The sequence below is a fragment of the Musca domestica genome, unplaced genomic scaffold, assembly GCF_030504385.1.
Source record: "Musca domestica strain aabys unplaced genomic scaffold, Musca_domestica.polishedcontigs.V.1.1 63, whole genome shotgun sequence".
Lineage (NCBI taxonomy): Eukaryota > Metazoa > Arthropoda > Insecta > Diptera > Muscidae > Musca > Musca domestica.
The window spans coordinates 1,486-145,664 of record NW_026712370.1 but is presented as its reverse complement, the minus strand read 5'-3'; the positions used below and the strand labels follow the sequence as shown (position 1 = coordinate 145,664).

Genomic DNA, 144,179 nt, shown 5'->3' with positions numbered 1-144,179 from the left:
CCCGTTTCAGGCAACAAATGGTGCCATATTATTTCTATTATTTTTGAAAAATATCTTCACCATTGTTCACATCAAAACTATACAGAGTGTCTTGGATGGTTATTCATTCATGCCAGTGTTTGGAACTGGATGTTGAAATACTCATGTACTTCCTGGTACTCTTAACCAGAGCTTGTTAAATTTTAAGTTTTTGTTAGTAATGTTGCCACAAAGTACTCTTGTGGCTTTAATTGGCCATAATTGCAAAATGCTTTTAACTTTTATGAATCCATATGAAACTCTACAAAATGTAAGGGGTGTGCATGTGTGTGTGTCTACCTAATACACATACAGATGTTTTTCCAACAACTACATCAGTGTGTTGTTCTACAAGTTTTACTACAAATATGTGAGTTGGTGTGCATGTGTTGTTTCTTGATAAAGGTGTCATTTGATGAACATGTTAATATTCTTTACGACAAAGTAGTGAACACCTCAGGCTCATTGGTTGGCTTTTATGGTATCTTCTACAAACGCACACCCACATACGTACACATGTAACCTGTAAATGGTTGGATAATTTTGATTTTATAATTGAATGGGTTAGATGGTCAGAGGGATACAAAACTGATGTTGCCTGTGAGTTTTGGGTTATCTGGAAAAGCTTGTAAATGAGAAATCTAGAGCAACAAAGTTGAAGTTTGATAAAGTCGACGTAACTCCAACAGCTGCTTATTTCAATTATTATACCCTCCACTTTAGAATTTAGTTAATATATATTTATTTTTTCTAACATGATTATTTTGACGAGTTACAAATTGAATGACAAATTCAATATACTTCCATATGCCAAGTACCTCTGTAACCCCCTGAAAAAAAAAAAAACAATTTCAGACCACTTTGTATATTCTGAACCACACAAGATATATTCTACGTCGATTTAGCCATGATCGTTCATCTAAACGATGTGAAACATGTTAATACAATATTTCCCAAGTCCATCTAAAATTTTTGTGGATTTTTTGAATATAATCTTCAAGGACTGTCGGAGTCATAAATATTTTTCAAGAAATATCAGAGCTATAATCGTCGATTTTTTCAAAATATTTTTCAAGGGCTGTCAGATTTTTAAAAAAATATTTTTTCAAGTACTACCATAGCAAGAAGCGTGGGTTTAAAAAAACAAGGACAGTCAGAGCCATAATCGTGGATATTTTTTCAAGTACTACCAGAGCCAGAAGCGTGGGTTTAAAAAAAACAAGGACAGTCAGAGCCATAATCGTGGATTTTTTAAAAATATTTTTTCAAGTACTACCAGAGCCAGAAGCGTAGGTTTAAAAAAAACAAGGACTGTCATAAGCTCGGATCATAAGCTTGAATTTTTTAAAAATATGTTTTCAAGGACTATCGGAACCATAAGCGTGGATTTAAAAAAAAAATAAAGGACTGCCAGAGTCATAAGCGTGGATTAAAAAAAATCCAGGACTGTCAGAGTCATAAGCTTGGATTTTTAAAAATATTTTTTTCAAGTACTATCAGAGCCATAAGCGTGGATTTAATAAAATCAAGAACTGTCAGAGTCATAAGCGTGGATTTAAAAATAATTTTTCTAGGACTATCAGATTAAAAATAATTTTTCTAGGACTATCAGAGCCATAAGCGTGGATTTAAAAAAATCAAGGACTGTCAGAGTCATAAGCGTGGATTTAAAAAAATCAAGGACTGTCAGAGTCATTAGCGTGGATTTAAAAATAATTTTTCAAGGATTATCAGAGCCATAAGCGTGGATTAAAAAAATCCTGGACTGTCAGAGTCATAAGCGTGGATTTAAAAATAATTTTTCAAGGATTATCAGAGCCATAAGCGTGGATTAAAAAAATCCAGGACTGTCAGAGTCATAAGCGTGGATTTAAAAATAATTTTTCAAGGATTATCAGAGCCATAAGCGTGTATTTAAAAAAATCAAGGACTGTAAAAATCAAGGTCATACTCGTTGAATTTTTAAAAATCAGGGCCATAGTCGTTGATTTTTAAAAAAATAAATTTTCAAGGACTCTCAGGGCCATAGTCGTGGAAAAAAATCAAGGACTGTCAGAGTCATAAAAAAAATCAAGGACTGTAAAAATCAGGGCCATAGAGTCGTTGAATTTTTAAAAATCAGGGCCATAGTCGTTGATTTTTTAAAAATAAATTTTCAAGGACTATCAGGGCCATAGTCGTGGATTTTTTAAAAATATTTTTTCAAAGACTATCAGAGTCATAAACGTGGATTTAAAAAGTCATAAGTGTGGATTAAAAAATCAAAGACTATCAGAGTCATAAGCGTGGATTTTGTAAAAATATTTTCAAGGACTATCAGAGTCATAAGCGTGGATTTTTTAAAAATATTTTCAAGGACTATCAGAGCCATAAGCGTGAATTTTGTTTTAAATATTTTTTCAAGGACAATCAGAGTCATGAACTTGGATTTTTTTTAAATGGTTTATAAAGAACTATCAGGGCCATATTTGTGGATTTTAAATAAAAATATACTTTCAAGGACTATCACCATAAGCTGGCAATTTTAAAAATATTTTGTCAAGGGCTATCAGAGCCATTAATATTCACATATTCAATTTTAGTGGAAATCGATTTAAATTATGATACTGATTCCATATACAGTTCATTCCTTTAGCTTTCCATGCTCGACCGCTCTAAAGTCGTAATACGCATACAATAACATCGTATTGGGTATGATTTACTTCAAATTGTGTCGATTCGGTCGATTTTTTATTTTTTTTACTGGTTTTTCTTAATTTATTGTTTTTGTTACGTTGTAAGAACCCTACGTTTTGAAGTCGGGCGTAATCACTCTGTGCCACTTTTATCCATTACTTGGTAATGCGTAAAATGATTCATTTTTACCTGAAAATGTTTTTCAAGGTACATGTCATATATTTTTTACCTTATATTTAGTTATTATGCTCATATGCCTTCCAAAAACGTTTGCTGGGATAACACGTAGAACAAGAGACTCATAAACAATGATTTTACTGTCACTGACTCAAATCTAGTTGTTGACGTTTCATTGTTTATGCTGTTGTCACTGACTGTGTGCGTCTATGTTTGTTTGTCAAGTACATAAATGTCCCCCTGCGGAAACACACACTACCACATATCCTGAAGTAGTGTTAAAGTATACATTTTCACTGATGGTGGCATTCTTTACATTACAAAGCACGCACAACAACAACGACATTCCGTCATGAATAGCCGGCAAGAGGGTCACTTTATTGTAGAACACATAAACATAGCAGACAATTCATTTTGTTTAAATCCAAAGAAAAAGTCTCCACGGACATGGAGACAAACATTTCAAAAACACTTTGCAATTTATCAAATGTTTAGTTTAAAACTTTAATTTTACCAACCAGACCCAAAGAAGAAGACACAGCCAATAGAATGCTTTAGGCCATGGCGCAAACTCTTTTTGCCAACATTTTGCTCTTTGAATAGCTTCCCTTCAGCTGAGACAAAGACAAGATTTTCAATTATTCATAAGACGTTTTCGATAATTAATATCAAGGCGTTGCATGAATTTTAATTACCTACAGTCATCATAGAATTATTCTACAGCATAAGATATGGCAGATTGCCTTCGGGCGGAGGTCTGCAGCAGAACAGCAACAACAACAAAGAATGGCAACAACAAAGTTTGCCAAATTCAACTAAAACCAGGGCAAACCACAATGAAATGTTAAACCTTGTCGAAACTTAAGTAAGTTTTGTGTAATTAAATGTGAAAAGATGATAAATCGTTTTATAAGACTTTCATGTTGATAAATTCTCGTTTTTGGCTAAATCCAATTCTTGGTAATGTTTCAAGTTAAAACCATTTTTATTAGAATCACAGAGATAGTTAATTAAGACATTTGATGTTAGTCCAACGGAGAAGGGGGAGTAGGACTTATTGTGTAAGAGAGGAAATAAGTGGAGAAAATAAGGGGAAACAGACGGAGAAAGGGCAATACGACTGGAGAGTAAAAACATAATTGAATGTAGGGGAGAATTAAGAGTTCACCAGTTAAGAACAAAGTTATGTAGGCGGGTTTAGCGCTAGTATAAATGCTACTTTGCATATATATATGAAATCGAACAATCCACCCAGGATTCACATTTTTTGGAATCTTAGTATTATCGATAAACTAGGCGTAAGATCACAGAATGCTTACATTGTGTTTTATGTAAATAATCCAAATAAAATGGGATAAATATATTTAAACAAGTAAAAACTACGTTGATTTTGCCAGGGCCAATATGTTAGAACCTTCATAAGGTGAAAACTTGACTTTTTGTCAAATAAAAATATTAACAAGTAAATAAGCAGCTTTTAATGCACTACACCATTTGGATAAAACGTCGAAATTTAAAAAAAAAAAACAGTAAAGACAGTTTTAAAGTCGGGCGGGCCGTCTTTATGATACCCTATACCACTTTGCTAATTTAGTAGAGTAGTAGTATTATGCCGAAGCATTTGTATCTTTTAAATTCGGACTTGTATTGCCCATTTGGTGCAGAATTAATTTGAAATCGGATAAAAATATATATGGGAGCTATATCCAAATCGGAACCGATCTCGATAAAATTTGGCAAAAATATTTCTGAGCTGTATTTGATATATTTCCCTGAATATCGTTGTTACGGAGTGCATTTTACGGCTGTGGGTAACAAATATGACGAATCGGATGAACAGTATATATGGGAGCTATAGCTATATCTGAACCAATCTTCACCAAATTTGACATACTAGCTTCTAGACTCAATTCAGTCGTAAGTGCCAAATTTCATCCCATTTGGACAAATATTAGACGTTTGGTGCGCAATCAAAGGTATTTACCTTCCGGACGAAGTTACGTATGGGAGCTATATCCAAATCTGAACCGATCTCGATAAAATTTAGCAAATGTATTTCTGAGCTGTATTTGATATATTTCCCCAAATATTGTTGTTACAGAGTGCATATTACGGCTGCGGAGGACAAAAATGACAAATCGGATGAACAATATATATGGGAGCTATATCTATATCTGAACCGATTTCGATCAAATTTGGCAAACTTATTTTCAGGTCCAATCTGATCGTACTTGCAAAATTCCATACTATTCGGACTGATATTTGGTGCACAATAAAAGGCAAATCGGACGAAGATATATATGGGAGCTATATCTAAATTTGGACCAATTATCTCCAATTTCAATAGGGTTCGTCCTTGGGTCAAACAAATGACTTGCGCAAAATTTCATCTGGATAGGGCAGTAAATGCGAACTGTACTTTGTTTACAAAAATACATGGACAGACGGACAGACGGACGGACGGACATGCAGAAATCGACTCAGAATGTGATTCTATGCAGATCGTCAAAAGGAACTATGGGTCTATCTCGTTTCCTTTTGCCTGTTACAAACAAATTCACAAAGACATAATACCCTGACCACCTTGTGGTGTAGGGTATAAAAACATCATACCTTTACTCAGAATGAGCTGCAACGAAACGTTCTTTTCGGATTTAAAAAATTCTGATATTAAATGTGATTTTTGTACTCTATTGCTTTGTCTGAAGTATTCGCTCATCTTCGTACTATTCTCCATAAGAGAGAATAATGTTATTCGAAACGAAACTGACAGCTTTGCATTGTTTGATGATAACTACTACTGCGAAAGCAATGGTCACTTGGTTTTTTCAGCTTTTTGCACTCCTCAAAATTTTGCAGTAGAGTGTTATCTTTTCGATTTCATGTTTATGCTAAAGCAATCGCATTGTTCTTCTTTCCAGTTTTAAGGTCTTTAATCAATGCTGGACTCTTGAGGTAGACCTTACCTTACACATGACCTTAAAAGAAGAAGTTGCCAGATGTTTCCTGCTAAAAGAGCTACAGTTTAATTGCTTGTGTGACATGTAGCTCTCAATCCTTTCTCTCAACTTTGCCAATAAAAATTATAATCTATCTCTTCATTAACCATTCACAATTTTCATTTACACCATTTCTTGCAAAACTCCAATATGTCACAATCAATATTGTTAGAACGATTAATTTCTATTAGCCTTGCTAAAGTACATTAATTTTAGAAATTCTTCAAATTTTTAAATATTCAGTATTTTTTAATAAATATCCTAAAATCCTACCTAGCGGGAAATGAAAACAATTTGCGTGACTACGTAGCCTAATGTCAATTTTTACCGACATCCCACTTCCTAGAAAACATTTTCTTTTCCGCCGGCCAATTAATATTCTATTCACAGATTTCAATCTTAGTTATTACACAAACAAAATAAATCTTAAATCTCTTAAAGATTTTACGTTAATTATATTTTAATAACTTTTGTAAGTTTATATCATTAAATCATAATCGTCATCTTCATCATAGCAATCACATAGCACAAGGCGGAGTAGAAACCGAAGAGAGAGAAAATGAGAAGCAGCACAACAAAATTAATTTGCAGGAATATTATTTTTCATTTGAAGTTTGATATGGTTCATTCATTTGATACGGATCTTGTATGTGTGTGTGTGTTTGTTTGAGTGTGCCTTTGCTTGTGTATGTATTTGTGCTTTTTATTTGTTTAAGTGGATTTTATTTGTGTTTGTGTGTGTCTATGTCTATACATAGGATGTTTGCGTATGTGTGTGTGTTTGTATTTTCTATTTGCTGCTACTGCTTTAATTTATGTTTATACTTTTAATGAAGCCAAAGCTCAATGCTTGTATCCAAGTAATTCTACTAATTATAAAAAACTTTTTCTAAAATATGGGTTTCACATCTCTATGTCTCTGTCTTTCTCTCCTCTCTCTTTTTTCATATATAATTTTTTCCAACATGTTTGCCTATTTTCATTTCTATGACTCTATATGTTTAACCATAATTTTTCAAACTTTTAAACGTAAAATCATAATGGCGCAAACACAAATCCAAAAATTTTGAACCAAATAAAAACCAACTGCACTTTGCTTATTTTTTTCACCAAAAAAAAAATGCACATGCACACACACACTCGCTCACTCACTCTGTCTCTCTTTCTTTCTCTGCACTTGTATACAAAACTAATTAAACTTGCCTATGCTTAAAATAAAAAAAAAACACTAACTATACCAAATCTAACACTTCAATTAACTTTTATTTTTCGTATACAAACTAACCGTTAAAATCCAACAACAAACAACATGTATGCATATTACAACAACAAAAGTATATATTACAGACCCTGATCTGATATTGCCCCGAGGTGAATTGGAATTTACAACATTGGATCCAACGCTGAAATAATACGAACACCAACACCATCTACACAGTCACCACCACCATCACCAACAACAACTACAACAACAAACTGAGCTGAATAAACCCTTGACTGTAATAGCACCAACAACTGCAACTGCTACAACAACAACAATTAACATAAGCCAAATATAACATAAACATTGATGAGAATTGAAATCACTGCATAAAATCGCTATCTCTACATCTGTATGTATGTCTATCAATCACTCAAACGTCACTAGACAGTGTGTCTGTCAGTCATGGCGTATCATTATTCCCTGTTATCTTTTATTCTGCTCCATACCCCCCAACAATGGCAAGAATCTATGCAACCAAACAGACAACCTACCAATTTTTTCCCTGAAAAAAAAAAAAACATCCCACACACATGCATACGTTCGTACATACGTTCATTTCCCTAGTCTAGGAATGGAAACCTTCTAGAATAACAACAAATAATTAAAATGAATATTATGTCTAAGACTTCAACGTACATTTCTATGTATATGTGAGTTCATCGTTCAAGGATCAAGAAAGAAAAAAAGGATATTTCATTCGTTTTTATTTTCTCTCTAAAAATGGGTATGTATGTATATATGGGAAACATTTGAGTCGGTTAAAAAGATAAAAAATTAAAAAATACTAGAAAAACCATTTTAACTGAACTCCAGACGGCAAGTGACCTTTGGAAAGTAGTGTTTCCCATATTGAGGGCATAATTAATACATCCAGGTCAAAAAAAGAAAAACTTTGAGCACAACCAAACTCAACTTAATGTCCATTGTGTCTCAAGTACGACACTGCACTGCCTGCAAGTGAAAGTTGAGTATTTGCCAATTATTATAGAATATTAATTAATTAAATAAATTTTTAGAAAGTTTCTACAAAGCCTATTTTTCCCAAGTTAATTTGATATGACAATTAATCAATTATGCAGTTAAATAATTTAAGGGAATAGTATGAAAATAATTTAAGTTTTCATTCCTTCTAATTATTTCTCTTTGAATTAAATAATACGAAAAGGTTTTAAAGGTTTTGTTGAAACAAATCCATTTCATTAAAGCATACTTTTAGGAGCAGTCGATATTATAAAGAATTATAGACTTTAGCCGTATTTACACGATTACCTTTGGGGGAATGAGATGAAGAGAACAGTGCTGTCAACTTTAAAATAAATTTTATGTTCTTCGTTAGAGTTGACAACTAAACTAAAGGGAAATGTGTTAAGAGCTTTAGGAAAATTGTTAAAAAAAAAACACACACACACACATAAAGCCCAAAACTACTTAAGGTCTATATTGGAATTGATACATATATACATATAATATAGTTTTTGAATATTATTTCGTGGAAATTTTGAACGCAACCGCACCGTATATGGTCCATTCGAATTTGTCCATTTTTGGCCTACTCTTTCCAAAAATGTTTCGCAGTGCTTCAATTAAAGAGAACTCGACTATTTAGACATGAGCTTTAATATAGCCTCAAACAAAATTGTCTAAAGGCATTGAGTCCCACGATATAGGCTGCCAATTCACCGGTCCCAAAGAAGCCTAAATAGAAGAGGAAAGCTCCCCCCTCTTCACAATTTTTTTAAACTATCAGGTTAAGATTCCTTGGAATCTGTGCGGTTTAAGCTTATAATGTATTTGGAAATATTAGTGATAATAATGCGAGGATCATGTTGGTCGGCAATTTTAATACTCGAGCGAGTCTGCCATCTGTCTGTCTGTTGAAATCACAATACAGCTCACATTATTGACGTAGAGCTTCAAAATTTGGCACAGTAGTTTACATTGTGTCTAGGATGGTTGGTATTGAAAAGAAGATATTTCAATCCACGTTTGGAATAGCCCCTACATAACAGTACCTCCCAATATTCAATATTTTGATGATTTTCGCAACATTTTTTCACGGGTTTGTCTAAAAAATTAATTAAAAATTAAAAATTAAAATATACTAATAAAATACCTATTTAATTAATTTTGAAATAGTTAAACTCAGAAGTTTCCCCTTAACATACATACCTCCAAACAATATACCCTTTTCAATCTCCATTGTACTTAGATTGTTAATTCATATTCATGCCTTCATATACTTCCGATATTTCATTGAACTGTTTATTTTTTGAATGGAAGTAAAAAACTAAATCCTACTACAAAGTTAAGTTTTACAAGAGAAACAACAACTACCAAAAATACCATCAAAATTTGGCCACTTAAAAAGTGTATCTATATATATTTAGTGATGTAATACTGTAATGTTCTTGGTATTGTCTTTATTTATTTTTTTTTAAACCATACTTCAAATACTTACCAAAGAATAATAATTAAAAAACGGCTCCATTCTTGGATTTTTGGAGTAAAATTAGAGAATAAATTAATGTAAATAATGTTAAATATAATTAATAATTAACGAAAAAACAGTAAATAAAACAAAAATCCAATTGTTCTTAGCCCCAAGTTTATAAATGTTTGAAGGTAAAGGAAAATAAACGAAAATATAATAAAACACAAAAAAAATCTGTACAAACTTATATATTGTGTAAATAACGAATTTAGAATGACGACGATTAAACTAACTAACAAATCTAGTACTGAAATGACGTCTATAAAAAATTAGTTTAATATGAAAAGAAACAAAAACATAGAAATTTAGAAGGCCATAAATACATAAACGAGAATTTAGAATAATATGCAAAGAGAAGAATGACAAAATGTTGGTATTTCGAAAAAAAATCGAGGAAACTCAAATCTAAAATACTAAGTCCTAAGTATTTCATACAAAAATTCATAAATATACAGGGTGGGTAAAAAACAAAAAAACTTGGAAATTGAAGGTGTCATAATTTTTGGAGAGTCCTCTCACAGGCGAGATATAAAATTATTTATAATTTTCCTGTAAGATGTTATTGCCAAAATAATTATCAGTTTTATTCCATTTTTTTGAACCACCTTGTACAAAGGAATAAATACAAATTTATAGACTAAATAATTAAATTAATAAAATTCATAATTAAACGACATATTTGTCACTGCAAACTATTGACAAAAGAAAATAATTATTACAGAATATTATTTAGATCTTAATAGATTAGTAAAACAAAAGTTGAAAATAAACAAAACTAAATTTTAAGTGTTTCTTGTTAACTTACAAATTTAAACAATAAAAATAAATAAATAAAACACAGTCACACACACACATACCAACACACATAGACATAACTCAAACAAAACTGAAAAAAATAAATATTTAAGTAAATAAACCAAAAATCTTTAAATAAATCAAAAGCAAACAAACAAACCAAACGACATGAAAATTAAACTTAACAAATGGAAAATAAAAATAAATTAAATTTAAGTTAAATAAGGAATAAAATAAAAGAAAACAAAGCATATTCGTATGTATGTTGTATATATAAAATAATAACAAAAAAAAATAAATAAAAATTGTAATATTTAGTAAATAATTTAAATACATAACTGTGCAAGGATTACCAAGAAAACTTAAAACAGAATTTTCTTTTTATTAATTAATGTTTAGTAACAAATTTAGTTTTTTAAGATAAAAACCAACAAACAAAAAAGTCGAATTCTTTAAGAACTAACTGAAAAAAATATATCTCTTAAGTATAGACATAATTTTGTTTACGTAATCAAATATAATCAAAAAGAAAACAACAAACATACAACAGAACTATAAAACAAAACGTATGACAAAAAAATAAATAATAATAATTGAAAATAAAGCCCATACCAAAAACAGAAAGAACAAAAAAAAATAAAATAAATAAAGTGAAATATTCAATAAGAATTACAATTGACAATTGTATTTTTGGAAAATGTCTGAAAATAACAATTATATGGTAAGTTTGTAGTGTGTTTACAAATATGTGAAAACACCAATTATTCGGTTGTGTGTGAGCGCCAAGTTTCTTAATACGAAATAAACCAAAAATCAAAACAATTTGCCAATTTTTAAGTTTTATAAAAACCTTTATTTTAACATAAACAATTAAATTTGCCAAACTTGTTTTTTTGCCAAAAAGATAACAGTTTTATAATTTAGTTTTATAATTAATTTAAGTTTTTTACAACTCTACATACGTACATATTATTATTTTGTATATTATAAGTTTTTTGTATCAAGTTTCAGCAATAAATGTAATTAAGAATTCGAGACCAATTCCGTTGTTTTATTTTTTATTAATATTATTTCTTTTTTTATGGCCTTTGGGGGAATCTGGATTCTTGGTTGGAATGGTTATTTAGTGAAATGTTTTAAAGTCGTTTTCTCGTGTGTAACACTGATAAGTTGTAAATTACTGATATATCATCGTCCCGACCAATCTGCTGAGATGAGGTTGGCTCTTTATATATTCCAATTTATGGCATATTAACCAGTAAAGAAAGTCTTAAAGTCGGGCGGGGCCAACTTTATGATACCCTACACCACTTTGCATATTTAGTAGAGCTTCACATCTATATATATAAAAGAAAGTTGTGTTAGTTACTACGCTTATAACTTAAGAACCGCTGGACTGATTTTAACGATTCATACAAATTCGGAATTGTCTCCTCTCCGAAAAGGATAATATCCAAAAAAATCACGTAAAAATGTGATATATTAACATTTTCATTTTGGCTTTTGAAATGTACAATAGTAATGTTTTATTTTGCATGATTTTTTTCCATTTTGACTTACTTTTTTCTAATGTACATTTGTAGTGTTTTTTATATTTTATTTTTGAATTCAAATATTAGTACCAATTTATTTAATTGACTTGATTTCTTGAGAAATGAAATTGATGGCGAGTTACATGGAAGTGTAGTACCGAATTATGTGGTGGCGAAACGGAATAGATGATGTCGAAATAATTAAACGCGGTCACAACAAAGTTAAAAGATAATTACTTTTTAAAAATCGCTAAAAAATCACGAAAAAAGATCTCATTGTAAAATCTCTCAAATCGGGAAAAAATCGAAAAAATTTTCAATGGAATCTTATTTTAAAATAATGACTGTAAAAAATCATTGAACAAGGTAAAGATTTTTTCAATTTGTTATTCTTTTTTTTATCAATTTTTTTTTCAATTTGTATAATCATATTGAATTCAGTGGATTTTTTTGTGAACAAAATCTATATATATAAATGTAAGTTGTGTTAGTTACTACGCTTATAACTTAAGAACCGCTGGATTAATTTTAACGATTCACACAAATTCGGAGTTGTCTACTCTCCGAAAAGGATAATATCCAAAAAAAATCGCGTAAAAATGTGATATATTAACATTTTCATTTTGACTTTTCAAATGTACAATAGTAATGTTTTATTTTGCATGATTTTTTTTCCATTTTGACTTACTTTTTTCTAATGTACATTTGTAGTGTTTTTTTATATTTTATTTTTGAATTCGAATATTTATACCAATTTATTTAATTGACTTGATTTCTTGAGAACTGAAATTGATGGCGGGTTACATGGAAGTGTAGTAGCGAATTATGTGGTGGCGAAACGGAATAGATGATATCGAAATAATTTAACGCGGTCACACCAAAGTTAAAAGATAATTACTTTTTCTAAATCGCTGCAAAATCATGAAAAAGAGATCTCATTGCAAAAATCAAAAAAAAACATTTTCAATGGAATCGAATTTTAAAGTAATAGTACATTCTATTGACAAACTTTGTAAGGAAGGATCTTAAAACATTTGCTGTAAAAAATCAGCGAAAAAGTTGAAGACTTTTTCAATTTGTTATTCTTTTTTTTTGTCAATTTTTTTTTGTGAACAAAATAAAGAATAATTTTTCACTAAAAAAATTGAATAAGTGCGAAATAGGATGTTAACTGACATCTACCTTTCAACTCCAGGGTCTACATCGTGGGTTAGCTGGAAGATGCGAACACGTTTAAACAAACAAAAATGACCGAAAAAGCTTAATGGGGCTCATTTCAAAGCGTGACAATGATCCGTCCAATGAGAGCTCAAAATGCAAAATTCTTTGGGAGAATAATAAGTAATATACCAATATTGAAATAAAAGGTGCAAAATAGTAGAGCGAATGGGACTTTTAGTAAGAAAAGGTTTTATATCCTTCCAGAAATTCTTCCCAAACATTCAAAATACCTAAAATCACTTTTGCAGGTCTTTATATTGATCATAACTCATGGATAAGGGAACAACCCGATTTCATATTTATATAACCATCTATGATTTAAGTTATTTTTGGGGTCTTGGCCGGTCACTTTTTTCATTTTTTGGCCCTTATTTGACATTTTATTTGTTATTTGTTTAATCATCATTGAATTATCCTATGATGAAAATATGGACTTTAAGGGGTCTCCAACTTACAATTTAAATGGCAAATAAAATTAATTCCCATCTTATCATTCTGCCCTCAATTATGAGGTGGATAAAACTATTTTTACTTATTTAAATCACGCGAAATGCTATGACATGCTATATTGTTCTGCTATATTTTTGATTTGGCCTCTATTTGTCATCTTGGATTATAAGGGGTAGAAGAAAGATTTCAATGTAGGTCGATGTTTCGGAGTAGTGCCCATATAAAGAAGGTACCTCCTAATTTAACCACATTTCAAAGAATTTGGCTAATAATGCGTATTAGGGGGGTGAAAATCTTACACTAAAATTTCAACATATCTACAAATTTTAGAATTTTTATCCATGTTATAATACCCTCTCAAGTCCACCTTTTGGCGGACAAACAGACTGACATGGTTAGGGGGACTTATGAGGACTCTAATGCACAATCTAAGTTGCTAATGGGTTTAAAAAAGTAATTAACTTTGGCTATTCTTAAATCATTCAGCCCTCAATTATGTAGTATACAAAATACAGCAAATTCCAAATTACTGCTCATTTGACTGGAAGATTTTGCTACGATTTTTACCATATTAAAAATTAATTTGATCCCTTATATGGCGATAAGATTGATATATACTTTTTAATAGATTTGTATAGCACATCCACACAGTTGAAGCCCACGGTTTAAATATTAAATGGGTACAGGTATTTTAAAACACTTTAAATCGACCTGTACGTGAACACTTATATCATAATTATGCTTGGGAATATATGCATAATAGACAAAAACTACTGGCCGGCAACGCGGACCGGGCCAGCTAGTAACAAATAAAAGTTTTAATGGGGAATTTGTGAGAATTAATTCATACCAACTATGATTATAGTAATAATTAAAAATCCAAAGGAACTAATATATGGGAGGAATATCCTCCGCTGAATCGATTTCTACTAAATTTGTCGAGGCATTTGCGCCTTTTCAATTCGGACTTGTATTATCCATTTGGTGCAAAATTAACTTGAAATCGGGTAGATATATATGGGAGCTATATCTAAATCTGAACTAATCTCGATAAAATTTAGCAAGGGTATTTCTGAGCTGTATTTGATATATTTCCCCGAATATCGTTACTACGGAGTCCATATTACGGCTATGCAGGACAAATTCAACAAATCGGATGAACAATATGTATGAGAGCTATAGCTATATCTGAACCGATTTCAACTAAATTTGACATACTGATTTCTAGACTCAATTCGGTGGTAAGTACCAAATTCAATTCCATTTGGGCTAATATTAAACGTTTGTTGAACAATAAAAGAAAAATCGGACGAAGATATATATTGGAGCTATATCCAAATATTTACCGATCTCCATAAAATTTAGCAAGGGTATTTCTGAGTTATATTTGATATATTTCCCCAAATATCGTTGTTACAGATTGCATATTACGGCTGCGGAGGACAAAAATAACAAATCGGATGAACAATATATATGGGAGCTATATCTATATGTGAACCGATTTCGATCAATTTTGGAATACTTATTTTCCGGTCTAATCTGGTCGTACGTGCTGATATTAAAAGTTTGGTGCACAATATAAGGAAAATTGAACGTAAACATATATGGGAGCTATACCTAAATTTTGACCGATTATCTCCAATTTCAATAGGGTTCGTCCTTGGGTCAAACAAATTATTTGTGCGAAATTTCATTTGAATCGGGCAATAAATGCGACCTGTACTTTGTTTACAAAAATACATGGACAGACGGAGGTACATGCAAAAATCGACTCAGAATGTGATTCTATGCAGATCATCAAAAGGAACTATGGGTGTATCTCATTTCCTTTTGCCCTATTAAAGGGTAAGCTATAATGGTATGCGGTTCACTAAGTAATTTGAAAGTAATCTATAATTTGGAAATACGAATTAAAGTGTGCTCTTAACGCTGTGTGAGAGATCGAAAGTTCAGAAATTTTGATTTATGGTAATTATTGAGGTGCATGTTTTTTATCCAATCGTATTTAAACTTAGTATTGAGATGTTTTTTGTCGTTCAAACATAAGAGATCATATTAAAAATATGCAAAAACTATAGGAAATATGCTAAACATATGGAAAGAGCGCAAGATTACACAAATAAATACTGCCGAAAACACTGTAAAAAACAGGATACCCACATCCTTGTACACATCAGGGGTGTTTCCATGCATGTGTGAAAAGAGAACAATTTTCATCAAAAATCGAAACAAATTATTGCCAACCAAGATTAAAAAAAGGTAAAAAATGTCAGCCGGTTTTGCCGACAGATGTATACCCTCAGAAAATGTTCGATTATTTAAATACATTTTGACTTCTATTATGTTTATATTCAAATTATATGGGATAGGTTCCGAAAGAATGGGCGAATATTGTCCATTTCGTAACGGGCTTAATAAATATGATATAAATATTCCGACGTGCCAGGTTTGGACTATATTGGTTATTTCCTTCACTTTATTGATATATGTCTTAAATTTTGGAAAATGTTAAAATGTGCATGAGATACGAAATATAGTCGATCGAAGAATGTCATTTCCATACTTCATCTAGTACAGATACAAACATTGGTATGGGCAAAATTACAAGTAAATCAAACATTTTTATCCAATTTTATGCGAAATTATAAATTTCATATGTAAAAATTGTGACCATTTCCAAATGTCCTGAACGGATTTGGTCCAAAGATACCTAGGATCTAAAACCATTATTTTGATGAGGCACGTGTTGGCCGTATCAAATACTATATATACCCTCTTGCCATATGGCTGAGGGTATAAAAATTGTGAAGTATTTTAATGTTCTCCACAAATATTTAAGCTGACATTTTCACAAAGTTTTTATAAAATTTCAGGGAGATCTGAAAACATGGAAATGGCACAATGATTTGGAAGTGCAATCAATTTATTGAAACTGTGCACTAAATTATTATTTTTGATAATGATATGAACAATCCAGCAGATTATAAAGTAGAGCTTAAGTAGAAGTGTTTACATTGCAAATTTTATAATCTACCTCAAAAAATACAAAAGTGTCGATCAGCGGTGTCAAGCGGTTCGCAGGGAATGGGCCAAAATACCGCAGAGCAACATTCGGGCAGCGTTTGACCGTTTGAGGACATAACTCGTGCCAAAAGTGACCAATTCGAACAAAGCTAAATTTATTTCAAAATTTGATGCTATTTCCGAAATTTGTTGCCCTCATTCAATAAAATTAAAAAAAAATATTTAATTTGAATTTGTTGCAGTTTTTTCATCGCTTTGCCAATTTACATCTACTCAGTTTAATAAATCCGGTAATCTGTAAACGAAACATAATTGAGTAGAAAACTAAACAACGAACGACTTTGCGATTTTCGGTAGTGAAATAGAATTTCTTGTTCTATAAACGTGTGGAAATAGTTATTCCAAAAAATAACTTTTATTTTTATTTAATCTCCGTTTTTTATGATTTCTTCCCTCTATGCGTCGGCTGAAAAAGAGTAAAACTTTAAACAATAGATTTATAAATGTTCTCCCCACAAAAAGTTGCGTGTGGGTGTGCAAAAAAACAAACAAAAACAATTGAACACAATTTTCATTTATTTCAATATTAATATTGATTAAGACAACCTATACACATATGAACACAATCTAAAGAGAAAAACAAATAGAAAAATCTATTGCAAAGAAATTTTCATTTAAACTATTCGTATTCATTTTCATTCATTCATGTTGATTGGTTTTGTTTTTGTCCTTTGACATTGCTCTTGGCATTTGATAAGTTTTCAATTCAAATAATACGTACAGATGTCCAAATAAAATCTACAGGGAATTTTGTATTCGATAAAAGGAGGGATAAAAACAATTCCGATGAGTATTTACATAAACACACACACACATTCACATGTATATTATTTATGCAAGGGTTGTAGTGCCAAAAATCAATAACAAGAAGATTACTAAAATTAATAAAAATAATTCCATCATAAAAATTAAACGAAAATTGCAATAACAATGTTCAATATAAATATATTAAAAACATTTATTATTGTAATTTAATTCATTTCCACACAAACACAGGGGAGTACAAAAAAAAAAAAAAAAAAAAAAAAAAACAATATTGCTTAGTATTCAATGAGGATAGCATTCAATACATTTTGTGCGACATACCTCAGCATATGTATATGCATATTGTCATTTTCCACAATAGCTCTTTTATTGGAAATATTTCATTTCTATACATCTTTTATTCAGGCATCTTGAAATTGAATAGTCCTTTTATTGAGGAGGAATTTCCACATGAACATTTTCAATGCCGATGTGAAAATACTTTGAAGCCAATTAAATACTTAATTGTTACGTTCTGTATGGTAATGTCATTTTCTTTTTATTAGCATTTTCTGTGATGATGGACATCCCTGGAATTTCATTTGGGAGCATTGTAGTTTCATATTTGTTCTGTCTCTATTATGAACCATGAAATTGAAGTCTTAGGGAAAAGGATGCAAATGTCAGAAAATTAAGATTCTTTTGGTTTATGATTAATAGTTCCGAGTGGCCATTTTAATATAGTATTAATATTATTATTATTAACATTAGTATTACTATTATTATTAGCATTAGTAGCAGTAAATGTTTTAGTACTAAGTTTAGGAAGCCACTAGAAAATGTGCTCTAAGAATAAGAGGTGTACTAAATTTGGTACAATTTGGCATTTTGGTGAATGAATGCAGCTGGAGTTTTGAAATGTTGGCATTGGTACCTTGAATATAAATATTATTATATATTATAACATCCCTAAATATTCGTCGTAGACCACATAAGTATATACATACAGGGTTGCCCATATTCGACGGACCCGATGACTCTTTGGCCCATTCCAATCGACGAGGCTTGTTCGCAGGCAACATTCTTTGCGTCAATTGAATTTTGTACGGGAACAAATGCAAATCAATGTGAATAATCCGTTGTAAATTGGACCGAGCCATGCCCAACTGCTGAGAACGGCTTTTTTGGGATGTTCTTGGGGACCTCTCAACACTGGCTCGTACGGCAGCGATATTCTCGGCCGATCGCCTTGGTCGACTTCTATATGGCCTCTTCGGATTAGAAAGAGCCTTACCAGACGAAAATTTTTCGTCTAAACGCTTAATGGTGTTCTTAGAAGGCGCACTTCTCACATTTTTTAATGTTTTAAAAGCACGTTGAGTTTTCACAATTGACTTCTTCTGTTGAATGTAAATTTCAACTATTTCAGAGCGCTTGCGTGGCGTGTATTGGTTCATGGTAAAAATCTTCTTGGACTGACGCTTCAAACGCGGTATGTCATTAAGCGATGTGACATCTCTGTCAAAAGTTATGGCGTTGCCAGATGGGTCCGTCGAATAGGGACAACCCTGTATTCATCATCGGCATAAAATACTAAGTCGATTTAACGATGACCGTCTGTCTGTCTGTCTGTTGAAATCACGATACAACCAAAATTTGGCAGAACAAATTGTATTGTGTATAGGATGATTGGTATTGAAAATGAGATATATCGGTCCTTCTTTTGGTATAGCTGCCACATATTGGTACCTCCAGATATTTGGTATTTTGATGATTTTCGTCACAATTACGGTACCTCCGTATATTCGGATTTTTGATAATTTTCTCCACATTTCTCCACGTATCTGTCCAAAAATTGGTATTTATAGTCTGTAATAGGCTCTAGCTGCTGTGGCGGAACATACGTTTTCCTGTAGCCGCATTATCAAAACGGTCTTACGTACAGGGTGAGATGAAAAAACTGAAATCAACTTCAGACTGCTGTTATTTCTAAGCAACTCGTCCGACAACTGCTAAAATTATTCCACTTGCAGCTCATTATATTGTTTACAAGCGTACGAAAGCATTTTGGTGAGAATTTTCCAGAAAAAAGTTATTCGTGATGGAATTCAAGCGTGATAGTACGATTTCTCTATATTTGGCTGTAAAACCACAAGTGGCTATCGTTAGAGCTCAGCATTCAAATGTGAATAAATATTTTATGTCTCGTACCATCGCTCGTTACCGTGATAATAGCGTAGTAGCGTAGTCCGACGTCAAGGAAGTGGACGGGAGCAAACATCAACAGAAATGGTTCGAAAAGTAAAGAAGCGACTTCATCGAAACCCGCGTCGCAGTGGCCCAAAAATGGTTAGTGATCTGAACATATTGCAATATTCTATTCGGCAAATATTGAAAAAATGAGCTTCTTGAAATTCCAAAAAGTGCAAAAACCTACACCGCTACAGAAAAAAAATAGACTGAAAAGAGCTAAAGAGTGGCTTCGCTTGGCCAAAAATTGGTAAACTGCCGAATTTGGTTTTCTCTGTTGAGAAATTCGTTGTCCAGCAGTTTGTAGACAAAGAAAATGATCGTGCTTACTTGCCAAAGCGGACAGCTGGCCACCAGAACTCAAGCGCCGGCCATGGTGATGGTGTGGGCCGCCATAACAGCCGATGGTCGCTCTTCGCTCATACGAGCGAGACGGTGGCATCAGAATAAATGCCGAATACTATCGCGAAAATATTCTGGAGGGTGTATTAAAGCCTTGGCCATGCAAACATTTGACAGCAAACCTTGGACATTCCAACAGGACTCAGAACGCGGCACCCAAGAATGGATATAAAATGAGGTTCCTCGCTTAATTTTCAGAGCACATGACCAAAATCTCCGGATACCAATCCGTTGGACTATTGTTTCTGGAGTATTTTGGAAAGCAAGGTTGGCACTAAAAATGCCAAAGTGTCGATCACTCAAGCAAGCGCTTCACCTGGAATGGGCCAAAATAACGAAGAGCAACATTCGGGCAGCGTGTGACGGTTTCATTGACCGTTTGAAGGACATAATTCGTGCAAACGGTGACCAATTCGAACAAATCTAAACTTATTCTATGGTGTAACTGAGGCCAAATTACAGTGTGTAGTACAAAGAACTATTACTGAAAAGTCCAGCAGATTATGATAGTGGGGCTAAAAATCGGAGACATGTGTATCGGAGTTTTGAAGGTTTCCACTGCACCCAACGCCACTTGTGGTTTTCCAACCAAATATAAAAAAATCACACTATCACGCTCGAATTACATCACAAATAACTTTTTTTTGGAAAATGCTCACCAAAATGCTTTTGTAACCATGTAAACAATGTAATGAGCTGTCACTGGAATAATTTTAACGGCTGTTGGACGAGTAGCTTAGAAATGATAGCAATCTGAACTTTGTTGCAGTTTTTTCATCTCACCCTGTAGTTCCCGAATTGTGACTACTCTAAAGCTATGATACGCATTCAAATAAGTTTCATAGTTGGTATGAATTTTCTTATCAAAAATCATCTACCCGACAAATTCATGGGCCATGAAATCTATTGTGTTTGAGTTGGCAGCAAAAATTATTGTTGCATTTTTTTTGGCGACTAATTCATTAAATAAATAGCACACAATGTGGCTTGTAAAAACATTATTTATTTATATTTTTAATGTTTACATAGATTTATTTATGTAACAACTTGAATAATTAACTGACATATTTAGAGTTAATGCTTTGTTATTGTGGATTGCCCTTTTTCGGAAAGCCAACTTTATTTGTATAAATGAACATAACAAAAAGTTTTTATTTAAATTAAAGGTCGTCATTGCGACAAAAAAAAAATGAATAAAAGTCATTTATCCATAAAACCATTTTAGGGTTTGGATGTGTGTGTATTTATTTTCATAATAATTAAATTAAAAGGTTCACAAAATTTAAAAGAGCATATTTTGCAATAATTATTTAAAGCATTTTTTGAAATAGACATTTTTAGAGGGGAATTTAAATTGAAAGAACAGGTAAATATTTAATCCATAATTGAAATTACTTTAACTCTAATCATAGAAAATAACATGTAAAAAAGCTGTAAGTTCGGCCGAGTCGAACTTTGAATACCCTCCACCATTTGGAACGAATTTGGCTATTCTCGAAAAAAATAAAATCCGTTAAAAAAAATCTTAAAAATAACGAATGTAGCTGTTATGTTAGGGTCTATACGACGACATGGACATGTATAGGTAACTTTTGTCATAAGCCATTACAATATTCAAACGAAACTTAAAATAATCTGTGAATATCGAATATCGGGAGGCGTAAGATTTTCTATCTTAGGCTGTAGTATCCATTACGAACTTCAAATACCGAATTTGAAACAATTCCGGTAAATAATGTCGCTAAAATCATCAAAATACCGAATACCGTTATATGGGGGCTATACGAAAACGTGGACCTGCACAGACAATCTCCTGTCATAGGCTGCAGCATCCATTACGAATCTCAAATACCAAATTTGAAACCATTCCTGTGAATAATGTCGCTAAAATCATCAAAATACCGAATATTGGGAGGTACCGTTATATGGGGACTATACCAAAACGTGGACCTACTTCAAAACCAAAAGTCCTGCAGATATAATATAAATTAAAAAAAAAAAAATATTTGGATAAAAATTTATCAATCTACTTCAATTCGTTCGGAAGCTAGGGTGATTTCCCCAGACGGACGGACATCGCTAAATCGATATAGAATTTTATGCTGATCAAGAGTATATATACTTTGTGGGGTCTAAAATGTATATTTCGAGGTGTTACAAACGGAATGACAAACTTGTTATATATATGTTGAAGGGCATGAAAAGGTTTTGTCAAAAAAATAAAAACATTTTGAAAAAAAAATTATCGAAGAAAATATTTAATATAACATCCTATTAAACTTTCACAATATATTCATCATCAGGTAGAACCTTTCAAGTTATTTTGAACTTCCTAAAAGACATGATAACCCAGCGAGTGGTATAATTAAATAAGATTCCGTTCTCCAGGAATGTTCATTTCATCACTCATTTATCTCGACTCCGGCGTCTTCTTCGATTATTCATTCGCCATTCCGAAGCGCATGGTATTTGCTCATTTAGCCGTGTATGCACAAACCGATTATTCTAATTAATAACATTAGCATTACCCGTACACATTTGCATTCAATTGCCCCCTACTACACAATGTGTGCAACCATACGAATACATCCATCGATGCTGCTGTTTATCTATGGCTGCAGCATCGTCTTCATTATTCGCATAGAATAGAATTGATATGTAAATATGGAATAGGAAGGTTCAATATCTCTATCTCGCTTAGGAATGGCCAAGCTCAGGCCATGTTCGGTATCTGTTCTAATGATAATGTGAATGGTAATGTGTAATGGTATACCACACTTGTATGGCTGCAAATTCGTTTGTGCGTGTGTGTGTGTGTGTGCGTATGGAATCGGTAATTAATACAAATAATAAATTTATCAATTCTATGCATTTTTGTTGAATTTGCCATTGAGAAAATTAATAAATTTATTCATCAATTGAATGAATGAATCAAATATATATGTATGTGTTGATATGTCTGTGTACGTGTGGAAATACTTAGACTAATGCAATTAGAGTTAAATAATCAATAATTAAATTTAGAATTGAATGGCCTAATTTTCATGATAATGACCCAATGGAAATTTATTGAATGTAAAGGTTTGAAATTTATTTGAAGTCTAGTGTTATCATTGAGAGAGAGTAAGAATTTTAAGCTCTACATAATAAAAAAAGACAATATTTTTATACCCTCCACCGTACATAATATGGAGGGTATATAAAGTTCGTCATTCCGTTTGTAACTCATCGAAATAACTATTTTAGACCCAACAAAGTATGTTTATTCTGGTCTGGCTGGTCAAGTTAGAAGATAGGCTATATCGGACAACGATATTGTATAGCCCCAAATAACAGTACCCCCCTCCCCATTATTTTGTATTTCGATGATTTTAGCCACATTTTCAATGGAATTGACTGAAAATTCACACAAAGAGTTGCTTGTGGGTACTTTACTCCATGGAAGAGAATTGTCTATATATATCCACGATATCGTATAGCTCCCAAATATCTGTACCCCCCCGATATTCAGTATTTTGTTGATTTTAGCCACATTTTCAATGGAATTGTCTGAAAATTCACAAAAGGAGTTCCTTGTGAGTAAATTATATCTTGGAAGAGAATTGTTTTTCTAGGTCCACGATATCATATATCCCCTATATTACGGTTGCTCCCGATATTCAGTATTTTGATGATGAAAATCCTACTACTTTGTTTTAATAGGTCCACGATATCGCATACCCCCAATAACGATACCCCCGATATTCGGTATTTTGATGATTTTAGCCAAATTTGTTAATGAAATTATCTTAAAATCCACACAAAGGGTTCCTTCTGAGTATTTTACCCCCTAGAAGAGAATTATCTAAGTATTTCCATGTTTTTAAATAGCGCCCATATAAAGGTACCCCCAGATATTCGGTATTTTCATGATTATAAACCGGAATTGTTTCAAATGTCGGAAGAGTTACCACAGCCTACACATAAATTATTTATGCGATAACGTTTTCATTTGAGCAGTATTTTCCAACCGACTTTTTTTTGAACATTTTTTTCAAGTTTCTTCAAAAGTTTTAGAAAGTATAAAAAATCGTCTCGGCGGAACTTAGCTGCCTTTTTAGTATGGCGGGTATATTAAATTCGTCATCACGTTTTTTGGACCCAACAAATATATATATTATATATATTCTTGATCAGCGTAACATTCTAAGACGATTTAGCGCTGTCCTTCCGTCCGTCCGTCTGCTGTAATTACACTAGAGTCAAAGCGAATTAAGACAGGAATCTAAAATTTTGCACAGATCAGTCTTTTGTGTGCAGGCAGGTCAAGTTCGGTCCACGATATTTTGTATAACGGTACCCCCGAAATACGGTATGTTGATGATTTTAGGCACATTTTTAATGGAATTGTCTGAAATTTTACACAAGGAGTTCTTTGTGGGTATTTTACTCACAGGAAGAGAATTGTCTATATAGGTCCACGAAATCACACAAAGGTATTTTGATAATTTTGGCCTCATTTTTAAATGGAATTGGCTTAAAATCCATATTTCCTTCTGAGAACTTTAGCCCCTGAAAGAGAATTGTATACATAGGTCCATGATATCGTGTATCCCCCGTATAACCCCCCGATATTTGGTATTTTGATGATTTTAGTTGTATTTATACCCTACACCACAAGGTGGTCAGGGTATTATGTCTTTGTGCATTTGTTTGTAACAGGCAAAAGGAAACGAGATAGACCCATAGTTCCTTTTGATGATCTGCATAGAATCACATTCTGATTCGATTTATGCATGTCCGTCCGTCCATCTGTCCATGTATTTTTGTAAACAAAGTACAGTTCGCATTTATTGCCCTATCCAGATGAAATTTTACACAAATCATTTGTTTGGCCCAAGGACGAACCCTATTGAAATTGGAGATAATCGGTCAAAATTTAGATATAGCTCCCATATATCTTTATCCGATTTGTCTTTTATTGTGCACCAAACGTGTAATATCACTCCGAATAGTATGGAATTTTGCACGTACGATCAGATTAGACCTGAAAATAAGTGTGCCAAATTTGATCGAAATCGGTTCAGATATAGATATAGCTCCCATATATATTGTTCATCCGATTTGTTATTTTTGCCCTCCGCAGCCGTAATATGCACCCTGTCACCACAATATTTGGGGGAATATATCAAATACACCTCAGAAATACATTTGCTAAATTTTATCGAGATCGGTTCAGATTTGGATATAGCTCCCATATATAACTTCGTCCGATTTACCTTTGATTGTGCACCAAACGTCTAATATTTGCAAAATTGGATGAAATTTGGCACTCTGACATCGGTTCAGATATAGCTATAGCTCCCATATATACTGTTCATCCAAGCCAAAGCCAAAAGAATGTTGTTGCGGCCCTTATGGCCTTAAACAATGAATGAAACCCCTTGGTGCTACTGTTATAAACGAATTTGTTGGATTTCATTTTTCCTTCTTCGCATTTTGTTTTTTTTCCTCTTTTCTTTTTTTTTGTGGTGGCATTCTCTGACACTGGCAACCATATGAAATGCATCTAAAACGCAATGCCATCAACGTCATTATGGAAAAAAAAGCTTCTTTGCTATAAGATGCATGAGTGGATGATTGTTCTCAAGATGAATGGAGCAAACGCACACACCCATTCTCACGCATATGAATATTTTATAGAATGAAAGATAAGATGTAATGTTTATTTTATTCAATTTTTTTTATTTTATTTAATTTTATGTTTTATTACATTTTTCTGCATTTGCCTTAATTTGTACACATTAAAATGTCGTTACATTTTGGAATGACATACATAAAACTTACAACTATGGAGCGGTTGGTTGGATGGATTGCTGTCTCCGTGGATTTGTGTGTCTGAGTGTGTTTTCTTCGGGTAAATATGTAACGGAATTATGGATGTTTTTTCTTCTTCTGCTGCCTTCTTTTTCAAACACCAAAACAACAAACGGATGTGCGAATGCGTGTGTCTCGTCTGGCAATAAGGACTAACAAACAAAACTCTCCCAAACAACATCTCATCTCAGTGTACTTATCATTATGTAAATTGTATTACAGAGAGAACTTCTCAACATTGCTTTGATGTTGAATCATCAACGGCTTCGGCGGCCCTAGCAAATGAAGATACAGATGTAAATAACTAAGGAGAGGACAAAAGTCGAACAGGCAGAATATTTGATACTCTATACCATTCTATATATTTGAAACGTTGGTTTTGAGGTTTGTGTTAAATAAATCATAATGATTATAATCGATTTTAAATCTGTATTACGACTTTAGTTGGGCTAACATTTGAAATCGGATGGTAGATATATTTTAATTTGAACCAATTTCCAAAAAAAAAATTGGAATGTTTTTTTCTTCTCTGGGATATATGTGATTGTTTATATATAATAACACTGCCATTGAGTGCATTAACAACTTTCTAAAAATTGGAATATGGATAAAAAATATATCTGAGAACTATAGCTATATCTAATGAGAAATTGGTTCTGAAACAGAACGGATTTATGCCAAATTTAGAGGAAGTGTTTATACCATGTTGGGGGTAATAAAAATTTCGCAATACCTCGAAATATTGGTACTTCATACATCGATTTCCTATTTCACCATTTATTAATTTATTTAGAGATTGAAATGGACCAACAACTGAAAATGTTTCTGATTTTGCAGCCGTTATAAAGTTTACAAAAAGGACAAAAAATCTAACATGAAGTTAGAGTTTCGGACAGCGGATAGAATGGACCTCTACTTTGATGTGAAAAAAATACCAACATTTGCATTCTACCGAAATGCTGAAAATAACTTACAGGTCAAATAATATGTTTGATTGGACAAAAAATATGTAACACCTCGAAATATTGGTTTCCCACATAGGAAACTATATATGGATCTTCCTATCTCGCCGAGCTGAGTCGATCTAGCTATGTATGTCCGTCCGTCCGTCTGTCCGTCTGTCCATGTTAATTTGTAATCACTCTACAGGTAGCAATTATGGCCTGATCTTCACGAAATTTAGAATTGAGGTGGGGTTAAGGTCAGAATAGAACCCTATTTCTTTTGGAGATGATCGCATAATATTTAGGGGTCGAAATGGACCAAAAACTGAAAAAAACCTGATTTTGTAGTTGCTCTACAGGTCGCAATTATAGACCAATCGACGCGGAAATTAGCATGGGGCTAAGGCTAGGGCTGGGCAGAAGCCTTCCAATTTTGATGGTCATCGGGTAATATTTAGTGGGTGAAAAATACTATAACATTTGTGTTAAATAAAAGTCAAATTTCCATTAAACCGCGAATATTTTTAGTTTAGTTCAATTCCGACAGTTACGTAGATACCGATAGTAAATATATCGGTTGTATATAGCGAAATATATGCAATGTTTATATACAAAGGAAAGGAATGTTAGATGGAATACTTATATCTCAAGAATGGCTGGACCGATTTTGACAAATTTTGTCAATTCAGAACGCCCTCTTGATATAAAAGTATAAAATCTAAATCGCATAAAAATAAGTTAAAAATGATGTTCATATAGATTTTGTAGTATTTTGTGACATTTTTTATTATTTTCATATTTTTTATCGCATGCGATTTTTTCAATTTGACTTATAATATTAAGGTATACATTTTGTAAAATTTTTCCACCTTACAACACAGGTTTGGGATATTATATAGAGATTGCAATTATCGTCCGATCCTCACGAAAAGGGTAGGGTTAGGCTCAGAAGGGCTAGGTCTATTGTTTTCAAAGATGTCCGCAATATATATTAGGGGTTAAAATGGACCAACAACTAAAATGTTCCTGATTTTGCAGTCATTTTGCTAATGGACATGAAATCTCGCATGAAGTTAGAGTTTAGGACAGCGGGTAGAATGAACCACTACAACATTACTTACAGGCGATAGCCAAAATACACAAATTGCGAACTTCTGCCTCTTTTTGCTGATTTCGTTGACGAATATAGCCAAATGTCGTAGTCAAGAGAGTCTAAATTTGGAGATACAAAGGGGCCTCTTGCTTTTGGAGATGATCGCAAAATACGACGGAGTGCGTAAATATAGGGCAAATGTCCCTTGTTAAAATGCTAAGGGTAATATCTGGGCAGTGCTTCGTGTCTTAATTTCAAAAGCAAAATCTTCCAAAATGGATTTGGATATAAGGGGGTTCCAACACATTGTAGTGTTTGCTTTGCTTACTTGTTTTTATTGTACATATGAAGTATACAAATTTCTTTTGTTCGGAGACCCATAATGAAATTTGATCTGAAATCATTCTTACTTTGACACTTTTCCTAAAAATTGAAGGATAAATGTAGATTTTGACTCGGATTGGATACGTGTTAAATTAACAGTAAAATAAGTTGAAACGTCAGATGTATACATTCAGCCAGTGTCCGATTACTTAAATATATTTTGACTTCTGTTTTGATTATTCAAATTATTAATCCTCTATGGAAAGGTTCAAAAGGAATGGGTCAATATTGTCTATGTCGTATCAGACCTAAATAAATATGATATAAATATTGGGACGTGCCAGGTATGGACTATATTGTGGATGAGGTACCAGAAGGGATTTACAGATATATATCATCTCCAGATCTTGTGTAAGATGACGCAAGTCTAAATGCAATTGCATGGTAATTTCGCATAAGCTTCATGGATATTCAAAATGTTGACCCTTTGTGAGGGAGGTACCAGAAGGAGTGGACCGATATATCCCATCTTCACAGCAGATCTTGTGTTAGTAGCAATAATGGAATGTGTGAAATATGAGGAGAACCGGATGCTTATTTCCGATTTTATGATCGTTTCGGTTATTCAAAACTTTGACCTTTTGTGGGGGAGGTACCAAAAGATATTTATAATAGATCTTGTGTTGATGGAAATAATAAAATTTGGAGTTTTATGAGCTTCATGAGGAAGGTAATACAAGTAATGGATCGGTATATTCCATCTTCACACGAGGTCTTGGGTTCATAAAAACATTTTGATGTGTCTAATTAGACGATCGGACTCTTATATTTTATAAGAGTTATTATTAATATTACATACATCTTATGAGAGTTATAATTATTTAAAATGTTTACCCTGTGGAGGAGATACTGATGGATTGGAGCGATATTGTCCAAATCGGATTATCCTCACTCTTTCTCTTCTCTTTCCTTACTCTTTTTTTATACCAGAAGAAGTGGACCTATATTGCCGATGCCTGTACTCATTCTAACTGTGATAATAATATTACGATATACCATGTGTGCACAAAATCGTATACTGTCTTCGAGAGTTATCGTGCGCACCAGCCAGACAGACAGACATCGCTAGATTTCTTTTCTTTGATGGCTTATAGTAAAATTTTATGATGTATTTGACACCATTCTTCTAAATGTATGCTTTTTTGGAGAGCTTACAAAGTACGGCTTTAACCCTAAAATGTGTCTTACATGTATATGTATTTCTGGTTTTTAGTTTCTAGTTTTGATTTAGACTATTGTTGGCTTCTGGGACATATTTTTAGAATTCAATGACAAATACTTTTAAATAAAGTGTTTTTGACTCGCTCTTGATTTTAATTTTCGACCACTTTATACCCAAAATTCACGAATTTCGAGGAATTGTACCAGAAGAATTGATCCGATCTCTACCATCTTTATAACAGATATTGTGTTGATGGAAATATTGAGATGTACCAAGTCCGAATGGAATAGGATGTTAATTTCGCGTATTATGAGCTTCATGGATATTCAAAATTTTGACTCTTTATGGTGGAGGTACCAGAAGGAGTGGACTGATATATTCCATCTTCATTGAATGTTATGGTCAGAATGCGTGATTTTTAACAAATTTAAAAATATGGTCAGTTTAAATGACCCACTGATGTGGCTATTTTGACTAAATTACGCACCAAATTTACATTGTGGAATATTAAGACACTGACAGGCTTAAGTTAATTGTGAACTGAAGGAAATATCGCTAGTCTATCATTGGTGTTCGTAGCAATCGAGCCTCAATTACTCAGCTACGTGGGATAGTCAAGGTATGAAGTCTTTCAATACATAGCTGGAGCAGGATTTGAAGCCAAACCACCTACCGTATCGCAGATTTTTTTTGTTAATGGGCCCTTGGAAAGTTAGTAATTTTTTCCAATAAAAAATTGTGTTCGGGGACGAAGCTCAATTTTAGCTCAATGTGTACGTCAATAAGTTGAACAAGTAAAAAAGATGTAAGTTCTTTAACTTTTAATACCCTCCACCATTTGGTACAAATTTGGCAATTTCCAAAAAATAAAACCCGTTAAAAATTCTGTTAAAATCTTAAAAATACCGAATGTTTATACGACAACGTGGGCCTGCATAGGCAACTTTTGTCATAAATTATTACAATATTTAAATGCGAAACTTGAAGTAAAATCTGTTTAAAATCATCAAAATGCCGAATATGGGGGGTACCGTTATATGGGGGCTATACGAAGACGTGGACCTGCACAGACAATTTTCTGGCATGGGCTGAAGTATCCATTACGAACTTCAAATGCCAAATTTGAAATAATTCCGGTGAATAATGTCGCTAAAATCATCAAAATACCGAATATCGGGAGGTACCGTTATATGGGGGCTATATGATAACTTGGACCATTTACGAACTTAACCTGCCTACTGGGAAAATATACATGTGTGCAAAATTTTAGCCTTCTATCTCAATTTGTTCGAAAGATAGCGTGATTACAACAGACAGACAGACGGACAGACAGACAGACAGACGGACATGGCTAAATCGTCTTAGAATTTTACGCTGATCAAGAATATATATACTTTTTTGGGTCTGACATGAGTATTTCGAGGAGTTACAAACGGAATGACAAAATTAATAATAACTATGGAGGGTATAAAAACTACCAATTCATACAGAAAAAGTAGTAGTTTGTTGCGGTTTATAGGCTTGGCATCATTAGATCGTTCTTCTTTAAACAATTTATGAATCGTATGGTAATTGGCGAGAAGTTACCATAAGATGATATCGATTTTTATTTTTTCCCCAAAAATCTAATTTGTGGGATCAACAAGATAGTGCCACATGCCACACAGCTCGCGTAGCAATTCGCTTATGGAAAGGTGAATTCGTTCAACATTTTATGTCACGTTCGGTACCGGTCAGTTGACCGCCTAGATCCATCGATTTAAAGCCTTTAGACTTTTTGGGGGCTGTATTGATGCCCATTTCGATTGTGGAGAGCTAAGTTGACGCATTGCAAGAAAGCATTTCTTTGTGATATACCGGCCGAAATTTGGGAAGGAGTATGTCAAAAGAAGATTAAGCGATGTACCGTTTGCATGAAATAATCTTCATACATTAACTTATATGGATTTAATTTCATTTTAAATAAAGATTTTATACATTTTATTTTATTTATTTATTTTTATTTATTTTTTTTCTTATTCTGAAAATCAACTATTATGAGGGCTGTATTATAACGTGGACCTATATGGATTACTGTTTGCCAATTGCGATTTGTGCTCCCATATATTTCCCATTTTCTCACAAATCCTACTGACCTAAAATTGTTTTATTTATACAGATGGACATATTCTACGGATATACGAATATACAAAGACATATATATTTTGGTTCTTAAGTAAATTTTTCAAGAAGTTACAAATGGAATGGCAAACTTAATATAACCTCCATACTATGGTAGAGAGTATAAAAAGTGAGTAAGTGATGAGAACAAATAGAAGTGTGTACTTTCTTGTGCGTTCGTTTGTATTTGGTGTCTGCTTTTGCTTTGGCTCTATAACTCCCATTCAACATCCTTTAGCTTGTAATTCTTTTTGGAGTCGGTATTATTTGTTGTTGTTGATTTTCTTTTTTGCCTTCATCTCTTCTTTAGTACATACTTCAAATATGCAGTTATTAATCACAAAGGAACCACGCGTACAGAAAAAGAAAATGTATAAAAAGAACACAAAAATAACAGCAGCAACAACAACAGCATAATGTGGTACTACACATAGCAATGTATTATTGCTGCTCTCCTTACTCCCCTCGAAGGGGTTCGTTCTTTTCGAACAGGAAATACTTGAATGGCAAATAATAAAACGACAGCCAACCATGTACAGAGGATATTAACGAAAACACACGCACGCTCTCTCACACGCACATACAGATAGCTAGATATTCATCAAGGAATGTGTCCGCCAGTACATGCATACATACACGATGATTATTATTGTATTTTGTTTCCTCTCATCCCATGGCAATTACGATGCAATGCTAGAGGAACAGTGGTATTTAAAGGCATTTGGGCTTGACTTTGGCCTTCAACAAGGAGGAATAGAAGAATCCTTATTTTCCATAGAAAGGAAACCGAAGAAAATCCTTATTCAAGCAAGCTGAATAGAAGTTTTCCGAAGGAAAACCTCATTCGAGCAGGCTGAATAGAAGTTTTTAGACTGAAAACCTTATTCAGCCAAGCTGAATAAAATTTTTCCTGTGGAAAACCTTATTCATCCAAACTGAATAGAAATTTTCCTATGGAAAACCGTATTCAGCCAGGATGAATAAAAGTTTTCCTATGGAAAACCTTATTCAGCCAGGATGAATAAAAGTTTTCCTATGGAAAACCTTATTCAGCCTTGATAAATAAAAGTTTTCCTATGGAAAACCTTTTTTCAGCCAGGATGAATAGAAGTTTTCCTATGGAAAACTTTATTCAGCCGGGATGAATAGATGTTTTCCTATGGAAAACCTTATTCAGCCAGGGTGAATAAAAGTTTTCCTATGGAAAACCTTATTCAGCCAGGATGAATAAAAGTTTTCCTATGGAAAACCTTATTCAGCCAGGATAAATAAAAGTTTTCCTATGGAAAACCTTTTCTCAGCCAGGATGAATAGAAGTTTTCCTATGGAAAACTTTATTCAGCCGGGATGAATAGATGTTTTCCTATGGAAAACCTTATTCAGCCAGGATGAATAGAAGTTTTCCTATAGAAAACCTTATTCAGCCAAGCTGTATAGAAATTTTCCTATGAAAAACCTTATTCAGCCGAGGTGTGCAGAAATTTTCCTATTGAAAACCTTATTCAGCTAGGCTGACATTTTCCTATGGAAAGCTTATACAGATAGGCTGAATAGAGGTTATGTATTATATTGCCAGGATGAATCAATGCCATTTTGGTTAATTTTTCTACTGAAAACCTTATTCATCCAGGCTTAATAGAAACTTTCCTATATATTTTCCTTATTCAGCCAAGCTGTATAGAGATTTTCCTATTGAAAACATTGTTTAGCCAGACTGAATAAAAGTTTTCCGATTGAAAACCTTATTCAGCCAGGCTGAATAGAAGTTTTTCGATGGAAACCTTTATTCACCTAAGCTGAATATACATTTTTCCTATGAAAAACCTTTTTCAGCCAGGATGAATAGAAGATTTTCTATGGAAAAGCTTTTACAGATATGCTGAATAGAGATTATATATTCTATTGCCTCGATGAATCGATGCCACTTCAATCACTGTGCCATCTTATTTCACCCATGGCGTTTCGGTTTATTTGCCGCTCTGTTGTTCTTTGAATAATGCTAAAGAATTTAAGTATTTTCATTTCCTTCTTTTTGTCAGTGTCTACCCTCACCCCAGCGTCTCTTCCTTCGTTGTGCTCAACCGAAAGCATGCAAGAGTGCCTGACATGAATACGTCTCGCTGTTGTACAAGAAGCGTTAATAACACAGCGCTTATCTGTTGCCAAAGAATTTACAAGCAATAACAATGACATCTTTGCCAGAAACATGGATTACTGGCAAAAGGGAGCTACTGCTGCTACTACTGGCTAAAGACGAAGCAGGAGAAGCAACTTCAGCTTCAACTCCCGAGAAGAGAAAACCACAGCAGCTGCCTGGAATCCTAAAGCCAAATGGAACAACAAGCAAGCAAACAAACAAAAGTGGTAATGAATGGGCTGCACCATCAGTAGTCGGTCGTTGTCGACCAACAAACATGTTCTCTATCTCTCCCATCGGCTTTTGTTCGTCATGCAGCCATGCACAACGTTGCATGTACGACAACGACTCCTTGCAACTTAATTTAACGAAAAACTGAGCTTTATCATCCGGATGCATTAGGAACGCATCAAATGAAAGATAATGCCATTGTTGTCATTCAAGCTGATGTTGGTGGTGGTGGATGGTGGCAGTGCCAGCACTGGCAGCGAGAAGGAACAGAAAGAAATGTCGATGCCGGAAAGCTTATCTTAATACGACGAATATTCTTGTTTGCAGTTATATAAATCCTTATTGCTGGAACAAAGACTACGACAGCAACGACGACGAAGATGCAGAAGAACAAGTCAAAATAACAGGAAGAGTATTTCACAAAGGAAGTCAGGCGATTACAATTAACACAATTTGTCTTCAATTAGGCATTTACAAGCAACAACACACCACAATCCGCATGACACCATTAAGGGGCCAACCCAAAGCCGCTCTTCTTCTTCTTCTTTTCTTAGTCGGAGTGTAGGTGTAAGTAAGTGCGCTTTAATCAAGAAACTATCTACATTATTTTCCAGCAACATCTCCGCTACAGCCATCAGCAGTATTTTTGCCTTCACAATTTCCGGCCCCAACACCCGCTGCCGCCGACGCGGCTGCCTTCTCCGTTTCCTTTACCGTAAATGTTACAAAATATCGTTTATTTGAATCCAATTTATCGGATGGCAGTGATATTAGCTGTTTACTCTTTCCATGTGACAATTCTAATGACACTTTACCGCCACACCCGGTGCCGGTAGTGAGAATTTTCGGCAAATAAAAACTTCCCACGCCAGTCTTTTTATATGGGCCAAATCCAAATTTCGGCATGGTGTGATGATTCATCATGGGAACTGTAATGAGAAAAAAGAAATAGAAAGAAGAAGAAAAAGAAGACGAAAATTAATACATTTATTTCAAAACGAAGACATTGCCATTCAGCAAAATTGAATATCAATGATTATTGTTAAAAACCAATCTAATTTGATTATTTCTCTGTGGGCAATAATTAATTGGCGGTAATGGAGTGGAAGTGGGTGTCAGTGACAGAAATGGAAAATATTACATTAACTTAAAATAGAAAATTTTCATTTATCAAAAAATAGTATAATTTTCCTAATCACAAATTTATTAGATTTCAAAGACCTGAGACATGATTTATGAGTAAAGAGATATATCAGAGATTCCTTACAGACGAGCTGAAGGAGCTTTCATAAAGGATGTGGGGTCCAAAGTGTCTTCAAAGATAAGCCGGTGGCAAGGGAGTCTTCAAAGACGAGCAAGAGGCTTTAAAGACTACCATGGAACTGGAGGCCTTCGAGACTTTATTACTAATCTGATGGTGAGGTAGTCTTCAAGGACGAACTGGAATTCAGTCAGTCTGTAAAGACGAGCTGATGGTCAGGGAGTCCGTATAGACGAGCTGATGGTCAGGGATTCTGTATAGACGAGCTGATGGTCAGGGAGTCTGTATAGACGAGCTGATGGTCAGGGAGTCTGTATAGACGAGCTGATGGTCAGGGAGTCTGTATAGACAAGCTCTTGGTCAGGGAGTCTATATAGACAAGCTGTTGGTCAGGGAGTCTATATAGACGAGCTGATGGTCAGGGTCTGTATAGACGAGCTGATGGTCAGAGTCTGTGTAGACGAGCTGATTGTCAGGGAGTCTGTGTAGACGAGCTGATGGTCAGGGAGTCTGTGTAGACGAGGTGATGGTCAGGGAGTCTGTGTAGACGAGCTGATGGTCGGGAGTCTGTGTAGACGAGCTGATGGTCAGGGAGTCTGTGTAGATGAGCTGAAGGTCGGGGAGTCTGTATAGACGAGCTGATGTTCAGGGAGTATGTATAGACGAGCTGATGGTCAGGGAGTCTATGTAGACGAGCTGATGGTCAGGGAGTCTGTGTAGACGAACTGAAGGTCAGGGATTCTGTGTAGACGAGCTGATTGTCAGGGAGTCTGTGTAAATGAGCTGAAGGTCGGGGAGTCTGTATAGACGAGCTGATGGGCAGAGAGTCAATATAGACGAGCTGATGGTCAGAGAGTCAATATAGACGAGCTGATGGCCAGGGAGTCTGTATTGGTGAGCTGATGATAAGGGAGTCTGTATTGGTGAGCTGATGATAAGGTAGTCTGTATAGGCGAGCTGATGAACAGGGCAAGTCAGTATGGACGAGCTGATGATCAGGGCTAGTCAGTATGGATGAGCTGATGATCAGGGCGAGTCAGTACAGACGAGCTGATAATCAGGCCGAGTCAGTATGAACGAGCTGATGAACAGGGCGAGTCAGTACAGACGAGCTGATGATCAGGGAGACAGTATAGGCAACCTGATGTCAGTGAGGCTGCTGGTGTAGGAATCTGTGTATGTGAGCCGTGTATAGGCGAGCTGAGCTAATAGTCGGGCATTCTGTTGTCTTGGGTTCCAGAGATTCGCTACAGATTAGCTGTACCACAGAGATTCGATACAGACGACTTAGGTCCCCATGGATTATTTATAGACGAACTGGGAGTCAAATAGCCTACAGATACGAGTTGTGTCCAGAGAGCATCTACAGACGAGAAATCGATTCAGGTCATTTGAGAAATCGATGCAAATTATTTGGGACACAGACGTTCGCATCAAGAAGTTTGTGAAACAAAACCTAAATGCAATGAAGTTTTTAATCAGGAGGTCTTATGACTTGTACACTAGGAAGTCTGTATATGAAGCCAAGTATTTTTAGATTGGTCTCTAAGGCTTATTTAAATGAGAGTCGTTAAGGGATTTTATAAAGCCTTAAATCGTCCTTTGAGTCTTAAATTATTGTTAAATGCAGTTTATATGATCTGGAGTTGAGGGGAGTTTAATGGAAAATTGGCAACGGAAGTCATAAATTGGCCGGGGAGTCAAAAAATATACTTTCACGTTATATATGAACGCTGAAGAGGAGGATGTGAAGTTGGATTTTCATATTCGTTGTGGATATAAGGCAAATCCTTATCTGGACTTTCCAATTTACCACTTTTTCAGGCATATTAGGGAATAGTTTCTACAATCTATTTTTAAGTTCCTATCTTCCCCAAATTTAGAACAGAACTTCATATGGGGTAATCCCTTTATTAATCATATATTTTATGCCACACCGATATCAATATAATTTACAAACTATATACAAAACCATAAAAAGGCAAATTAAATACATATCCTTTTTTAATTAGAATATTTTATGCAATGGAATAACTAGTTTCATATTTTTAATTTAAAATTTGTTTACATTTCACTTGGAATATTAAAAACCGCCGCACATAGCTGCAGGCTATGTATGCATTACAGTTAATTAGCAACAATATTGGCCTGTCATTATTCCACAGCCCATCAGTGTGGTGAGATGAGAAAGAGTTTGCGTGTGAGTGTTGTTTGGAGAGAAAGAGCGCACGTGGTTGCCTATGTGTATTTGCGTAGTTGTGTCGGTGTGTTTGTGTGTGGTAGCATATGTGGCATGGTATATTTATAAGATATGTTAAATTAATTAATTTCAATTGGTTTAATATGAAATTCAGTTGTAGAACCAGACAAATAAATAAATCATGTCATTAACAAAGTTCTTCGATGCGTATCAGTTATAATTTGCTATTCATACCACTCATACGCCACATGGGCACCTAGAAATGCGTTATAAACTAATGATATTGATTTGTTGGCAATAAGATAAAGAATAATTAAATGATAAAAGAAGAATTAACACATATGAGGGCATTTCAGATCTGAGCATGTTAGCTGCGATACCTACGCCCCTAGGACTGTAGATTCATTTATTGGTAATAGCTCGGCACGAAATTGGCCTTGGGGGCGAATAATTTGGTTTAAGAAAATTTTTTTTTTTGTTGCCAGGTCTTTTTGTAAATTGAGTCTGTCTGAGTACCATAGCTCTCCGCAAAAAAAAAAAAACACAACATCGAAATAAAACGGTTTCACGGTAGAACCACACTTCTGGCTATTGCTGTGCTTATGAATATTTCGAGCAGATGAAGTGACCATACATTTTTTTAATTCACCTGGAACACATATGTTGATCTTGTATACATTTGGGCTATTTATTCTTTGAAGAGGTTTACAGTGGATCATTTATAGATTAAAAGGGATAACGAACTGGATCTTTGAATGTGTATCAGGGTTTTATACTTGGATCATTTTAGCTGTATCATACGCAGATGTTTAGGGACTATCAGAGCTTTTTAATTCGATATTTGAAGGACTATCAGCGATACATACGAGAATCTTTAAGGAACTAGTAGGGATGTATACGTGGATGTTTGAAAGACTCTCAAGGCTTTTTATTGTATTTAATTGGATGTATCGTAGTTGGATATTTTAAGATTGCAATGGCTCTTAAAACGACTATTAGGGCTTTACTCGTAGATCATAAAGAGCTAATAGCATTATGAGTGGATCTTTTTTGAACTACCAGGGATAGATTGGTGAATCTTTTAAGTGATATCAGGCCATCCTTCAAGAATGTTTTTCTAAAGTCAAAAATCTTTATTGGAATTAAATTGTATTCCTTTAAAGGAAGATTATAAAAAACATATAGTCTTTTAGATCTGAAAGACTTTATTCATATCTTCTGCCCCTTAGACTACCTTCTCGGAGTGCTTGAAGGGAGCAGTTTTTTTTAGATTCGTGTTTATTCGTGTTGTTTTGATGATTCTTTTAAAATTATTCCATTCAGTAATTCGCGGTGAAGGATTTATGCCCGTTAATACGTCCATATTGACTCCTTCTATAGCTAATATTGAATAGTTCTCGTTCATTTCGGTCATAAGAACGCACTTGCCTTCAAGTCATCAACAAAGACTGCCTGGTTTTAGAACCAGGGGAGAAATATACGATTCGACTCCAAAGACTCCCAAGTCTGCAGCTTGTAAAAATAGACTCTGCATAAAAATAACAGTGGAGTTCAGAGATCGTTTTTAGAAACTTTAATATAAATAGCTGACGACCTGTTCTTCTAATCGGTCCTGGTTTCCATTCGGTTATCTCTCGTCTTAAGCAACTCTCTGGCTTGCTGCTCGTCTATAGCGATCCGGTGGCCTTTAGCACGTCTATGTAACTCCCACGTCTCTAACTCGTCTTTAGCGACTAACTGGCCCTTAGCTCGTCTGTACAGATTTACTGGCCTCCAACTTGTCTGTTGAGACTCATTGGGCGCCATCTTGTCTGTTGCGACTTTCTAACCTCCATCTCATCTGAGCGACACTCTGGCCTTCGCCTCGTCTGTGGTGATTCCCTGGGATCCAACACGTAAATAACAATTCCCTGGCCTCTAGCGGCTCTCTGACCTCCGGCTCGTATATGGAGGAGTCTCCATCTAGTTTTTGTAGAACCCCTGACCTTCAGCTAATCTATAAAGATTTCCTCGCCCCAGTTCGTCTCTAACTCATCTTTAGCTACTACTTCGCCTCCAGCTCGTTTGTTGAAACTCAACTGTCTCGATCTCGACTGCAGAGGTTACTGGCCTCCAACTTATCTGTTGAGACCCGTTGGGCGCCATCTTGTGACTTTCTAACCTCTTTGGCCTCCGGTCATCTGTAGCCTCCTCTATCTGTAGCGACTCTCATGGCTTCAGCTCATCTGTATCGACACTCTGGCTCCCAGGTGTCTAGTTCGTTTGTTAAATATCGGGGGCCTTGAGCTCTGTAGGATTTTACTGGCCTCCAACTTGTCTGTTGCAACTTTCTGGCCTCGAGTTAGTCTTAAGCGACTCTCCCACATATCACTCTTCTATGGAGAATCGATGGCCTCCAGAGTCTCCATAAACTAGAGACTCTCTGACATCCATCAAGTCTATAAAACCTATAGCGATTCCATGGTCTGCAGCTTGTCTGTAGCAACTTCCTAGCATTCAGCTCGTTTATAGTAAAACCCTGGCCTTAAGCTCGTCTTTAACCTCCCGCTCGTCTCTAGCGACTCTCTGGGCTCTTGCTCATCCATAACGACTCCTTGGCCTCTAGCGACTCTCTTATCGGAAAAAATTTAACTTCAGAAAGATGGTCAGTCCGGCTGCTAGATTTTAGAAAATTCTTACAGGGTTGCCTATATTCGACGGACCCATCTGGCAACGCCATAACTTTTGACAGAGAAGTCACATCGCTTAATGACATACCGCGTGTGAAGCGTCAGTCCAAGCAGATTTTTACCATGAACCAATACACGCCACGCGAGCGCTCTGAAATAGTAGAAATTTACATTCAACAGAAGAAGTCAATTGTGAAAACTCAACGTGCTTTTAAAACATTAAAAAATGTGAGAAGTACGCCTTCTAAGAACACCATTAAGCGTTTATACGAAAAATTTTCGACTGGTAAGGCTCTTTCTAATCCGAAGAGGCCATATAAAAGTCGACCAAGGCGATCGGCCGAGAATATCGCTGCCGTACGAGCCAGATGTTCCTAAGAACATCCCAAAAATGCCGTTCTCAGCAGTTGGACATGGCTCGGTCCACTTTACAACGGATTATTCGCATTGATTTGCATTTGTTCCCGTATAAAATTCAATTGACGCAAAGAATGTTACCTGCGGACAAGCCTCGTCGATTGGAATGTGCCCAAAAGGCCCAAAGGTCCGTCGAATATGGGCAACCCTGTACCCTTCTGCATCAACGATTTGAAATATATTTTGATATTGAAAGTGGGTCACATCAACTGAAAAATTTTTCCAGTCTCGTAAGAGATTTAGATTCTAAAATAAAGTCTAAAAAGGAGAGAAAACTTGGATTAAGATCATACCAACTCGGAATTTAAGTCAACTCTTAGTGTAGGGTATTTATTAAAATAGTTTATGTCAAATTTGTCGAAATCATTATTGCCGTTAAAAGTGTAGATGTCTATTATACTTTTAATGTTTATCTTTCATTTCAAGGATTTGCGATTCCGCAAAAATTGTCCCCGTTGAAATAAAAAAATTTAAAAATGACAACAATGAGTACAATAACTAAATTTAATCGCAAGATTTTTTCGTTCCCTTTTTATTACCATTTTCATTTTTTTTTCTTTCTAATTTTTTGTTTCGCATTTTTTTATTTCACATTTAAAATTTCATTCACCTATTGCTAATTTTTCAGTGCCACTATCCACAAGAATTTCTTCGCATCAAAGTGACTGAAACTAAGAAATAAATTACGTTCAGTGTCATGACGGCTGTATGTGGTTTTGTTTTATGGTTAAAAGTAAAGCAGGCCATGATGGGTGGCAGCAATCAGCCGGCTTGGGGGTGGTTGCCTTGGCCTGGCTGCCGGGCATTGGAATAATGCAAGTATTTTTTAATTCCGCCGGGTTTATTTTTACTACCGAACATTTGAATGCACAACACTATGCCGAATTGGGAGCATGGCTGACTGACTGACGATTATCAATGCAGAGGTTTGGGGTACAAACAACAGTAAATACAGCAACTGGGGAAAACCCAAGGAAGGAATGATGAGGACAACTGCAGCATTGTTGTTTGTGACGCGTTTAAGTATTTTCCGCTTTCAAATATCGCCACATGAGATGAAATAAAATGAAAACAATAAAAACAAAATAGGGTAGAAAAACAGCCACATGCACACACTCGCTCCCAACCAGACACAAATTCATTCATCCCACAGAGAAGGAGGAAACATAAAACTCTGTGTTCGCGTCATGCTTTAGACGTTTTGTGAATTGTTCTCCAGTGTTCTTTTGCTACCCAAAAAACGCAAACACAAAACACACACACACTGGCACTCACACTCCCATAGATGGTTTTATAGTTATTTTTTGATGTCCCCTTAAGCGACGCATCAGAGAATTGCATCATTCCGTCGAACAAAAAAAGGACACCAGACAAAAACACACACAGAACGCAGAGAACCCAGCATGTATCACCAGAATGAATTGTGCTTCTGCTCTTGTTGTTGTATTTTTGTTAATATTTCTACCACTTCAAGTGGAGGAGCATAGAGGATAAGACAAACGCGCTCTCACACACAACAGTGCCAACAAAACAACAACAGATGGTGCTGGCATCAAGGGATCATTTGCATCAACGTCAACATTTGTCTGTCCAATTGTCCATGACGCCAAATAAAGGACAGTGGTTTGCTTTTTTTAAATTTAAACGGAATATTTTGGAAGGTTTTCGTTGAAGAGGTGCGGCGTGTGAAGGAAACTCGTGGAAATAAATATTTAGAAAATTTGTTAAATTATTTTTCCTACATTTATCGACAGCACATCAAAAAGCGAATATTTAGGGGAAATATAGGGCATGATATAAAGATAGGAAGATCTCATCCAAGCTTTGCATCTTGGTTATATTCATAGACCCGACCGATATAACTAGTTTGCACGAAATGTGATTTAATATTTGTGTAACCTACACCACATAGTGGTAAGAGTATTATGTCGTTGTGTATTTGCTTGTAACATGGAGAAGGAAGCGAGATAAATCCATAGTTACTTCTAAGGATCTTCATAGAATCTTCATTTATTTTTTGTGCAAAAACTGGAGGCAGCATTTATCATCCAATTTGGGATCAAATTTTCCAAACAAAATTTGTTTGGCCCACGGACGAACCCTATTGAAATTGGTGAGAATCGGTTTAAATTTAGATATAGCTCCCATATATATCTTCAAACGACTTCGGGTTAATTGTGGACCAAAGGGCTAATATCAGCCCAAATGAACTGAATTTGGAAAATCCGACTGAGTTCACCTAGAAACAAGGACTTCAAATTTGGTGAAAATCGGTTTAGATACGGAGTTTTAAGTCCCTAAAAACGTAATATGCACTCCACAAAAATTATATTTGGTACCAGATAACCTATGAAGGTCAAACATACCTCCGTCAAATGTTATCGAGATCTAATCAGATTAAGATGCAGGGTTAATTGTGTCAATGTCAGTCCAAATGACCTGCATTTTAGCACATCCAACCGAATTCAATCTGGAAGCAAGTAAATCAACATTGGTTTAGATATAGCTATAGCTTCCATATATATGTTGCATCCGATGCGGTGTTTTAAGTCCTTCACATGCGTAATATTCGCTCCACAAAAATGATATTTGGTACCAGATAACTTATGGAGACAAAAATACATCTATTAAATTTTATCGAGGTCGGATCAGGTTAGGATATAGCTTCCAAATATATATCTTTATACTATTTCAGTTTTTTGTGTCTTCTTTTTTAGCTCAACTTTCATAATCTGCTGGATTTTCCTCGTAATTATTCATTATGTTGCACAGTGTAATTTAACTGTTCCTATGGTTAGGAGGAACATGGACCCTTTTTATACCCTCAGTTATATGGCTAGATAGGGTATATATCATATGATACGGCCAAAAACCTGGCTCTTCGATATAGACCATAGGTCTTTTTGGACCAAATCCGTTTCAGGACGTTTGGAGTCGATCTAGCGACGTCCGCCGCCTGTGTGTCTGTTGATTTTTCAGATGGGTCATACACACAAAGGGTCATATTATTAATATACCTAAAGTTCACAAAACGCGAAATGAACATCCGATTTTATTTAGACATGGAACATCTAAATATTTACTCCGCATGGACTTCAAAAATTTTGAGTTACAAAAGCGAAGTAAGCATCCAACTCTCTTCAAATTTCACACATACAAACATTTTTGCTAACACAAGATGTGAAGATGATATATATCTGGGAACCCCTTCTGGTACCTCACCCACAAGGGTCACAATTTTTAATACTTTTATCTGTCATAACTTTCGAAACAAGTCAGCGATTCTTTACAACTTGCTATATATAAATTTTTCTCTAGACTAGAAACCAGAGATGAATATGGAATTTATGATTTCACATAAAATTGGATATATATGTTCGATTTTCTTATAATTTTGGCCATACCAATATTTCTATTTGTATTAGATAAAATATGAAAACGGTTGACTATATCTGGTACCTCACGCACATTTTAACATTTTCTAAAAATTATCACATATCTCATTAAAATTGAAGGAAGTAACCAATATAGCACAAACCTGTCACGTCGCAATATTTATAACATATTTATTTAGGTCCGATACGAAATGGACAATATTTGGCCCACTCCTTCGGAGCCTACTCCATAGACGGTAAACAATTTGAATATTGGCTGAGTGTACTCATCTGTCGACATGACCGACTGATACTTTTTATACCTTCCACCATACTATGGAGGGTATATTAATTTTGTCATTCCGTTTGTAACTCCTCGAAATACTCATGTCAGACCCAACAACGTATATATATTCTTGATCAGCGTAAAATTCTAAGACGATTTAGCCATGTCCGTCTGCCTGTGTGTGTGTCTGTCCGTCTGTCTGTTGTAATCACGCTATCTTTCGAACAAATTGTGATAGAAGGCTAAATTTTTGCAGACGTGTATATTTTACCAGTAGGCTAGTAGGTTAAGTTCGTAAATGGACCATGTAGGTCCAAGTTATCATATAGCCCCCATATAACGGTACTTCCCGATATTCGGTATTTTGATGATTTTAGCGACATTATTTAACGGAATTGTTTGAAATTTGGCATTTGAAGTTCGTAGTGGATACCACATCCTAAGACAGAAAATTATCTGTGCAGGTGCACGTCTTCGTATAGCCCCCATATAACGGTTCTCCCCGATATTCGGTATTTTGATGATTTAAGCGACATTATTTAACGGAATCATTCCAAATTTGGTATTTGAAGTTCGTAATGGATGCTACATCCTAAGTCAAAAAATGAGCCATGTAGGTCCATGTCTTCATATAGCCCCCATATAACGGTACCCCCCGATATTCGGTATTTTGATGATTTTAGCGACATTATTTAACGGAATCATTCCTAATTTGGTAATTGAAGTTTGTAATAGATACTGCAGCATAAACCAGAAAATGGGCTATGTAGGTCCACGTCTTCGTATAGCCCCCATATACCGTACCCCCCGATATTCGGTATTTTGATGATTTTAGCGACATTATTTACCGGGATTGTTTAAAATTTCGCATGTGAAGTTCGTAATGGATACTTCAGCCCATGCCAGAAAATTGTCTATGCAGGTCCACGTCTTCGTATAGCCCCCGTATAAGGATACCCCCTAAATTCGGTGTTTTGACGATTTTAGCTACATTATAAACAGATTTTTCTTCAAGTTTCGCATGTAAATATTGTGATAACTTATGACAAAAGTTGCCTATGCAGGTCCACGTCGTCGTATAGGCATTCGGTATTTTTGAATATTTTAACAGAATTTTTAACGGATTTTTTTTTTTTTTTTTGGAAATTGTCAAATTTGTACCAAATGATGGAGCTTTTTTACATTTTAACTTGTTGCATGTTAAATATGTTATCGTTTGTCTTTTAGCCTTTCAAAAACATATACAATATTCACATTTCGTACATTTCTATGTATAACTCATTCAATCAACATTCCCATTCTCCCAACTAGGCATAAAGATGAAATTTTCAATATCTAACAAATCGATCTCCGTTTTGACATGGAAATTTGATACCAATTATAAACTCATTACGATAACTGTCAATCACTGTGCCATCCATGCCACCAAAATGAATATCCATTAATAAAAACCCGAAACAACGAATGACACACGCTGGTTTACTTAGAGCTCGTACTTTGTTCGCTCCTAGTAATGACAGTGATAAAATGTTTAGTTCTCTTTTGGGTTGTTCTGTTTTCTTTTTTTATTCGGTTGGAATTCATGGAGTGTTCTCATTACTTCAAGGGACACAATGCACTTACATGTGTTTTGGTTTGTGTGTATTGGTGTATGTAAGTTTCTTTCGGTATGGCAACAAATCCTTTACAACATTCACATACAAAGAACCATAAACGTCACAAATTAAATTCCACTTTCATTTTGTAAAATTGTCATTTATCTCCTAAGACAATGCCATCAGCAGTGCATTCACAGTGTATACATATATATTGGTTGTATGCAACATTCATTTCTTCTCCGCCATATAGCCACGTGCTTATACCGTACTCTTGTTGTCAGTGACGCGAAATTCTTCATCATGAAAACCATCGTCGTCGTCATCTACACTACCACCAGCACCAGCACCAAAAGATTCCAAGAATGTTTCGGATAGAGAATGGTGCTCTTGCATTGTAGGTGAAGGTACATTAGAAGTTCGGCCTTTGACAGTGCTTGACTGTTGCTGTTATTGACATTCATTTGTGTGTGTGTGTGATAGAGAGAAAGAGATGAAAAGGTCGTATGTATCTAGAAGTCAAGTTGTTTGTTTATCGGGGTTTCTGAGTTGGTCAAAGACTGCAGCATTATCACATATGAAGTTTTCCCACATCAGCTGTATATGTGTGCTCCAGGCCATTGAAATCTTGTCGTCATAGAGATTGTTCGGAAAGATTTCATTGCTTTATTTAAAATCAAAGCTAGAATGTTTATGAACATACTCGTAAATGAGCTCGTTGATACGCGAAATGAATTTTTGAATTTTACGAATTTGTCAATATTACGATTGGTCAAAGACATTTGATATATTTCATTGCCATTTAGTGTTGGTATGTCACACCAAATGTAAATTAAGTAAGGTCTTAGGGAGCTGAAAGGAGCTAAATTATGTTTGAAGATTAGACGATGTTTAACGGATCAAATGATGCACGATTAAATAAATAAGAGAGCATAAATCGGTTTGCAAAGAGTTTCCTCCGCTTTACCATATGATCGTCTAGTCGAATATGTCTATGCCAACAAATCAATAAAATTTATATGCCCCCCCACAATATTCGAACTCTTCGAAAAAAAAAAACAATTTAGTCCCCACAACGTATATATATCAACATTAAATCCTATCAACATCGAACCCTATGTCGATTCACCCTGTCTGTCCATCACTGGAAACCACTCTAGCTAACAAGCTAACTGTATATATGTAATGCTACGCTCAGAATAAGCTATTTAGAGCCGGGAAATCAGGTCCTAGTTCCTCGCCTGGGGGACTTATGACAGTTCAGGTGTTGGAATAGTTGATGGCCGAAAATATTATTTTCGCCAATGCCTGGGTTATGCCCTAATCCACGCTATGGTATAGGATATTATATCTTTGCAAATTTGTATGTAAAATAAGGAAACGTGATAGATCCATACTTACTTCTGGCGATCTATCTATATTTTTCGATCTACCACATTTTAGTCAATTTATATCCACGTAGTCTTATAACCAAAATACGTGTCGTATCTGTTGTCGAGATAAAATTTTGAGCAAGTCGTTTGCTTGGTCCAAGGACAAACCCTATTGGAATAAATAAAAATCGATCAATATTTAGATACAGCTCCCACATATTTCTTCGTCGGATTTCAATTAAAAACTATTTTATATTTAAGTCGCACACAAATATTCAAATATACTACATATGGCCTAAAAAACTCAGATATCGGAATTTTTCCCAATAAACATGAAATCTGATGAATATATGTATGTTGTGTAATATCAGCCCGAATCGGTTGGATTTTGGAATATACAACAGAAGTCAGCCTAGAAGAGAATATGTCGAATTTGGTAAAATTCGATTCCAATGTAGCTATATCTCCCGTACAAATGGATTTAAATTTATATTTATGTCTCCCAAACTTATAATATGTTCTCCATAACAGTGATTTTCGGTGCACGAAAAAAAATTGTCGAGACCGGTCCAAATTTCCCCATTTGAAAATATATTTTTAAAGTCCATCGAAAAACGTGTATTTTTAAAAAATATTTTTTTAAAGCCCTTCGAGAAAAACATTATTAAGGTCTATTGAGAAACGTGGATTTTTTTTTTTAAATATTTTTTTAAGTTTATCGAGAAACGTGGATTTTTTAAATATTTTTTTAAGTTTATCGAGAAACGTGGATTTTTTAAATATTTTTTTAAGATTATCGAGAAACGTGGATTTTTTAAATATTTTTTTTAAGTTTATCGAGAAACGTGGATTTTTTAAATATTTTTTTTTAAGTTTATCGAGAAACGTGGATTTTTTAAATATTTTTTTTAAGTTTATCGAGAAACGTGGATTTTTTAAATATTTTTTTAAGTTTATCGAGAAACGTGGATTTTTTAAATATTTTTTAAAGGTTATCGAGAAACATGGATTTTTTTTTAAGTTTATGAAGAAACTTGGATTTTTTAAATATTTTTTAAGTTTATGAAGAAACTTGGATTTTTTAAATATTTTTTTAAGTTTATCGAGGAACGTGGATTTTTTAAAGTTTATCGAGAAACGTGGATTTTTTTTTAAGTTTATGAAGAAACTTGGATTTTTTAAATATTATTTAAGTTTATGAAGAAACTTGGATTTTTTAAATATTTTTTTAAGTTTATCGAGGAACGTGGATTTTTTAAAGTTTATCGAGAAACGTGGATTTTTTAAAGTTTATCGAGAAACTTGGATTTTTTAAATATTTTTTAAAAGTTATGAAGAAACTTGGATTTTTTAAATATTTTTTTAAGTTTATCGAGAAACGTGGATTTTTTTAAGTTTATCGAGAAACTTGGATTTTTTAAATATTTTTTAAAAGTTATGAAGAAACTTGGATTTTTTTTTTAAATTTTTTTAAGTTTATCGAGAAACGTGGCTTTTTTTTAAAAATTTTTTATGTTTATCGAGAAACGTGGTTTTTTTTAAAACGTTTTTTTTAAGTTTATCGAGAAACGTGGATTTTTTTAACATTTTTTTAAGTTTATCGAGAAACGTGGATTTTTAAAAAAAAAATTAAGTTTATCGAGAAACGTGTATTTTAAAAAAAAAATTAAGTTTATCGAGAAACGTGGATTTTTTTAAAACATTGTTTTTTAGGGTATCGAGAAACGTGGATTTTTTTAAAACATTGTTTTTTAGGGTATCGAGAAACGTGGATTTTTTTTAAATTTTTTTTTTTAAGTTTATCGAGAAACGTGGATTTTTTTAAAACATTTTTTTAAGTTTATCGAGAAACGTGGATTTTTTTTAAACCTTTTTTTAAGTTTATCGAGAAGCGTGGATTTTTTTAAAACATTTTTTTTAAGTTTATCGAGAAACGTGGAGTTTTTTTAAACATTTTTTTAAGTTTATCGAGAAACGTGGATTTTTTTAAACATTTTTTTAAGATTATCGAGAAACGTGGATTTTTTTTAAACATTTTTTTAAGATTATAGAGAAACGTGGATTTTTTTTAAACATTTTTTTAAGATTATCGAGAAACGTGGATTTTTTTAAACAATTTTTTAAGACTATCGAGAAACGTGAATTTATTAAAAATTTATTTTTAAAGCCCATCATTCCGTTTGTAACTCTTCGAAGTATTCATGTTCGATTCTTTAAAGTATATTTTCTTGATCATCATACAATTCTGAGACGATTTGATGTCTGGTTTAATCATGCTTTGCAAACAAATTTTGTCAGTAAGGTAGTTGAATGGGTCACGTCAGTCCAGTTTTTTTTTTTATATAATCCCACATATTCAAACTGAATCAGTTAAAATTCGGGACTCAGAGTTTGTAACGGGTTCTAAATCCCCCATATAACTGAGCTCCCCGATATTCAATATTTTCCCAATTGTGGCCACATTTTCTAACAGGATTGTTTGATATCAGTACATTGGTTTCGTAATGAATTCTATCTCTTGTGGCAAATCGTTGCCTTCATAAGTTCCCGTTTTGCTATAGCCCCCCCAGGTTTCTGTTCTTCCCGATATCCAGTTTTCTGATGAGTTTTTCGAGGGGACTCGTTTAACATTTGGCATGTAGAATTTCTGTGGCAAACCACTGCTACAATAGGCACATTATTTCTTTCCTGTCTTGGATACCTTCGAATAGTTAGTAATTTGGCCACAATTTTTAGGTAGATCCCCGAATCACCGACTTTGCGATTTTTTTTTTTTGTTTTTTATAATTTTTTACCAACCAATTTCAATGGAAAGAATGGAAGTGGACCCAATATTTGATCCCTATTATTTTATTTTTTAAGTTTTCTTTATCTCTTGGTGGAAGGTTCGGGCCGCTTGAATTAACCTGCTTTAACTTTTTGTGTGTTTTTTTTTTTTTTTTTTTTTTTTTTTGGGGTTGACCCCTATTTTTTAAATAATTTTTCAATGGCGTTCCATAAATTGAGACTCTTAAAGATATTTCTTTATGGAATTTATTTAAGATGATTATTTTTTTAAAATATTAGAAGTATTTCTTCATGACCAATCATTAAACGTGAATAAAAATATACTTAAAGGAATTAGCGACCCGACATCATTAATTTTTTTTTCAAGTTCTTTACAAAATTCAAATTTCTTAAAAATATTCTTTCGTGATTTATAAACAAAAATAAATCTTTGAAAAAAAATATATAATTGTTTAACAAAAAATTGATTTAAAAACAGCTATAAAAAGCATGGATCAATTGAAGTATATGTTTTGTAGGCCTATCAAAAATTTTAATTTATATTTAATTAAAAATTGGCCTCCATCAACTAACACGCATAAAAAAATATTCTATTTATAAAAATCCAAAATGATAATATCAAGAAGAAGAAAAAGAAGATCATTAAAGCCTTCTCATAGAAGTACATATAGACTTATCATAGTAGAAAAATTGGTCTTCTCATATAAGGCCAAATGATCTTCACTTAGAAGGACAACTGGTATTCTCATAGATGGTCAAATGGGCTGTGGAAAAACTGCTTAAAAAAGTGAATTTTTGGAAATTATTTACCAATGGGTTATTGATTTTTTTTCAATGTCTATTAAAAATCGCAAAATTTTTGAAATGCTTTTTCCATCATGCTGATGATCACAAAAGACAACATTTTTGAAATGACAATGATTTATAAAATTTAAAGGTCAAATTCTAGCCACCCACTGTATATCCACCAATATTCCAATACAATTAAACGTGAGGTCTACGACGAAATTATGTCAAAAATTTGTTTGCTTTCCACACCATTGCCATTAATATTCTCAATATTACTTCAATATCTCCCCATATCTCCAAACCATCGATCCAATTCCAATTTCAATGCATAAATTATTCCCCCCCCCCCCCCCACTGCCACTTCATCCATAAGTTTATTCCTTCCTTCGAACACATACTCGGTATTAACCAAATTGATCAACTTAATACTTACTGTATGCGGCACATGGTATGCCCGTGTAGGCGTGGGCAGCATGAAGACATCGATGAGTTCGGGTTGTGCACTGTAATGCCTTCTCATATGAATTATAATCAGGACTTAAGCGACGTTCCGCCTGCGGAAAGAGCACACATACAAACATATGTAAATAAAAAATAAACACGGAAATAACATTCATTGCCTTAAAGCGAATCCAATGAAGAAGAAACACAAAAAAAAAAACGCAATTGCCAAAAACAATGCATTTCCCTTTTGTCGTTTACTTACCTCGTCATAAACTTCATTTATATTTTGGAAATTGTATGTTCCCGGTTTTTGTAGCGCCTTCAGTGTTTCATACAGGAACAATTCGAAATTCTTAAAGGTGTATTCACTGAAATTGTAGCGTCGCAGCCGGGTGCCTGTCTCGCCGCCCAAGGCTGCACACGATTTGTGATAATCGTCAACAGCGCGTTTTACCAAAACCGCTTCGTTAAGTTTATTCGAACGTATTTGCAGTGATTTCAATTCGAGCAGATGCTGGAAGATCTTACGCTCCATGTAATACCTGCAGGAAAGAAACAACAAAAACAGCAACATCAACAACAAATGTGAGAAAAAAGTGTTGAAGGAAATCATAAAAACAAGAAACGCCAATGAACAATCAACCACATCGATGGCGTTATACGAGTTAGTTAGTCATAAAATGTTATCGACAACAGTTGGGGTCAAAAGTTGAAGTTTCATATGTATCAAATTCTCCTCTCTTAAGTATTAAGAGCCAAAAGGCTCTTCTTATATAATATCAAATGGTCTTCTTACAGGGGACTAAACTGACACCAAAAAAAAAAGGTTCTTCTAATAGATTTGATCACCTGATCTTCTCTTGAAAAAGGTCTCCTAATCGAAGAACCAGGGCTTTTCGCATGCAAGACCGATTGGTCTTCTCAAAGTGGAAAAAATGGTTATCTCATTGAAGACCAAGGGATCATTTCTTGGAAAGTCAAAGGGTCTTTTAATAGAAGTCAAAAAGGACTTCTCATAGAAGACCAAAGGGTTTCTCAATGGAACCAAAATAGTCTTCTCAAAGAAGACCAAGAAATATTCTCATCGAGTACCAAAGGGTCTTTCTATTAGAGATCCATGGGTCAACAGAGAGATCCCAAAGGTTTTTATACGGAAGACCAACGGTTATTATCATAAAAGACCAAAGGTCATCTCATTGTGGACCAAAGAGTCTTCTTATTAGACATGCATGGGTCTCCATATGGAAGACCAATGGTAATTCTCATAAAAGACCAAAGTGTCCTCTCATTGAAGACCAAACCGTCCTCTCATTGAAGACCAAAGGGTTTTCTCATCGAGGGCCGAAGGTTCTTCTTATAAACACCCAAGGGGTCTTTCCATGAAAGACCAAAGAGTCTACTCATTGAAAACCAAAGCATGTTCTCACAGAAGACCAGAAGACGGTTAATCTTCTAAAAAAAACAAAAGCCAAATCATTAAAAATCAAAGGGTTTTCTCATCGAAGACCAAATGTCCTCGGGGACCAAAGGGTCTTCTCATTAGAGACCCAAAGGGCCTTTTTTTAAAAGACCAAAGGTTCTTCCCATAGAAGGCGAAAGGTCTTCTTATGAATTTCCAAAGGAAGTTCTCACAGAAGGTTAAATGGTATACTCCGACCCAGGACCCAGGGTTCTTTTCATCAAAGACCAAGAGTGTCTTTTCATAGAAGACCACCTGATTTTCTCTTTTAACAAGTAAAAAAGTATCGGTTGTTTTAGCCGACAGATATATACCCTCAGCCAATGAAAAAATGGGTCAATATTCATTTCATATCGCACCTAAATATATATGATATAAATATTATTATGAATATATAAGAAAATCGAACGTTTCTATCCAATTTATGGGAAATATTAAATTCCATATTCATCTCAGGATTCTGATTGAGAGACATAAATATAGCAAGTTGTAATGAATCACCGAGTTGTTTCACAATTTAGGACAGATAAAAGTATTGAAAATTGTGTCCCTTTGTGGGTCAGGTACCAAAAGGGGTTGGCAGATATATAGCATCTTCACAACAGATCTTGTGTTAGCAAAAATGTTTGTATGTGTGAAATTTGAAGAGAGTTGGATTCTTTTTCAGATTTCTTTGAGCGTTTTCTTTTTCAAAATTTGAACCCTATGTGGAAATGGCCCGATATCCACCACCTTTATAACAGATCGTGTGTTGATGGAAATATTTTAGATGTACCATGTCTGAAATGGAATCGGATGTTGATTTCGCTTTTTTGAGGTTCATGGATATTCAAAATTTTGAGCGTTTGTGAGCGAGGTAACAGAAGATATTGTCAATTTTCTCACCAGACCTAGCACCAACGCAATTATTAGGATTTGCAAAGTTGGAGCAAAATCCGATAATCGTTTCTCCTTCTGTGCAAAAAATATATATTTTTGAAAATGTCGATCATTTGTGGGGGAGGTACCAGATGGAGTGGACCAATATATTCCATCTTAACGCCAGATCATGGGTTAATACAAATATTGAGATTTGTGTAATTTGAAGACAATCGGACTCTTACATCACATTTTCTAAGAGTTGTAGTTATTCAAAATTTTGACCATTTGTGGGGGAGGTACTTGTTCGAGTGGACCGATATTGGCCATTTTCACACCTGATCTAGCACTGACGCAAATACTAGGATTCGCAAAATTGGAGCAAAATCGGGGAGGTACCAGAAGGAGTTGACCGATACTGCCCATCTCCGAACTCGATCTAAGTTTGTCAAAAATATTACGACGTACCAAATTTGGACCAAATCGCTAGATCGACTCCAAATGTTCTGAAACGGATTTGGTCCAAAGAGACCTAGGGTCTAAAACCGTTATTTCGACTAGGCACGTTTTGACGGTTTCAAATGATATATACCCTCTGTAGCCATATGGCTGAGGGTACAAAAAGGGTGTCATCAGAGAAAAGGGGATCTTCTCGTACATAACCGAATGGTGTTCTCATAGAAGGAAGAAGAGTCATCTGATTGAAGAACAGAAGTAATTTCATCAAAGACCAAAAGGTCTTCTCAGAGAAGACCAAAGTATCTTCTTATAGAAGACTAAGGGGTCTACTCACAAATCACCCAAGGGGTCTTCTCATAAAGATCAAGGGGTCTTCTCATAGAGATCAAGGGGTCTTCTCTTACAGGACAAAGAAGAGTAAAAGTTGCTCTTATAGAAGGCGCAAGGATCTTTCCACAGAAAGACAAAAACATTGCCTTTTAACTTTTCTCCTCGACTGTTCAAAACTTTTTCTACCCTACGGGGAATGAAAAAAGCACAGGCAGCAATAAGAATATGTGGCAGGTAAAACAATTACACATGAACAAGCTGGTTTGGTTGGATGTGCGGCACTGATGTGGTGGCATGTGTTGCTTTTAGATCCTTAAGGCATTCCAACAAGCACATGGAGAGTAAAACGAATGAATATGGCAATGAATGAACGAATGAGTGATATTTGCACACATCTGGCTTTTTCTTCCATCCCTCCCCAAAGGCAAAGGGAAATGGCAAGAACTTTGTTTTGAGGTACTTTTCAATATGTCGAAGTACAATCCTTTTCCTTTCCATTCTTTTCGGGTTTTTTCTGCTTCTTTTTTGCAACAGATACTGCTGCCATTTTTCATGAGATGCGACAAAAGGAAATTTCACAGACATTCTCGCACACTCATACATTGATTATGCCTTTTTGAAGGTGCGAAATAGGGTATCAGTTTGCAAAAACCGAGAACGAAGACGAAGAAATTGTGAAATAAGAACAAAAAAGAACCAGAAAAAAGTGTTGGCATTCAGTAATCGGTGGTTATAACTTACAACATGCTGAGCATTGTCGTATTTTTACATTTTCTTCTTCCTTCCTCACACACATACACAGGAACGCACAGCCAGCCCAATGGTGTTTGCTATCCTGGAATTGGTGTTGACATTCGAAAAACGCAAATGTGAATGTAATATTTGAATTATGTGCCCAAAGAAAGCAGAATAACATAAATGTGTGCCAATGTGAGTATGATTGTGTGGTCTATTTTAAAAGGAAAGTTTTAACTAAATTAAATAGGTTCATTGAAAATATACCAAATTGTAGGGAAATTTAAATATATCTGGAAAATTTGAGTTTTCATATTTTTATATAGTGGTCAAAGTAGCCCTACTTTGAACATTTAGAATAAAAGGATTCATATCTTCCGAAACCTTTAAGATATGTAATTCGCAGCTACCTTTTTAAATTGATACAGGTCTATGGGTTACAAACAAAATCATTTGCACGAAATATGGGTCATGCAGGTCCACGTTTTGTTATAACCTCCATATAAGAGTATACCCCGATTTTAGGTATTTTTTATATGTTTCCAACTTGGGTTTATAGAACTGATTTCAGCTTTTTATGGGTTATTGGTCACAATTTGTCATTTTTGAGTAGGAAACTTCTTTGCATAAAATTTTCAATATACAGGGTGAGATGAGATGCAACAAAGTCAAACTCCATTTTTTTTAAATGTTGTTGTTGCAAAACGGTCAGGCTTAATCCCTTTATTGTTGTTTTTATAAAAACAACGTTTGTTTATTAGTGGAGAACGATGATAATGTTTACCAGGGGGTAAGGCAGGGAATACCTAGGTTTCGGAAAGAGTCACCAATCCTCATCAGTTCCCTTGTTTTTATACCCTATACCACAAGGTGGTCAGGGTATTATGTCTTTGTGCATTTGTTTGTAACAGGCAAAAGGAAACGAGATAGACCCATAGTTCCTTTTGATGATCTGCATAGAATCACATTCTGAGTCGATTTATGAATGTCAGTCCGTCCGTCTGTCCATGTATTTTTGTAAAAAAGTACAGTTCGCATTTATTGCGATGAAATTTTGAACAAATCATTTGTTTGGCCCAACGACGAATCCTATTGAAATTGGAGATAATCGGTCAAAAATTTAGATATAGCTCCCATATATATCTTCGTCCGATTTGCCTTTTATTGTGCACCAAACGTGTAATATCAGGCCGAATGGTATGGAATTTTGCACATACAACCAAATTAGTCCTGAAAATAAGTGTGCCTAATTTTATCGAAATCGGTTCAGATATAGCTATAGCTCCCATATATATTGTTCATCCGATTTGTTATTTTTGTCCCCCGCAGCCGTAATATGCACTCTGCAACAACAATATTTGGGGAAATATATCAAACACAGCTCAGAAATAACCTTGCTAAATTTTATCGACATCGGTTCAGATTTGGATATAGCTCCCATATATAACTTCGTCCGATTTACCTTTTATTGTGCACCAAACGTCTAATATTTGCCCAAATGGGATGAAATTTGGCACTTACGACCGTATTGAGTCTAGAAGCTACTATGTCAAATTTGGTGAAGATCTGAAGATAAAGGTATGGCTCCCATATATATTGTTCATCCAATTTGTTATATTTGTTACCCACAGCCGTAATATGCACTCCGTAACGACGATTTTCAGGGAAATATATAAAATACAGCTCAGAAATATCTTTGCCAATCGGTTCCGATTTGGATATAGCTCCCATATATATCTTTATCCGATTTCAAGTTAATTGTGCACCAAATGGGCAATACAAGTCCGAATTTAAAAGATACAAATGCTTCGGCATATTTAGCCCTTTGAACTTTAAGATATAATCATAGCGTGTATGAACTTTTAATTTTTATGCGGAGTTCTACTAAATTAGCAAAGTGGTGCAGGGTATCATAAAGACGGCGCCGCCCGACTTTAAATGTTTATTTACTGTTTTTTTTTTTTTTTTGTCTGGGATATTCTTCCCAGAAGTTATTTTAAAAATAACTTCTATGACAAAAAAACTTTTTTTACCCAAGTGACGAGATCGTAATTATTTTCTCTTAATAGACGAATGGGTTTTTGTTGTAACAGACAAAACCAAATTACATGGTTAGGCTACTTCGGTCATGTAAAACGTTCATGTTGCTCTGCTGTATTTTGACCCATTCCCGACGAAGCGCTTGCTTGAGGTGATCGACACTTTGGTGTTTTTTAGTGCCAACCTTTCTTTCCAAAATACTCCAGACACAATAGTCCACGGGATAGGTATTCGGAGGTTTTGGTGGCCATTGTGCACTAGAAATGAAGCGAGGAACCTCATTTGTAACCATTCTTGGATGGCGCGTGCTGAGTGCGACGGTGCTGAGTCGTGTTGGTATGTCCAATGTCTGCTGCCAAAATGTTTATATGCCCAAAGCTTTAATACCCTCCAGAACATTTATGCGATAATATTCGGCATGTGCGCTTGAGTTCTGGTGGTCAACCAAAGACACACATTTTTAACTGATCTCTTTGGCAAGTTCAAAACTTTCGGCCGAGCGAAGCAACTCTTTAGCTCTTTTGAGTCTATTTTCTTTCTGTTGCGGTGTAAGTTCTTGCACTTTTTGCAATTCCAATGGCTTTAACCCGAGGTAATTTTTCGATATTTGCCGAATGGAATATTGCGATATGTTCGCGTCATTTTTCGACCACTACGACGCGGGTTTCGATCAAGTCGCTTCTTTACTTTTCGAACCACTTCTGCTGCGGTTGCTGTTTTCTTCCATCCATTTCCTTGACGTCGGGCCACACTACCAGTATCACGGTAATGAGCGATGGTACGAGACACAAAAGATTTATTCACATTTAAATGCTGGATTGCTCTAACGATAGCCACTTGTAGTTTTCCAGCCAAATATAAAGAAATCATACCATCACGCTTGAATTCCATCACGAATAACTTTTTTTCTGGAAAGTTCTCACCAAAATACCATAATTCGTGCCAAAGGTGATCAATTTGAACAAATCTAAACTTATTCTAATATTTCATGCTATTTTCCGACATTTTTATACCCTACACCACATAGTGGTAAGGATATTATGTCTTTGTGCATTTGTTTGTAACATGGAGAAGGAAGCGAGATAGACCCATAGTTACTTTTGAGGATCTCCATAGAATCACTTTCTGAGTTGATTTATGCATGCCTGTCCGTCTGTCCGTCCGCTCGTTCGTCTGTCCATGTATTCTTGAGAACAAAATGCAGGTCGCATTTATTATTCGATTGAGATGAAACTTTGCAAACAACATTTGTTTGGCCCATTTGTTAGATATAGCTCCCATATATATCTTCGTCCGATTTGCCGTTTATTGTGCACCAAACGTGTAATATCAGCCCGAATGGTATGAAATTTTGCACATACAACCAAATTAGGCCTGAAAATAAGTATGCCAAATTTTTCGAAATCGGTTCAGATATAGCTATAGCTCCCATATATATTGTTCATCCGATTTGTTATTTTTGTCCTCCGCAGCCGTAATATTCACTCTGTAACAACAATATTTGGGGAAATATATCAAATGCAGCTCAGAAATACCTTTGCTAAATTTTATCGAGATCGGTTCAGATTTGGATATAGTTCCCATATATATCTTTATCTGATTTCAAAATTAATTTTACACCAAATGGGTAATACAAGTCCGAATTTAAAAGACACAAATGCTTCGGCATATTTAGTCCTTTGAACTTTAAATTATACTTATAATCATAGCGTGTATGATTGAATTCTCCCATAAAACTTTTAATTATTAAGTGGAGCTCAACGAAATTAGCAAAGTGGTGTAGGGTATCATAAAATCGGCCCCGCCCGACTTTAGGACTTTCTTTACTGGTTTTATTTCACCCTGTATATTTGTTATATTTGAAGATTTTTGTTTGTTGTTCATCTCAGATATTTTAACAGATATAATCAATTTAAAAATTCCTATATTGTCTATGTTTCGGTGTTTGAAGATTTTAATGGGTAAAATGCTTGAAAATAGCCATAGGTCAGCGAAACTTCCGCTATGAGCATATTTGAATTTTACCACAATTTTAAAGGCATTTGAAAATATGTGTGTGAAATATTGTGAGTCATTTATGCTTGATAACCCATATTCTCTTCTCATAAATAAAATTAGACTCTCGTTAATTTTTGGTGTATTTTCCTTGGGGTAGAATTTCTTAATGTTAGATAGTATCGAAAGTTCGGCCCGCCAGCTATTTTCGTTCTGGTTGTTTCTTACTCACATTGCTATTATGGAATCTTATAACCCATAATCTCCCTCTTATCACATCCTCATTTTTCCCCCGAATGAAATAGAACACACTCAAAAAAAAATAGAAAAAAAAAAAGGTATGAGTACAACTCTCAGAATGGTTATGAATGATTTGCCATGACACACGTGTTCATACGTGCACATATTTTATTACTGAAACGAATTCCTTTTATTGCGAAATGCAAAAGGAAAAAAACGCAACGAACAAAAATTCACAAAGAAGAAAGAATTTCTCTTTTTTGTGCTGAGATAGCTATGTCAGATTGTTAGCATCAACAAGTCGTGCTTTAAATTGCATGAAGGTTATGGTTGGTTGACTCTAAAGTGCCACTTGGCATTGTATATCTTGGCCATAAATGCAAATGTACAATGGGAGATGCTTAGCCATTTCGGGTTGACCCTGTAGTGAAATTTATGTTGATAGAAATAAGATTTTTCATATTCGGTATTTGCCGAAAATGGGAGAAACTACACAGGTAATTCAATAAGGAATAGACAATTTCGAGTCGAGGGAATATATTAATAGCAAGTACTATCACTATATCTCGGAAAATTTTATGGAGTAAATTATATATCAAGAGACATAATAAGCTTTAGATCCGATCTTTTTTGTCTACTTAAACCCTTCCCACCAGCAATTGAATATTTCATAGACCCCACAAAGTTTTGTAGGACACCAACAAATAAATGAACATGCAACTTTGTCATTCAACTTCTTTGGCCCTTCTCGTTTTTTCTCTGCGTTGATTCTGAACTGACAGCTTAACTAACAATTCCACAATTTGGCTTCCGGTGGCTTTGATTGCAGCAAAGTTGTTGTTCGCTGAACAATTTTTCTTCGCTTGACTGTTGCATTGCTCTCAGATGGTTTTTACACCCTCTAGCATAGTATGGAGGGTATATTAATCTTGTCATTCCGTTTGTAACTCATCGATGACAAAAAAAAAGAGTATGCTGGTCCACTTTTTCGTATAGCCTCATATAACGATACCTCCCGATATACGGTATTTTGATGATTTTTGCGATATTATTAACCGGAATTGATTAAAATTTCGTAGTTGAAGTTCGTAATGGCTACTACAATGTATGACAAAAAAGTGTCTATGCAGGTCTACGTATAGCCCCCATATAATGGTACCTCACAATTTTCGGTATTTTGATGATTTTAGCGACATTTTTACCAGAATTGTTTCCAATTTTGTATTTAAAGTTTGTAGTGGGTACTACAGCCTATGACTTATGACGGAACACGTCTTCATATAGCCCCCATATAAGGGATTTCTTTTGAGAGGTATTTTTTTAACGGAATTGTTTTTAAATTTTTCAAGTTCCTTAAGAATTGTGGAGGGTATTAAAAGTTCGGCCCGGCCGAACTTAGCTGCTTTTTTACTTGTTTTATTTTGGTCTGCAGCAGTTTTGAATTGTGTTTTTATGAGGTTTCTATTTTTCTTTCAAGTTTTCTTAGCATTTGTTCAAATTATTTGGGTTTGTTTGTTTTCTTTTTAGTTGGTCAGGACTCACTCACTCGCACTCGCACACACTCAGACGGAGACAAAAAATAAATGTCCTGTGACTGCGCTTTTATGTTAAAAACATAAGTTTTGTTTATTCTATTTGTTACGTTACCTATCACGTTTCTTTCGTTTTTGTCTCTAGCCTCTTCAACTACCATGGAAACAGGGCATTTTACTCCTGCCCTGTTCCTTTCTTCCTTTTTTTTGTTCCCAATTACACAGCCAACCAGGGAATTACTGTGAAGGTATTGGTGTGGCGACCAAACACCACGAACGTACCAACTAAAACTGAAAAAGCACAATCTCTTTTGCAAATATTATGCAACTGTCCTTGGCACATTTTGTTACTGATTTCCGTTTCCGTTTCAGGCGTACTATCACGGCTACAACAAAAGCAACAACGACACCAACTATTACAACTATTGTGTTCTATTTAATTTTGTGTTTTATTTTTTGTCTCTTTCCTGTTGTTCGTTCCACTTTGTCGGTGTTTTTTTTTTTTTTTTTGCTGTCCATGTTGGGTGTTGTTACTGAGTGTTTGAACAATTGTTGTTGCTACTGTTGCTGTTGCCGTTCATGGTCTTCATGTTACCAACATTGCAGTACTGACTGGCTGGCAGTTCCAAGTTGGTGCGCTGCTGCCATGCTTGTCCGTTGTTGAAAAAGTGTTGCTGCTAGGGCTCTTCCTGTTTGGGACACAAATGTGACAAGCGAAAAGTGTGCTGCGATCAAGTAGAAAAATACACAACAAAACACAAATACACTCACACATACACACACACACATTTACAGGCATTGAGACTCCGATAGTGGAATGTATTAGGGTAAAACTAGCATTAGTTTGGTGGAACGTGTATTGGACGGGAGCAATGTTGAAATACTGTTATATCCTACACCACAAGGTGGTCAGGGTATTATGTCTTTGTGCATTTGTTTGTAACAGGAGAAAGGAATCGAGATAGACCCATAGTTCCTTTTGATGATCTGCATAGAATCACATTCTGAGTCGATTTATGCATGTCCGTCCGTCCATCCGTTCGTCTGTCCATGTATTTTTGTAAAAAAAAGTACAGTTCGCATTTATTGCCCTATCAAGATGAAATTTTGCACAAATCATTTGTTTGGCCCAAGGACGAACCCTATTGAAATTGGAGATAATCGGTTAAAATTTAGATATAGCTCCCATATATATCTTCGTCCGATTTGCCTTTTATTGTGTACCAAACGTGTAATATCAGCCCGAATAGTACGGAATTTTGCACGTACGATCAGTCTGAACCTAAAAATAGGTATGCCAAATTTGATCGAAATCGGTTCAGATATGGCTATAGCTCCCATATATATTGTTCATCCGATTTGTTATTTTTGTCCTCCGTAGCCGTAATATGCACTCTGTAACAAAAATATTTGGGGAAATATATCAAATACAGCTCAGAAATACATTTGCTAAATATTATCGAGATCGGTTCATATTGGGATATAGCTCCCATATATAACTTCTTCCGATTTACCTTTGATTGTGCACAAAACGTCTAATAATTGCCCAAATTGGATGAAATTTGGCACTTATTTGACAGAATTGAGTCTAGAAGCTAGTATGTCAAATTTGGTGAAGATCGGTTCAGATATAGCTGTAGCTCCCATATATACTGTTCATACGATTTGTCATATTTGTTACCCACAGCCGTAATATGCACTCCGTAACAACGATATTCAGGGAAATATATCAAATACAGCTCAGAAATATCTTTGCCAAATTTTATCGAGATCGGTTCCGATTTGGATATAGCACCCATATATATCTTTATCCGATTTCAAATTAATTGTGCACCAAATTGGTAATACAAGTCTGAATTTAAAAGATACAAATGCTTCGGCATATTTAGTCCTTTGAATTTTAAATTATAATCATAGCGTGTATGATAGAATTCTCCCATAAAAACTTTTAATTGTTATGCGCAGCTCTACTAAATTAGCAAAGTGGTGTAGGGTATCATAAAGTAGGCCCCGCCTGACTTTAAGACTTTCTTTACTGGTTTTTAAAATATGAAGAAGTCTGCCAAATACAAAATTATAATTCCTTGTATCCTAACACATATTTCAAATTTGCAAATCCCTACAAGACCTCTTCAACTATTAACTCCCCAAAAAATATAAAAACCAAATTTAAAAACATTAAGTTCGGCCGGGTCGAAATTTTAATACCTTCCACCTTTGCGTAAAGAAAACATTTTTATATAAAATAATCTGAATTCACACGTGTTCCACTTTAAACTACAAATACCCGTAAGGCCGTTTGTAGTTAAACTTTTCAAAAAAAAAAAAAAATAAATAAAATGGGAGCCATACCAAAACGGGTAACTCTATACACAATTTTGTACTTTAAGTTTTGTCATCTATCTAATCTTCTTAAATACTAAATTTGAAGCAATTTCGTGGTTGAATATGACTAGGGTTATCGAATATCGGTGGGTATATATAACAATACACACTATAGGAAAACGTGAACCTAAATATTCAATGTTCTACCAAGGAAGCTAAAACCCATTATGGACTAGAAATACTAATTTTTCGACAAATCTGTGGCAAAATGTGGCAAAAATCATTAAAATACTGAATATCCAAAGGTAGTATTATGAAACGGCTATACGAAAACGTGGACCTATACATAATATGTTCCACCACAGGAGCTAGAATTTTGGAAAAATGCGGCAAAAATCATCAAAATGCACAATATCGGGAGGTACCATTATATGTAGCGGCTATAACAAAATGTGGAACGATATAGCTCATTTTCAATATGAACCATCCTAGACACAATACAAATTGTTCTGCCAAATTTTGAAGCTCTACGTCAAATAATGTTGGCTGTATTGGGATTTCAAAAGACAGACGGATATCATTAAATCGACTTAGAATTTTATATATACATAATATATACACTATATACACTTTTTTGGGTCTACGGCGAATATTTAGGGCTATTATAAATGGAATGGCAATGTTAATAATCCTCCTTTTCAAGGTGGAGAATATAAAAATTGATTTTTATTCTAGCTACAATGCGTCTCGTGGATCCACTTGTGTCATACTTTTAGACTTTTTAGGACATTTAGAGAATATCCAAAGATATTCGTCCGCTACTGCTGATGGTTCCTTAGAATTGACACGTCAAACTTAGACTATCTGAAATATAAATTTAATTATTCTGCTATCTCCATGTAAAAGGTTCCAAATATCAAACAATTCCACAATTTGGCTTCCGGTGGCTTTGATTGCAGCAAAGTTGTTGTTCGCTGAACAATTTTTCTTCGCTTGGCAGTTGCTTTGCTTTCAGATGGTTTTTATACCCTCCGCCGTACTATGGAGGGTATATTGACTTTGTCATTTCGTTTGTAAATCCGCAATGAAAAAGGCGTATGATGGTCCACGTATTCGTATAGCCCAATATAACGATTCCTTCTTATATTCGGTATCGGTTTTCGTAGCGGAAGTTCGTAATGGCTACTGAAATGTATGACAAACAAGTAAAAAAGCTGTAAGTTCGGCCGGGCCGATCTTTGAATATCCTCCACCATTTGGAAAGAGTTTGGCAATTTCCAAAAAAAAAAAAATCCATTAAAAATCCTGTTAAAATCTTAAAAATAACAAATGTAGCCGTTATTTTAGGGTTTGTACGACGACGTGGACCTGTATAGGCAACTTCTGTAATAAACCATTACAATATTCAAATGCGAAACTTGAATAAAAAAAAATCGGCGAACAATGTAGCTCAAAATACCGAATATCGGGAGGTACCGCTATATGGGGGCTATACGAAGACGTAGACCTGCACAGACAATTTTCTGTCTAGGCTGTAGTACCCATTACGAACATCAAATACAACATTTGAAACAATTCTGGTGAAAAATGTCACTAAAATCATCAAAGTACCGAATATCGGGAGCTATCGTTATATGGGGGCTTTACGAAGATGTGGACCTGCAGAGATAATTTTCTGTCACAGGCTGTAGTACCCTCCCAATAATGTTCGGTATTTTGATGATTTGAGCGAAATTTCAAGCGATTTCAAATTTTGTATTTAAAGTTCGTAGTTGGTACTTTATCCTATGACAAAAAATTACTTATGAAGGAACACGTCTTCGTATAGCCCCCATATGAGGGCTTTCATTTGAGAGATTTCACCTAATACCACATTAATACCAAATTTGAGATTACAAGCATTTCCTGTGCACCCAATACAAAATTGCAATTAGTATAGTACTATTTAGTACGTTTCAAGTGCTTGTTGTCAAAGCAACTTTCTATACTCTCCACCATAAGTTTGTCATTTCGTTTTAACACCTCGCAATATACATTTTAGATCCCACAAAGTATATATATTATTTATATAATAAGTATCTGATAAACAAGACTATAACGACATGCAAACATCGACTTCTTGTCATTCAGGAGCCTACCTAAAATCTTTGAAGAGAATGTCAAAATATATCAAAAAATATAATTTGAAAGATCTGAAACCTTTATCTAAAACTTCTTAAAGAATTTCGAGGTATTTAACCGTGCTGTTGAAAAAATAAGTACAAAAAATACAAACTCACATAATCCTGTTAAAATGACCACTCTCTCTCTCCAAACAGATATATAATAAAAAATCATGTCTTTTATCTACACGTTCATACATTTTTACAGTTTATCCATATGGCTAAAATACACCCTAATAAAGAATGTTATTTAAATAAATATTTTTTATACAAATTCATTTTTTATTTTTTATATCACAAAAAGGAAGAGTGTCATTGGCTTAAAGCACTAGAAAAACTCAGCGGACAAAATGTGACATGAACAAAGTTGTTTTCAATGACCCCAGCGAACCATCATAAAAACGCTAAATAAGCCATATCCAAATATATATGTATTAACACAAACAAGAAACCAGTAAAGAAAGTTTTAAAGTCGGGCGGGGCCGACTTTATGATACCCTACACCACTTTGCTAATTTAGTAGAGCTCCGCATAACAATTAAAAGTTTTTATGGGAGAATTCAATCATACACGCTATGATTACAATTATAATTTAAAGTTCAAAGGACTAAATATGCCGAAGCATTTGTATCTTTTAAATTCGGACCTGTATTGCCCATTTGGTGCACAATTAATTTGAAATCGGATAAAAATATATATGGGAGCTATATCCAAATCGGAACCGATCTCGATAAAATTTGGCGAATATATTTCTGAGCTGTATTTGATATATTTCCCTGAATATCGTTGTTACGGAGTGCATATTACGGCTGTGGGTAACAAATATAACAAATCGGATGAACAGTATATATGGGAGCTATAGCTCCCATCTCCACCAAATTTGACATACTAGCTTCTAGACTCAATTCGGTCGTAAGTGCCAAATTGCATCCAATTTGGGCAAATATTAAAAGTTTGGTGTACAATAAAAGGTAAATCAGACGAAGTTATATATGGGAGCTATATCCAAATCTGAACCGATCTCAATTTAATTTAGCAAATGTATTTCTGAGCTGTATTTGATATATTTCCCCAAATATTATTGTTACAGAGTGCATATTACGGCTGCGGAGGACAAAAATAACAAATCGGAAGAACAATATATATGGTAGCTATAGCTATATCTGAACCGATTTCAATCAAATTTGGCACACTTAATTTCAGGTCCAGTCTGATCGTACGTGCAAAATTCCATACTATTCGGACTGATATTACACGTTTGGTGCACAATAAAAGGCAAATCGGACAAAGATATATTTGGGAGATATATCATAATTTTCACAGATTATCTCCAATTTCAATAGGGTTCGTCCTTCGGCTAAATAAATGATTTGTGCAAAACTTCATCTGGATAGGGCAATAAATGCGAAGTGTACTTTGTTTACAGGAAATACATGGACAGACGGACGGACGGACATGCTTAAATCGACTCATAATGTGATTCTATGCAGATCATCAAAAGGAACTATGTGTCTATCTCGTTTCCTTTTGCCTGTTATAAACAAATGCACAGACATAATACCTTGACCAACTTGTGGTGTAGGGTATAAACATACCGAGTATATATATATGTGTGTGCTTATATCTAAAGGTGTTATGCCACATAATTACATTACAGCGAATTTAAGAATCAAGATAATGTAATAACATTTTCATAAAAAAAATTAACATTAACAAATATTAAAGGCAAAGAGAGAGCAAAGAAAATTGGCTTGACCTCATTTCCCTCATTGACCTCAAAGTCATGATATTAAAATTCATCTTGTCAATGTTGAAAACTTCAAACTAACATTGACCATCACATTGCATTTTATGGATCCACCAACAGCATATATATCCTTCTGCGATGTCAAAAAAGTTGATGAAAATTCTTGAAACTTTTTGGAAAAGCTGTATCGTTTTTTTTTTCTCTTTCTCCAATTTTGCACGCTTTGGTCCAGCGGGGACAGTGTGCCAAACAATAAGCCAATGCAAAATAAAAAGAAAGAAAGAGTTGCTAAAAATATTGTGAATTTTCCCAGCGTTATCTTATTTGTGTGAGAGTGTGTATATGTATGTGTGTGTGTGAGCGCGCTCGTGTTTCGTTGTTAGGTAAGTTGCGGTTAATCCAGTTGCGTATTTTGTTTTGTTTGCAATTTTTATGGGTTTTTAGCTCAGGCAACATTATAAAAAATGTATTTCACAACAAAATAAAACAAACACTTAAAACTTTAAGCAGCGCATTAAGCAAAAAGCACAACAAACAGCAACATCAACAACACCAGCAGGAATAACAACAGCACCAAACAGCGAAAAGAGTATACTCGAAGCAAAATAACATCATTGCAGTTCTGTGTCATGGTCCAACAACCTACCAGATGAGCGATTGTGGGGAGTTTTATACGACTTATGGGACAGTGTTTTGGTTGCAACAAAAATAATTTTTTTTAAGTTTTTCTTGCGATTTATGGATAAAAAAAATCTATTAATTGTCATCAGCGAATTTATTCCGAGAGGTGTGCATCTACAAAAAAAAAAACCAAAAAATGTATTTCAGATGAACAAAACAATTTCACAAAGAATTTCGATTTATGGACCAATTTAGATTTCCTCTGTACGTAAATATAGAAATTTGTATACACTCCACCATACAACTGCCGCAATTTCCAACAAAATTAGATGATAATATGGGTTAGCTGTTTGAGTAATTTTTTATTTAATTTAAAACGGATTAAAATATTAATTTAATAAATTCTACTCTTAGGATGGAGGGTATATTAAGTTTTTCATTCAGTTTGTAATAGCTCGATACTCATTTTGGATCCCACAAAGTGTACACATTATAAAAATTACAGCATAAAATTCTATGTCGATTTAGCTTCCGAACGAAATGAAGTAGGTTTCTAAAATTTTACTTAAATATATATTATGTCTGCAGGACTTTTGGCATTGAAACTGGGCCATGTGGATCCACGTTTTGGTAAAGCCCCCATATAATGGGACCTCCAATTATTCAGTATTTTGATGATTTTAGTGACATTATTCACCGGAATTGTTTCAAATTTTGTACTTTAAGTTCTCAGAAAACTGTCCACGTCTACGTATAACCCTCTTATAACAGTACCTCCCAATATTCGATATTTTGATGATTTTGGCGCCTTTATTCACCGGAATTGTTTCAAATTTGTTTTTTGAAAATCGTAATGGATACTACAGCCTAAGACAGAAAATTGTCTGTGAAGGTCAACGTCTTCGTATATTCCCCATATAACGGCACCTCCCGATATTCGGCATTTTGATGATTTTAGCGACACTATTCACCGGAATTGTTTCGTTGTTTTATCCATATCTACAGCCTACGAGAGAAAAGTTGTGTGTGCGGATCCACGTTTTCGTATAGCACCCGTATAAGAGTACCTCCAAAAGTAAAGAAGTGACTTGATCGAAATCCGCGTCGCTGTGGCCGAAAAATGGCTCGTGAGCTGAACATATCTCAATATTCCATCGGCAAATATTGGAAAATTAGCTCGGGGTGAAGCCATAGAAATTCCAAAAACTGCAAGAATTTACACCGCAACAGAAAGAAACAAGTAAGCAAAGGCTATAGTCGTGCGGGGCCGACCATGTGATACCCTACAACACTACAATATGTGAGAAGCCCCCTCATGTCCAAATCCATTTTAGAAGATTTCGCTTTTGATATTATGTCACTGAGCACTGCCCGATATTACCCTTAGCATTTTGACCAGGGACATTTGACCAATATTTACGCACTCCGTCGTGCTGTTAGTTTTTGTGGTCCATTTTACGGCTAAATATAATCCAATGGTCATTAAAAATGCCAGAATTCTTCCCTGTGCTTAACTGTCTTCTCAGGCGTGTCGATTGGCTTCAATTGTGTGATCAGGACTTTTTTTCTGTTTTTGGTTCATTTGAACCCCTAAATATTTTGCGATCATCTCCAAAAGCAAGAAGCTCCTTTGTTTGCTTGTTTACGATATTTGGCTATATTCGTCAACGAAATCAGCATAAAAAAGCCAGAAGTTCGCCTATTGTGTATTTCGGATATCGCCTGTAAGTAATGCTGGTATTTTTTCACACAAAAGTAGTGGTCCATTCTACCCGCTGTCTTAAATTCAACTTCATGCAAGATTTCGTGTGGTTTAGATGCAAAATCAGGAACATTTTGAGTTGCTGGTCCATTTAAACCCCTGAATATATTGCGGACATCTTTGAAAACAATAGGCATAGCCTTTCTGAGCCTAACCCTACCTTTGTGAAAAATTTCGTGAGGATCAAATTATAATTGCAATCTGTATACAAATAATAACCCCAACTGTGTTGTACAGTGAAAAAATATTACAAAATATACACTTCAATATTATGAGTCAAAATGAAACAATCGCATGCGATAAAAAATATGAAAAAATAAAAAAAAATCACAAAATACTACAAAATCTATATTAACATCATTATTGGCATCTTTTTTACGATTTTTTAAGATTTGATATTTTTATGCCAAAAAGGCATTCTGAATTGACAAAATTTGTCAAAATCGCTCCAGCCATTCTGGAGATATAAGCATTCTAGCTAACATCCCCTTCCTTTGTATATATACATTGTATACATTTCGCTATATATAACCGATATATTTACTATCGGCATCTACGTAACGGTCAGAATTGACCTGTTCGTCGATTAGTAATTTTGCCGGGATTAAAAATATTCGCGGTTTAATGGATATTTTGACTTTTATTTAACACAAATGTTGTAGCCTATTTCACCCACTAAATATTATCCGATGACCATCAAAATTGGTAGGCTTCTGCCCAGCCCTAAGCTCAACCGTCATGCTTACTACCGCTTCGAAAAATATCCACGATTAAGACTCTTAACATAATAAGTCAGCGTTTTTGGCTCTTAAAAAATCTACGTTCAAGGCTCTGAATGTCTCCAAGACATGTTTTCTAATAATTACTGTTGTACTGTGGATAGAAGTTTCTTGTTAGCATGATAAAAGACCTTTCACGGCCAGATAACATTTCTGTCAGATTTTTTTTTTTTTTTTTTTTTTTTTGGTGATAGAAAATCCTTCCTGTATTACCACAAACCACTGTTATCAAATTATAATTGCAAGATTTCGAATTTAAACATGCCATGGTTTTAGTTGAGTCGTTTGTTTTTGCCTATTCTGTACAGTCTCTTTCCATGGAGCTTTTGCTTCATTTCCAAATGTTAGCGAACTTAACAAACATTTGTTGATAAAGTGCAATTAAAATTCCGCAAAAATAGAAATGCACTATTCAAAAATCCCAGCTACGCGCGCACATACACACACACATTTATCCTCAGCATCCTGGTGTGCACAAATACAAACTAAGCATTAAAAACTGAGATTTGGAAAAGAATTTAAGAGTAAGAAAAAAAAACGCAAAAAAAAAAAAACAAAAACACTATATATAAACTCACTAGAAATGAATTAAACAACAACAACAAAAACAACAAGAATTTTGTAGCTTAAGTATTCGCTTGCTTATCCTCTGACTTTCTCTGTTTGTTGCATTTTCTCCCCTCCATTCATGCAGACGTTCATTTTAAGCGTAGTGGGCATGTGTATAGGTATGTGTGTGTATTTTGTTCTCCTTTATCATTTTAATGTGCGATAGGGCATACATACACTCACACGCACTCACACACGCGGTGTACACATACATCTATCGTGGAAAAGTATTTCAAACAAAGTTTGCTCAAGTTACTCAAAGCAGAATTTTGCAGCTGTACAAGGCTGAGTTCTCGACTTTATTTGTTTATGTTATTTTGAATTATAGTAAGAGTACGGATAAGTGTGTCAGTGTATGCATGTGTGTCTTGCTGTATGTATGTACCTTTTAGTATGTGTATGTATGTTTAGTTCTACATAAACGTGGATTTAATATGAAAGTTGCATTTGTTGCTTGCATATGTATGTACATACATTTACAATTACGCCAAGTACGTTAGTGTGTATGGGTGTGTGGGTGCGCATGTGTATTTGTGTTTGCTTGTCTGTGTATTTGTGCTGCTGATGCGTAAAACTTTAATTAATTGAATCGTCCATACTTTATGTGGATGGCTTTAAATACTTTTCATTCGATTAAATCTCATTGAAATCGATTTTACGAAAACTATAATAAATGATGTGTATACTTGTTTGCACATGTACAGACGCACACACACACACATACACCAGCACACAGACACTCAAACATAAGTTTGTTGATCATTGAGCTATATTGAACGCTGAACGTTATATTTGTTATTTGGTTTCATTTCGCTCCATACACAAAGATAAATAATTGTACGTGTTGCATTCAACCAACCAACCAACCAATCATTCATTCATTTGTCCGTTCGCTCGTACATTCGTTTATTTATTTATTCAATTTTATCACAAAATTGTATATTATTTGTCCACTGGAGACGAATAGCCCTTTTTGCCCAATATCTATGTTCTGTTTAGAGGATTCGTTTTGAATAAAACATTTGTATGGGCTTTTGATACAAAAGTAGCTTAATTTATGATTGATTTTTAAATAAAAAAAATCTTTTGATGTTGGTAGTGTAGGCAAGGCATTACCCTACATCTGATGCGTATGACAGTCATTGCCACAGGAGTAATACAAACCAAACTACTATTTTTTCAATTTAATGTTTCAAAAATGTCATTTCAATTTGTAAAAAAATTTACCATTTAAAAAAGAAGAATTGCAGGAGTCCATTTTTGGATAAAATTTATGGTTTATAGCATATGGTTAACATAACATAAATCTGATAATACATGAATCATTCCGCCAGACATAATATTTTGTGGATATAAATGCCTACATAATAACTTTATTTTCATTAGATCATAACACTATGCGACAAAATGCAATTTTGTCGATAATTATGGAAAAGACTAAAAGTAGATCTTAAAATAGAGGACTCGTGTACTGGCGTTTTAAAGGTTTACAACTTAATTTAATGCAAATGTAGGGGACAAAATCCCATTTTTCCACATTTTTTACCCTACAACACTATGTGTTGGGGGCATTATAAGTTTGATTGGGGCCAAAAATTATGTAACACCTCGAAATATTGATTTCACACATAGGAAAGTATATATGGATCTCCCTATCTCGCCGAGCTGAGTCAATCTAGCTATGTATGTCCGTCCGTCTGTCCGTCTGTCCGTCTGTCCATGTTAATTTGTAATCACTCTACAGGTCGAATTATGGCCCGATCTTCACGAATATTTAGGGGTTGAAATGGACCAAAAACTGAAAAAAAAAAAAATACAGATTTTGCAGTTGCTCTACAGGTCGCAATTATAGACCAATCAGAGCGGAAGTTGGCATGGGATTAGAGCTTAGGGCTGGGCAGAAGCCTTCCAATTTTGATGGTCATCGGGTAATATTTAGTGGGTGAAATAGGTCACAACATTTGTGTTAAACAAAAGTCAAATTTTCCATTAAACCGCGAATATTTTTAATTATTAATTTTTAATCCCGACAAAATCACAAATAGACGAACAGGTCAGTTCTGACCGTTACGTAGATGCCGATAGTAAATATATCGGTTATATATCGCGAAATATATACAATGTGTATATACAAAGGAAAGGGATGTTAGTTAGAATGCTTATATCTCCAGAATGGCTGGACCGTTTTTGGCAAATTTTGTCAATTCAGAATGCCCTCTTGACATAAAAGTATAAAATCTAAAAAACATCGCTGAAAAATATGCCAATAATGATGCTAATATAGATTTTGTAGTGTTTTGTGACATATTTTATTTTTTTTCATATTTTTTATCGCATGCGATTTTTTCAATTTGACTTATAATATTTTGTGATATTTTTTCACCTTACAACACAGGTTGTTGATATTATATAGGTATTGCAAATATCGTCCGATCCTCACGAAAATTTTCCCAAGGGTAGGGTTGGGCTCAGAAGGGCTGTGCCTATTGTTTTCAATGATGTCCGCAATATATAAGGGGTTGAAATGGACAAACAACTAAAAATTTCCTGATTTTGCAGCCGTTATAAAGGCCACAAATAGAAACCAAAGGACACGAAATCTCGCATAAAGTTAGAGTTTAGAACAGCGGGTAGAATGGACCATTAATTTTGTGTGAAAAAATACCAGCATTACTTACAGGCGATATCCGAAATACACAAAAGGCGAACTTCTGGTTTTTTATGCTGATTTCGTTGACGAATGTAGCCAAATATCGTAGACAAGCAAATCATATAGATGAGTCTACATTTGGAGATACAGAGGGGCTTCTTGCTTTTGGAGATGACTGCAAAATATTTAAGGGTTCAAATTAACAAAAAAACAGAAATGTTTTCCCGATCAAACAATTGAAGCCAATCGACACGCCTGTGAAGAGAGTTAAGGACAGGAAAGAATTCTAGCGTTTCGGATGACCATTGGATTATATTTAGCTGTAAAATGGACCACAACAACTAACAGCCCGATGGAGTGCAAAAATATTGGGCAAATGTCCCTTGTCAAAATCCTAATTTCAAAAGTGAAATCTTCCAATATGGGTTTGGACATAGGGGGGGGCTTCTAACAAATTGTAGTGTTGTAGGGTGTAACATAGTCGGCCCCCACGACTATATCCTTTACTTACTTGTTAAAAATATTTTTAGTAGGCTTGTCTCTTAGAGAAAATATTGAAGTCTTTAATATTGTTGGATTTTGGATTTTAAAAATATTAAAAATTGGCCAAAGCTTATTTCCTTCTTTTTTGAAATTCATTGCCGTTGTTACCCAAATTTAGTCTAATTTTTTAATTAAAGGTCACGTAAGAACTGCTTTCCGTTTCGTTTAATTTTGACATCTGTTTATTAGGTTAATTACAATTTCAATGATAATTAAAATAAAATTTACATTTTCTTTTACGACTGAATGCAACTGTTACGAACAAAGCATACCAATTAATTGAGAAGGCAATTTTAATGAATTGATTTGGGTAGACCAAGAACAAAAAAAACAACTTGAATGGAATACCCAAAAAAGGTTAGCACAGAGACGTTGGTAAACACAAATGGCTTATAAAATTTTTTGGAATAATTGCTGATAGGGTTTCCATTAGAAATACACTTTGGAACTCTCAACAATTTGGGGAAGTTTTATCCATTTAACCTCTTTTAGGGTTCCCACATCTACGCCTAAGGATAAACCTACTTTGTCATTTATTTTCCTTTTTTTTCCATTCTCTCTACATTGGAAAAAACAAAATACAAAAATCTCCATATCGATTTCCATTCAATAACAGATTTCATTTATGTTGTGGTTCCTGTTTCTACTTTGCGGAAAAACTCAAGGACTCGCTTGTTGTTGCTTGCTACTATTTAAAGCAAATGCAGAGCGAAAAAAAGAAAACTAAATGAATTTTGCGATAAAAACAAGCCAGATAAGTATGGCCGGACGAACAAAAGGTAACTTTTTTAATTACACAACGACGACAACGGCAACGCAATTTGCAATGAGGGCACGGACAGACTACCGTGGCTGCTGCTGCCGAGAATGCAGATGCCCCTCGGGTAATGGCCAATCTGGAAGGAAGCAGAAATTGTACTTTAACATGATAAAACCCAATCAAATCAGAAAATGTTTTTTTTTTTGCTGTTGCCATTACTCGATGCTGTTTGTTGTCTTTTTTTAATGTTCTTGTTGCTGTTGTTGTTAACTTTCCCCTATACTTTTTTTGTTCTGTTATTGTTTGGCCATTGCACAAAAGTCATGAATACTTAAGACGGCTCGTGCCGTCGAACGCTCAGCAACATAATGCAGCAGCTTCAGAAGCAAGACAGAGACAACAATACCAAACCGGGAACAAAGGCAACGTTTTCTGAAACCATTCAAAGTTAAAGTTTAGTTAAACTTTTCAAAAAAAAAAAAACAAATAAATAAAATAAAAAATATATGTACAAAAATTCAAAACAAAAAAAAGCTAACTTTGTCCTCCTCTTTAATCTTATCTCTCACCTGGCAGCAGGAACTGTTGAACAACAACAAGACGCACAATTCTATGGAGAATGTGAAGAAAGACAGATAGCTATAGCCACATGCAGTGCGGAATCGTGTTTGTGTGCAACCACCAAACAAATATTCATAAACGTTTTCTAGAATAACAACGACAACAACAGTAGCGGCAACGAAAATAATTTCAATACATGTCATTTACTCTGGAGGGTTTAAAAATAAACTTAGAATCAAAAGAATGTGAGAGATGACTTTAAACGCATTTAATCTCATTGCTCGATTATGTAAATTTTAGCACTAATCACCTACCCTTTTCAACCCATATGGGTCCCCAAATTATATAGTGTACAAACAAAACAAAAAAAAAAAACAAGTTAGAAAATATCAGTCGGTTTTGATTATTTAAATATATGTTGACTTCTGTCGTGATTTATCAAATTGACCGTCTATGGAGTAGGTTCCGAAAGAATGGACCAATATTGTTAATTTCGTAACGAACCTAAATAAATATTATATTAATATTGCGAGATGCTAGGTTTGGACTATATTGACACCTTCCTTCACTTGAGATATGTGATAATTTTCAGAAAATATTAAAATGTGCCTGAGGTACCACATATAGTCGACCGAAGTATTCCATTTTCATACCTTATCTCGATAAACATATTGGTATGGGCAAAATTACAAGGAATTCGAACATTTACATCCAATTTTATGTGAAATCCCATATTCATCTCAGGTTTCAGCTTGAGAGAAATATTTAGATATAGCAAGTTGTATAGAATTTTTTCGAAGTTATGACAGCTATAGTATTGAAAATTTTGACCCTTTGTGGGTGAGGTACCAGACGAAGTGGACACATATATATCCCAACTTCACAGCATATCTTGCTTATTTCAAATTTTATAATCGTGCCATAAAGAATGAACAATCTTGTGTTGATAAAAATATTGAGATGTGCCAAGTCTGAACAGAATTGGATATTAATATCGTGTCTTATGAGCTTCATAGATATTCAAAAATTTGACCCTACGTAGGGGAGGGGACCGATGTATTCCATCTTGTCACCAGACCCTGGGATGTGTGAAATTTGAAGACAATCGGACTCTTACATTACATTTTATAAGAGTTGTAATTATACAAAATTTTGATCCTTTGTGGGGGAGGTACTTGATAGAGTGTGGGGAAGGTAGCTGACCTAGCACTGATGCAAATATTCGGAATTGCAAAATTGAAGCAAAATCGGATTATCATATTCCTTTCTGTGCAAAAACAATATTTTTTGAAATTTCCGATATTTTTTGTAGGAGGTACAAGAAGGAGTGGGCCGATATTGCCCATTTCCGAAATCGATCTAAGTTTGACATAAATATTCAAACTATAGCTAATTTCTTGGAAATTGGGACCAAAATTAAAAAATTTGGAAAATTGGGAGGTAATTTAATGTAGGCGGAATATTTTTATAATAAACGTCTTAGTACTCCTCCAACATTCATACCAAAATTCATTCATGTGTCTGGAAAATTGTAGCCTCTATCATGACATTAAAATACAGATAGAGGGACGGAGGGAGGCGAGTTCTCCCCTCCACTACATTTTTGAAAATTTCGAATTAAGCAGCCTTGGGTTCTTTGTATTGCAGGTAAATAGCATATTTGGCAATATTAGTGATAACAATGATATGTGAACCCCTGACGTTTGACATTCTACAACACTATAATTTGGGTTAAGTTTTTGAATATCTGAAACCCTTTTGACTAGAATGAACGATTTCCCTTTGAAACATACACTTTTAAATAATTCCGGTACATAATGTCGCTAAAATCTTCAAAATACCGATTATCGGGAGGTACTGTTATATGAGGGCTAGACAATTTTCTGTCATAGTCTGTAGTATCCATTACGAATTTCAAATACCAAATTTGAAATATAATGGTACCTCCCTATTTTTATTATTCACCGGAAATGTTTCAACTTTGGTATCTGAAGTTCGTAATGTACACTACAGCCTATGACAGAAAATTGTCCGTTCAGGTCCACGCCTTCGTATAGCCCCAATATAACGACACCTCCTGATATTCGGCATTTTGATGATTTTAGCGACTTTATTCACCGGAATTGTTTCAAATTGGTATTTGAAGTTCGTAATGGACACTACAGCCTACGACAGAAATTCGTTTGTGCACGTCCACGTCTTCGCATAGCCCCATATAACGGTACCTCCCGATATTCGGTTTTTTGATGATTTTAGCGACATTATTCACCGGATTTGTGTCAAATTTGGTATTTGAAGTTCGTAATGGATACTATAGTCTAGGACAGAAAATTGTTTGTGCAGGCTGACGTCTTCGTATAGCCCCCATATAACGGTACCTCCTGATATTCGGTATTTGGATGATTTTAGCTACATTATTCATTGATTTTTTTCAAGTTTCGCATTTGGTCCAAGTCGTCGTATAAGACCTTAATATTACGGCTACATTCGGTATTTTTAAGATTTTAACAGAAGTTTTAACGGATTTTATTATTTTGAAAATTGCCAAAATCGTTCCAAATTGTGAATGGTATTTAAATATCGGCCCGGCCGAACTTACAGCTTTTTTAATTGTGTTTTTTTTTTTTTTCATAAAAGTTATGGTTTCTTTTACCGGCAAAATATTGTCCAATGACCATCCAACAGACAGACAGACATACATAGCTAGATCGACTTAGCTCGGCGAGATAGGAAGATTGGTCCAATATCGAGGACCAATATTTCGATGTGTTACATACTTTTTGGTTCAATCTAACTTATAATAATCCAATACATAGTATTTTAGGGCATACAAATAAAAAAAGAACGTCAGAAAATATTACAGAAATATATTCACATTATTCACATTTAAAAGATGCCATTTTTAATAAATTTTTTCTAGCTTTTATTCTGTCCTGCCCAAAAGGCTATTCTGAATCGGTGAGAATTATCCAAGACTGACTGTTACAAGTAGTCTAATTAACATCAACAATATATGTAATACATGGTCCGAAATAGCTTTTGGTGTGTTTGTGATTGCGCCGGAATTAAATATATTACATATTTAGGGCCTAATGAAAATATTAGCCCAAAACTCTGGCCCCATGAAAAATTCCGCATCTATTGGTCTATAATTGTGACCTCTAGAGCAACTGCAAAATTAAGGATTTTTTCTGTTTTTGATTCATATTTTGCGATAATTTCCAAAAACAATAGGCTTTTATTCTGACCTCCATACAAAATGATGCGAAACATATAATACCCCAAAACATATGGTTTGTAGGGTATAAATACCGTTTCCCGCTATATTAAAAATTTGCAGTCAGTATTTATTCTATTTAGAAATTTTTCCCAATTCGGTGATTGATCCTTCAGCATTCCGAAAATATATGCTAATAAGGAGACCTTTAATAAAGAACGAACTGGTGATACAAGTGTGTATGCAATATTTCCTAGATTCATTATTAATACTGAGCTCTATAAAGAAATGGACGTTAATGTTGTAAAGAATTTAGAAAACCTAGCCGGTTTAACTTGTCATAATCTTCATAAAGATGTTTAACCGGAGAAAAAAACTTTAACGTAAGTATTCCTTATGATATGTTGATCGGTTCAACTAGTATATTAAAAAAACCAAAAATGTTCCGAATTATTTTCGTTAATATCTAATTAACTATTAAACCAATATGTACCCATCCTATTTCATACGAATCTTTGTGACCTTCGAAATCCCACATTTTCATTAATTTTTATCTAGAATACGTGGTCTTCGAACAGAGAATAAATGCATTTTATTTTTGTAATAAATTGGTCTCATAGTTTTTTTCCCAAGATTTTTTTGCACTGTCTGAGCTCTCCATAGTTCCATATTAAATCTACTTATTTTATTATCCCTAAAACAGCGACCAACACTAAAATTAAAAAAAGAAAAAATCTCATAAAAACACAATTTTCATTGGTGTTAATCACATTAAATAGCCTTAATGTAAATGGCCAAAGAGCCAGTGGAAACTGTACTTAACCCACAGCGGCAACGAACAAACTATACAGCTTCTCTAGAAAGAAACCAAAATAAATCTTTGTAATGGTGATAATACCAAGACTCAAATTAGACAGAACGCCGTTACTGCCGTCAACAGTGAGTCAAACATTGTCATAAAGCAAACTGTCGATGTCGCGTTACCAAAAGATGAAAAATGACGGACCTCTATTAAATTTCATCAAAATTAACTTTTCCAGCCGTCGTAGACGAAGCCACAGCGGCAGCAGACATTGGCCACATCATTTTCATTGTCGTCGTTGTCTTAATAGCATTTCTGCTACAGCAAGAAGAGCGTAAGAGTGTTGTTATAATTTAAACAGAGGCAAAAAAGAAAGAAAAAAAAAACGCCATGCTATTATCATTACCATCCAGGACATACATCTATGTACAAAGCTCGAAAAGCAACAGACACTTGCAAAGGTTGGGATCAAGGTGATGATGAAAAAGAAGCATTAGGAAGTGGATTTTTGTTCTTTTGAAAGACAGTGTTTCGGGAGAGACGTTATATTTTAAATTTCGCTATTACATAATTTTTGTAGAGTTGTCCTCAAATCAACTCCGCTGTTTCAGGGCAAGTATTTTGTAAGGCTCTACATTATCCGTGTATTGATTAAATGTTCTATATTATACTTTCCTGTTTAAAGGAAACTACGTTTGAAATACCTATATGAGAAATGTGCAGGGTGAGATGAAAAACCTGCAACAAACTTTAGACTGCTGTCATTTCTAAGCCACTCGTCCGGCAGTTGTTACAAATATTCAAGTGACAGCTCATTATATTGTTTACAAGCATACAAAAGCATTTTGGTGAGAATTTTCCAGAAAAAATGTTATTCGTGATCGAATTCAAGCGTGATAGTGTGATTTCTTTATATTTAGCTAGACAACAACATGTGGTGATCGTTAGAGCACACCAGCATTTACATGTGAATAAATCTTTTGTGTCTCGTACCATCGCTCGTTACCGTGATACTGGTAGCGTAGCCCGACGTCAAGGAAGTAGGCGAAAGAAAAGCAGCAACAGAACTGCCGAGTTTGGTTTTTTCCGATGAGAAAACATTCGTTGTCCTGAAGTTTGTAAACAAACAAAATGATCGTGTTTACTTGCCAATAAGGTCAGCTTAAAATGTGCAACTTCGGTTGGCCACCAGAACTCAAACGCCGGCCATGGTAATGGTGTGGGCCGCCATAACAGCCGATGGTCGCTCTCCGCTCGTATCAGAATAAATGCCGAATATTATCTCGAAAATATTCTGGAGGGTGTATTAAAGCCTTGGGCACGCAAACATTTTGGCCGCAGACCTTGGACATTCCACTCAGCACGCGCCACCCAAGAATGGTTACAAATGTGGACTATTGTGTCTGGAGTATTTTGGAATGCAAGGCTGGCACTAAAGAATACCAAAGTGTCGATCACCTCAAGCAAGCGCTTCGCCGGAAGTGGGCCAAAATACCGCAGAACAACATTCGGATAGCGTATGACAATTTAAAGGCCCTAATTCGTGCCACCAATTCGAACAAATCTAATCTTATTCTAAAATTTGATGCCATTTCCGACATTTTTTGCTTTCAGTCAATTAAAGTTTAAAAAAATGTAGAAATTATGGCGTTTGACTTTGTTGCAGTTTTTTTTATCTCACCCTGTATTTATATGTTTGACTGAAATTGTTAAGAACAATACGCGAACAATCTCTGAAATATCAGACGCATGCCCGTAACATAAAATGGTTATAGTTTTTTTTTTTTTCTTTTTTAATATGGAAATTCCATGAACGACCTCGCCCGATTGTAGCCTTTTTAACTTTTTATGAGAGTTATAATTATTATTTGTTATATTGAGATCTAATGTTGTTCAATAGAGATATACGGTGTTTTTACCTAACTCCTTTGTGAGGTAGGTACTGGATGAAATATAAATAAGAAAAAAAACTGTAAGTTCGGCCAGACCGAATCTTGAATACCCTCCACTATTTGAAACAAATTTGGCAATTTAAAAAAAAATAGAAACCGTTAAAAATACGACGACGTAGACCTGCATAGCCAATTTTTATCATAGTATTCAAATGCGAAACTTAAAAAAAATCGGTGGATAGTGTAGCAAAAATCATCAAAATACCGGATATAGGGAGGTACCATAATGTGGGCCATACCAATCTTCTGTCACAGGCTGTAGTATCCATGACGAACTTCAAATGGCAAAGTTGAAACAATTCCTGCGACTAATATCGCTAAAATCATCAAAATACTGAATATCGCGAGGTACCGTTATAAGGGGGCTATACGAAGACGTGGACCTGCACAGACAATTTTCTGTCATAGGCTGTAGTATCCATGACGAACTTCAAATGGCAAATTTGAAACAATTCCGCGGAATAATGTCGCTAAAATCATCAAAATACCGAATAACGGGAGGTATTGTTATATGGGGGCTATACGAATTTTTTTTCTGTTTTCTGTTACAGGCTGTAGTATCCGTTACGAACTTCAAATACCAAATTTACAAAAATTCCGGTAAAACAGGGACCGATATATCTCAGTTTCAATGCCAACCATCCTAGACATAATACAAATTGTTCTGCCAAATTTTGAAGCTCTCATCAAATAATGTGGGCTCTATCGTGATTTCAACAGACAAACAGACAGACTATGACGAATATTTATGGGTGCTACAAACGGAATGACAAAATTAATATACCCTCCTTTTTATGGTGGAGGGTAAAAAAAAGATTGTTTCCAAATGTAGTCGTGAAATCTGAGCTAGTGAGCCGATATTGCCGGTTTTCAAACTTAATGTAAGGTCTATAAAGATTTTATGATGTACCAAGTTTAGATCAAATGCGATATATCTTACGCCGATAAGGTATATAGGCCAGTGGCACATGGCTAGGTGGACTTCAAATATCCTGAAACTATTTTTTCCGAAGAGACGTAGGATTCCAAATCGTTATATCGATGATACATATTGTGCCGATATTAAATGATACTACCCTCTGTAGGGCAATTACTTCAATGACACTTTGAGGCACCACGAGTCAAAAAAACATTCAATATTGCTTTAGATCTTTTCATTTTTGACAACGATTCTCTTCTTGAAGAGAAAACAAATGGACTTCAATATATGTTCAAATTTCGGCATATATTCAGGATATATATAGCGATTAAAGCCGCTGGTATTATTTTCCATCCGAATGAACACCAATTTGTTATTTCGAGTCAGTAATAATAACAAATGTCCAGATTTTTATTTTTAAATATTTCTCTCTCTATCAGTCTCTCAGAATTTTATACCATTACAGCGTTATCTAAAATTTGACGTACACCGAGGACCACACAAGTAAACCACATGTATTTATATGAATGTTATCCAAATATGTCGGGCGTAAAAAATTTCAAAGTTGAACATTTTCAACATTGACAATTGAACAATTTCTTTTTTCTTGTGAACGAATAAAACAAAAAGTGTTAATATTTGTAATTGGAAAATATAGCAATTGGATGATTTTTACAAAAGACGGACAGACGGATGGACAGGCATAAATCGTCGTAGAATTTTAAGCTTCTTACTATTTACTAGTTATTTACTATTTTTAATGTCATATATATTATTTGCATTTAGAAAGAATCGTTTCATTTTTGGAACATTGGCAGTTCTACTGCCTACTTAAAGATAACAATGCAAATTGTCTTACTGTTTCCGAACCACTGTGCACAAGTTCAACAACCACAAGTCGTTACAGGTAATCCCATAACAGAGTTAAATTAAGCCCACGATGACAGCAAATGGCAGCAGCAGTGGCGAGGCGATAAATTAAAAGCGAAATTAGTTTTGAGAACAAGAGCAGAACAAGAACCAGGAGCAGAAGCAGGAGTTAATCACTCTGATGGATGGATGGATGAATGTCCTCACAACACTTACCTTCGGATGTTTCTTTGTATAGATCTCGTAACGGCTGTCATATCACAAGCACCTTTGTCACCGGCTTTACGATTTTCCAAACGGCTACTGCACGAACGTCCATCCAGGGTGGTGTACAATGGACGACGTGGCAAATGAGCCGTGTAAATGTTGCGTGGTGTGGGTATTTTGGTTTTCAACGTGCGAGGACTGGGCTCAAATCCTGAATCTTGATCTCTTGTGTTTTGTTGCATTTCAGCAGCTTCTGCTTCGGTGCGTTGCCAATTGCTACGTGATTTCGTACCACTTTTGACACGTTTCTTGAGGCGTCGTTTGCGTCCTGTGGCATAGTCGTATGGTGAGATGGGCTCATCTTGCGGGCGAAAACGTTTTTGAGTCTGCGTTTCGTCTTCATCTTCGTGTTCATCATCTTGTAGGGTCACCTCTTCGGAACGATTCGAATCTGCCTCGAAGAGTTGTGTTTGGGGACTGGTGAGAACCTTGAAAACTGTGGAATCACTCATTTCCACTTCGTCGCGTGCAGAATTGGAATCATCTACCTCAATAACGGAATCATCACTTTTTAAAACCTGGAAGCTAGATTTACGTCTCAGTGCCTCTTTTTGTACTTCCATGGCTGGTTCATCTTCAGCTGAGTCGGATGGAAGTAAGGTAAATGAACGTCTTGATTCTTGTTCCCTGACTGGATGGGGGCGTTCATCGAGGTCTTCGTCGTCCCGTTCTTCTTCATTTGTTTTTTGTTTTGAGGAGATCTTGTGAGCTTCTTCAGCATTGGCCGCATTGGATTGTGGTGGTAAATCATTTGAGGTAGTTTGGGGGTTGGAAGCTGTTGTTTCACTTGGTTTGTCAGCTGCGGCTTCTGTGTGGGTCTCTTTTTCTTCTTCTTGGTTTGGTTGTTCTGGCTGTGGTGGAATATCGTGAATTTCATGGGCTTCGGAAGTTTGTGGAAGAGGTGAAGCTGAAGTTTGATTGGCTTGCACAGGAGTTTCTAGATTTGTTTCCATGTTTTCCTTGGAAGGCTTTCCAAGGTCTTCTGAAGTTTCTTGAGGTTGAACGCGATCTGTTTGGCCTGTAGTTCCATCTTTTTGTTCTTGGGGTTGGGATTCCTCCGCTTCAGTAGCCTTTTCATCCATTGCCTTTTGTTGATCCTCAGCATCCGTAGATGTTTCAGGGGCCAAAGGAGGTGCTGTGGCAGTTTCAGCTATGGCGGTGGCAGTATCCACAATTTCCTCAACTTGCTTGGCTACTTCTTCTTCCAAAGGAACCTTTTCAGTTGATTCTTCCTTTTCTTGAGCATCGACAGCTACTCCCTCTGGCTTTTCACTAATATTTCCTTCATCCTCTGCTGGGTGATGGACTTGAACTTCGGTAACAATACTTTTGGAGGCATTTTCATCATCATCGGTAAATTCTGCCCCAGAGATGAGAGCAGATGTATCAGCTTCTTCCTCCGGTGCCGGCGGAGTTTTAATAAAAGTACCCTCCTTGACTGCTGTGGTGGGAGTTGAGGGAACTGAAGGTTTTGTTGGTGAGGCCGAACGACTTAAAACTTGTTCAGTGGACTCTGGCTGTTCCTCTCCCTTGCCACGTGCTTCAGCTGTATTTTGCTTAGCTGCATCCTCAGGTACTATCAGGGCTTCAGGACTTTGATCACTCTCCCGTACCTCCAGATCTCCTGACTTTTGGGCAGCTTTTGCTTGTGCCTCCTCTATACCCCCACCCTCATGTTTTCCATCTGAATCGATAGCATCCTTCGAACGCTTGTTTGATATGGAGCGTTTCTTGTGTAAAACCCGTTGCTTTTGCCGCTTATGATAACAACAATTTTCACAGGAATCACTGTCATCTTCGTCATCCTCCCACTCGCTTGAGCTAAGATAACGTTCTCGTGATTTCCGACGCCGAATCTCAATATTACTCTTGGAGCGACACATTCCACTACATTCGTGATCGGACTCCTTGGGATCCCCACAACTGCTTGTGCGCCTTCTCAAGTGGCGTCCTTTGCCTTTACGATGCCTATGACAAATGTGGGCATAACGCTGTTCCCGACGATAGGTTTGTTCCGAACAACTGCAGTTACCATCCTCGGCTCCATCCGATTCGGAACGTTTCAAGTACACAACATATTTCTTGGAGTTACTAAGGTCGTGTATCTCTTCCTTTTCTACATACTGCAAAGGCTTTACGGCCTCCATGGGAGGTTGAGTAAATGGATTTGGACGTCGGGCAGCCAATTTAAGTTTTCCAGCCGGCAAACAGCCATGGGACTGTAGAAACTTTGCTGTCGATCTGTGACCCTTTTGGAGCGAACAATCTAAAGGTGTGATGACTATGCCCTTGGAATTCCGATATACAGCATTGATATCAGCTCCATAGTCAATTAACAGCTTACACATATCTGTGTAATCATTATATGCCGCTATGTGCAGCAAACTTCGCCCATCATTGCTGGTGGTATTCACCTGCTTGGGTCTTTGTTCCAACAACCATTCAACCAATTCTCGACGCCCCGAGGCAGCAGCTTCATGCAACGGAAGATCGCCCTTGGCATTACGCAACCACAAATTGGCATTTCTTTCCTTTAGAAGCTTCACTGTCTCGAATTGTCCTTTGGCACAACCACAATGGGCTGGTGTGCGACCCTTACGATCTTGGCGATTGGGATCAGCTTCAAAGTCCAGCAGACGTGATGTGGCATCTGCATGGCCCAAGGTGACAGCATAATGTAAGGCTGTACAACCATTGGAATCGATGAGATCCGTGGGAGCTCCACAGAGACTGATGAGCGTATCAATACACTCCGTATGACCCCGAGAGGCAGCACAATGTAGGGCCGTTAAGCCATCCCTGTAACAAGACAAACACACATGTAATTGGCAATCTTAAAAATATCTCTCAACAAAACCAACTTATCGGCTGTTTCAACCCTTGCTCCCGCCTTAACCAAAGCCAAAATGGCTTTGGCCGAACCAGCAGAGGCAGCCCACAACAACGGCTGACGTCCATCTTTGTCCTCCACATCCACACTGCACTGCGGATGAGCCAAGAGAATACCCAAAATTTCCAAGGCCAATTTATGGGAACTAGCTTGACTCAATTTACCCTCATAAGTGGCTCCACACATCTGGGCGGCATAATGTAGCGGAGAGCCACCATTAATGTCCGGTGTTGTCACATTGGCGCCCGCAGCCAAGACAGCCCTTAAGGCTGCCACCTCACCACAGACTAAAAGAAAGACATTGAAACGATTTAGAAACTATACGCAGAATTCTTCCATCTCACCTGTTGCCCAATGCACCACCGAGTGCCCTTCTTTATCCACCGCATTCACATCGGCTTTGTTCGCTAGAAGCAAATTGACCATTGCCAAGTTGCCCTGAATAACAGCCAAGTGCAGCGGTGTAAAGCCATCTTCGTCGGCAGACTCCAGCAGTTCTGGAGCTGCGACGGCAATACTGGCGGCAGCCACGAGATCGCCTGTTCTCGCCACACTCTGAGCAGCACAATAATGCAGAGCGTTTTTATAGTGACTGTCACGCAGACGTATCCGTTCTGGCTGGAAAGAAAGAATACAAAATATATATGTTGTTAGTGGATAAAAATAATTAAAAGTTTTCAAAAACCCTTACAAGAAGACATTATAGGTCTTCCATGGACATAATGAATAATATCTTCTAAAGGAGGATCCAATAATCATTATTTCAAGGTCTTCGTCTTAAAAAACTCATTCTAAAGATAGAGAAAAAGAAAAAACGCTAATTGTGGGTCTACTAAAAATGAATACCGAAAACTTTTAGCTCTTCTCTAAAACTAAGACATTAAGAAGATTTCCTAAAGAAAAAAGGCTTATGGCAGGACTTCTACGGGGAAATAATCTTAAGATGACCTTCTATTCTAGAATGATCCCTAGAAGAAGGTCTGATATTTATTTATTATCAGAAGGTCTGATAATAAATAAAAAATCTTGAATGGAAGGAATACTTGATGAAGTCCTTTAAGGATTTTCAAGGAAATTTAATATTTTTATAACAAAAAAAGTATATAAAATGTTTTCTATAAGAAAAAGTATTCTAGAAATTTTTATATTGGGAGAAGATCTCCAATGGTCTTTAATAGTCAAAAAGTCCGCCAAAAAAATATTATATACATAAAGAAAAGCTTTAGAAAGGCTTCTATGGAAGAAGGCATGGAAAAGCTTATGTATAGTTTGAAGAATTCTAGAATGACATGAACTTTTGATGGTCCTTTATTGGGAGAATACATCTTGAAGGTCCACCCCCCCTCTTCTACAGTATACATCAAAATAAATATTTTTTTCATTCATTTTCACTCTCCAAACAACTTTTGCTCTATTTTGAGCGATTCTGCTCCAACTCTAATTTCTCAAACAGGAGTGACTTGGGAGTGCTCCAACACAAAACAAAACAGAAGACGCTGTAAGAAACTCCCAATCTTTGAGCAACCTTGCTCGCGAACAAGCTTCGCTCCCGAGTGAAAATGAGCAAATCATTGCCCTTGTAGAAAATAGACTTCTGGAAAATATTACATTGTGAGATAAATTTTATTGAATGAAAGCAAAAAATGTCGGAAATAGCATCAAATTTTAGAGTAAGTTTAGATTTGTGCGAATTGTTCACCTCTGGCACGAATTGTGGCCTTCAAACGGCCAATGAAACCGTCCCGTGGCTTTAATATACCCTCCAGAATATTTTCGCGATAATATTCGGCATTTATTCTGATGTCACGGCCGATTAATACGAGCGGAGAGCGACCATCGGCTTTTATGGGGACCCACACCCATCACCATGGTCGGCGCTTGAATTCTGGTGGCCAACCGAAGGTGCACATTTTCAGCTGACCTCTTTGGCAAATAAACACGATCATTTTGTTTGTTTACAAACTGATGGACAACGTTCAACACTTTTGACCAAACGAAGCAACTCTTTAGAGTCTATTTTCTTTCTGTTGCGGTGTAAGTTCTTGCACTTTTTGGAATTTCAATGGCTTTACCCCGAGCTCATTTTTCAATATTTGCCGAATGGAATATGGCGATATGTTCAGCTCACGAGCCATTTTTGGCCACTGCGACGCGGCTTTCGATCACGTCGCTTCTTTACTTTTCGAACCATTTCTGCTGATGTTACTGTTCTCTTCCGTCCACTTTCTTGACGTCGGGCTACGCTACCAGTATCACAGTAACGAGCGATGATACGATACACAAACGATTTATTCACATTTAAACGCTGGAGTGCTCTAACGATAGCCACTTGTTGTTTTCCAGCCAAATATAAAGAAATCACAGTATTACGCTTGAATTCCATCACGATTAATTTTTTTCTGGAAAATTTTCTCTCCAAAATGCTTTTGTACGCTTGTAAACAATATAATGAGGATCTTCATAGAATCACTTTCTGAGTCGGTTTATGCATGTCAGTCCGTCCGTCTGTCTGTCGGTCCATGTATTCTTCTGAACAAAATGCAGGTCGCATAATTGTTTGGCCCAAGGTCGAACCCTTTTGAAATTGCTGCGAATCGGTTCAAATTTAGATATAGCTCCCATATAGGCTCAACCAATTTCAGGTTGATTAGGCACCAAATTATCAATATCAGTCCAAATGACCTGAATTTTGGCACATCCGACTCAATTTTTTCTATAAACAGGTGCTTTTATTTGGTTAAAATCAGTTCAGATATATCTATAGCTCCCATACATATGTTCATCCGATTTTGTGTTTAAGTCGCTCCCATTCATAATATGCACTTCAAAAGAAAGGTATTTGGTACTAGTATCAGATACAGCCCAGAAATACCTCTGTCCAATTTTATCATGATCGGATCCGATTTATTGTGGACCAAGTATCTAATATGAACCCAAAGGATCTAAATTTTGGCAATTACGACTAAATTCATTCTAGAAACCCGATTTTGGGGGTTTAATTCCCTCTGTACAAAATACTTTGTACATACTTTTGAGTGCGATTGAGGCGCTGGGAAAATGTAGCAATAAAAAATTTTTTCTAAAATTAATTATTTCCCAGCCGCCATAAAACATCACATGTGAAGAATTCGGTGATCTTGTGCGCTGACGCATACGATAATGCGAGAGATAATAAAGGTTATGACCCACAAGCACAGGTATCGATGCGCTCAGTAGATGTGCAAGACCACTTGAATGAAATGACAAGTAGCCCTGCAATGTTCTCCATTTAATATTAGAATAGATAGGTTAAGTTAGATTCCTTTCAGTAGTACGTAAGGAACATATTTTAAATATAAAATCAGAATTGAATCAACAACCAAACCATTCGGTTGGTTTTCTCTTCTCATTCACCCTCAAATGCGTAAAATGCACTCCACAACAATGATTTTTTGTACCAGATATCAAATACAGCTCAGAAATAAGTGCATAAATTTTGCCATGATCGATTCAAATTAGGATGTAGCTCCCATGTATATTTTTATCCGATATCAGGTTTATTCTGGTGAAGTATATAATATAGTCGGCCCCGCCCGACATCTGACTCTCCTTACTGGTTCATGTATCAATTCATTCCAAATATTTTGTTTCACATTGTCAAATCCAACATTAGAATAATAGTTTTTCCTTCAATCCTCAACAGTTTATTGGCACCGCGCATTGAATTAGCTGTGCATGTCAGTTGGCAATAATTACAGTAATTTTTTTCTTTGCACATTTATATGCACATAAATAAATCATTCATATAATATTTATATATCACTTATCCCTCCATTTAGGGAAACACCCTTCGGAATTACTGCATATATTCATTCATACAGACGTGTTATTTATTCCCCTTGCACACACACATTTGTACAAATTACATACTGTTACGGCTACAATCGCATTATTACTTTATTACATATTTACCAACACTCTGCGCTGCCCGCATTTTTAATTGCCACATACGACGCATAATATCTTAACACCCCGCGCGTTCATGTTCGAACATGTGTGAGTGGCCCAATTATTAGAATAAACAAGCCAATCTCGATGGCAATCTCGAACTAATACACAAACACCAACAATTTGCAATTTAGTTCGCACTTTTCTCCATAATTGCTGCCAATAATTAGTTGCACAATTTAACAAAAAAGCGATGCGAAACGATAGAAATAACAAGAGTGCAGTATTAATTGCCACTACATATAGACACAAGCACAGATACATGCGTATAATCCTATATATCCCGCTAAAGCACTAGAGACTAGACTCTAAGCACTGATTGTTTGGGGTCATAGTACTCGGCGCACGCGGTGCGTCGTAACATTGCCCAAAATCCCAAATTGAAAATTAATTAAATGCAATATCAAATTACAATTAGATTGGGATACAACAATAATAATAATAATAGTTGTTTACCGTTGGCGGTAATAATAGACTACACAACTGCCGCTAACCCATTAGGAAATGAAGCGAATTATATGGTGGAAATGTATGTAATTTATTGTGTGACATTCATCAGTAATTATTTTATTGGTACAGTATGATTATACTCGGCATATCGCATTTCGCAAAAAAAATACGTTTATTTGGGATAATGATTGATAATCAAAACCAGTAAAGAATGTTCTAAAGTCGGGCGGGCCGACTTTATGATACCCTACACCACTTTGCTACAAAGACATAGAAGTATAAAGATGGGACAAGACAGAGTCAAAATATTGCCACCAGGTGTAAATACCTCTGTTGTTACGATATCATAACAACATAATCACCAATTTTAAGTTGTTTTAACAGCAAATGCAATATTCAAACGTCAGTGAAATGCAATTTTTAGTTCAAATTTTTGGTTAACAGAAATTTTTATTCTTAAAATTGCTCTGTAAATATAATTTTTATGCTAACATGGCACTGTTGTGAACAGCGCCTCTATATATTTTTCACATTAACTATTTTTCCATAATGCAATTTGTCCAGTCTTTACCATTTTAGGTCTTTGTTTGCTAATTTAGTAGAGCTCCACATAACAATTCAAAGATTTGATGGGAGAATTTAATCATACACGCTATGATTATAATTGTAATTTGAAGTTCAAAGGACTAAATATGCCGAAGCATTTGTATCTTTTAAATTCGGACTTGTATAAATATAAAGATAAAGATACAGGGTTGCCCATATTCGACGGACCCATCTGGCAACGCCATAACTTTTGACAGAGATAGGTGTGTCTGGTTACTTTTCCTGCAGGAATTGTCCAGCAACATCTTTCTGAGAGAGTAAGGTAGTTTTATTCTCTTTGGCAAGGAAATTGCGAAAAGTAAACAGACGGTATTCCTGCAGAAGCTTGCAACTTATCAGCTGGTTTGTCAAAACAAACCAATTTGTCCCCCATTAAAAGAATTAAACGGAAGGAACCTCACCCAATTTCACAAGTTTTATAAATAAAAAGGAATTTGACAATAAAATAAAAATATGAGCAATAAAAAGAAGATAGATTTGATGTGTTCCGCGGAATCCTTTAAACCTGTTGCTAATGTCATTTGTCTAAAATGTTGGGAATAGTCTTTTATTTTCTTATTAAATATTAATATTTATGTTTTTCACATTTTGTAAAGTTGTTCTCCAAAAACAATTAGTCTTGTTAATTCCAAAACAATATTTTCAAATTAAAAGCACAAAAAGAAATAAATAAACAATAGAAGACATCTGATTGAATGTCGATCAATGAGAAGAAGAAGAGTTGCAAGTGATTGCAAGAAGAAATTTTTCCAGCAAGAATTTGCAAACTCTCACTGAAAGAACTGTCAAAATTTCTCTCTCTAACCGTTCTCTTTTGCAGAACTTTCGGGTTAACAGACGACTTCCAGTAACAATTTGTAACAATTGTTACAAATTTTAGGGTAACCAGACACACCTGATGTCACATCGCTTAATGACATACCGCGTTTGAAGCGTCAGTCCAAGCAGATTTTTACCATGAACCAATACACGCCACGAGAGCTCTCTGAAATAGTTGAAATTTACATTCAACAGAAGAAGTCATTTGTCACAACTCAACGTGCTTTTAAAAAATGTGAGAAGTGCGCCTTCTAAAAACACCATTAAGCGTTTATACGAACAATTTTCGACTGGTAAGGCTCTTTCTAATCCGAAGAGGCCATATAAAAGTCGACCAAGGCGATCGGCGGAGAATATCGCTGCCGTACGTGCCAGTGTTGAGAGGTCCCCAAGAACATCCCAAAAACGCCGTTCTCAGCAGTTGGGCATGCCTCGGTCCACTTTACAACGGAGTATTCGCATTGATTTGCATTTGTTCCCGTACAAAATTCAATTCACGCAAAGAATGTTGCCTGCGGACAAGCCTCGTCGATTGGAATGGGCACAATCGGTCATCGAAATGGCCGAAGATGACGAGCAATTTTGGAACAAAATTATCATGTCCGATTAAGCCCATTTCACATTGATTGGGACCGTAAATAAGCAAAATTGCCGTTTTTACGCCACTGAAAATCCTCAGGAGATTCAAGATCGATTTTCTGAAGAATTTGTTTCCGGGCCGTTTGATGTCGAAAAGTGGTGATTTGGACTGGCCACCACGTTCGCCCGATTTGACGCCGCCTGACTTCCTCTTGTGGGGATATTTGAAGTCAAAGGTTTACGTTAACAAGCCAAGGACCGTAGAAGAGCTCAAGGACAACATTCGTGAAGAAATAGCCGCTATTCCGGCCGAAATGTTGGCAAAAACGATGGAAAATGCAGCAAAAAGGGCACAATACGTCATCAACGCCAGAGGCGGCCATTTGAGAGATATCATATTCAAAAGTTGATGCAAACAAATCTACTTGGAACAAATTAAATGATTAACATTGCCAACCGCCAAATTTTTATTTTTTTCTTTGATTTTTTTTAAAAAAAAAACTTGGGTCCGTCGAATATGGGCAACCCTGTATGTGGTGTTGAAATGCTCATAATTTAAAGATAATCGGCTCATCGTTTCATATTTTGTAAATGTTATAATCCAAAAAAGCGGGTCGGTATTGCATAATCATGAACTTGAAATAAGTTTGGACCAACAAGTTGGTTACTTCTCCATAAGTTATTACTAGAATCATAGATCTTCCTATCTCGTCGGTGTGAGTCAATCTTAATATGTGTGTTTGTTCGTCTGTCCATGTTAATTTGCAATCACGCTTCAGGTCATAATTATGGCAGAATATAAGCCTATTTTTCTTGGAGATGATTGCAAATTATTATTGGAATATTGTGTCACGTACCATCGCACGTTACCTGATAGCGTAGCCAAATCTAAATTTATTCTAAAATTTGATGCTATTTCCGACATTTTTGCTTTCATTCAATTACATTTTAGAAAAATATAAAAATTATGGAGTTTGACTTTGTTGCAGTTCTTTTTTACCCTGTATTTTGTACAACATGGCAATATCATGGGAAATCGTTCTTTTTATCGTTAAAATTGTGAAAATATTCCCAGAAGCAATGAACATCCAAATTAATTTTATTTAAAATTAGGGTCATAGGTCCTTCGACCTAATTGGATTCCTAACGATATTAAGCTTGGCTTTCGTAAACACATGCACTTGAAACGAAATGGGTAAAATTGTCCTAATTATAATTTCTTCGCAATTAAAATAAATGTATTGAAATATACAAAAAACTGTTGTTCATTAAAAAAATTAAATTTTTTCGTTCAAATTGCTTTATGGCTTGCTACCTCAGATTATTATCAGAAGGATAAATGGTTACGGTTGAAATGTTTATAACTGTTATAAATTAGTACAAATTTATTATATTACTGATCTCTAATGGAGTTAATTATAATTGTTGTTTGCCAACAGTTTTTCAGTCTCGCTCTCGGATTTGACAAAGAATTTCGAGAAAAAAAAGAACAAATTCACCACAAATAGACACACATCGATATTTATGTCAAATAATGCATTTACAGTCAGTCATACACACACAGACCAGCAGAAAAAAAAAAGCCAGCTTATTTACATTTGCACATGTGTGTAACTGTGTATGTGTGTTTGCATACTCTTCTATAATCGAATGCATTTTATGAACTAATTAAAATGTCATTTACATACAGAAATATTCAAAGCATTTTGTGGCCAACAAACACCTCAATGCGAACTCCATGACCTAGCATCCATTGGGTCAGATGGGCCGAGGGATTTTTTTTTGTTCTGTTGTATTTTTTGGGCCGTTGACAACTATGGCCATGGTCAGCCAACATTTCAATAAAACGAAATAAATTATGAAAAAACAAAAAAGTACAAGAGAAAAAAAATAAGCAAACAATTAATTTCATGTTTTTAATAATTCCATGTTTATGTTTAATAAGAACCAAAAACAAAAACACACCACACACTTGCAAACAAAATAAGAAAAAAACACAAACGAAGTAGGGAAGGAAAAAAACTACAAAATGGTGTGTAATTAATATGCTTATCATATGATAACAGCATGCGTTCATAATTGCGTGTCTGCATACTCGTGTGTGTGCATGGGTGTGTATGTATGCATGTGTGTGAGTGCATTTATATCTTGCAGCAGTTAATGCCTGGAAATGGGTGAGCATTGATGTGATATATCAATAACACCATCAATGACGGATATTACACCTTTAACTAGTGTTACTCCACCTACTCGTTGGCAAGTGCATATTCAAAGTGATGCAACGAAATAAATATATGGGTGCTTCCATAATAATGTAGGAATAGCATCTATAAACGTATGTATACAAAAACCGTAAAATGGCTAATTTGGCTGAAGCTAAGCCGATTTAACTTGGCCCGTCTGCCTGTCTGTTGAAATCACGATACTGTTCACATTATTTGACGTAAAGCTTCAACATTTGGCAAAATAATTTAATTTGTGACTAGGATGGTTGGTATTGAAAATGAGATATATCAGTTTCGGTACAGACCCTATATAACTGTACCTCCCGATTTTCGGTATTTTGATAGTTTTAGTCACATATTTACGGATTTGTCCAAAAATTGACATTTGTAGTTCCAACCAGTAAAGAAAGTCTTAAAGTCGGGCGGGGCCGACTTTATGATAGCCTACACCACTTTGCTAATTTAGGAGAGCTCCGCATAACAATTAAAAGTTCATACACGCTATGATTATAATTTAAAGTTCAAAGGACTGAATATGCCGAAGCATTTGTATCTTTTAAATTCGGACTTGTATTATCCATTTGGTGCACAATTAACTTGAAATATATATGGGAGCTATATCCAAATCGGGACCGATCTTGATAAAATTTGGCATAGATATTTCTGAGCTGTATTTGATATATTTCCCTGAAAATCGTCGTTACGGAGTGCATATTACAATAACTATAACAAATATAACAAATCGGATGAAGAGTATATATGGGAGCTATAGCTATATCTGAACCGATCTTCACCAAATTTGACACACTAGCTTCTAGACTCAATTCGGTCGTAAGTGCCAAATTCCATCCTTTTTGGATAAATATTAGACGTTTGGTGCACAAAAAAAGGTAAATCGGAAGAAGTTATATATGGGAGCTATATCCAAATCTGAACCGCTCTCGATTAAATTTAGCAAGTGTATTTCTGAGTTGTATTTGATATATTTCCCAAAATATTGTTGTTACAGAGTACATATTACGGCTGTGGAGGACAAAAATAACAAATCGGATGAACAATATATATATGGGAGCTATAGCTATATCTGAACCGATTTCGATCAAATTTGGCATACTTATTTTCAGGCCAAATCTGGTTGTATGTGCAAAATTCCATACCATTCGGCCTGATATTACACGTTTGGTGCACAATAAAAGGCAAATCAGACGAAGATATATATGGGAGCTATATCTAAATTTTGACCGATCATCTCCAATTTCAATAGGGTTCGTCCTTGGGCCAAACAAATGATTTGTGCAAAATTTCATCTGGATAGGGGAATAAATGAGAACTGTACTTTGTTTACAAAAATACATGGACAGACGGACGGACGGACATGCATAAATCGACTCAGAATGTGATTCTATGCAGATCATCAAAAGGAACTATTGGTCTATCTCGTTTCCTTTTGCCTGTTACAAACAAATGTACAAAGACATAAAACCCTGACCACCTTGTGGTGTAGGGTATAAAAATTGGCATTTGTAGTTTACCCAATGGTGGGTGGTATTAAGAGTTCCGGCCGGCCGAACTTTATGTTTATACCCAACACCATACTGTGATCAGGGTATTATGTCTTTGTGCATTTGTTTGTAACATAGAGAAGAAGTGAGTTAGTCCCATAGCTCCTTTTGATGATCTTCATAGAGTCATATCCTGAGTTCGTCTGTCCATGCATTTTTGTAAACAGGTCGCATTTATTGTCCGATTGAGATGATACTGTGCAAAAATCGGTTGTTTGGCCTAAGGACGAACTCTATTGAATTTGGAGATAATCGGTCAAACTATATATAGCTCCCATATATATTCTTCATTCGATTCCGAACCGCTTGCTTGAGATGATCGACACTTTGGTATTTTTTAGTGTCAACCTGCTTTTCAAAATACTCCAGACACAATAGTCCAACGGATTGGTATCCGGAGATTTTGGTGGCCATTTTGCGCTAGAAATGAAGCGAGGAACCTCATTTTATAACCATTCTTGGATGGCGCGTACTGAGTGCTGAGTTCTGTGGGAATGCCCAATGTCTGCGGCCAAAATCTTTGCGTGCGCAAGGCTTTAAAACACCATCCAGAATATTTTCGCGATAATATTCGCCATTTATTCTGATGCGTCGGTCGGTTAATACTATCAGAGAGCGACCATCGGCTGTTATGGCGGCCCACACCATCACCATGGCCGTCGCTTGAGTTCTGGTGGCCAACCGAAGGTGCACATCTGCAGCTGACCTCTTTGGCGAGTAAAAACGATCATTTTGTTTGTTTACAAACTTCAGGACAACGAATGTTTTCTCATCGGAGAAAACCAAATTCGGTAGTTCGGCCAAGCGAAGCAACTCTTTAGCTCTTTTGAGTCTATTTACTTTCTGTTGCGGTGTAAGTTCTCGTCCTTTTTGGAATTTCTGGGGCTTTACCCCGAGCTCATTCTTCAATATTTGTCGAAAGGAATATTGCGATATGTTCAGTTCACAAACCATTTTTTGAGCTCTGCGACGCGGTTTTCGACTTTACTTTTCGAACCATTTCTGCTGATGTTGATGTTTTATTCCGTCAACTTCCTTCACGGTAATTATTGATGGTACGAGACACAAAAGATTTATTCACATTTAAATGCTGGAGTGCTCTAACGATAGCCACTTGTGTTTTCCAGCTAAATATAAAGAAATCACACTATCACGCTTGAATTCTATGACGAATAGCGAAATGCTTTTGTACGATTGTAAACAATATAATGAGCTGTCACTGAAACAATCTTAACAGCGGTCGGACGAGTGGCTTAGAAATGACAGCAGTCTAAAGTTGGTTGCAATTTTTTTTCTCACCCTGTATGTTTCATCCGATTTTGTAGTTTATTCCCTCACGCCCGTGCCAAACGTCGTTGGTATGGAGTGTACCAACGACGTTTGGTGCCAACTAACAGATACTGCATAGAAATACCTCTGCTAAATTTTATACAGATCGGTTCATATTTGGATGTAGCTTCCATATATATCTACACCCGATTGCTCATTTATTGCACCTGAAAAGTGTTATATCTGCTCAAAATTCTCATAAATTCCGCATAAAAACGTTTACTTGTTATGTGTACTCTACTTGATATGACAAATGGGGTAGGGTATTATAAAGAAAGCGTTTAGTAGACTTAAGCCATTCTTTACTGGTGTTTTACTTGTTAAATTCTAATGATGATTTTTACCGGTAAGGACCGGTAAATAGTAAATTGAAGTAACCATAATAAATATCACAATAAAAATGTGCAACGAATATGCTATGGAGCATCCTATACGTTTTGTTACAATAATATTAAAAATTGAAAAAAGTAAACCTTTAAAGGAAACGTAAATATAACAATAAATGCAAAATATTTTTTCCATACATTTTTTTTATTTAAAACGTATTTGATTTCAGTTGCATATGAGAATTATTAAAAATAGTTAACGCCATTTACATGCATGAGCGAGCACAGTATTTTGCCACAGCTGTTTGTTTAATTAATACAATGAATTTAATTGTTCATTTCTAGAACATGAAAAAATACGAAAAAATAAAAGCTAAAATTCTATGTAGATAAAAGATAGAGAGTTCAAATTTCAGAAAGTGAGAACTATGAAATATGGAATTTGGATCACTGTTGGTTAGAAGAGCTTGGTGCTCGCATCATTTGTACAAAAACTACCAAATGGTACTTTATCGTATAAGGTGGTATTTAATACATTACTATAAACATAAAAGCTTTGCTTGTGTATGTTTCACAGATGTGAACATCGAGAGAGTAACTCTCCCTTTTTCGCTAAACATTGTGTGTGCTAATTCTTGGCGAAATGGAAAATCATGAAATCAAGCCACCTACTACTTTATGAAAGCTGAAAAGTTGTGGCTGTTGCAAAGCAAATTTGTTGTCGGTAAATAAGTGAACAATTGTAATGGTGAGTTTTATGCCCAGGACTATGATTGTCTACAAGGTGTGTTGAATTTCAAAGGGTCATGTTTTGGCTAGTCCTGATTTAATTCAAAATGCATGTAATTCAGCGCTCGTCAACACACCGCCCATGGCCAAATCACGACACCTCAGACACAATCATAGTTTTGTGTTTTTATACCCTACAACACTATGTGTTGGGGGTATTATAAGTTTGATTGGGCCAAAAATTATGTAACACCTCGAAATATTGATTTCCCACATAGGAAAGTATATATGGATCTTCCTATCTCGCCGAGCTGAGTCGATCTAGCTATGTATGTCCGTCCGTCCGTCTGTCCATGTTAATTTGTAATTACTCTACAGGTCGCAATTATGGCCCGATTCTTACGAAATTTTGCACGAAGGTGGGGTTAAGGTCAGAATAGAAGCCTATTTCTTTTGGAGATGATCGCCAAATGATTAGGGGTTGAAATAGACCAAATACTGAAAAAATGTCGGATTTTGCAGTAGCTATACAGGTCGCAATTATAGACCAATTGACACGGAAGTTAGCATGGGGCTAGAGTTTAGGGCTGGGCAGAAGCCTACCAATTTGGGTGGTCATCGGATAATATTTAGCGGGTAAAATAGACCATATATTTTGTGTTGAAAAAATTCAAAATTTTTCATTAAACCGTGAATATTTTAAATCCCGGCGAAATCACAAAGCCATGACAACGTTAGTTCTGATCTTTGCATTGATGTTAACATCCAACAAAACGGATATATAGCAAAATATGTGCGATATTTATGTCTATCAAAGAAGATATGCTTGAAAAATCTCTTATATATCGAGAACGGCTGAACTGATTTCGACAGTTCTCATTAATTCAGAATGGCCTCTTGGCAAGAAAGAAAATGTTTTGGCTAGTCCTGATTTAATTCAAAATACATGTAATTCAGCGCTCGTCAACACACCGCCCATGGCCAAATCACGTCACCTCAGACACAATCATAGTTTTGTGTTTTTATACCCTACAACACTATGTGTTGGGGGTATTATAAGTTTGATTGGGCCAAAAATTATGTAACACCTCGAAATATTGATTTCCCACATAGGAAAGTATATATGGATCTTCCTATCTCGCCGAGCTGAGTCGATCTAGCTATGTATGTCCGTCCGTCCGTCTGTCCATGTTAATTTGTAATTACTCTACAGGTCGCAATTATGGCCCGATTCTTACGAAATTTTGCACGAAGGTGGGGTTAAGGTCAGAATAGAAGCCTATTTCTTTTGGAGATGATCGCCAAATGATTAGGGGTTGAAATAGACCAAATACTGAAAAAATGTCGGATTTTGCAGTAGCTATACAGGTCGCAATTATAGACCAATTGACACGGAAGTTAGCATGGGGCTAGAGTTTAGGGCTGGGCAGAAGCCTACCAATTTGGGTGGTCATCGGATAATATTTAGCGGGTAAAATAGACCATATATTTTGTGTTGAAAAAATTCAAAATTTTTCATTAAACCGTGAATATTTTAAATCCCGGCGAAATCACAAAGCCATGACAACGTTAGTTCTGATCTTTGCATTGATGTTAACATCCAACAAAACGGATATATAGCAAAATATGTGCGATATTTATGTCTATCAAAGAAGATATGCTTGAAAAATCTCTTATATATCGAGAACGGCTGAACTGATTTCGACAGTTCTCATTAATTCAGAATGGCCTCTTGGCAAGAAAGAAAATGTTTTGGCTAGTCCTGATTTAATTCAAATACATGTAATTCAGCGCTCGTCAACACACCGCCCATGGCCAAATCACGACACCTCAGACACAATCATAGTTTTGTGTTTTTATACCCTACAACACTATGTGTTGGGTGTATTATAAGTTTGATTGGGCCAAAAATTATGTAACACCTCGAAATATTGATTTCCCACATAGGAAAGTATATATGGATCTTCCTATCTCGCCGAGCTGAGTCGATCTAGCTATGTATGTCCGTCCGTCCGTCTGTCCATGTTAATTTGTAATTACTCTACAGGTCGCAATTATGGCCCGATTCTTACGAAATTTTGCACGAAGGTGGGGTTAAGGTCAGAATAGAAGCCTATTTCTTTTGGAGATGATCGCCAAATGATTAGGGGTTGAAATAGACCAAATACTGAAAAAATGTCGGATTTTGCAGTAGCTATACAGGTCGCAATTATAGACCAATTGACACGGAAGTTAGCATGGGGCTAGAGTTTAGGGCTGGGCAGAAGCCTACCAATTTGGGTGGTCATCGGATAATATTTAGCGGGTAAAATAGACCATATATTTTGTGTTGAAAAAATTCAAAATTTTTCATTAAACCGTGAATATTTTAAATCCCGGCGAAATCACAAAGCCATGACAACGTTAGTTCTGATCTTTGCATTGATGTTAACATCCAACAAAACGGATATATAGCAAAATATGTGCGATATTTATGTCTATCAAAGAAGATATGCTTGAAAAATCTCTTATATATCGAGAACGGCTGAACTGATTTCGACAGTTCTCATTAATTCAGAATGGCCTCTTGGCAAGAAAGAAAATGTTTTGGCTAGTCCTGATTTAATTCAAAATGCATGTAATTCAGCGCTCGTCAACACACCGCCCATGGCCAAATCACGACACCTCAGACACAATCATAGTTTTGTGTTTTTATACCCTACAACACTATGTGTTGGGGGTATTATAAGTTTGATTGGGCCAAAAATTATGTAACACCTCGAAATATTGATTTCCCACATAGGAAAGTATATATGGATCTTCCTATCTCGCCGAGCTGAGTCGATCTAGCTATGTATGTCCGTCCGTCCGTCTGTCCATGTTAATTTGTAATTACTCTACAGGTCGCAATTATGGCCCGATTCTTACGAAATTTTGCACGAAGGTGGGGTTAAGGTCAGAATAGAAGCCTATTTCTTTTGGAGATGATCGCCAAATGATTAGGGGTTGAAATAGACCAAATACTGAAAAAATGTCGGATTTTGCAGTAGCTATACAGGTCGCAATTATAGACCAATTGACACGGAAGTTAGCATGGGGCTAGAGTTTAGGGCTGGGCAGAAGCCTACCAATTTGGGTGGTCATCGGATAATATTTAGCGGGTAAAATAGACCATATATTTTGTGTTGAAAAAATTCAAAATTTTTCATTAAACCGTGAATATTTTAAATCCCGGCGAAATCACAAAGCCATGACAACGTTAGTTCTGATCTTTGCATTGATGTTAACATCCAACAAAACGGATATATAGCAAAATATGTGCGATATTTATGTCTATCAAAGAAGATATGCTTGAAAAATCTCTTATATATCGAGAACGGCTGAACTGATTTCGACAGTTCTCATTAATTCAGAATGGCCTCTTGGCAAGAAAGAAAATGTTTTGGCTAGTCCTGATTTAATTCAAAATACATGTAATTCAGCGCTCGTCAACACACCGCCCATGGCCAAATCACGACACCTCAGACACAATCATAGTTTTGTGTTTTTATACCCTACAACACTATGTGTTGGGGGTATTATAAGTTTGATTGGGCCAAAAATTATGTAACACCTCGAAATATTGATTTCCCACATAGGAAAGTATATATGGATCTTCCTATCTCGCCGAGCTGAGTCGATCTAGCTATGTATGTCCGTCCGTCCGTCTGTCCATGTTAATTTGTAATTACTCTACAGGTCGCAATTATGGCCCGATTCTTACGAAATTTTGCACGAAGGTGGGGTTAAGGTCAGAATAGAAGCCTATTTCTTTTGGAGATGATCGCCAAATGATTAGGGGTTGAAATGGACCAAATACTGAAAAAATGTCGGATTTTGCAGTAGCTATACAGGTCGCAATTATAGACCAATTGACACGGAAGTTAGCATGGGGCTAGAGTTTAGGGCTGGGCAGAAGCCTACCAATTTGGGTGGTCATCGGATAATATTTAGCGGGTAAAATAGACCATATATTTTGTGTTGAAAAATTTCAAAATTTTTCATTAAACCGTGAATATTTTAAATCCCGGCGAAATCACAAAGCCATGACAACGTTAGTTCTGATCTTTGCATTGATGTTAACATCCAACAAAACGGATATATAGCAAAATATGTGCGATATTTATGTCTATCAAAGAAGATATGCTTGAAAAATCTCTTATATATCGAGAACGGCTGAACTGATTTCGACAGTTCTCATTAATTCAGAATGGCCTCTTGGCAAGAAAGAAAAAACGTCTAAAAAAATCGCATAAAAATATCTCTCTAAAGATGAAAATATTGATTTTGTAATATTTTCTCATATATTTTCCATTTTGTCATATTTTTTTTGGCATATTTTCATTTTGAATTAAACATTTGGTAATATTTCTACAGCTAACAAACCAAGTAGTTAGGATATCAGGATATCATATACAGATCGCATTTATGGACCGATCCTTACGAAATTTTGCATGGGGATACAATGAGGGTCAGAATAGATGCCTACTCCTTTTGGAGATGATCGCCATATATATAGCGGTTGAAATGGGCCAACAAAACTGCAAAATTGTCAGCAGGTCGTAAATATCGCCCGATCCTCACGCACATTTGAATGGGGGTTACCGGTCATTGCAAAAGCCAAGCAGTTTTGGATGGCCATCCAAAAATATTCAATGTGCGAAATAGTTTGCCAACTTTTGTAGACAAAATACGAAAATGACCATTCCAGTGATTTTTTGGAGAATTCACAAATACAGAAAAGACGCACTTCTGACTATTTCGTTAAGGCTGATTTCGTTGAAGAATATAATCAAATGTCTGTATTTCATATAGATGCGTTTCAGTCAAAAACCAATAATAAATGTTAATCTTTTGCCACTTCTGAAAGATTATAGGTCTTGGGGAAATATTGGTTCCAGATCTAGGAAGACCTTTTACGTGCAACATCTACAAATAAATTGGAAATGAGCAAATTAGATTAAGTTGCTATTATTCGAAAATTAGAGAACTGAACCTGATGGTTTTCTTTTATTATTTGTCACAATATCTTGTGGAATTCTTTCAAGTATTTCGCCTATATAAACTGTATCATTTATTATAGTGTTGTAGGGTATTCAACGGTCGCCCCGCTTGACTGTAGCCTTTGCTTACTTGTTTTTTTCTCGTTCGGTCCCACGCCTCTCACACCCGCCCCTGCCGACCGAGGGAGCAACCTCCCTATAACGTAGAGAGCGCGTACACACCAAAGTCTTGATCAGCATAAAATTATATGTCGATTTAGCGATGTCCGTCCGTCTGCCCGTCTCTGGAAATCACTCTAGCATCCGAACGAATGAAGTAGATTGATAAAATGTTACTCAAATGTATATTATGTCAGCAGGACTTTTGGTATTGAAAATGAGCCATGTAGGTCCACGTTTCGGTATAGCCCCCATATAACGGTACTTCCCGATATTCGGTATTTTGAAGATTTTAGCGACACTATTCAACGAAATTGATTCAAATTTGGTATTTGAAGTTCCTAATGAGAAATACAGAACTACAGAAAATTGTATGTGCAGGTCCACGTCTTCGTATAGCCCTCATATAATGGTGCCTCCGATATTCGGTACTTTGTTGACATTATTCACCAGAATTGTTTCAAATTTGCTATGTGAAGTTCGTAATGGATGCTACAGCCTATGACATGAGATTATCTGTGCAGGTCCACATCTTCGTATAACCCCCATATAACGGTACCTCCCGACATTCGGTATTTTGATGATTTTAGCGACATTAACCGAAACTGTTTCAAATTTGGTATTGGAACTTCGTAATGGGTACCACAGCCTATTACAGAAAATTGTCTGTGCAGGTCAATGTCCAAATGATGGAGAGTATTCAAAGTTCGGCCCGGCCAAACTTACAGTTTTTTACTTCTTTTTTTTTTTTTTTTTTTTTTTTTTTGTATTGGTAGTGGTTGGCTAGCCTTGATGTAGTTGAATATGGCGGTCATAGTTGTAGTGTATGCGTGAGGTACTCAATGTTTTACAATTTTACAAGATTTTCATTATTGGTATTTGGGAATAATATGCGTCGGGATTTTTAAAATTTTAAATCTGGGACCAGATTTATCTTTGACCTGACCAAATTCATTTTTGAAATAATGCCATACAGCCCTACAAAAATGTTACCATCGAGTTCTGACCGATTGCTTTGACCCTATATTTACGCATATATAGGGTCAAAGGTACAAATGATACAAACCATTCGGCCCAATTAAACTAGTAATACATCCAACGCATAGTGTTGTAAGGGCCGAACATTGAATAACCTCCATCGTTTGGGACGAATGTGGAAAATTTAAAAAAACAATCGGTTAACAATTCTGTTAAAATATTTAAAATGAAAAATGAGCTCGGTGTAAAGCCATTGAAATTCCAAAAAGTGGAAGAACTTACACCGTAACAGAAAGAAAATAGACTCAAAAGAGCTAAGGAGTTGCTTCGCTTGGCCGAGTAAACTGCCGAATTTGGTTTTGTCCGATGAGAAAACATCCGTTGTCCAGCAGTTTGTAAACAAACAAAATTATCGTGTTTACTTGCCAAAGAGGTCAGCTGCACATTGCACCTTCGCCGAACTAAAACTATAGCGCCGGCCATGGTGACGGTGTGAGCCGCCATAACAGCCGATGGTCGCTCTCCGTTCGTATTAATCGACCGTGGCATCAGAATAAATGCCTAATATTATCACGAAAATATTCTGGAGGGTGTATTAAAGCATTGGGCACGCAAACATTTAGGCCGTAGAACTTAGACATTACAACAGGACTCAGCACCATCGCACTCAGTACGCGCTACCCTAGAATGGTTACAAAATGAGGTTCCTCACTTCATTTCCGGAGCAATAGCCACCAAAATCTCCAGATACCAATCCGTTAGAATATTGTGTCTGGAGTATTTTGGAAAGCAAGGTTGGTACTAGAAATACCAAAGTGTCGATCACCTCATGTAAGCGCTTAGTCGGGAATGGGACAAATTACCGCCGAGCAACATTCGGGCAACGAGTGACGGTTTCATTGGCCGTTGGAAGACCATAATTCGTACCAAAGGTGACCAATTCGAACAAGTCTAAACTTATTCTAAATTGCGATGCTATTTCCGACATTTTTTTTTTCAGGCAATAAAAATAACAAGAAAAATGTAAAAATTATGGCGTTTGACTTTGTTGGAGTTTTTTTTATCTCACCCGGTATATATACTTTGTAAGGTCTTAAATTATTATTTCGATGAGTTACAACTTGCTATGTATGGTGGAGGGCATGAAAAAGACCCCTTTGATGACTCACTTGAATGTTAGGATTTCGAACAAAATAATCATAGTATTGTAATCAGTAATATTCCATATAGAACGCAATACCTAAAATGATTGAACTCCAGGAAATCTTAATCCAAAATATTTTGGAGAGAGAGAAAGTCGCTCCCTCTATTAGGGTTACTTTTCGATGTTAGCTTTCAAAACCTCATAATCTACTGAGTTCTACCTATAATTATCGAATAAGTTGAATTTTGTTGCACAGTCTAATTTAATTCGTAACAAAATCTCCAAACACCTAACACTGTGCACATAATCGATTCACTTCACCAGGTTTATGTGGCTGGCAGGTTGTTAACAATGGTGTTATGGCGTTGTGTTGTGTCCGAATACAATGGATGATTTGTAATTACCGTTAAACACATTCTGCTTAAATGCAATATTTATATAAAAATAATTAAAATTCAGTCAATCAATTATTATCAATAATTATGCAATGCACAATGGACACAGCAGCTAAAGCAACAACACCAACATTTGTGGGTGCGTAATAACCGCCACTACTGATGAACAGCAGAGCGGCAGCCGTATCACTTGGCTACAAATCGGTCGGTCGATGGCAGAAGCAACAACATCTCCTTAAAGCCAACGGTTCAGCACTAAACAATGCTTGTTCTTGGGCAACGGAAACATGTCATCATTCATACATTAATTATTTATTAGCTCCAATCAAGAGCAAAATTATTTTTGTTGTAGTCGATTTTTTATTGTAATTATTTATTATTTTCATTATTATTATTTAATTCGTGTTTACATCAACAATTTTTAATATTTATATGGCTATTTGTCGTGTTGGTCTGGCAGGCTATTTGTAGAATGTTAAATGGCCAAAACTCGTATGGCTGGCCTCAATGCATGTAAACTTTGCCACTTTGTTAAGCACTCTCCCTCTCACTTTACATTACTTACACACAATAGCACTTGAAGTGGTTTGAGCCAAGGTGTCAGCTTTTAATTGGTTAATTTTCAATTCAATTCAATTCAGCACAGGTGAGCTGGTCACAGCAACAACATCAGCTCACACACAAACACACACATATAGACATTTACGTATGAATTATTTATGCACAAATTCTTCTTTACATCGGTCGCAATTAATTATTTAATCAAGTTTGAACAATTAAACAACAGACGTTTAACGTTAGACATTTACGGCAACAACAGCAGAAACAGCAGAAGTATGTGGATGATGATGATGACGACAATGTTGTTGTTTTTGTTCGTATTCTTGTTGTTGCCCCGACGTAGACCGGCTTTTGTGCCCCGTGACGTTTTGGCAAAGTTTTACCAAAATTTTTCATAATTATGCAAAGTTCCTTGTGTGTTATATTACCCGGCTTGTTTACTTCGCAAGTCTCTACGGAGTCAAAGGAGCAGATAAAAAAAAATTCTCTTGAACGTAACAACCAGAAATGTCAGTTTGTTTACTTCGCACTCAAAAAACAACATCAGGGGAATGGGGATGTTGGTGGTTATTACTGACACAGACTGAGAGGGTAGGAATGCCGATTGAATGTTGGATAAGTTAGTAAGGTCCTTACCAGTTCAGTTACCTGGTAACCGAACCAGTTGTAGTTATGGTAACGTCAACATAACATCGAGGGTAAATATTTTTTGTGAACTACAACAACAACAGTGGTTTGTAAGTGGAAAAAATGGGCGAGAGACAAGTATAGCGGAAGTATGAATGAAGAAAATGTATTTACTTAAAACAAGTAAAAAAGCAGTAAGTTCGGCCGGGCCGAACTTTGAATACCCTCCACCATTTGAAACGAATTAGAAAATTAAAAAAAAAAAATAAAATCCATTAAAAATTCAGTTAAAATCATCAAAATATCGATTATCGGTGGTACCGTCATATGGGGGATATACGATATCGTTAGCCTATAAAGGGAATTTTCTGTCAGGGGGTAAAGTGCTTACAAAGAACTCCTTGTGTGGAATTTCAGACAATACAATTGGAAAATGTGGCTTAAATCATCAAAATACCGAATATCGGGGGTACCGTTATATGGAGGATATACGATATCGTTAACCTATGAAGAGAATTTTCTGTCAGGGGGTAAAGTGTTTACAAAGAACTCCTTGAGTGGATTTTCAGACAATTCCATTAATAAATGTCGCTAAAATCATCAAAATACCGAATATCGAGGGTTACCGTTATACTGGGACTATACCATATCGTGGACCTATATAGATAATTATCTTCCAGGGGATAAAGTACTCATATGGAACTCCTTCGGTGGATTTTCAGACCATTCCATTAATAATGTGGCTAAAATCATGAAAATACCAAATATCGGGGGGTACCGTTATATGGGGGCTATACTATATCGTGGACCGATATAGCCCATCTTCAAACTTGACCTGCCTGCAGACAAAAGAGAGATCTGTACAAAATTGTAGCTTCCTATCTTAATTCGTTTAGACTGTAGCGTGATTACAACAGACGGACGGACGGGCAGGGCTAAATCGTCTTAGAATTTTACGCAGATCAGAAATATATATACTTTGTTGGGTCTGACATGAGTATTTCGATGAGTTACAAACGGAATGACGAACTTAATATACCCTCCTATGTATGGTGGAGGGTATAAATATAATAAATAAACCCACAGATTAAAACAATGTGTTTTACTCCTTAACTTAGGGAGAAGATCAATTAAAATTTGCACTTTACAATGCATAAATTTAATTAAAAGCAAGACAGAGATATATTCGGATTGGATATTCGGACTAATTCTGAACTAAATCAACGAGCAATATAAAAACATTGGATTATAAATTATGTTGATTACAGGGTGATATAACAAAATGCAACAAAGGCAAACTCCTTAATTTTTACATTTCATTAAATTTTATTGAATGAAAGCAAAAATGTCGGAAATAGGATCAAATTTTAAAATAATTTTAGATTTATTCGAATTGGTTACCTTTGGCACGAATTATGGCCTTCAAACGGCCTAGGAAACCGTCACATGCTGCCCGAATGTTGCTCTGCGGTATTTTGACCCATTCCCGGCAAAGCGCTTGCTTGAGATGATCGACACTTTGGCATTTTTTAGTGCCAACCTTGCTTTTGAAAATACTCCAGACACAATAATTCAACGGATTGGTATCCGGAGATTTTGGTGGCCATTGTGCGCTGGAAATGAAGCGAGAAATTTTTGTAGGAAGAATTTTGTAACAATTCTTGGGTGGCGCGTGCTGAGTCCTGTTGGAAGGTCCAAGGCCTGCGGCCAAAATGTTTGCGAACACCCTCCACAATATTTTCGGGATAACATTCGGCATTTATTCTTATGCCACGGTAGTTTATACGAGCGGAGAGCGACCATCGGCTGTTATGGCGGCTCACACTATCACAATGGACGGCGCTTGAGTTCTGGTGGCCAACCGAAGGTGCACATTTTCAGCTGACCTCTTTGGCAAGTAAACACGATCATTTTGTTTGTTTACCAACTGCTGGACAACGAATGTTTTCTCATCGCAGAAAACCACATTCGGCAGTTCACCACTTTCGGCCAAGCGAAGCAACTCTTTAGCTCTTTTGAGTCTATTTTCAACATGTCGTTGCGTTGTAAGTTTTAGTACTTTTTGGAATTTCCATGGCTATACCCCCAGCTCATTTTTCAATATTTGCCGAATGGAATATTAAAATATGTTCACGAACCATGTTTTGGCCACCGCGACGCGGGTTTCGATCAAGTCGCTTCTTTAATTTTCGAACCATTTCTGCTGATGTTGCTGTTTTCTTCCGTCCACTTACTTGACGTTGGCCTACGCTACCAGTACCATGGTTATGAGCGATGGTGCGAGACACGAAAGATTTATTCACATTTAAATGCTGGAGTGCTCTAACGATAGCCACGTGTGGTTTTCCATCCAAATATAAAGAAATCACACTATCGCGCTTGACTTCCATTACGTATAAATTTTTTGCTGAAAATTCTCACCAAAACGTTTTAACAGCTGTCGGACGAGTGGCTTAGAAATGACAGCAGCCTGAAGTTTTTATACCCTCCACCATACTATGGAGGGTATATTAATTTTGTCATTCCGTTTGTAACTCCTCGAAATACTCATGTCAGACCCAACAGAGTATATATGTTCTTGATCAGCGTAAAATTCTAAGGCGATTTTGCCATGTCCGTCTATCTCTCTGTGTGTCTGTCTGTCTGTTGTAATCACGCTATCTTTCGAACAAATTGAGATAGAAGGCTAAAATTTTGCACACATGTATATTTTGACAGTAGGAAGGTTAAGTTCGTTAATGGGCCATGTAGGTCCAAGTTATCATATAGTCCCCGTATAACGGTACCTCCCGATATTCGGTATTTTGATGATTTTAGCGACATTATTCACCGGAATTGTTTCGAATTTGGCATTTGAAGTTCGTAATGGATACTACAGCCCATGCCCGAAAATTGTATGTGCAGGTCCACGTCTTCGTACAGCCCCCATATACCGTACCCCCCCGATATTCGGCATTTTGATGATTTTAGCGACATTATTTACCGGAATTGTTTCAAATTTCGCATGTGAAGTTCATAATAGATACTTCGTCTAATGCCAGAAAATTGTCTGTGCAGGTCCACGTCTTCGTATAGCCCCCATATAACAGTACCCCCTAAATTCGGCATTTTGATGATTTTAGCTACAAAACAGATTTTTCTTCAAGTTTCGCATTTAAATATTGTAATACCTTTTGTCAAAAGTTGCCTATGCAGGTCCACGTCGTCGTATAGGCATTCGGTATTTTTAAGATTTTAACAAAATTTTAACGGATTTTCTTCTTTTTTTCTTTTTGGAGATTGCCAAATTTGTGCCAAATGGTGGAGGGTATTAAAAGCTCGGCCCGGCCGAACTTACAGCTTTTTTACTTGTTTCATCTCACCCTGTATATCTTCGACCGATTTGCTTTGTATTGTGCACCAAACGTGTAATATCAGCCAAGATAGTATGGAATTTAGCGTATACGATCAAATTTAGCCTGGAATTAAGTATGCCAAATTTGATCGAAATCGGTTTAGGAATAGCTATAGCTCCGATTTGTTCATCGAATTTTTAGACTTACTTTACTTACTTCAATTTATCACCAAATTTAATTACGATTATTGGCCACCTTTGAACCACTGTTCCTAGCGTATAATTTTTTTTTTTTTTGCATTTTATCCCTTTCAAAACAGGACAACAAAGTCCTTTCGTTGTGCATGAATAAAAAATTGAAAAATTCTTATCCAATATTTTTTAGGGAAGAAAAATATTTGAAATAAACAAAATCAAGAACAGGGTATTTTAAAGTTATGTTGTTTACAGGACAAAGGATATATGATTGACAACGGGAAATAATGAAAGACACCCACATACACACAAACACATTAACAAACATGCTTCATCAAATATCATCTTCATAACATTATTCACTTCATTAAGTTTTGTCTGATTAAGGGGCATTTTAATAGAATATTAATAGGAAATTTTAAGACACATGCATATTTGAAGTAATTATTTTCATTTTCATTCATTTCATTCATTTACAATATTTTCACTGCGACATTAAAAATCTTACCACCGCTGCAGCATAGCTAAATTTTTCACTAATTTCATAGATTAACATTAAGTTCAAGTTCTCGAATCAAATCAATTCCACCGCCTTAATTCCGAAATAGTAATGCGTTTATTTCACTCATTTGTTCATTGACTTTGCAAAGTTTCCGCAAAACTGATTTTCTCAATTCTCCGTTTTGGCTCTATGACTTCCCCTGATAATTCAATCGTCATTTCCTATTCCAATAGTATGGAGAGAATATTGAAACTTCATTTCAAATTAAAGTTTTCATTACATTTCACTTTGGCTTCTTTCATGTTTGCGTTCTTTTAGTTCTGCGATAGCGTGATTATTGCTGATAAATCGAGCGATAATTACAAACAATTTTTGGCGACACACCATAACTTGAGTGTATTCGCATAAAATTGTTTGGCACTTCATATTTGCAAATTCTACAGCTGCTTTTCTCGTTCTTCTTCTCATTCTTCTTCTCATGTTCATGTTCTTGGCAAAAGAACAAGTGGGCGAATGAACTCTTGCATTTGTCACGAGGAAATATTATAAAATAATTCGTAGAAATAGTTGAGCAAAAGAAAAGAAAAGTTAAATAAAAGCAATAATAATGACGAGGAGATAATGAAAACGAGGAGGAGAAGTTGAAGAAGCATGTAATTGTATGTGCTTGTGTATGGAGTGCTGTTCAAGAGGCAAACAAGAGAACTTTTCCAACTAGCAGTAATGTTGAATATGTTTTGCATTTCTTGAAAAAAAGGATGATATCGCGATATTAAATTCCTCTGAAATACCAAATAATAATCTATAAACACAAATAGTATTATATTACGTTGGATTCAACATTTTCGATCTTTCACAAGAAAGAGCAGAACAAAAACCTGGCCCGTAATTTTAGTTCGCAATGCATATTTTTAAAGATCTGCCTCATATAATTGGAACAATTTTATTATAAACTTGCAAGTTCCCGCTATTTCGTCAGCGGAAAGTCCACCTTAAAATTTTAGACTCGTTACAATAGTTCGTGTGGAACTTTTAAGTTTTGAAAATGCACAATTTGTTTTTGTGTTAGTAGAAATAATGAGATGTGTGAAATATGAAGAGAACCAGATGCTTGTTTCGGATTTTATAATCGTTTTGGTTATTCAAAACATTGACCTCTTGTGGGAGAACAGATCTTGATGAAAATATTGAAATGTACCAAGTCTGAATGGAATCGGATGTTATAAGTTTTATGGATATTCTAAAGCTTAACCCTTTGTGGGCGAGGTACCTGAAGGAGTAGATAGATATATTCCATCCTCCCACCATGGGTTTATAAAAATATTGTGATGTGTAATTTGAGTTCAATGGGACTATTGCATTACATTTTATTTAATTATTCAAAATATTGACCCTTTGTGGGGGAAGTACTTGATTGAGTGGAACGGTATTGCCCACTTTCGCATCTGATCTAGCTCAGACGCGAGTACAGGGTTGCCCATATTCGACGGACACGTGTTTTTTTTTCAAAGAAAAAAAATAAAAATTTGGCGGTTGGCAATGTTAATCATTTAATTTGTTCAAAGACGATTTGTTTACATCAATTTTTGAATATGATATATCTCAAATGGCCGCCTCTGGCGTTGATGACGTATTGTGCCCTTTTTGTTGCATTTTCCATCGTTTTTGCCAACATTTCGGCCGGAATAGCGGCTATTTTTTCACGAATGTTGTCCTTGAGCTCTTCTACGGTCCTTGGCTTGTTAACGTAAACCTTTGACTTCAAATATCCCCACAAGAAGAAGTCGGGCGGCGTCAAATCGGGCGAACGCGGTGGCCAGTCCAAATCACCACTTTTCGACATCAAACGGCCCGGAAACAAATTCTTCAGAAAATCGATTGTTATGCGACTTGTGCGGTGGAGCGCCGTCTTGTTGAAACCAGAACTGCCTCATACGCTTTCGACGAATAATTGGCATCACAAAATTGGTCATCATGTCGCGATAACGCTCCTGATTGATGGTAACAGCATGGCCATTTTCATTTTGGAAGAAAAACGGCCCAATGACCGTTTTCGCACTAACTCCGCACCAAACTGTGACTTTTTCGTCATGAAGAGGCACTTCTTGAATCTCCTGAGGATTTTCAGTGGCGTAAAAACGGCAATTTTGTTTATTTACGGTCCCATTAAATGTGAAATGGGCTTCATCGGACATGACAATTTAGTTCCAAAATTGCTCGTCATCTTCGGCCATTTCGATGACTTTTGTGCCCATTCCAATCGACGAGGCTTGTCCACAGGCAACATTCTTTGCGTCAATTGAATTTTGTACGGGAACAAATGCAAATCAATGGAAATCAATCTCAACACTGCCTCGTACGGCAGCGATATTCTCGGCCGATCGCCTTGGTCGGCTTTTATATGGCCTCTTCGGATTAGAAAGAGCCTTACCAGTCGAACATTTTTCGTATAAACGCTTAATGGTGTTCTTAGAAGGCGGACTTCTCACATTTTTTAATGTTTTAAAAGCTCGTTGAGTTTTCACAATTGACTTCTTCTGTTTAATGTAAATTTCAACTATTTCAGAGCGCTCGCGTGGCGTGTATTGGTTCATGTAAAAATCTGCTTGGACTGACGCTTCAAACGCGGTATGTCATTAAGCGATGTGAAATCTCTGTCAAAAGTTATGGCGTTGCCAGATGGGTCCGTCGAATATGGGAAACCCTATATTAGGATTTGCAAAGTTGGAGCAATATCGAATTACCTTTCTCTTTTCGTTCCGATTTTTTTTTAATTTTGACCTTTAGACCAAATCGGATACACCCTTCGCGAGAGATACAGACGGACGAACGGACATCACTAGATCGAAAATGTCCTATCCAAGGCGACTAAATCCGTTATTTCGATGAGACACGTTTTGGCCATATCAAATGATATATAACCTCTGTAGCCATATGGCTAAGGGTATAAAAATAATGCTAAAATTTGAAAAGTACTTGATATCTGGGGGGTACTTTTATATGAGGGCTATATCAAAATTTAGGCTGGCAAGACCCATATTTTGTACAAATGATTCTACATGCAACTTATAGGGCTATGTCGTTTACCAATTGATTCACAATAAACATAAAATCTTGTAAAGGGATATTTGGAGCCGTGTCCAAATCTTAATCGATGTCGAGAACATTTGGCAGACGTATTTTCAAACTAGATGATATATCTGGTACCAAATATCATTGTTTTGCAGTGCATATTGCTAATGCGAGGAAAATAATTCAAACAATTAGAAAACATAATGGCATTAAAAAAAACAAGTAAGCAAAGGCTATAGTCGTGCGGGCCCGACCCATAAATGCGACCTGTAGCGTGATTTTCAATTAACATGGACAGGCGGACATACATAGCCAGATCGACTCAGCTTGGCAAGATAGGAAGATCTATATACAGTTTCCCATGTTTGGGACCAATATTTCGAGGTTGTTCACGGATAAGTGAACATGTTTTTATAATAAAAGAGAATAGCGGGGCTACCTAGTGTAGATGAGAGGGATTTGTTAAATTGGGATCTTCTTAATACAGTCCACATGAAATAAGATAAGAAAATGTGGTGAGCAGACCTTCGAGTTAGAAATAAGTAATACAGAATTTTCAATTGCTGCATGTGTTATGGTGGAGTTAGATTATGGGATGTAATCTTTACTCAGAATGATAAGCAAGTGCAGCTTGTTTGCTTGCCACATGTGAGATAGCTATGCGTGTGTATGACCTCCCCCTAAGGTTTATGGTGGCATGGTGCATATGCATGTGTACGGTTGGTATCTATCTCTCTCTCATTTACACTTAATTATAATTTAGGTTAAGTCATATTATCACAACTAGTTCTTAAGAAATGTTTTTAATAAATAAATTCAGTGTCTTACAAACGCTCAAAGGGAAAAGACGTTTGGTCTTTTAAATGATCCCAATTTACAGAGGTGTTACATAATTTTGGCCCAACCAAACTTATTATACCCCCAACTCATGATGTTGTAGGGTATAATAAAAAGTGATACAAATATTTTCCTGATGATGACGATTCCTATGTGATTTATACTGAAATTTATTGAAGAATATTTTTGTCATTCACGTCATCCTTCTATAATTATGTTTTGTAGAAGAATTTTGCATAAACTCACATAATATATTACTTTAACCCTACAATACGAATTTAACCCGAATGTTGCTCTTCGGTATTTTATCCCATTCCCGGCGAAGCACTAGCTTGAGGTGATCGACACTTTGGTATTTTTCAGTGCCAACCTTGCTTTCCAAAATACTCCAGGCACAATAGTCCAACTGATAGGCATCCGGAATTTTTTTGGTGGCCATTGTGCGCTGGAAATGAAGCGAGGAACCGGATTTTGTAACCATTCTGAGTCCTGTTAGAATGTCCAAGGTCTGCGGACAAAATGTTTGCGTGCCCAAGGTTTTATACAAACTCTAGAGATTTTCGCGATAATATTCGGCATTTATTCTGATGCCACGATGATGGTCTATTGATACGAGCGGAGAGCGCCATCGGCTGTTGTTGCGGCCCACACCAACACCATGGTCTGCGCTTGAGTTCTGATGGCCAACCGAAGGTGCACATTTTCAGCTCACCTCTTTGGCAAGTAAACACAATCATTTTGTTTGTTTACGAACTACTGGACATCGAACGTTTTCTCATCGGAGAAAACAAAATTTTTTCAATATTTGCCGAATGGAATATTGCGATATGGTGAGCTCACGAGCCATTTTCGATCAAATCGCTTCTTTACTTTTCGAACCATTTCTACTGATGTTGCTGTTTTCTTCCGCCCACTTCCTAGACGTCGGGCTACGCTACCAGTATCACGATAACGAGCGATGGTACGAGACACAAAATATTTGATCACATTTAAATGCTGGTGTGCTCTAACCATAGCCACTTGTGGTTTTCCAGCCAAATATAAAGAATGCACACTGTCATGCTTGAATTCTATCACGAATAGATTATTTTTTTGGAAAATTCTCACCAAAATGCTTTCATCCGCTTGTAAACTATATAATGAGCTGTCACTGGAATAATGTTAACAGCTGTCGGACGAGTGGTTTAGAAATGACAACAGTCTGAAGTTGGCTGCTGTTTTTTCATCTCACCCTGTATATGACCAAAATAATGCTCGTATCATCTGAAATATTACCCAAGACACTAATAGATATAAAAATTCTAAATTCCATTTTATGTAATCCAAAAATTTCAAAAATTATTGAAGATAGGGTAATATCTTCTTACGTTGCTTTTTAAAGTTTGAAAAGCCGGTGTACGTGTTTTCTATTTTTTACACTATTCTCATAATCAGCTCGATTATTTCTGTAATTATTTTTTGTGTTGCTTCATGACCTTCTACGATTGCCATTTTAATACCTAACATGCATTATGTGTAAACATATGAAAACCTATGAAAAATTCGACAGATGTGCACAAATATTTAATGAATTTCGTACAAAGAAAAAATTTTGATTTCGATTTTGCTTCTATTTATTTTGATTGCTTTATGAAAGTGATATGTATGACATTACGTTTATAAAATTTTAAAATTGTTTTTCTTTTCTGGTTTTTTGTTCAAAGAACATCAACTAACACATACACGTCCGTATACGTTGAACTGAACTTATTCTCTATTTTCAAAATATTTAGTTATTGACACAAAAGACAAAAAAAACAAAAATTCAAAATTTAGTTATTTGATGCATTTTATTGACCCAATAACTTAGTAGGTTTTTGTGCAAAAAGAGTTTCATAAATATTCAAATAGTTTGAGGGGTGGTAGGATGGATGGGTGGGTGGCGTCTGTAGGGAGGTATGGTGGTTGGTGCTTTGTCGTTGGTGACTGACTGCTGCATTGATTGAATATAGAAACAATAACATTGAGCATAACAGCAATAACAACAAAAATTCACAACGATTATAAATAAATGCAATAGGAATGTGGTGACATGAATAACTAGCTAGAAACTATGTAGATATATTTAGTAGGTCACTTTTTAACTATGAACTGGATGAGCAGATAGTTACAGTGGAACCTAGAAAATTTGCAAACATAACCGAATAATGAAAAATTCTACAAACGGTATTATATATTTATTATAACATATATTTTTATTCATAGAATATTTTGTCTCTCTTGAAACTTAATTTTCTGCCAGTGAAAGAATCCCGTGTTCTCGAATGCAAGGCCCCACTGTGTAATTGTAAACTTTTTAATAATGCATGCAATGAAATTGTTTATGATAAGGTATCATGTAATATTTATTAAATGTTATCTTAGAGAAGAGAATTAGTTTTACATGAATTTTTCAAATGCATATCATTGATAATTGATGAAAAAGAATTTCAAGAATGGATTTTAGCATGAATGCATGGTAATTAAATTCAGTTTGCATGACTTTGCAATGCAACGGGTGGAATGACGTGATATAACCCCAGGATCAAGTAGTAGATAATGGGGTTGAAAAGTTCGACATTTTGTGTTGGAAATTTAAAATATGAAATATTTTAAAATTTTAGTGATTATGTTATGGAACTGCCTTTGATGAATATTGTCGTATTTTACAGGACCACATTTATGATAGGTATGCCCCCCAAATAAAATTGTGCAACACAAAATTTTCAAGAACACTTTAAAAATAAGTTATGTTTAAATGTCAGCCGATTGTGTTCTAAGCTGTCCGATAAAACTGATTTAAAATAAATTATATCTTCAAAATTTAGTTTGAAGTCAAAATTTTGAAATTATTATAATCAAAATTATAACAATTTTGGTTTCCCCATAGGAAAGTGTATATGGATCTACCAATCTCGACGAGCTGAGTCGATCTATCTATGAATGTCCGTCCATATGTCTAAGTTAATTTGTAACCACGCTACAAGTTGAAATTATGGCCTAACTTCATTAAATTGAAAATGAAAGTGGTCAGAATGGAATTCTATTGCTTTTGGAGATGATCGCATAATATTAAGGGGTTGAAATGAACCAAAAACTGAAACATTTCCTGATTTAGCAGTTGCTCTACAGGTCGCAATTATAGACCAATAGACGCGGAAGTTACCATGGGTCTAGAGCTTTGGGCTGGGCAAAAGCCTTCTGATTTGGATGGTCATCGGGTAATATTTAGTGGGTGAAATAGACCACAAGATTTGTGTTAAATAAAAGTTAAATTTTCCATTTAGCCACAGAAGGGCTAGGGCTACTGTTTTTAAAGAAGTCCGCAACATATTTAGGGGTTGACTAAAACAACACTAAAACAACTAAAAATGTTCCTTATTTATAAAGCCGCTATAAAGATCACAAATAGAAACCAAAGAACAAGGGTAGAATAGACTACTACTTTTGTGCGAAAAAATACCAACATTTCCATTTTAGAGAAACGCTGAAAATAACTTACAGGCGAAATCCAAAATACACAAAAGGCGAGCTTCTGGTTTTTTGTGCTGATTACGTTGACGTATACAGCCAAATATCGTAGTCAAGTAAATCATATACAGCACGACGGAGTGCGTAAATTTTGAGCAAATGGTCATGGTCAAAAGCTAAGGGTAATATCTTGGTAGTGCTCTATGACATATAACATTGGATAGGTCAAAACGTGCCTAGTCGAATAACGGATTTGGACTTTGGAAAAAATGCGTTTCAGGATATTTGGAGTCGATCTAGCGATGTCCGTCCGTCCGTCTTTCTAGCTGGTGCGCGCGATGGCTCTCGAAAGGTTCATCCGATATGGTCCAAACTTGGTACATCGTAATATTATTGTCAAACTTAGATCGAGTTCGGAGATGGGCAATAACGACCCTCTTATTCTGGCCCCTCCCCCACAATAGGTCGAAATTTGCAAGAAACTATTTTACTCCATAGAAAGAGAATGGACAATGCGATTTTGTTCCAACTTTGAACATCTTAATATATGCATCAGGCTAGGTCAGATGCGAAAATGGACAATATCGGTCCACTCAATCAAGTACCTCCTCCACAAAGGGTCAAAGTTTTCAATAATTAATCTCTTGTAAGATATACGAATTCGATTGTCTTCAAATTACACACATCACAATATTTTTATTAAACCACGATCTGGTGTTAAGATGGCACATATCCGTCCACTCTTTCTGGTACATACTCCCACAAAGGATCAAAATTTTGAATACCCATGAAGCTCATAAAACGTGATATTAACATCCGATGCCATTCAGACTTGATACATCTCAATATTTCCATCAACACAAAGTCTGTTATAAGGTTGGTAGAGATCGGACCATTTTTTCTGCTACCTCCAGCACTCAGGGTTCAAGATTTTGAAAAATAAAGCGCTCAAAGATAGCGAAATAAGCATCCCTATCAATAATTTCAGAAAAATTCCCAATATAGATGATATGTTATGAGTACACTGAAAGAAAAATGTTTTGTTTTATCAATGGACCGGTTTCGTTGATTTTTATACCCTACACCACATAGTGGTAAGGGTATTATGTCTTTGTGCATTTGTTTGTAACATGAAGAAGGAAGCGAGATAGACCCAGAGTTAATTTTGAGAATCTCCATAGAATCACTTTCTGAGTTGATTTATGCATGTCAGTCCGTCTGTCCGTCCGTCCGTCTGTCCATGTATTCTTGTGAACAAAATGCTGATCGCACTTATTATCCGATTGAGATGAAATTTTGCACATATCATTTGTTTGGCCCAAGGACGAACCCTATTGAAATTGGAGATAATCGGTCAAAATTTAGATATAGCTCCCATATATATCTTCGTCCGATTTGCTTTTTATAGTGCACCAAACGTGTAATATCAGCCCAAATAGTATAGAATTTTGCACATACAACCAGATTAGGCCTTAAAATAAGTATGCCAAATTTGATCTAAATCGGTTCAGATATAGCTATAGCTCCCATATATATTATTCATCCTATTTGTTATTTTTGTCCCATATATATCTTCGTCCGATTTGCTTTTTATAGTGCACCAAACGTGTAATATCAGCACAAATAGTATAGAATTTTGCACATACAACCAGATTAGGCCTTAAAATAAGTATGCCAAATTTGATCTAAATCGGTTCAGATATAGCTATAGCTCCCATATATATTATTCATCCTATTTGTTATTTTTGTCCTCCGCAGCCGTAATATGCACTCTGTAACAACAATATTTGGGGAAATATATCAAATGCAGCTCAGAAATATCTTTGCCAGATTTTATCGAGATCGGTTCAGATTTGGATATAGCTCCCATATATATCTTTATCCGATTTCAAATTAATTGTGCATCAAATGGGCAATACAAGTCCGAATTTAAAATAAACAAATGCTTCGGCTTATTTAGTCCTTTGAACTTTAAATTATAATTATAATCATAGCGTGTATGATTGAATTCTCCCATAACAACTTTTAATTGTTATGCGGAGCTCTACTAAATTAGCAAAGTGGTGTAGGGTATCAAAAAGTCGGCCCCACGACAAATTACCCTATACCACAGTGTGGTGTAGGTATTAAGAAGTAAAAAACAGCAAAGTTCGGTCGGACCGAACTTTTAATACCCTCCACCATTTTCATTTCACTGAATCAAGGAAGAATTTTCATTATATTAATGAACAATTTCGTTAATTTTACATTAATGAAACTCAATGAAACTTTTTTCATTTTTTCAATGAACCTCTACATTGGTTCAGGACCAATAACAAATTTCATTGACGGAACGTACGATTTCATTTATGGTATGAAGCTTTTTCTTTCAGTGTAAAACAGCTCAGAACAGAAAACAGAATTTTGAAAGAACATGTTGAAGAAAATTATCAATATTGCCCGTTTTTCCACTTGACCCTAGCCTTATACAAATATTTCGAGTACGTTGTGCAATGCTTCAACAAAATCGCTTTCTGTGCGATATGTGATTGTATTTATTTGATCATATGGGCTTTTTGAAAGTTCATGCTTTAATTTAGGTTTTCTATAATATAAAAAATATACCAGGGACATTTGCCCAATATTTACGCACTTCGCCGTGCTTTTAGTTGTGTGCTACATTTTACAGCTAAATATAATCCAATGGTCATCCAAAAGCCTAGAATTCTTCTCTGTCCTTAACTCCCTTCTCAGACGTGTCGATTGGCTTCAATTGTGTAATCACGAATTTTTATCTGCTTTTGGTTCATTTGAAACAATAAATATTTTGCGAAAATAAGAGGTCCCTCTGTATCTCCAAATTTAGACTCATCTAAATTATATGCTTATCTACGATATTTGGCTATATTCGTCAACGAAGTCAACATAAAAAGCCAGAAGTTCGTCTTTTGTGTATTTCGGATATCGCCTTTAAGTAATGTTGGTAATTTTCCACACAAAAGTAGTGGTCCATTCTACCCGCTGTCTTTAACTCTAACTTCATGTGAGATTTCGTGTCCATTAGTTTCTATTTGTGACCTTTATAACTGCTGCAAAATCAGGAAAATTTTTAGTTGTTGTTCCAGTTCAACCCCTATTATATTGCGGACATCTTTGAAAAAAATAGACTAGCCCTTCTGAGTCTAACCCTGCCCTTATGAAAATTTTCGTGAGAATCGGACGATAATTGCAATCTGTATATAATAACCCCAACCTGTGTTGTAAGCTGAAAAAAATATTACAAAATATGCACTTCAATATTATAAGTCAAATTGAAAAAATCGCATGCGATAAAAATTATGAAAATAAAAAAAAAATGTCACAAAATACTACAAAATCTATATTAACATCATTATTGGCATATTTGTATGCGATTTTTTTTAGATTTTATACCTTCACACCAAGAGGGCATTCTGAATTGACAAAATTTATCAAAATCGGTCCAGCCATTCTTGAGATATAAGCATTCTAGCTAACATCCCCTTCCATTGTATATATACATTGTATATATTTCACTATATATATCCGATACATTTACTATCGGCATCTACGTTACGGTCAGAATTGACCTGTTCGCCTATTTGTGTTTTCGCCGTTATTAAAAATATTCGCGGTTTAATATAAAATTTGACTTTTATTTAACAGAAATGTTATGGTCTATTTCACCCACTAAATATTACCCGATAACCACCAAAACTGGAAGGCTTTTGCCCAGCCCGAAGTTCTAGCCCCACGCTAAGTTCCGCTTCGATGTAGAGCAACTGCAAAATCAGTTTTTTTTTTTAGTTTTTGGTCCATTTCAATCCCTAAATATTATGCGATCTTCTCCAAAAGAAATAGGGTTCTATTCTGACCCTAGCCCCACCTCCATTCTAAATTTTGTAAAGATCGGGCCATAATTGCGACCTGAAGAGTGATTACAAATTAACATGGACAGACGGACGGACGGACATACTTAGCTAGATCGACTCAGCTCGGCGAGACAGGAAGATCCATATATACTTTCCTACGTGGGAAACCAATTTTTCGTGGTGTTACATAATTTTTGGCCCAATCAAACTTATAATACCCCCAACACATAGTGTTGTAGGGCATAAAAAATAAACAAATAAATAAAAAAAATAAGATTTGTTATAAATCAATGTTATTTGACCTTTTTTCTTTGATGAATTGGACTCCATGATTTTTCTTTTCAATATCAATTTGGATTTTTTGTTAACATTTACCACAATTTATTCTCCTTAGAGTAACTATTGGAAAATACAAAATCTAAATAGAAATACTTTTCTCAATAACATTTGTCCATGTTTTTATGGCCAAAACCAAAACAAATATAAATATTGAAAATCAAAAAACTAAAAAAGGAAACGAGATGACTCCTTTTAAAACTTTTCAAATGTTTGGAATCACAATTCAACTTTGTTTTTTTTTCTCTTTCTTTGTCACAGATAATCCTTTATTAAATATTTATGAAGATGAATAATGTTTAGAATCTGTTCTCCGGTTTATTATCCCCAAAATCCGGTATTCTTGTTTGCCATATCAACGTCAACACAAAATTGAATATTCAAATTGAATTTTCGTTTTGGAATGACAATGATGCCAGCCATAACATAATGTTCAGTGAGTGAGCAAAAGAAAAATATTCTTTCTTTATGGGGTCTACAAACCTTAAGCTAATTAAAAATATTTTCAATTAAGGAAATCCATCAAGCGGCAACAACAATAACAAAGCGGATGGCGAATAGGTGGTTTTAAATTGAATTGCCTAAGATTGGTAAATATTAAAAGCCAACAGTTGGTCGGTCATAAAGAAAGGCCAGCCAAGAAATGGCGGAGGGGAAAGGAGGTGAAAAAAATATTTTGAAATTTAAATAAAAATCCTTAGCAGAATATACGCTTTGTTGTCTTGTGTAATTGGAAAACTTAATTTTCTTTACTTTTGTGAAAGTGCGTTGTTTTTAATTTTGGCTCTTTCTTTCATTTCCATTATCCCCCTTTAATGTCGATTTTTGTTTGAAAATTGTGGTCAAAAGTTTATGACAACAATCGTCATCGTAGTTGTCGTCATCATCATCATCGGCTTTGTGATAAGGCCACATACAGACAAACAGCCAGCCAACCAACCACTCATACAATTGTCAAACAATAATGCCAACTATGGAACAGGGAATGTAAAATCCTTTGCACAGGAAGATAACTGCCACTACAGAAAGTAAACAAATAAACGGACAAACACACACAAAAGAAATATTCCGATGCGCTGAGTAAAAGCAAAAATTATCGACACACAAATTAATGTTAGTTCAGAGAACAATGGCCAAAGTAACAGTAGGCCTTTCTGTTAAAAAAAGGGAAACCAATTTAAACCAGTAAAGAAAGTCCTAAAGTCGGGCGGGGCCGATTTTATGATACCCTACACCACTTTGCTAATTTAGTTAGCTCCACTTAATAATTAAAAGTTTTTATGGGAGAATTCAATCATACACCCTATGATTATAATTATAATTTAAAATTCAAAGGACTAAATATGCCGAAGCATTTGTATCTTTTAAATTCGGACTTGTATTGCCCATTTGGTGCAAAATAAATTTGAAAGCAGATAAAGATATATATGGGATCTATATCCAAATCTGAACCGATCTCGACAAAATTTGGCAAAGATATTTCTGAGCTGTATTTGATATATTTCCCTGAATATCGTTGTTACGGAGTACATATTACGGCTGTGGGTAGCAAACACAACAAATCGGAAGAACAATATATATGGGAGCTATAGCTATATCTGAACCGATCTACACCGAATTTAGCGTACTACCTCCTAGACTCAATTCGGTCGCATGTGCCAAATTCCATCCCATTTGGGCAAATATTAGGCGTTTGGTGCACAATAAAAGGTAAATCGGACGAAGTTATATATGGGAGCTATATCCAAATCTGAACCGATCTCGATAAAATTTAGCAAAGGTATTTCTGAGCTGCATTTGATATATTTCCCCAAATATTGTTGTTACGCAGTGCATATTACGGCTGCGGAGGACAAAAATATCAAATCGGATGAACAATATATATGGGAGCTATAGCTATATCTGAACCGATTTCGATCAAATTTGGCATACTTATTTTCAGACCTAATTTGGTTGTATGTGCAAAATTCCATACTATTCGGGCTGATATTACACGTTTGGTGCACAATGAAAGGCAAATCGGACGAAGATATATATGGGAGCTATATCTAAATTTTGACCGATTATCTCCAATTTCAATAGGGTTCGTCCTTGGGCCAAAAAAAATGTTGTTTGCAAAATTTCATCTCAATCGGATAATAAATGCGACCTGCATTTTGTTCACAAGAATATATGGACGGACAGACGGACGGACGGACTGACATGCATAAATCGACTCACAGTGTGATTCTATGCAGATCATCAAAAGGAACTATGTGTCTATCTCGTTTCCTTTTGCCTGTTGAAAACAAATCTACAAAGACATAATACCCTGACCACCTTGTGGTGTAGGGTATAAAAATCAATCTATTTTGGCTTAGAACCCTCTGAGAAGGTGATGGTGAATACACGAAACACACAAAATCCAGAGAAAATGTCTGGACTTACAGTGACCAAGGACCCATTGAGAATTTGTGTATTCTCTTGTATCATTCTGAAATGAAGACCTATTTTAAACTGTCGAAGTATAAGGATATCCAACAAGAATTGACTGACATTCCTGTCCAACATGTGTACTTATATTGGACAAGAACTTATACACAATTCAGAGAAAATTCAGTCCAAGACGTTGAGTCATACTAATCAAGGAACCACTGAAAATACATGAAGAATCTTTCTAGACGAAGACTTTTTAACTCACCAAGGCTCCACTGAGAATCCAAAGACAAATCTTTCCAAAATGTGGTTTAACATTGACCAAGCCCTCACTAAGAATCCTGACAAAATTCTGTCTAACATGTGGAACTAAATTGACTAAGAATCCACCCAGAATCGAAATTAAATTAGGTTCAAAGTATTAGAAAATTCAGTCCATGATGTAGACTTATATTAACCAAGGAAACACTGAGGCTACAGGAACAAATTTTCTAGAAGGTGGACCTATATTGACCAAGTATGATAATCCAAAGACAATTCTGTCGAAAATGTGGGACAATATTGACGAAAGACCCATTGATAATCAAAAGACTATTCTGTCTGACATGTGAAACTAGATTGAAAGAAGATCCACCGAGAATCCAAGGAAAATTCGGTCCAAAATAGGGACGTGTATTGGATCCACTGAAAATTGGCAGAAAATCCAGTCCAAAATTTAGAGTCATACTTTGAAAGTCCAGGTAAATCTTGGTCTTTGACCCACTAATAATCAAGAGAAAAATCTGTTTAAAGCGTGGGACTCCGTTAGCGTCCACAGAAAATTCTGGTCACAATCTAGATTTATATTTACCAAGGCCCCATTACGAATCCACAGAAATGTTGTCCAAAATGTGGACCTATGCTGACCAAGGACCCACTGAGGATCCACATAAATGTTGTCCAAAATTTGGACCTATATTGACTAAGGAACCACTGAGATTCAGAAGAAAGTTATATCGAAGATATATATTAACCTAGGGACACCTTATAATGCAGAGGAAGTTCAATCTACGACGCAGATCTATATTAACAAAATCCCCGCTGAACCTCACGGGGGGTCATTTGAAAACGTTGAGCTATATTTACATAGAATTCTCTGAGAGTTCTCAGTGTTACTCAGAGAAAATCCAGTTCAAAACGTTTCCTGAGAAACGTCAGTCGAAAACTGTGACTGTGTAAACGCTGGGAGAATTCTCTAGAAAGAGAGTAGCTATATTGAAGAGCTCGCCTAGAACCTTGAAAGAATTCTGAAAAAATCGCACTCATATGTGTGCAGAATCTCGTGGAAAAATTTCGACTTATCTGTTCAGAATCTCGTGAACCTTATTTTACAATTCACTTTAATATGTGGAACTGTTTTGACTTGGAGCTCACTAAGAGTACTGAAGAAATTCACTTGAAAACTTATATCTAGACTGAATACCACTGAGATTTTAAGTGACTCAGAATATTACGAGTACACTAAGCAAAAATAGGTTGAAATAACTTACTCAGAAAACTTAAAGAATTCCATGTAAATTAGATGGTCAACATTGTTAAATCGTAAACCTTCTGAAAATTTAGAACAATTTCAGTTGAAAAGTGGAACCAACTCCAGATTTGTACTTAAAGCGTGGAACTAAAGCAAATCAGCTAACAAGTTGACCCCTTAATGATTCAGAGTCCCATAAAGATAACAGAAACTTCAGTCAAAAGGTTGATAATTTGAATCCATATTGTTAAAAATACACTGAAAACCCAGAGCTACCCTCGAATCAGACAATATTGTCGAGTCAAATTGATATCCCTACGGAAACATCCTTTACCAAATAATGAGTTTCCCAATTGTTTGTTTCATTTTTAGACTCCACTTTCTCAATTTTTATACCCTCCACCTTGAAAAGTAGGATACATAACTTCGTCATTCCATTTGTAACATCCCTAAATATTCGTCGTAGACCCCGTAATGTATATATATTCATAATCAGCATAAAATTCTAAGTCGATTTAACGATGTCCATCTGTCTGTCTGTTGAAATCACAATACAGGCCACATTATTTGACGTAAAATTTAGCAGAATAATTTGGATTGTGTCTAGGATTGGTTGGTATTGAAAATGAGATAAATCGCTCCACGTTTTGGTATAGTCCCCATATAACGGTACCTCTCGATATTCGGTATTTTGATGGTTTTTGTTACATTTTCCCACGGATTTGATTAAAAATTGTTGTCTTAATTAGTTGGTCTTAATAGGTTCTAGCACCGTTGGCGAAACATTGTATGTATAGGTCCACGCTTTGGTATAGCCATATATATTCGGTATTTTGATGATTTTTGCCCCATTTTTCCATTAATATGTCTTAAAAATGGAATTTGTGAGTCATAATTAGTTCTAAGGTTTCTATAACCCTTAGGTGGAGGGTATTAAAAGTTTGGCCCAGTCGAACCTAATGTTTTTTACTTGTTTTTATTTTCGATGTTCGAATTAAACTTGTATCCTAACGATTTGTAGTTAAACACACTTCCCATTGTTGCGAATATTTTGTAAAAGCCTTACACCTACATCAACAACTCATCAATTTGACTTAGAATCCACTAACTCCTTGATGAAAGACCAGGAACACGTGAACCCATATTAAATCAGAATTTATTGTGAATTTGCCGTAAGTAATTCGGTGTTGAACAACAACACTAGCAAAAAGTCTTTACACCATTTAGGGTTTCAAATGGACAAAACAACCTTAAAAAAAGATGTTAACACTTGACCCACTGTTCAATTGCAGGATGACCAATGTGGAGGCAGAAAAAAATAGCTTCAAATCCAGAAAAACAAAACTAAATAAACACAATAACGAAATGGAAGCAAAAAAAAAAACAACAACAAAAAAAATATTAAATGAAATGAATGTAAAATCTCTTTTCTCGACCATGTCAAAAGCAAACCAAAAGTGACGCATTTGCTTTTCATTTTCTAAATAAACACCACTTTATGTGTTTTTCTGCTCCGTTCTTGTTTTTCATTCAGGCCATACAACTTTTGCCCTCGGCCAGCCACTCGTCATTTCGCCTGAGTTGTGTTTTTATTATTTAACATTTTAACGGACATAAGCACGCACACACCGACATAAACTTGCAGTGAAATGCAGAGACAAATAAACAATAATAAAGTCTTAAAAAACGAACGAACGAACGACGAGCATTTGTGTTTTAAAATCCAACAACCAAATGACTACGACGAGGATGACGATGATGACAACAACGACAATTACAACAGCGACAGGCAGCATCAACAACACCAATATAATCGCACATTTGCACTCGTACAGACATACACACATACATACGTACACTTGGCTATGGAAACTGCCATTGCCACTAACATCGTCGTCGTCAGCAATAAACATCATCAACAGCATCAGCCACAACAGCAGCAGCAGCAACAGCTATATGAGGGGGAATGAATTAAATGCGTGCGATGTACTTCAATATTGTGATTGTATTGAAAGTGTGTGTGTCCCACAGTGGTCAAATATAACCATGCGATAAGGTATTGCAAAGGGAAACATAACTTAATTAAATAAATTGAAATTTATGAAATTTAAAAAATATTGATGATAAATATGGCCTGTTTATACCCTATACCACACATGGTAAAGGTATTATGTTTTTGTGCATTTGTTTGTAATATGGAGAAGGAAGACCCATAGTTTCTTTTGAAGATCTTTATAGAATCAATTTCTGAGTCGATTTTTACATGTCAGTCCGTCCGTCCGTCCATGTGAACAAATGCAGGCTGCATTTATTATCCGACAAAAAATTTAATTTTACATACAATATTCGTTTTGCCAAAGGACGAACCCTATTGAAATTTGTGATAATGGGATCATATTTGGATATAGCTCCCATATATATCTTCAAGCGATTTCGGATTAATTGTGCACCAGATGACCAATATCAGCCCAAAAGTCCTGAATTATGGCACATCCGACTGAAATCAGTCTAGAAGCAATTACATCAATCCGATTTGGGGTTTAGAGTCCCTCATGTGCGTAATATGCACTCCACGAGAATGATGTTTTGTACCAGATATCTTATAGAGCTCGGATGTCACTTTGCCAAATTTTATCTTGAACTGCTAAGATTTGGATATACAGGGTTGTCCATATTCGACGGACCCATCTGGCAACGCCATAACTTTTGACAGAGATGTCACATCGCTTAATGACATACCGCGTTTGAAGCGTCTGTCCAAGCAGATTTTTACCATGAAACAATACACGCCACGCGAGCGCTCTGAAATTTACATTCAACAGAAGAAGTCAATTGTGAAAACTCAACGTGCTTTTAAAACATTAAAAAATGTGAGAAGTGTGCCTTCTAAGAACACCATTAAGCGTTTATACGAAAAATTTTCGACTGGTAAGGCTCTTTCTAATCCGAAGAGGCCATATAAAAGTCGACCAAGGCGATCGGCCGAGAATATCGCTGCCGTACAAGCCAGTGTTGAGAGGTCCCCAAGAACATCCCAAAAACGCCGTTCTCAGCAGTTGGGCATGGCTCGGTCCACTTTACAACGGATTATTTGCATTGATTTGCATTTGTTCCCGTACAAAATTCAATTGACGCAAAAAATGTTGCCTGCGGACAAGCCTAGTCGATTGGAATGGACCCAAAAATAAACATGGGTCCGTCGAATATGGGCAACCCTGTATAATTATTATGCAATGCCAGGTTTGGAATGTATCGAATATCTTCTACATTTTATATGAGATATCTGTATATTTATTATGGAAAATGTTGAACTTTCATGGAGTGGTAGCGGAAAGAGTGGATAACATAGAACATCTATTTTTTTTTTTGTAATTTTTTAAACTTCTATGGGGAATTATTACGTTTGAGAGGACCAATTTGATCATGACTTATAAGGGCCGTTTTTTGACCGTTCGAAATTATAGCGATTAAGTATCTGTAATTTAAACATCAGAAACCACCGAAGTTCGACTCAAGTTCAGCTTAGCTGATTTTTTTATTATTTCTTGGACTTTTGAATAAATGTAAACCAATTCGATCGCTTCAGTTAAGGTTGTTAGAAGTTTAGTAGAATATTTTTAGTGAATATTTTTGTGGATTCTTATCGACTATTAATGAGTGCTTTACAATAACACTGTACGACAAAGTACAGCAATGCATAAGAGGCGCATTTTTCGGTGTTCTACACAAAATTGTATTACAGAATACAAAAAAAAGGAAACACAGGAACGTCAGTATTAACCTGAAACAGGAAATCGGTTAAAATAAAGACCCATTCAATGTGAGTTTATAAAAAATAGTTCCATAAAAATAAATTTGGTGAGATGAGGACAAAGTATTGCGACTTTAACCCTAAACCAGTAAAGAAAGTCTTAAAATCGGGCGGGGCCTACTTTATGATACCCTACACCACTTTCCTAATTTTGTAGAGCTGCGCATAACAATTAAAAGTTTTTTATGGGAGAGAATTCAATTATACACGCTATGATTATAATTATAATTTAAAGTTCAAAGGACTAAATATGCCGAAGCATTTGTATCTTTTAAATTCGAACATGTGTTGCCCATTTGATGCACAAATAATTTAAAATCTGATAAAAATATATATGGGAGCTATATCCAAATCTGAACCGATCTCGATATAATTTGGCAAAGACATTTCTCTGCTGTATTTGATATATTTCCTTGAATATCGTTGTTACGGAGTGCATATTACGGCTGGGGAGGACAAAAATAACAAATCGAATGAACAATATATATGGGAGCTATAGCCATATCTGAACCGATTTCGATCAAATTTGTCATACTTATTTTCAGGTCCAATTTGATCGTACGTTCAAAATTCCATACTATTCGGATTGATATTACACGTTTGGTGCACAATAAAAGGCAAATCGGACGAAGATATATATGGGAGCTATATCTAAATTTTGACCGATTCAATAGGGTTCGTCCTTGGGCCAAACAAATGATTTGTGCAAAATTTCATCTGGATAGGGCAATAAATGCGAACTGCACTATGTTTACAAAAATACATGGACAGACGGACAGACGGACGGACAGACGGACGGACGGACATGCATAAATCGACTCAGAATTTGATTCTATGCAGATCGTCAAAAGGAACTATGGGTCTATCTCGTTTCCTTTTGCCTGTTACAAACAAATGCACAAAGACATAATACCCTGACCACCTTGTGGTGTAGGGTATGAACATGTTTTATATTATTTCCAGATTCCGGCTTTTAGCTACGTTCTTCAGTTTTAAGTAACACCAAGGGTTAGTTTGTTTTACAAAAATATTTTCAAGTTCAGCTTAGCTGATTTTTTTATTATTTCTTGGACGGACGGACAGACGGACGGACGGACATGCATAAATCGACTCAGAATTTGATTCTATGCAGATCGTCAAAAGGAACTATGGGTCTATCTCGTTTCCTTTTCCTGTTACAAACAAATGCACAGAGACATAATACCCTGACCACCTTGTGGTGTAGGGTATGAACATGTTTTATAATATTTCCAGATTCCGGCTTTTAGCTACGTTCGTCAGTTTTAAGTAAAACCAAGGGTTAGTTTGTTTTACAAAAATATTTTCAGATTTTTGCGAGTAGTATTGCTGAAAACCGTGCAGGACCGAACTTTTTTATAACCTCCACCATTTGAAACGTAACTCTTTTAAAAACGTGTCTGTAAATGCCGAAATTTCAGTATTCAAGAGGTATGCGTCACTTCTGACATTAGGAATATACATTTCAGTTTCAAACAATTCAATAAAAATGTGGCTAAAGTCATGAAAATACCGAATATGGAGAAGGTGAATGCTATAGAAAAAATTAGACCAATAAGAAATGTTTCTGCTACAGGGAGGAACCCCTTTTAGGAAGTCCAGGTACCGTGTCAAACAAGTAAGCAAAGGCTATGGTCGTGCGGGGCCGACCATGTGATACCCTACAACACTACAACATGTTAGAAGCCCTCTTATGTCCTAATCCATTTTGGAAGATTTCGCTTTTGAAACTATGTCACGGAGCACTGCGCAGATATTACCCTTAGCATTTTGAACAGGGACATTTGCCCAATATTTACGAACTATGTCGTGTTGTTAGTTGTTGTGCAAAGATGCTTGTCCTTATCGCTCTTCCCAGGCATGTCGAATGGCTTCAATTGTGTATCAGGGATTTTTTTCTGTTTTTCGTTCATTTGAACCATCTCCAAAAGCAAGAGGCCCATCTGAATCTCCAAATTTAGACTCATCTATATGATTTTCTTGTCTACGATATTTGGCTACCGTCGGATATCACCTGTATGTAATGGTGGTATTTTTTACACAAAGTAGTGGTCCATTCTACCGAGAGTCCTAAACTCTAACTTCATGCCAGATTTCGATCCTTCCTAGGCATTCTGAATTGACAAAATTTGTCAAAATCTGTCCAGCGATTTGAATTTTATGAAATCACTCATACGTTGAGGACCTGGTGTACTGAAGTATGAACTAGATTAACACAACTCTACTGACAGGTGTAATTTTCCTGTAGTTATTTCTTCTAAATTCAGTACGATCGCATATGGTTCGTGTCAGAATTTCGTGTCAGAAAATCTTCATACACATTTCCAAAAAAAAAAAAAAAAAAAAAAAATTACAGCACAGTAACCACTGTGAATAGGAACTTACGACAGTGTTCTCCATGAATGACCAGTACAGGACAGTAACGGTCAGAACAAAGAACCGAGCTTATCCTCATCCACACCCAACTAAACTTATAGGTTACCATTTAAAAGAACGAAAAAAAAAACGGCGAGCGGAAAAAAATCGTGGACATAAAAAACACCATTGTGGTTGTTGAATGTACCATCTAGGAAGCATTTATGACATGCTGTAGTGCTTGAGTTTCGTCAACTGCAATGCTATTTCAATGTTAACGCTTTACTTTGGAAGCAGTGGCAAAAAAAGTGAAGCACACAATTCGTTTCCTAGTTTTGTTGTCTTTTATTTTCAGTGCGTTTGTGAGGGTGTGTGTGTGTCATTTTTTTTGGTATACTAACCGGCTTGTGCTTACTATGTGTGTGTATATGTCATTATACCATGGCAGTTTTTTTTTTGGCTTTTGTGGTGACCATGTTCTTTGACTACCACCACCACTACTACCACTGCTAATGCCAGTGTTTTAAATGATGCCACTGGCATGACTTTCACCCAAAAGGAAAAGAAGAAGGAGAAGTGGTAATGGTGCGGTTGTGGGTGCCTATGCAGAGGTCCTTTTGTGCGTTGATGCTATTTGGGTCCTTATTAACTCTGATGTCCTGGTGTTATTGGTGCCATACTTTTTCAGCATACTAACGATTATATCCCGTTGAGTATGTCTCTTAAACTGGAACCCCAATATTACAAACAATAGTGGTCTCCTCTTGCCATTGCCATCAGAGACACCATTTTCTGGGATTTACAAGATTTTTCTAATTTCACTTCTCCGTTACTGGTGGCCCTCCCCCCTTAGCCGGCAGCTGACGTAATGATGGCATTATGGCAGTGATGTTGGTGGCATTGTTTAAGGTTCAATGAGCCACCACCACCACCACCACCATCAGTACCACCACCGTGAACAATGTTTCTTTGAATAACTTTGGCGTCATAGTCGCTATTGTAGAGTTAACGTCATTGTCGTCGTTGCCGTTGTCGTTGTCGTTGTCGTAGTCGTCGTCATTGCCATCGTCATAGTGGTATGACGGTTTGACATTTCACTCTAATGGCCATCAAGCGGTCTTAGTATGCTTGGCGTTGATGCTGATGTTGCTGGACTCATTGCAAACGAGTCATCAGGCAACGTTAAGAGATGCAAAATCACGGAAATAACAACTCGCAGCAACATCCCATGCAACAGTGTGCGGGCTGAGTAGCTGGATGGTTGGCTGACTGACTGCCTGCCTGCCAGCCCGGCTGCCTGGTTCCTTGTTTGTTAATGATCCTGATTCTATACAAGGCTCCAATGGCTAAGTCCAACGTAGAAAACATCAACATCATCGCAGGATACCCAGAAAACAATGCTTTAAATCCGTTTCACTATCCAGCCAGCAGCCTGCCAGCCAGCTCAGGATATCACAACGGACGACATAAATAAATGAGAAACGAGGAGCAAAGCAAAAGCAACAAAACAACAACGTGAACGCTACGAAAATGAGAAATGCAATTTTATCCTTTAATACATCATCAGATTAACCAAAAACTTTTTACTGCTGTTTGAGGGTTGATTATTGGTTATTATTGTCCAGCGGAACAAAGCCCGGAATTTGCTTACTCTGCTGTTGTGCTGTTTTTCATTATCCATTGTGGCAGAAATGAAAAACAAAAAGCGAAAACAAAATTAGGATACTCAGGGAATTAAACTAAACAAAATTTTTCCAACATCAAAGCCAGCAAAGTTGTTGTGCTCTTTGGTCTTTCCACTCAGATATTTGATAGTTCAGCGAAAATTTCGTAAATAATTTAGCCAATGTTTGGTGAAGCCATAGCTTTATTGTGGATTTTTTTTGCTATGAATGCTTCCAATTTAGTGGGAAAATAAATTTAAGTTTTTGGAAAACCAATCTGACTAGGAAAAAACCATAGGGGATGGGATTTAAAATATTGATATGTACAGATCTGAGTAACACTGCGTTAGAATTTGTTTATTTAGAAAGGAAAAAACTAAATATTCTTTTTTTTTTTTTTCAATCAATACAAATATTTTAATTTCAGAATTAAATAGCTTTCAGCAAAATAACAACTCTGAAACAGCTTGATAGGTGGCCAAGCAAATTAAAGGCTTAGGGCACCACTAATGTTTGTGGAAAATGGATTGAAACAATAAGTCGACCTACTAAATCAAATTATTCCGAATGATTGAACCAGAATGATTTACGCCTTTTCTTGGTCAAATTCAAATTTTGAAATTCAAATTTTCTAAAATTATTTTTCATAAAAGAAGTGTGTTAAAATTGTCTTATTTATTAAAGATTCGCACATTACAATAAGATACCATTAGTTTTCGCGTTAAAATTTGTGGGTCCACACTTTTTAATATCACTCCTTCAAAGGCCAAATTTTGCAAAACACGTTATGCAACCTATAAAATAATTACGGAAAAAATAGAAGGTCCATGTTTCGGCATTTTAAAGGTTTTCGCCGTACGTCACCGGCAAAACGGAGGCGACAACTTCCCCTCTTCAATATTTTTTGAAATATTTGAAATCCAACAATGCGATAATTAATTGAAATCCAACCCTTAAGCGAGTCTCCAAATATTCCTTGAAATCCAACAATGCAACAATTATTTAAGTAAATTTTGCAACCGTCAAACGAGCCTCCAAAGTGATCGCTTTGTACCTCTTTAAAATATTGTAAAAAATCCCTTTAAAAGGGGATCGTGGTAAATCCAAATATTCCACAAATTTGTTTAGCATAAAATTTTACTATAGGTCCAAGGAGACATTAAAAGTCTAAATCTTACCGAGCCGAACTTTCAATATCATCCACCATTACAACACTATGAGTTTGATTGGGCCAAAAATTATGTAACACGTCGAAATATTGGTTTCCCATATAGGAAAGTATGTATGGATCTTCCTATCTCGCGAGCTGAGTTGATCTAGCTATGTATGTCCGTCCATCTGTCCATGTTAATTTAGAATGGAGGTCGGGCTAGAGCCAGAATAGAACCCTATTTCTATTGGAGATGATCGCATAATATTTAGGCGTTGAAATGAACGAAAAACTGAAAATTTTCATGATTTTTCAGTTGCTCTACAGGACGCAATTATGGAGCAATCGAAGCGGAAGTTAGCATGGGGCTAGAGCTTCAGGCTGGGTCATCGGGTAAAATTTAGTGGGTGAAATAGGCCATAACATTTCTGTTAAATAAAAGTCAAATTTTCCATTAAACCGCGAATATTTTTAATCCCGGCGAAGTCACAAATAGGCGAACAGGTCAAATCTGACCGTAACGTAGATGCCGATAGTAAATATATCGGATATATATAGGGAAATATATATATTGTGTATATACAAATGAAAATGCTTATATCTCAAGAATGGCTGTACCGATTTTGACAAATTTGGTCAATTCAGAATGCCCTCTTGGCATAAAAGAAAACAACCTAAAAAATCGCATAAAAATATGTCAATCATGGTGTAAATATAGATTTTGTAGTATTTTGTGACACTTTTTAATTTTTTCATTCTTTTTTATCGCATGCGATTTTTTAAATTTGACTTATAATATTGAAGTGTAAATTTTGTAATATATTTTTTTCAGCTTACAACACAGGTTAAGGTTATTATATGCAGATTGCAATTATCGTCCGTGAAAAACTGGAAACCTTTCTTTTCTAAACAGATAAGACAAAGATCTGCGTGAAAGTAACAACCAAAAAATCCAGCGAGCAGGTCATAATACCAACCCATTATGATGGGGAAACAACACTGCGTATGAGCGATTTGTAAGAAGCCCATTTGTCGTATAATTAACAACACTGGATAACCCGAAAGGGTACAGAAAAATTATTTCGAATGCTATACTCAATAAAAATATCTTTATATTATGAATAAAAACGATAAAATATAATGATTTGTCCCACCTGAAAGTTTGTTAATATCCACAAAGAAACCTAAAATGGTCGAATTCGCTAGGAAATTGGAGAACAATTGACAATCTATAAAATATTTTTATTTATCTTGTTTTATTTCGAAACTGATTACTATTAATTTTTCTCTCTTCGAGGAGGTATCAAAGTCAAAATCTCTCAATGTTTGTTCGAACAAGTTAAAAAATATCAGTCGATTTTGTCGACAGATGTATACCCTCAGCCAATGTTCGATTGTTTGAATATATTTTGACTTCTGTTACGATTATTCAAATTGTTAACCCTCTATGGAGTAGGTTCCGAAGGAATGGGCCAACATTGCCCATTTCGTACCGGACCTGAATTAATATGATATAAATATTGCGAAGTGCCAGATTTGGACTATTTGAGATATGTGATAATTTTTAGAAAATGTTAAAATGGCGTGAGATATTAGATATAGTCGACCGAAATATTCCATTTTGATACTTTATCTAATACATATAAAAATATTGCTATGGGCAAAATTACAAGAAAGTCGAGCATTTATATCCAATTTTATGCGAAATCATAAATTCCATTTTCATCTCTGTCTCTGGTTGAGAGAAATATTTAGATATAACAAATTCTGAAGAATTGTTTCGCAAGTTATGACAGATAAAAGTATTGAAACTTGTGACCCTTATGGGTGAGGTACCAGAAGGGGTTGGCAGATATATAGCACATTTACAATAGATCTTGAGTTAACAAAAATATTTGTATGTGTTATATTTGAAGAGAGGTCAATGTTTATTTTGCTTTCGCGGCGCAAGCCTTTTTTCCAAATTATTGAAATTGTCCGATTTCAACCATCTTTATAATAGATCTTGTGTTGATGGAAATATTGAGATGTTCGAAGTCTGAATGGAATCGGATGTTAGTTTCGCGTTTTATGAGCTTTATGGATATTCAAAATGTTGATCCTGTGTGGGGAGGTACCAGAAGGAGTTGACCGATATATCCCATCTTCACAGCAGATCTTGTGTTAGTAGAAATAGTTTTATGTGTAATATATGAAGACAATCGGATGCATATTTGGATTTTGTGATCGTTTAGGTTATTAAAAATGTTGATCCTTTGTGGGGGAGGTACCAGCAGGAATGGACAGACAAATTCACACCAGACCTTGGACCACTTTTGCACCTGACCTAGCACTGATGCAAAGTTTTGTATATGCAAGGTTGAAGCAAAATTGGATTATCTTTCCTCTTTCTGTGCAATAAAATATTTGTTTTGAAAATTTCGACCTTTGGTGGGGGAGTACCAGAAGCAGCAGACCGACATTGCCCATCTGCAAACTCCGACAATAATATTACAATGTACCAAGTATGGACAAAAGCGGATGCACCCTTCGAGAGTTATCGTGTGCATCAGCGAGCCAGACAGACGGACTGACATCGCTAGAACGATTCCAAATGTCCTGAAATGGATTTGGTCCTAATGTCCTGAAACGGATTTGGTCCTAGGGTCTAAAATCATTATTTCGATGAGACACGTTTTTCCAGTATCAAATGATATATACCCTCTCTAGCCATATGGCTGAGGTTATAAAAACCGTAATTACCTTTGTCTAATGCGCCATAAATGATTTCCAAAATTCCGATTCTTTAAATGAAAAGTACCTTTCTACGGTGAGCGATATATATGAAGATATTGGGATACATAATTGGACTACTGAAAAGAAAAACAAGTAAAAAACATTAAGTTCGGCCGGACCAAACTTTTAATACCCTCCACCTTAGGGCAAAGGAAACATTAGGAGAAATGTGGCAAAAACCATCAAAATAGCGAATATCGAGAGGTACAGTTATATGGGGGCTATATCAAATCATGGACCTATACATACAATGTTTCGCCAACGGAGCTAGAACCTATTATGACAACAAATACCAATTTTCAGACAAATCCGTGAAAAAATGTGGAAAAAATCATCAAATTACCGAATGTCGGGAGGTACCGTTATATGGGGGCTATACCAAAACGTGGACTTATAATTACAATGACTCGCCACACGAACAGGGACCCATTATGATCTACAACTACCAATTTTCAGAGTAATTCTTGAAAAAATGTGTCAAAAATCATCAAAATACCGAATATTGGGAGGTACCGTTATATGGGGGCTATACCAAATCATGGACCCATACATGCAATGTTTCGCCACCGGAGTTGGAACCCATTATGACCAACAAGTACCAATTTTTAGACAAATCAGTGAAAAAATGTGGCAAAAAAAAATAAAATACTGAGTATCTGGAGGTACCTTTATATGGGGGCTATACCAAAACGTGGATCAATACATGCAATGTTTTGCCACACGCATAGGGACCCAATATGACCTACAAGTAACAATTTTCAGACAAATCCGTAAAAAAGTGTGGCATAAATAATCAAAATGCCGAATATCGGGAGGTACCGCTATATGGGAACTATACCAGAACGTGGACCGATATATCTCATTTTCAATACCAACCATCCTAGACACAATACAAATAGCTCTGCTAAATTTTAGCGCTCTACGTCAAATAATGTGGGCTGTATCGTGATTTCAACAGACAGATGGACAGACAGACAGACGGACAGACAGACGGACATCGTTAAATGGACTTAGAATTTTATGCTGATTATGAATATATATACTTTATGGAGTCTACGACGAATATTAAAGATGTTACAAACGGAATGACAAAGTTAATATGCCCTCATTTCCAAGGTGGAGGGTATAAATAACAAGACAATACCGAATTCCGTTGCTCTATTTTTGCCTTTTCTTAATCCTAACTCCAAGCAAAATTAAGTTTTGAATGGTATACAATTTTGACCAATATAATGACTTCAAACTCCCTTAAAAATGTATACCCAGCATTTGGTAAATACCCTGGTATATATCCGTTTCAGCCTAATTCACATGGTATTCACTCATTATATTTTTAATCGCTGCTCACCTCTATTTATGACCTAATATCTTCTGCATAAAAATCTTTTTTATTTTGTGAATGACACATATTGTCATGCATCTTAAAAATCAAACATCTACATTATTAAATTTCAAAGTCTTAGTCCACATTTTTGACCAATACAATGTTATAAAATAATTTCAATCGCATAAATTTTCAATGTTATTTATTTTCTGTTGCAGTTTAATGTTGTATTTAAATTAGCGGGCAGATCCAATGTCCTTGTGATCGGCATCTGTAGTTTTGTAATTAAAGAAATGATTAAGAAAACATAATTAACAGCTAAAACCCACAGAATTACTTACAGTGGAAACATTGTAATGGAATTATTTATGTTGTCTTCTTCGTTCTCCCAATTCTTCTGTTCAGAAGAAAATACAATAACTCTATTTGCGATTTTTTTTCCGAGAAGAAACAATCAAAATAATTAAGTGAGACAAATGCATGAGAATGTTTTGGGTCATTTTTATGCAAGACAATTTTCATCTCTTCTTCAGCTTCAACTTCACTGGCAGAGAAATGGAGCTGTAAAATAGAAATGCAAAAAAAAAGGAACCCGGAACAAAAAATAAATGGCAATACAACTGAATGTTCATGGTAGAAACAATGAATGCTGCTCTGCAGACTATAAATAGTGTATCAGAATGTAATTTTATATTCGTTCGTTCGTTGTGTTGCAGGACAATAAGCGGAAGTTATTTTCATAATGTTAAAGCAACTGCAACAATAATAATAACAACAACGATGACAATGACAACAACAGCAACAACAATGTCATAGAGTAAACAACACTAAAATTTAACAAGATGTGAAGGGAGAGCTGCTTGAGTGGGGAATGACAGACAGACAGGAAACGGAAGAATAAAATGAAAGGAAAAACATAACAAAACAATATTCACTGTGACAGTCATCCAAACTCAGACAATATTTGTTTGTCTTGTGTTCGCCTTCCTTCAACATTGCAAAACTCTTTCTCGTTTTCCTCACTTTGTGGCGCTCCCTTCTCGCCCGTTTTCACATCCTTTGCTGGTTATGCGCTATGACTATTGAATTTTTATATTAGAAAATTATAATTCCCCTCTGTTTACTCTGAATACAAAGGGAGATATCATCAAAATTTATGGAATTTGAAGAAGAAGAAGTTGGTTAGTAATTTTAAAAAATATGCCATAAAAGACGGTAGGAGAAGGCTCTACTTTCCCCCAGGGGATAATTTATGAGAAGTTTTTCAGGGAAAATGTTTTCTCTGGTCTTCAATTGACAGAAGGCCTTTTTGTTCAAAAGACTTTAACAGAACTTTCAGATGATGTTTGTTTTCACATCACCTAGTACACGTCTTTTGGGGTTATAACACCTATTGCAGGTCTTTGGGATTTACAGGATTTTTGTGATTAGAAGACCCCAGAGGTCTTCTTAGGGCAGATGATCTTCTGAAAGTTTTTCGTGGGGGACCTTTTAGATACCGTCTATGGTTATAAGACATTGGAAAATATGTTATAAAAGACGGCAAGAGAAGGCTCTACTTTCCCCCAGGGGATAATTTATGAGAAGTTTTTCAGGAAAAAAGTTTTCTCTGGTCTTTAATTGACAAAAGGCCTTTTTGTTTAAAAGACTTTAACAGAACTTTCAGATGATGTTTGTTTTCACATGACCTAGTACACGTCTTTTGGGGTTACAACACCTTCTGCAGGTCTTGGTGGTCAGAAGACCCCAGAGGTCTTCTTAGGGCAGATGATCTTTTGAAAGTTTTTCGTGGTGCACCTTTTAGATGCCTTCTATGGTTATAAGACATTTTTCAGGTCCTCTGTAGTCAGAAGACCTTTTAAAGGTGGTCAGAAGACATTTTACAGGTCTTCTGGGATCAAAAGACCCTTATAGATTACTGTAATCGGAACAATTTTCACAAGTATTCTGGGTTCAAAAGACATCTTATTGGGTTTTTGTGGTTTTGAAGACATTTCACAGATCTTCTGGTGTTAGAAGAGCTTTTACGGATTTTCGGGGGTCAGACAACGCCTTATAGATCCTCTGTAGTCAGAAGATCTTCCACAGGTCTTCTGAAGTCAAAAGCCCTTTTACAGAAGTTCTGGAGTTAGAAGACATGTTAAAGGTCAGAAGACCCCTTTAAGATCTTCGGTCATCAGAAGACATTTTACAGTTCTTCTGTAGTCAGAATATATTTAACTTGTCTTATGTAGTCGGAAAACATGTTACAAGTCTTCGGTGGTCACAAGATATCTCATACAGTCTTTTGCTCCAAAGACCGCTTACAGGGTTTCTGTGGTCGGAAGGATTTTAAGAGGTCTTATGTGCTCAGACCTTTTACAGGCCTTCTTGAATCAGAAGACCTTTTACAGGTCTTCTTAGTCAGACAACCTTCCACAAAAGTTCTGGGTTTAAAAGACCTTTTAAGGGTCTTCAGGAGTCAGAAGGCTTTTTAGAGTTCTTCCGTAGTCAGAAAGTATTTTGCTGGTCTTATGAAAACCTTTCACAGAAGTTCTGGAGGTTAGAAGACCTTTTAAGAGTTTTCCGGGGTCAGAAGACATTTAAGAGTTCTTCTGTAGTCAGAAAGTATTTAGCTGGTCTTATGTAGTCGTGAGATATTTAACAGTTCTTCAGAGACATCTTACAGGCCTTCTTGAATCAGAGAACCTTTTACGGGTCGTATTAGTCAGAAAACCTTCCACTGAAGTTCTGGGGTTAGAAAACCTGTTAAAGGTCAGAAGATCTTTTAAACGTATTCCGGGGTCAGAAGACATTTTAGAGTTCTGCTGTAGTCAGAAAGTATTTAGCTGGTCTTATGTAGTCGTGAGATATTTTACAGGTCTTCGGTGGTCACAAGACATATTACAAAAGATCGTTTACAGGGTTTCTGTGGTCAGAAGGGTTTAAAGAGGTCTTCTAGAATCAGAAGACTTATTTTAGGCCTTCTGTCTTTAAAATAACTTTTAAAGGTCTCTGTAGCCAGAAGATCTTTTACAGGTCTCCTGTAATCACGTCCTCTAAGCTTTCAGAGTTCTTCTGTGGTCAGGGGACCTCTTAAGGGTTTTCTATAGTGAAAATATCATTTACAGGCCTTCTGTCGTCAGAAGACCTTTTACAGGTCTTCTGTGGTCGGAGAAGCTTTTAAGCACATCTCAGGTCAGAGGAGCTTTTAAGGACATCTGAAGTCAGAAGAACTGTGGTTAGAACAACTTTAAGGGTACTCTGTGGTCAGAAGACTTTTAACAGGTAGGAGGATCGGATCATAGATCCTCTTCCGTCAGATGATGTTTTGCGTTTTTTGTATAGACTGAATGCTCTTGCTGGTCTGCGGAACATTGTAGACTTTAAGCTGGCCCTCAATGCGCGGAAGTTCCTTTTCCAGGACATCAAAACACAAAAGCTGTTCCGCAGAACTTCCATTGAGAAAACCACCTTTTTTGAATCTTCTAAATTTTTGTTTTTAAAAGACTGTCGCCTATAAATAAAATATATACGCTTTTATCCACAGTAGTCCTCTAATTTATACCTACATAAATTTAAACTCTACTTTTGTTTAAACAGCGACATATCAAACGACCAACAAACCATACAAACCGTCAGACTATCACACCGAATCATCATCCCTTTGACTTTGGGCCTTTCCGACCGCCCGCACG

At 35.6% G+C, this 144,179-nt stretch overlaps 2 protein-coding genes across 10 annotated transcripts in view; one reads left to right on the top strand and one right to left on the bottom strand.

Annotated features, from left to right (window-relative positions):
* The window catches only part of LOC109612281 (uncharacterized), a 518,415-nt gene extending 509,393 nt beyond the window's left edge, over positions 1 to 9,022 (top strand). For 7 of the 9 annotated variants that reach the window (XM_059129591.1, XM_059129597.1, XM_059129592.1 and 4 more), the window contains one exon: positions 7,218 to 9,022. Coding sequence is in view for 4 of the 9 variants with exons in the window: in XM_059129597.1 (XP_058985580.1) it covers positions 7,218 to 7,282 (65 nt within the window). In the remaining 5 variants the exon portion in view is untranslated. Of the gene's footprint in view, positions 1 to 7,205 lie in introns of all 9 variants that reach the window. The other 2 variants (XM_059129594.1, XM_059129593.1) reach the window with 1 other exon arrangement.
* Positions 9,023 to 25,831: 16,809 nt separating this feature from the next.
* Positions 25,832 to 86,961, bottom strand: LOC131805881 (protein phosphatase 1 regulatory subunit 12B-like). Its single transcript, XM_059129635.1, has 6 exons — positions 86,694 to 86,961; positions 86,321 to 86,636; positions 83,409 to 86,258; positions 51,528 to 51,807; positions 51,255 to 51,375; positions 25,832 to 34,999 (listed from the first exon to the last, which is right to left on the bottom strand). The coding sequence occupies exons 1-6, from the start codon at positions 86,773 to 86,775 to the stop codon at positions 34,674 to 34,676; spliced, it is 3,975 nt and encodes a 1,324-aa protein (XP_058985618.1). The 5' UTR covers positions 86,776 to 86,961; the 3' UTR covers positions 25,832 to 34,673.
* Positions 86,962 to 144,179: the final 57,218 nt, after the last annotated feature.

Bases quoted from the DNA above. Each gene is read 5' to 3' on its own strand.
- LOC131805881 (XM_059129635.1), bottom strand. From the start codon at position 86,775: ATGGTCAATTTGCTTCTAGCGAACAAAGCCGATGTGAATGCGGTGGAT. The intron at 51,808-83,408 runs GTAAGTGTTGTG...TCTTTCCTGCAG, and splicing joins ATACAAAGAAACATCCGAAG to GTATTACATGGAGCGTAAGA. The intron at 51,376-51,527 runs GTAAGTAAACGA...CTCTTTCCGCAG, and splicing joins TAAATGAAGTTTATGACGAG to GCGGAACGTCGCTTAAGTCC.